Here is a 144,179-nt window from a genome sequence, read left to right as displayed (position 1 = left end):
GCGATGAAATTTTTAAAATAAGTGAAATAAAATTGTGGTGGAATGATGGCGTTATTTATGAACCGTCAAATATATGCAGTTAGTCTGCTATAAAACGTTTTAGGAACCGGAAATAGGTGAAGATAATTTATCGAATTTTTTTAAATACCTTCGGTCTTTTGCGGCGTTCGCATGAACTTAAAGCTTGGCAGGCCGAAACATTTCATATCAATTAAATAAGGAGTTGACTGATTAAATTTATACCGACAAAACATTTAGAACAAAAATTAAAAAAACTGATATAAACACAAGAGATTGCCACTGAATGTCAGTTGGTGACGACAACTCAGAAAAATTGTCGGCTGCTTAGTTTTTACTTTGGCGCCAAAACTCAGTAAAGGTAGAATGGAAAGCTACAAATACCTTCATGGCTCTGTAGCTGTAACTTTAACGTGTTGTACAGGATTTAAGTTCTGAATGTAAAATGCACTTTTTCGATTCTCAAAATCATGTCGAAACGTCTGGCGTATTGTCAACACAGCTAGTATGTGTCACGATGACAGATGAATTCAAGTCTGGACGAGAAATCATCACACAACGCATTGTGTTTTCAAGAATTATAGTTTCAATTTTGACAAACTTTGCGGGAAAGGATCATGGAATGCCTTGCTTTTTGAAGAAAAATGAAAATACAGTGTCATCAAATTTTAAAGTTACTAGAGCCCATCTTTAACGGCGTTGACTCTCATAACGTGGCTTTAATGTTGTTTGTCATTGATGTTGTATGATCGGAAGGTAAATTTAACGATCGGGTTCTCACCTATATCGATTCACCTTGCTATGTTGCATAAAAAGTCATAATGGGAGATTAAGATGGAGTAATGACGCCAGATAAACAGATATAACGCGAGATGAACAAACGTAACACGAAATGGTATAAAGTCATTGAAGTGAAAGTATTGACTCTATTGTGATATTTACAGATTGATATCATTGTTAAGTGAAATCACCAAAATTCGGGTAGCAGTAGTACGTGTATCTATCAATTTAGAAGTTAAATTGTTATTTGTAAGGTATAAATTTGGGGCTCGGGGACAGAGATATTCTGTTCCTCGGGGACAGAGATATTCGAACTTTCACAATATTATTTGATCTACATCGTGTGGGGTCCGTTTCGAAGTGTATGGAGTAAATGCAGTTTTCGCCGGCTTAGTTTTGTGAAAATGAAGAAAGATAATTTCTTCCTCACAGAGTTAGCACACGGATAGCAGCCATTTTGAATATTTAAGTGTCAGTAAATATGAGGTGAACCCTGATTTTTATTCTTGATTTTAAAGATAAATGATTTAAATGATAAATGATTTAAATTTTCCTTACAGAAAGTTTGAGCAAAGGTGTAAGTCTTTCAATTTCGAGTTGCGTACTGCCGTACAAAAAGGATATAACACTGGTGTAATACTATTTTATCAGCAAAGCCATAGACTTGAAAAAAGGAAAAGTGCACCCGTCTTCCATTTATTGTTCAACCAACTTCTGATTGGCTTCTTTGTAGAAGCAAACCTAGGATCATTTTAGTCCTGGCTAGAGTCTAGTAAAATGTGTGCGTGAACAAGACTTGTGACCTTATGACCTGCCAAAGTTTGAAAGGGCTGTGTAAAGGATATTATTACAAGTATGCTATCCTACGAATCAAATAATGCAGTTATTTGTATACGTGTCTGCAACGGTGACGGACTTATCAAGTATTTTTCTGAATGGTCATTTTGTGTTCTGAAACACTGATACAGTCGTTACAAAAATAACTCGATATGGTTTATATTTTATTTCATAATTTTATAGATATAAATTATTTACAATTGATCGACATTATATGTATCGTACAGATCTGCATCGCTTATACTACCTCAGTTTGAATGTTGAAAGTTAAAAGTAACAAGGGAAAACATTCAAACTCTTTTATATTTTTAGACTCGCCTCAACTTGTCTGTCAGAAATCCTGTGTTTAAATTCGTCAAATTTAGAAAGCAAGGGACAAGTGTCATACACTTATTTTCATAAAGTGGCGCTTTTAAGCGGATTTTCATCATAACTTGCAATTGTAATAGTGAAAATTTAATTTACAGAATACTCGTCAAAAATTTGCACGAAGTTGCAAATACTCTGTTTCCCATCTCTCTTCCTTCTGTTTTCAAAAATCCCTTGAGTACCCATTGCGCCGTGTTTTATATCCTTAAAACATATAAATGAAACGTAGTCAGTAAAATGACGGCGGTAGGCAGTGAAAAATCCGGCTTTATGTTTGAGATTGAAATTTTGTCAATATCTAGCTGTGCAAAATAAAAAAAAAGGCACAGCAGAGGAACTCTGGATAATATCCCTATGGTAGCGATAAGTGCTTGTTTGAGGGCGCTTTTCATAATGAATTAATACAGACGTTCCTCCTAAGGCCGAACAAACCAGGTGTGTTCCGATAACCCAACCTACCCTATATTTTTCACCTGCCGACCCTAAGCTTTTTAGAGCTACGTAAACACGGAAGTAAAAAAAGAAAGAAAAAATCCCGTAAAATCACGCGTTCGTTACTTGGCATTTGATTTTTGCTTGAACGAGGATGTCTTTTACGGTTTTCTTTCCTTTTATGTGCACGATACATTTTTCTGGAAATTTTGTGGCCAGTGTTTGACCGCCCTGAACCCCTGAAAAATGTATATTTAAAAATAAAAATATTTTAGGGAAAAAAATTCCTGCCGACCTACCTACCCTATTTTTGAAAACCATGTTATCGGAACAGCACAATTTATTTTTGTTGGCCTAAGATAGTTGTACTGCACTATGGCTCAGGGCTGGTCCAGTGTCCCTCAATCTTGCCCTAGAAAATTGTTTATTGAGAGTTTCAAAGGGCGTACTGTTACAAATTCAACAGAAATAAAGAGTAAGGGAACAACGCATTTTATTAAATGCAAGTCCGTGGCATAAGCATTCGCTCAGCGAGTACAGCTAAGGGTAGAACCATTTGATGTCGGGGGGGGGGCTGGAGGATTGGGGATTTTGACAGGTGAAGACGAAAAAACAATGATCCAGTAAGGTCTTGAGAAAAACATTGATGATAGCAGACCAGAGAAAAAAATTGTCACAAAATTTTGGAAATCTGACTCTCACATCTCTCATTCTCTGGAGGTGCGCTGCCAGCTAACAATTTCAAAATACAGAAAGAAGCCCAATGTCTTTAAATTTTTGCCAGTATTCGTGATATAAACACTAAACAAAAGTTAGGTCAATCCTTTGTTTTACACAATCTCTGTCCTCTAGTTCAATGTCATCTGTCCTGTGCTGACATAAAATACTACTCGTTATTTTTAGATGTGCAGTTGTTAACCAAGAACCGCATATCAAAAACTAGTAATCACGAAAAAAAATGCATTGCTCCCACATGTGGAAAAAATGATGCAGGACAGACAATAGAAAAGAAAATTGCTGCCACAGTGGCGGGTAAAAATTGCTGCCATACCCATTTCCTCCAGGCCCCCAAATCAAATGGTTCTCCCCTGACAGCGCGGATCCAATGTATGTAGCTGCAATGGAACTTTAATCGTCTACTGTAATCAGTGTTACTATATCTAAAACGCGTTTCGTTCAGAAAAATTGATAACCGCATGGCTTTTTGTGACAACATTGGTACAACATAGTGACAACTCTGACTTGTGATGACATTTGGTGATTTTCACAGTACTGTTAATTCCCAACTGGGTATATAAAAACACGAACGGAGCTTTTGGTTTCATTTATCCGAATAAGTTAATTTAGGTGCATTTTCATGAGCGTTATGGCCGTAGCCTGCTGCCCCCCCCCCCCCAATTTACCAAACAATCAATATTTCAGTGTTTTAGCCGCAAAGCATGCAATAACGATTTGCATTCAATCTAACACATGCTTGTATAACAACAACAACCACAACAACAACAATAGTAGCATACACGTACGCGTGTATACTAACTCAGATACTGTGCAATCTTTAGTTTTGCTATCAGTTTAGCATTTAAACGAAAACTGGTCTAACATTGAAAACAGAGAAAATTCAAATACACATTCTTCCCCGTTCTAAAATATTGACTCATAAATTTGGAATAGTTCTTTTGAAATTATTTGTGGCCCTGAAAGAGGCCGTCGCTAGAAAACGAAACCAAGCTTTATTCTTTTGCCGTGTGGTTTGACATTAGCCGAGACTATGATCGTAATCCCGACCACCATCTTCGCTTCTATTTCCGCGATGCGACTTTCGCTCCCTGGCGAGATGACGTCATTCCGATGCTATAGGCAATGTTTCTATTTTAATCACATGTTGAGCTGAAAGGTGGGCATATAATCGACGTTTTGATAGACGCTGAGGTCATGTTGATCTTGAAGATGCCTGACATTTGTTGAAAGCCGTGTATCGTAGTAAAGTACACACAAAGTTGAGTATACTCTGTTTTCCACCAATGTGACGTGAGATTATATTGATGCAAGATTTCTGAGACTGAATGTGCGCAAAGCTCAGTTGGCGACAATTCTTTCACTGTAGACGTCACTATCTACAACATTTTGGTATTTTTTCAGTATTTTATTCCGTATGGTGAAGGATTGTTTCGTGTCCAACTCGCAGCAGAATCTTAAAATACTTTGTAATTATTTGTAATTATATCCTGCATACAGATGGAATGGCCATGACTCTTGTTAATTAAAGATTCAAGTTCGGGCTTGAATAATACTCTTGATGATATCAATGCAAAACTGGGCATATAAACTAGTACTTTATCACACATGAATTCGAACATAAACTATATCACTATGATATCTTACTTTTCGCAATGACAAGGGCGCATATTAAGCGGATGCGTCGATATAATAATTGGTAAATTCAATGTTGTTGGCTAGTGAAACGCAAGTAATATGCAAATTATGTAAATTTATGTAAATTACCCAAATTGGAGCTAAGCTAGTTTTCTCCCTGCTTGAGCGTTTCCTCTTTATGTGACAGCATGGTTCATGGTGCAATTTCCAACATGAAAATCGTTCATTTATCATAATTTTTGTCATGGTTATGATGCAAACGTCAGAAAATGATACATTTCAAATATCAAACATTAAATGATTTGTAGAAGGCAGACAATATGGCATTTGAAATTAATGAAGTGAGAATACATTGTGATATACTAAGCAATTTAATTGAAGTATACGGTGTACGTGAGGTTTGTCTGTGAATATTCGTCCTTGGACTCAATTATCACAAAGTTAAATTGTGTTGCAGAAACGGCCAAAACATGAACAAATTTAACGCTTGTTTGTGTTGTTTTCTTTCTCATTCGTCCTGAATTGCTAATTCAGAGGTTTTTATTCTATTTATCGGTCAACATACTCGTACTTACCTCGTGTCTGTTCCCGCTTTAGAAATGATTAAAATTTAATTGAACTACAGGGACGATCTACTGATGATGACCTGCCCAAGTGCGCATATATTTGTCACTTGAGCAAACTTAATCGTAGCAGTCTTGCCGACAAGTGCTCTGTTTGTTTCCGCTATGCACCACAGTGAGAACATGTCCCGTATGGTCAGTATTGCAATTCCCCCTCAAAGATACCCCTCTGTAATATAGTCCAGAGACAAACCCCATCCATTGGATAACAGAATAAATATGCTTTTTTGAAACCACTTGGTCTTAATTATTCACAGCATTGTAATCTAGGGAAGCGTGACGGATGACGCAATTAACGAACACTAAGTGCCACTGCGTGCCAATGCCGGCGCCGGGTCTGGTGATATTCCAGCAGAACGAATTCAGAAACTTTTTTCACTCTTTTAACTGGAGTTTATAGAATACACATATACGATCCTAGTCCAGACTTCAAAATGTAATGCAGTTACCCTGATATTCATCAGTCAGAACTACGGGACAAAATTGGCTACCCGCAGCTCTTCGGTAAATTCAAATAAAATACCTTCCTTCAGCGTTGTAAAATGCCAAACAATATGCTTGAATATATTCTCTACCGGTCAACGTTATTGTCCTCGACACACGACACTCTATCACGCTCTATGGTGATTTACGTAAAGTGGAGAAACTAAACGGTGGATGTGTTTGGTTTTTAACATTTGCATTGTGCTGAGCAGTTTCATGTCCCAGATGTTTCACTGGGACAACACGTCTTTTCTATTGTTTTGGTCAGTGCCTACCTAGCTGCTATACTTTGCAAAACAAACACCTATTTATTGTATCCAAACTCGATATTGCTTTGTCGTATGTTTTGCCAGAGACAGTGCTTACACCTTTCAATTATAACTCCTACATTTGACGCTATTTGTTTGTTTGTTCGTTGTTTTGTTGATGTCGATGTTATTGTTGTTGTTGTTTTCGTTGTTTATTTCTGCGTAGAAGTCTTCCGTGATGAACTTTACCCTCGTCGCCTCACTTTCAACTCTTAAAGCCCTATCTCACGCATCACAACGAGTATTCAGTAAATTTCAATGAAGAAAGACATCATCGTGGATGACATCTGACATAAAACAATTCACCTGAACAAAATTAATGAATTATCTTGCAATTTCCTATCAATGAAAGCGAAATTACAATGAAACAGTTGATAATTGAACAAAAATCGTGAATATAGTAAAGTAGATATGCTTACCTTGGATGCCTGCTGTGACCAGAAACTTTCGCTGAATACAATTCTACGTGTTTGTTGCTTGCAGTACATGTGACGTAATACGACCTGATCACTAAACTCAGTAGCCATGCTATTAGCTACAGCTAACTCCTAAATTATCAACACATCTTCAAATCGTTGAACTGTTTTGGTATTTTGTCAGCAGGGGCTGTAGCAGTTAGATTTACGTTTGGTCTCTTTCCTGTGAATTATGGTACACAGTGCGGGCTATGATCAAACGCTAACAACTGTTGTCTTCGAAGGATCCGGGGGTGCCAAGCCAAATGTCCTCATTGTCGGTCAGTGCGGACAGTCAGAACACGATACGTGTAACATTGTGAGACGTTCATATCTCTATTACCATGGAAACTGTTACCAAACTTAGTAGAAAATGGCGCGATGTTGCAGAAGGCATTTCAAAGTAGTAATGTGTATGCCGTTCTGTTCCACTATACAGGTAAAAGATAAAACCCTTACGTAATTTGTTAAAAAGGGTGTTCATTGGAACAAATGCATAAAATGAAGCGACCCAATAGGCTTAAACTCAAGTAGCTTTTTGCAATGTGATTTGGATTTTCACAGACTTTCAGAACACGTAAATTACTTATATTACATAGCCATAGGCTTGATTTACATTTCAAGAGTATTTGGTGAAACCAGAATTCCAAAGTTCTCGTACGTTGTCTGTATTATGTGCTGTCGACGTGTTTATGGCTGTACTGCCAGTAAGATATCAAATACACAAACCTATCACCGCGAAGGTTTGGACAGATCCAAAGTGTCACGTTTATGATTCTGCTGAAAGCCTAGCGTGGGAATAAGGTTGAAGTCTGGCAAAATCCACACAGCGAACAGGTAAAGCTGTCGACAATCTGTTAATAGTGTTTACCGTGAGTTTTGTTGAGGTGATTTGTGATGTAGATAGTGACGTCATTACTTCACATCGTTTACGCAATCATGACAGAAATGAACAGTGAAAGAACCGCTAAGCTTATAGAGGGCGCGAATTTTACTGTAGAGTGTCTCTTCACTTTGTAGACAAATATTCTTGTAAATAAATATACATTATCAGCGAATTCAAGGCTTATTACTAACAATGTTGTAGCATTGAATAGATACGTAAATGTCATAAACAATGAAAAGGATGTCAGGATATTAAGAAGTCAAGATCTGTACACTATTTGATGCTTGGTATGAAGTGTCATGACGTCACTGTGAAGGAGTGTGTCATCAAGTTATCAAAGGGAGAGCGGCGCTAGTGAAATGGACACCTTAAAGATTCTAGAGTTTACAGAGTGTAAACACAGCGGAATAAACGAGGACGATGTAATATCGTCACATCTCTTGCTCTACGGTCTCTGAATTGAAGTTAGTGGCAAAGAGGAATTTCTTAGAAAAAACAGTATAAAAACGAGTTGTTAGTTAATATTTTGCAGTTTGAAAAGAGAACGACAATTATGATGGGAAACTATTCGACAGGACAGAAGAGATAAAGGTCAGTGTGCAGTCATCGGGTGAATGATTTGGTTTTTGTGTAATTTGTACAATACAAATTAAAATATTTTATCAGTGTAGAATGCTATAGGTAACTGTTTCTGACTTGGAATAACTCTACTGTCGATAACGAAGGCAAACCAAACTCCGGTGATTTTTTGAGAACGGAATACATAAAATTATCTCTACCACGGTTCAATAGATTGAAAACATCTGTTGGCACTATGCTATTAGTTTCCTCGTTAAAATTATTTACAGGTTCCAAAACCCAACGAAATGGAATGTGAACGGCACGTTTTTATTGTCCGAATAAATCGATTCTTTTGTTGAGATCAATCTCACAACGCATAACATTTATCGTGAACACAGTTTGCTGTAAACACCATTAGATGCAGAAATGAAAGAAATAATACATATGCCTTGAAAGCGGAAATATTCCAGCCCAGAGTTTTTTGCAAAATTAGTCGAAATACTAATCGTTTCTTGTGGTCATCTTCATATTCGGAATTTACTCTTTTGGTAAATATTGCATGTTCTTCACGCACTGTAGGTATTAGAACACTTTATTGTTTTCAATGATGTGTTTGATTGTAGGGCTCTATCACATTTTCCGCCGTTATCTTTTTGGTTTTCCAATCAATGATGACTTGTGACGAAGAATACACGAGATATCACTTTACACACGAGTGTATGTCACTGACAGCAAATACATTGCAACCCCTTCAGATCAAAACACACATTCAAAATTATACCTTTTAACCAAAATATACACACACCATAACAATCGCATACCAAGGAAGATATGCTCTCTGATGTTTTTTTACAATGAAGAACCCCCGAAAAGTCGTTGACACAAGAAAACACTTGGACATCGATTAGGCGTTACGGACCGTTCAGTTTTTACGGCCGGGGGGGGGCGGCAAAATCCAGGGGGGGGGGGGGTCATCATAATTTTGGAATCCGCACAAGGGGGGGGGGTCATCGCTTTTTCACTGGTAGGAAAGGGGGGGGGGGTCACCACATTTTCAAAATCATAATACCAACAATAAAGTTCACTTTATGCCATGGCCATGATCGACCCTCTTTACCGGCGGGCCATAAATATACATTATGTATTACCCATGACCCTCTTAACGGGCAGACGCCTTTGGTGGCCCACTCCAATTAGGTTTACTTCATGCGATGGCCATGATCGACCCTCTTTACAGGCGGGCCACCTTTGGTGGCCCACTAGAATAAAGTTGACTTTACGTAATGGCCCATGACCGTCTTAACCGGAGGGCTGCCTTTGGCGAACCACTCCAATAAAGTTTACTTTATACAATGTCCATGGACATAAGTTGTCTATGGAAATAAAGTTAAAAATTGCCTTACAGTCGTCCTAATTAACAGACGTTTCAATGGATGTGGCTGAGAAGTTTGTGCACTGGCATCTCTGCTACACGAATAAAGTGCGCCGCGTACCGTAGTTCAAATCCAAACCATGCGGGTAAATTTGACATATGGGTTTTGGTTATTTTTCAGCGGGGGGGGGGGGGGGGGGGGGGTGGGTCATCAAATTTTTCGTCTGACAAAGGGGGGTCATCTTTTTTCAAGAAAAATGCAGGGGGGGTATATATTTTTTTGAACAACGGCGACAAGATTTTGCCGCCCCCCCAGGTCGTAAAAACTGAACGCTCCCTTAGTGAATCACGGAAATCGCTCATGTCACTAGAAATGTCAACTGTCATGATGCTAGTTTTGCGGCGGTGGGCCTACCAGACAACGTTTTGACAACTTAACGCTCTTAAGTCAGATAAGCAATGGTATAATAATAGTGAAGTATAGACCCTAGATTTTATAAGGTTGGTGGCCAGAGACAGAAATTATCAACCCAATTACCAGTGCTCATATTGCCATACAAAACATATGTTTGTTATGATGCAATTTAACTATCAGTCATCCAAACGATTTGCAGATGTTTGGTGGCCATAAATTTTTCATTAACTTCCGACAACAGATATACGCCATCAAACTCAAAACATGTTGATATTTTAAAGAAATACCAGTGAAATCATTGGACGACGGGCAGTCAGTCTCTGTACAACATTTATATCTACCATACTGTAAGTTTACGGAACAAACATATGTACGCAAAACACACAAACGCTTGTATATGCATGCATGCATGCATATGCACACGTACACAGATACACGATCCGTCCGTCCGTCTGTCCGTCACGGTCCATCCATCCATCCATCCACCAATCCATCGGTACTTGTACGCAGTTGTATTTAAACATACATAAAAAAAACAGATCGTAAAATGATCAGTCTTGCAAGAAACATGTCTTCTCATCCAAGTGCGTGACTGTAACTGCTTTTGTCAAATTTTGATTCTTCTTGTTTGACATTGAACTTCCCTGGTTATATCTGACTATTTACAGATTCCAGTTCGACCGTAATTTTGGCAGTCAAACCTATAAGTGTATCTACACCTCGACATTGCCACTGCTAGCAGAACACCGTACAATTATGAACATAATTAACCTGTTTGTTATTCGAAAACACGGCCATATTGCCTGAGTAGCTTTCCATTACGTAAAGTTACATTCGCGTCCGTCGATGAAGTTTCATCCGAAATAAATGTTAATTCACAAAATTTGAACAAATTACCATAATAGCATATCGAATTCCATAAAAACGCTGGAAAATGACGGCACATAATCTATTACACTTACTAACGACCAATATGCCTTACAGTCCGATGCATGTCAATTAATTATCGTAGTCTAAATGATGCCAATTAAATAACAGCAATTAAGGGCGTTAGCAATTATCAGCAATGCTTGAAAGCACCAGGGTAGTGTATATACTCGAAGTGAATTATGTCATTGTCTTAATCAACAGTTGAAATTATGACACAAATATTATTTAATTCCTCTAGGGTAATCGCATAGCGATAAAGTGTAATGAAATGTCAAGTTCATTTTCCCCATTTTTTCATTATTTCAAGTTTAAGATTATACAAACACAAATATCATCATTATTTATCAGTTATTATTTTCTTCCTTATTTAAAGTAAAATTTTACACATGGTGCTGGTTTTGCCGATACATTATTCATAATGAGTCAAAATTTTATTTTGAAACAACCATCCGTCCATTTCATCACCATTAAGTATTTTCTAAAGAGCAATGCATTAGATTTACAAGTCTATATTTTATTTGAGCAAATCTCACCCTAATACCATACGGTGTGGGGAAAAAAACAAAGAAATCAAAGCTGTCATTTTTATTTGCCAGAGTAATCACAAAAGAGCAAGCACTTTAGGAAATAAAATGAAATTGAACAGTTGGTTTCCCTCGTTACTTGCTGAATGTCGATGACTGATACAACTTTGTTCACTAGCAAGGCAAACAGTTTATTAATGTATCAGATACATCAGATATACGCTGTGTTTTAAGGCTGGGCTAGAATGTATCCAGTGGATGCGTATTCAGTGCCTGAAACGTTAACAATATAATTCTGGAAAGCTCTCTGTGCCAACCAGTTTGTAGAAAGAGTTTTGAAAATAAAATTTTGTCATCTTGTTGTTGTGACTCTCATCGAACAGTTTGTTTTAACACAGTACTAGTATAGAGTTAAGATAGGAATGGTGGTCACTTTGAGTTCAAATATCATGGAATTTACCGGTATTTGTTCTACTCAGGAATAAAAAGGACGCGATGAGTTCGACAGACTCAGTATCCCCAGGAGATCACGTGGTTGCTGTACAAATAAATGTGTACAAGCGCGTTTGAAAATATGTGTGTTTCTATGTGTTTGCGCATGAGTGTTTGTTTGTAACTTGGTCCACTCCAATTCCGGGTTTAACGTATTGGTTTAAATAGCAACAAAATGTGTATAACTGTCCCTGAATTAATTAAAATCATGAATAGTTTAAAGTTTTTGTTAAAAAATTTCGAGCAAAGTTTAAGACTCGGAGGCTTGGAGACTTTGAGGCGCATGTCTCCTAAAAACAAAACTAGTTTAAAACTTTAAGCTAGATAAATACCAAATTGGTCATTTTTCTGTCAAATTTCAAAATTCTCTGGGAATACGCCTTGAAATCAGGCCCATTATTGAGATGTGTCGCTAATTCATAATAAGTAATGGTTTCTGTGTAGTTCACGATTTTTAAAAATCAAAACAAATGCACGTGGCTATCCCGGTCAAATCGGGGAGCTTTTGTAAACATTGTCGACACATTTGCATTGCTATTTGCATAATTCCCCTTGAGTGACACAGCGTTGAGTAATTTACATAGTGACGTTGTTAGGCTTCTCCAAAAACTAGGATTACTCCCGCCAGCTATCCAGCAATTCCGCACCCCACTCCACACGGTCCCACTTTTGTGGAGGGACCGTGGTAATCACTTATACATTCGAACTATTTGGGGACACACAGACATCTACACACAAAGCTCATACATTTGAACTATTTGGGGACACACAGACATCTACACACAAAACTCATACATTTGAACTATTTGGGACACACAGACATCTACACACAAAACTCATACATTTGAACTATTTGGGGACACACAGACATCTACACACAAAGCTTCTCGAAAACATTATTGCCATCGTTGTGGATACAAATGATAAATGATGATGAAATACCCGGTCGTATTCATCTATTTCCACATAAATCAGAGAGAGAGCTGACTTTGCAGTAAGTTTCAGCAAATAATGGCGCTTCAAAAGTGCTGGTGGTGCATATCCACATTTTTGATTATTGATATATTTATTTATTCGTCGTTCATTCACCCATAAGGTGTATATTGTGTGTATAAATAGAATTATTCATTGAAATTATTTGACCCCGCTTATGTCTAATATTCATAGAGCAAAGTATATAGCCAACGTCACACCGCCAATGAACTGGGACTGTATATATGTCGACTTAGGCCACAAACTTTGAAAATGTTCACATTTCTGTGTTCCGAATAAAATGAATAAAAACAATGATGTATATCAATCTTTTCACGACACGTAACAAACGGAGGCTGTCGACGGAACTGCACGTGTGCGACATTCCTGTTTACAAACAATGTATTTTATGCATGATATGTAACTGCATCACATCAACATACGGTATTCATACAAACATGTTTTAACTTTCATCAATCGCCAATGTACCCTAGATACAGTGTTTATATCGATCATAGGGGTCTCTGGCAACCTTTGAACAGAGTTCCGACTACACCCTCCCTTTAAGTCATAAACTCGTTCCTCGACTACCCGGAAAACAAACTCATTTCAGTTGATATCAGATTCTAAGGAAAGCTGAATGATTCTTTCAAGTTAAATTTCAAATTCATCAGTCTGCTGGCAGTCATGCAAACACTGCTGTGCAACTAATATCCGTACACGTTCAAATCCTTCTGCAGGTTAAGAGTCAATTTGAACGTAAAAATAAAACCTTTCATTTCATTTCATTTCACGGGGTTATCCATCTAGGGACTGAAATTGAGCAACAAAGGTTGATATTCAATGTGGGCATTTAGTTTTCTTTCTCTACTGAGGTTAGGACAGACGTTGTCATCGAGAGCAAACCAATCACAATCGGTTCTTGTCACTGCTATATTGGAGGTACACAATACCATATGTCCGATACGAGATGGCGTATGTTGCAACACTTTATAATCACTGTTAATGGGATCCCGTGATCTGACGACAAAACATCTGTTAAAACAATGCATTGACGAACGGAACGCGGTGGAAATTGTTGAGAGACAAAGTAAGCAAAAACCCTCCCTGCTTTCCGAAATGAATTCACCCCCTCCTACCGTGACCCACCATCTTACCTACCTAACCAACTACATATCAACCGACCAACATACATAAAATCAACTCATTCATTCATCCATCCATATACGTTATACATACATACATACATACATACATACATACATACATACATACATACATACATACATACATACATACATACATACATACATACATACATACATACATACATACATACATACATACATACACAAAGCGCGTGTTTTATCAATGATGCATCATCATCTTATTCACATTTTATTTATCACAACCGCTTCTTCCTGACTCCGATAATTAGTTTCAATTTCATAATGCCTCTTTTTCGCTGCGTCTTTCTGTCTGTGGCACTGTTTCGCTGCATTCTCTCTCTGCCTCCCTCGCTCTGTCTCTCAACAGTCTCGACTATCTGTCTGTCTGCCTGCCTGTCTGCATGTATTCTGTCTCCTATGGTTATGTGTACGTCATCATCATTAAAACGTCATTATTCGGTTACTAAACATGAATGCCGACAGAAAATTTAGATTCGATGCCGCGTATCTGTACTATACCAATTGTCCGAAATATTGCCATTTGTTTAAATAAATTAAGAAATCTTGTCGGGAAATCATTGTTCTTTAGTTGCACATTGGCGCTAAGACGTTTCAAAATGTCCCAGCAGGCAATGCTACGTTTTTATGTCTCATTTTGGAAGACAAGACCCAAGACTGATTCTAATAGGATATCGACTCAAATATCGGTGACACACAGGTTTGTATTTATGATGAACTCGACTCACAAAGCAAATAATCATTCGAACAAATAACAGAGACATTTAGAATCAATGAGGAATACACAATAATAAAGTAGTGAAGTAAAGAAACTACTGAATATCTTCTCAAAATCATCATCTTACATATTATTGCTGTTTAGAGTTTTATGTACGCATTACATTGGGTTTCTATTGTTCCTTTTGTTGTGGTATAATAATGGACGTATCAACAGCTTGCATTGGTGTAAGGCATTAAATTATTTTCTAAATGCTTTGAACACAATTTATCCGGGAGCAAAATAAAGTGTTTTGCGTTAAAGTGTTAATTGTTAACATAAGTAATTAGTTCCTCTGTGTCACCATGGTAACTTGAACTTTTCTCTTAAATTTGCAGAAAGTAAAGCGATATTCCTAGTGATTTCTGCTCTAGATATAAACAAGGTAGCTGTTCTTGAATGTCGATATTCACGACACTTTTATGAGTGATCTTTCCAAAACATGGAATGCAATGCGCATGTCAGTGATTCGACGCCGAACCTGCTCACTCGTCTTTTCTCGTTGTAAATTACGATAAGCAATTATGTTAAATAAAAAGTAATCAACCATATCGGTTTTAATGATAATTAACAAATTTTTAAAACCATCTGTTAGTTAATAAGCACTTTTTAAATTAATTATATTCTCTTGTTCTCATCGAAAATGAAATGGTCTTAATGGATGGATGTATGGATTAATGGATGGATGGATGTATGGATTAATGGATGGATGGATGGATGGATTAATGGATGGATGGATGGATGGATGGATGGATGGATGGATGGATGGATGGATGGATGGATTAATGGATGGATGGATGGATGGATGAATGAATGGATGGATTGATGGATGGATGGATTAATGGATGGATGGATGGATTAATGGATGGATGGATGGATGGATTAATGGATGGATGGATGGATGGATTAATTGATGGATGGATGGATGGATGGATTAATGGATGGATGGATGTATGGATTAATGGATGGATGGATGTATGGATTAATGGATGGATGGATGGATGGATTAATGGATGGATGGATGGATGGATTAATGGATGGATGGATGGATGGATGGTTGGAAGGATGGGTACGGTGAACGAAAGGACGTTTTAAGTAACGATGTGCATCTTTCTCCTGATATCAAACCTTGTGTTGTGATTCTATAAAAAATATAAACAAGCAAAATAAATATTAACGCGTCATAATCAGTATTATCAACTTTCATGCATAAAACGTGGCAAAAATAAATTGCTACTAAAGTGCATTATTTCCCGGCCATACGTCAACTGCGCAATCGTAAAACACTTTCTAATGGTTGTTGATTCTAAAATTTTAATAAGTGTACATTTTATTTGATGAAATCGAAGTTTAGTACCATATGGCTTTGGAAAAACCCTAGCCATCAAAGCGGTCTTTTTATTTGCAAAAATAAGCACAAAAAGAAGCACTTTAGAAAATAAAATGAATGAAATAAAAATGGAACAATTGGTCTGCTCTCTTTTTTCTAAATCTCACAAATACTCTGACAGGAGAGAATGCAGACACTATTGATAGATGCTTAATAACTACTACAAAGTCGTTAAGCGAAGTCACATAAAATAGTCAATACAAATTTAACGTGCCGCGAGGTTTCATGCATCGGACATTTTTATCACTTTATCAGCATTAATGTATGAAGAGCCACCCGGCGTTGTCATTTTGGTTTGTATCGCGTGTGGATATCACTGGCCGACCTCCCTGTCTACTCATCAGTAATGTATACAACGAACATTTTCGGATCAAACTTTCATATGACTGTGATGAAATATTGAATGTTGTTCGGCTACTCTGCCAAGTCCAACATAAACACCCTCGGGTCGAAGTTTACGGTCTATTATACGATCCATTGAACTAAGTGAATAAAAATGTAAACGTGGATGCAAAGGCAGTTGTCGATTTTTGGAATATAAACAGGGCATAGTTTAGTCATCATGTTTCAGAGGGCAATAAAGATCGACCAGTCTCCGCATTATTCAAATTCTACCTACCTACCTACCTACCTACCTACCTACCTACCTACCTACCTACCTACCTACCTATCTACCTACCTAGCTACCTACCTACCTGTCTACCTACCTACCTTACACGTTGTAGGCAATTAAAATGACATTTCAAAGTCGTTGTTGTGATGATAATTCCTCCAGCGGGGTAAGCTATAAAAGATATGTTTATGTAAATTATTGATAATTTTCTTGCACTCTACGAGTACAAATACACTTCATAATTCAACACTAACCAAACGAAGAGACCGTAAAAGCATATTTCTTAGTTGTTTATTTTGTTCAACATATTTCCAGTGTGATAGATTGCCAAATAATGTTAGGTTATGTTCAACAAACTTGCTACGATCGGTTCAAATTATGAAATGTGTTCCAGAGTGAAGGAGACAAATTAGTCATTTTTAGTTCTCCCCTGTCCTAGTGCTCACAGGTCAGCTAGCAAACGTTTTCAACGAAAGTGTTATGCATGTTTAAGGTGAGGTTATTCTTAATCTCTTTGATATCCATTTCGAGGACTAAGGTGAAATACAACAACTCATTTTAAAGTTTTGAATGCCTCGTTCAGTCTTCTTTCTCCAGGGTAGAACAGACGGTGCCATCACGATGAGAACAAACCAATCACAATCGGTTCTTGTCACTGCTTTATTGGAGGTACACAATACCATATGTCCGATACGAGATGGCGTATGTTGCAACACTTTATAATCACTGTTAATGGGATCCCGTGATCTGACGTGTCGTATGCACAGTAACAGTTCTTGTCAATACAAAACATCTGTTAAAACAATGCATAGATGACTAATGGAGTGGCGACGAGCCTGTACCAACGGGGCGAGGAGACACCTATCTGATGGGAAAATAATTTGAAAAGGTAGAATATTGATAGAATGTTTAGTATATAATTGAAATGATCCTATCTACTTCATAACATTAAAAACCCAAAAAACATAACATTACTGAAAACTCTGTTACAGTTTCCAAGTAAAAGAAAGCAGAGTCATATTGCCATATTCATTCAAGTGTAGTAACCCATCTGCCTGACTGTGTTTCTTTATCACTTTGTTTCCAACACTCCACTTGATACAAATATTCATAATTCATTTCTATCAACATTCCAGCATCAGGTACCGAAAACTGTCTTTGTCAAAGCTAATCCTGTCGCAGTCAGTGACATCACAGACTTCAAGGTTAGAGACTCCATCTTCCTGAAAGATGTTGTCACTCTCAATTTGTCCTCACATAATTCTCTCATTTCACTCTCCAGGTGACTTTGAGGTAAGTACACAGAGTAACAATGTAATATTCTGCCAAATTCCGAATAGTCATTATGAATTCTGGTACTTATAGAGCACTGAGACGCACCCATTCTACGTAGTTGCATTTTTAGCTGTTGTGTCCATTTGTGGCCCCAAGTCCATATATACATCCAGTGTTCACAGGCAAATTTGTCCAACCCGAATCTTAAAATCTATAGCTAAAAATGTCATATAATTTGGTGCATGATATACTTGAAGATCTAGATCTGAGTAGACTGTTGGACATGGCATGTATAAACTAATTACTTATTTGTGTTCCCAATGGATATTTTAACTAATCCATATAGCTTAAGATTCGCTCAAGCAAATATGTGATTGTAAGTTCTTGCTTTTAATACTCAACATTCCTAAATTATTTCATAGTTTTCTCTGTTGTTTGTTAAACAAGAATAAACATTGACTTCAACCACAGACATTTTTGATTGTTTATGTCACTGCATGCTTGCCCATCCCGCCCAAAGTCTTCATATGAAACAGCCCTTTGCACTATATACATGTTACTCAAGGATGCTGACGACATTGCCTGCTTTCATAACAACATTTCTGGTGTCTATGCTTTTAAAAGTAAAGTTTCTACAGTTCTGTTATCTCTTGCTGAAAAGCCTTTTAGTGTTGAATGTATTTGATGTTGGTCGGGTTGTTTTTTAATTGCTATGTGTTCTTCCTTTGTTCTGTCTTGTCCTCAATTTTCTTTATTCTGTACATTTTGTATTGACTGAATCCGGTTATTGTGCTTCGCCAGTGTTGGGTGTCAGTATAAATAAATACATAAATACATAAATACATAAATACATAAATAAATAAATAAATAAATAAATAAATAAATAAATAAATAAATAAATAAATAAATAAATAAATACATAAATACATAAATACATAAATAAATAAATAAATAAATAAATAAATAAATAAATAAATAAATAAATAAATAAATAAACCTTTGCCAAGGTCTTCATTCAGCACTACAACAACAACCACGTGTTCACCACGATGGAAAACTTATGATCAGTTTTCAAGTTAATATATATATATATATATATATATATATATATATATATATATATATATATATATATATATATATATATATATATATATATATATATATATATCTGATATATGAAAGTCATGCAGCTGAAGGGCCTGCTGAAAAGATATTGTTTGATATTTTAAAGAAATGCGCCCAAAGGGCGCCCCGAAAATTTTAAACATACAGATATCTCAGATATATATATGTCTGACATATTAAAGTTCTGCACTGGGACGGGGCTCTTAAAAATGTCTTATTATTATTAAAGTTATGCGCCCCAAGGGCGAGCCGAAAAAATGCAATAAAAACATATCGATAAAAACATGTCTTCAAAAAAGTAAAAGTTTGAAGTCCGGTGGACCTAAATTCAGCTTCCGAACATCGAACGTTCGGCAATGGGGCCATTGTCAACTAAGCTATGGAGTACGAGTCTACACTGACGCTGGTGTAGGCCACAGTACCACTTGCGTCGGTGATCGGTCATGCCTCGTGGGAGAAAGCTGAGTCTTACTGACTTGGTGAAAAAACGAAAAACAATTTTTGCTGATTCCACCAGAATTCGCATAGGTGACTAGCCCAGTTACGTGCGGTTGATACATAGCGGCCGCCGCGTGGTATGCATAGACGCATACCGATCGCCCGGCGAACCACACGTACTGTGTGGCAGACGACAAAATGTAGTCATCGGAGGCGGCTAATATTTAACACGTAAAAACTGATGTTTATGTGGTATTGGTTAAAAATATAATACAACTGACTTAGAATAATGAAAACGACAAAAGCTAAGGAGAAGTTTTAAAAAACTTACCTGAGGTAAAGGAATAATGCTGTATATAAAGTCTTTGCAGTGGGAAGTAAATTAATTGCGTCGTCCGAACTTATTATAGACTCCCTAGAATATCGTCAATCAGCACAACAACAAACCTTCGGGGGATTTCGGGTCAAAATCAGAAACGATCGTAAAACTTCGGGATGTGAAAAATACGCTCGGGAAATGACATGTTTTTATCGATATCTCGCGATCCGCGCGCAGTCGCCACGTCAAATATCGACCGTTGGCATTTAAAAAAATGTGTTTTAAAAATGTTACCAAGTGGGAGTGCCAAGTCAAGTACATGTATGTATCTTGAAAGGTAGAGTAACTGGTCTCTTGATTGTTATGGCAAAGATGATATTCAATGATATGAATTTGATACAAAGAGTATTCATCTCTGAGACGTACCGGGTATTCTAGGGTCTGGTGGTACCTTAAAGCTGTTTCCTTTCACTTGTAAGTTGCCTGTTAAGAATTTACGTATTGAGGTTGACTCTTGCTCAGTAAGATCAGGGGTGTCCTATTTGTAGAAACTGTCATTTCATCAAAAATTCATCAAAATATGAAAGGAAAATCATCAAAATTCAATGTCAGTGCTATTGTATTCTCTTTAATTAAATAGCAACAAAAGCTATAGTCATAACAGTTTATTATTAGTTTGAATAGCTATGACTAAACCTATAAAAATACAAAAAATAATTATTACGAAAAAAATCTGTAGTTGCAGCAATTCTGACACCGATACAAATTGGTAAATCATATATCACATTGATTTTCATCAAAGGAGTCTAATTCATTAGGCTAACATTAATTATATATCATGGATTTGTGATGTCAACTCCACTCCATTTGAACTTCTATCTGCTGTGAAACACAGTATACACACGACTTTGTTATTACCTCATTCCACATTCACAAATAAATTTAAAGAATTTTGAAAAAGACAGCAACCCACTGACATGACCTTTGACCTCTCTGAATAGTCCAGTTTGGACCAGAATTTACTTTGCCACAGTAACTGTGCAGTGTACACATGTACGGGATGACTTGGCAAGCTGAATACCATGTATCTCTGCATGTTGATTGAACCGAACAGAAAAGATGTAATTGACATTAGAAACAAAAATAGTAAGAAAATAATAGTAACAGCTAAGTAACTGTTAACTCACTATCTGTTAGTTTGTAGAACAATACTAGTACAAGAGTTGCTGCGCAGCTGTTGTTTTTTCTTGACCAGTTTGTTTTTCATGTCTATGATTTCAGACATCATTATGATATGTCTGACACCATAAGCTAGTATTTCATCACATACTCATGATTAATTAAATATTATATCAGGTTATAATTTTTATTGTAAGTGATGGACCATTTGATATCCCGGGGTGAGGTCCGGAAGATTGATGAGGTTGCATTATTTTTACCTGATCCATTGTACATTATTTTTTCCACTCTCCCACCTTGTTTTGTAAAGCTTTCTCTGGCTGATTTTTTAATTGACATTTGCTGGGAATCTTTTTTTTTCGAAAATCTTCCACACCCCTGGATATCAAATGGTCCACCCCTAAGGCCTTGTCCATGGCATAACACAGAAAGACACACCAGGGAGGACAAACACCATTCAAATATATGTTTCTGTTGAAATAATGGAACAAAAAAAAAGATGAGAGAATGGGAAAAAATGTAAAATACTTGGAATTCTGAAACTATATTGCATATAGAGCACACTGGCGAATTGGACATTAATTATTTTCGTAATTATCTAAAATGAAACATTGATATCACTAAAACCAAGTTAGTATTTCATCGGGTTGAACTTCCTTTAGCACTCGATAAAATCGCTGAACATGTATAAGTTGTGTATGACATGGGCGGCCGACCGGCTAGGGCATCCAATATACTAGGATACACTCTTACAGCTTGACCTTCAAAGCAAGCCTTTTTATTTGAATTTCAAAAGGAAAATCCGGCCGATTTTCGCAACTTTGATCTCTCCGGCGGACTTTTTTTGGCCGGGGTGACCCGAAACGCCCCCACACGGCCGAGTACTCGACTCTGCGTCTTGAGGGGACAGCATTTTCTGAAGCTATCTCCTGACCTGAATATACACATCCCTCAGACCAAAAAAGTTTTATCGCGTAGTTTTCTCATTTTATCCAAAATTCAACAAGCATGGCTGCATGTAGGAAAACCAAGCTCGGATACTACTTTAATTTCCTTACTACGGGTAACCAAAGCATTCCGCCTGGCAGTGAACTAATCTCCACAAAGTTTCAACTGACTTTAAAAACAAGATTAGTCATCGTAAAAATAAAACCTAGAAAAAAACAAAACAAATCAAACCAACCAACTAATAAACAATAGTCTGCATTTGGAATGGACATTGGGTCACTTAGGGTCATTGACCCGACTCGGACAAGTTCACTGGAGTGAAAAACTTCAGCGCAGGCCATGCTATGCCGTTTTTGGTCCCCATTCATCGGGGGGAAATATTGAGCCGATGCTTGACAGTTTTGCAACTAAATCTTCTAAAATCATGTAACACACTCAGTGTTTAGATTGGATTAAGGTACATTGCGCCTCGGAAAAAGTTATTAGGACTCTCAAATCTTTTCAGTTCTTTTCTGGGGGTTCAATTTAAAGCTCTTAGTGTAAGAAAACTTTTCACAGTGTCAGTTTTTCGAAAATTGAAAATTATATTTTTTCTCCGTAGGGTTAACTCATAGTTCGCGGCAACTTAAAATTAAAAATATCGGTAAATCTTGAGAACTTTGTTATTTCTCTCCTACAAAAATTTCCATTTGACCTCCAATTTATGTTCTTGATTTTGACAAAGTGTCGTTGCAATATTCCTTGAGGAAAGCTTGAGCAAAAAACACTATTAACACGATTGGAACTAATTTGGGATAATTGGATTTATCATATTTTTCAAATGTTTCGTTTAGGCGCATACTACCTTAAAGTTTACTTGCCTCTGGAGGCTTTCAAGTTTTGCCCAATTATTGAACTGCTGGGCGGCTGTATGTTGAGAAAAGGTCAATTACATGCTTGAATTACAACTTGACCTTGAAAGCAAGTCTATTTGTTTGAATTTTAAGAGAAAAAACGGGAAAATTCGGCTGATTCTGGCAACTTTGACCGCTCCGGAAGACGACTTTTGGCCGGGGTGCCCAAAAACGCCCCCACAAGACCGAGTACTCGACTCTGCTTCCTTGAGGGGACAGCATTTTCTGAAGCTATCTCCTCACCTAAATTTACATATCCGTACGACTAAAAAAACTGCTTTATCATGTATCTTTAACATTTAAAATTCATTAAATGAGGTAGAATAATTTTGTTTACCTGATTCATCGTTCATTATTCGTTCATTAAAATTCAACAAACAGGGCTGCATATAGGAAAAACCAAACTCGAGTTCTACTTTCTTTGCACCTGGCAGTGAACTAATCTCCATAAAGTTTCAACTGACTTTGAAAACAAGGTTAGTCATCGCAAAAATAAAACTTAGAAAAAAAATCAAAACAAGAAAAAGCAAACAATTGTCTGCACTTGGTATTGACATGGGGTCACCCGACAAGTTCAATGGAGCGCAGGCCATGTTTTGCTGTTTTTGGTCCCCATTCCTCGGGGAAACATATTCCGTCGATGCAAATTCCGTCTGAGATTTGATTAAGGTAGAATGTGCCTCGGGTAAAGTTATTCGAAATGTCAAATCTTTTCAATTCTTTTCTGATCTACCTCGGGGGGGGGGGGGTTCATTTTAAAGCTCTTAGTGTGAAAAAAACTTTTCACTGTTTTTGATTTTTCGAAAATTTTGTTTTTTCTAAGTCTTTCATTGAGGCGCATGACGAGCCTGTATCCCGATCCTTAGACAAAATACAAGTAAAAAGGTACGTAGGTTGTTTACTTGACCTGAAAGGAGAAGCATATTTTCAGAGTTAGCGAGTGTTTTTGGATGAAACCTCACGGTGTGGGACACAGTATCGTGAACAACAAGGATACCTTCGCCACGACAGTTAAAGGGAACCAGACACGAAAAATGACAAGTACGGTTAGGCCATTGCAAACTGCATGAAATAAGTTCCCACCAATTTATAAGTTACAACTTCATGTCAAAGATTTCATTGAATTTGCTGTCACCAGAATTTCTGACTCGGAGATGTTCACTCCCACTGTTTTCGCTCTAAATGTCTATGTTAGATGTTCATGACAGGCCAAATACTATGTAAATGCACTTATTTTGTCACGTGACCCCGATTATCGACGTAACCTTACTCATGTGCTGTAGTATTTTGTAGTTCGAGAGAAAAAGAAATACTGCTATTTGTTCAAAGACCTTTTCTTGATATAGTTTCATCACAACACAGGAAAAAGTCTGGTTTGCTTAAACGTTTTGCGTGGCCTTTACCGATTAAATGGTAGTTTTTATTTTTTTATTTTTATTTTATTTTTATTTTATTTTATTTAATCTCGAACCAACAGGTTGCCCCAATAACAGGTTCGTTTGGAAATAAAATATTATACAAAAACAATAAATAAATAAGTTACAACGAAAACAAACAAACAGGAGAATTCACATGAAAAACACCGTGAGAGATACACAGAAATACATCCAAATAAAAGTAATTATTCAGAAAAAAGGATCTTACATAACCCATGACGAAAATTACTGAAGTTGTTAAAAGTATCTAAATTTTGCTTGTTACTGATAGAATTAAAATATATCTGAGATCGTGATAAAAATGTGTGTTTCAAGATATTCGTACGTGCTGACACTTGTCTAAAAAGAACAGCACGACGCAATGTAAAAGCAGGAAGTTGAAATGAATCTGTGCAAGAACATCTGGTAGGCCTACACTATAAACTGAGTGAAGGATTTTAAAAAGAAAAAGTGTGTCTAAAAATTTTCGCCTGTTCTCCAATGTGGGAAGGCGAAATTCATAACATAGGTTACTATACATAGCCTTTGAGTAAGCCATCGATGGACGGAAACAAAGATACTCGATAAATTCAAATATTAGCTTTTTTGGTCAGATGAGAAAGTTTGGGTGGTCTAGAATTCGTCCACGTAATAATTGAAGTGTTGCAAAAATTCAGTGACGTAACCGTATGATGTGATATGAGTACCACAGCAGGACACACAGACAGCACCGAGGACTAACAGACAGGACATAACAGCAGGACACACAGACATTGGGCTCTTAACAGACATACAGAGTATTGTACTTGATTTTAACTGTATATCGTCTAGAGTTTATTTGTTATAAAATACTGTTTTGTAAATATGACAAAAATATTTGATCAACTATCAAACACATGCCGGTTTTCAAATAAAACATCAAATACATTTTCTTATAAGTTGCCCCGACGTCGTTGTTGAATCAGTGTGAGGTTCCTATGTACGAGAAATGGGGAAAACTGTTAAGTATAGGTTAGGGTATAACAATGTGCAATGCTTTTAATAGCTGTTATTATGTGATATAAGATAGTTGAGGTCGAAGTGACAAACGCCTTTCACTTATGTAAACTATATGTCAATGTATGTACAACGTTAATGGATATTTTTCAAAAAGTCACAAAACATGAGAATTTACAACAGCACTACCAATTGAAAGAAGTATATGTTAAACTTTTCAGACTTCAGATCAGATTATTGTCTCCCTCTATAGCTCAGTGCCATGCCATCCAAAAAAGTTTGCGCTGAAATCGAAAGACTGAGTACAACGGGCTGAAAAATATGGGAATCGATTGAGTGGTGACTCCAAACTATGCATACAAGAAGGCCATTGCCGTTTGCTGCGTGTCACGTGGTACTGACAGAACATTGTCTCGAACTGGCAGCAGAAACCTATATTCTTCAAAATGCCACATATCATTATTATTTCTCAAATCTTGATTTTAAGTTCGAAACATTTCCTTGTTTGGTTGGTACGTGGTAGATGACTTTACCATCCACGGCTGGAGCTACAATAATTTTGTTGTTTGGTTTAGGTTCTTCGACATCCGTGTATATCGGTTCTGGAGCAGTAATAGCAATGTGTTGGTTAGTGGCAGCGTGGCCGTTCTGCTGGCTTGGTGCTTGGCTTGACGTATTGTACACAATAACAACTTCATCTGTTGTCACCACCTCGTTGGTGTGCGATATTGGTTCCGATTTACTTTCGTCAACAATGGCCACCTTGTCGTTCTTTACTTTCTTTTTCTCTTTTGCTTTCTGTTTTCTCTTCTTTTGTTTTTCGGCGTCGCTTTTCTTTCCATCTGTACAGCAGCAGCACTTGCAGCAAATCAGCAAGAAGATGATGATAACAAGTAGAAGGGCGACCCCAGCGGCCACTATGGCTGTGAACACAGGTATGGAAAATGGCAGATTTGACTCGGAGAAGTCTCGCATTGATACCGACACAATATTAGATCTTGGAGATTTGTTGTCAGCATCGTCAACAGCCACGACCACAAAGTAAAAACTCATTTCACCTGAAAATAAATAAAATTTTCACGTAAAGCAACCAGCAGATGCTTGTAATTTAGAGAGTTATAACACAGACACAGCAGAATACATATTCACATTGGCATTAAAGAAAACGACCAAATTTTCATTTATATCAGCTTTTACCTTCAGTTTTTAAAAGCAAATGTACAAGATTCTATTATGTGTTCGGAATTCAATAGAAACGTTTCTAGAAAATTGATGAAAAATTCAAATTCAAACCAGAAAAGGCGACCATGATCATCCCTAGAAATAACAGGTCACTTTACGTAATAGTCTAAGCTTTTAACGTTTCCCTGTCGCCTTGGACACAGTCTGAATGTCCAGACTTAGCTTCTAGTGTCAAAAATCAGTGACAGCTTCTAGTGACCAAAACCAATGATAAGTCCTGGGCTTCTTTCAGTTCCTATGCAGTTTTCATTTTGCGATTTCTGTAAGAGGAACGGGTGTTTAAAATGCGACAAGAGAAAAGCATTTTACTTACCTCGAGAAGGGACTTCAAAAGTGAAAAATTCAACCGATCCTGCCTGCTTTGGTGCCGTCAGTATTCCCATTTTCATGACAGCTTGGGTAAGTTTAGTAGTTCGTTCATAACCAAAGTACATCGCTTCAAACCTGATGTCCATCCATATTTCGTAACTGCTTGCTATTGAATAAAGTACAGAAAATATTGACACCAAGAAAAATGATAACCACCTTGCTCTTACAAAGAAATACATCCAAATTAAAACCATTATCTTTCACGGATTTTAATCTTTCCTATTTTAGAGAAGACGGACTTCCTGGTGTACAGTAACATAGTTGTACAGTGTAATGAAGAAGTCAGGTGGCCTACGTGCCCAAAGACGCCGTTTCCTTTGAGATATTGACTTATAATGACGTCACACTATTAACAGCCTGCAGGTTGTAATTAGTGTCTGTCCCACCTTTTAAAGATCTTCATATCACCATAACCTAAGGCCTAAAGGTCAAAGGTCGGCAAACATATTTTTAAGGGACAGTAGTTGTAACTTTTTATGATTGCTTTCGTTCTTTCTTTCCATGGCAAACACAGGTTTTGTTCTAGTACCAAAAACATGTTGATGACGGTACACAGTTTTACAACCGTAACTCCTTGTTATACTCCAATAAGCATGATGGAACACCTACCATTCAGCTTGACAACACGGTGTATATACGTGTTAAATGCAATAGAACTGTTATATTTCACGTTTTCAGTCTAGTCTTAGTTCACTTGCCAATAATGATAATGCAGTCTGTACATGTAAAGAGTCGATTGTTGTACACCAAACAAACATAATGGAAAATTATCAGAAGTTAGAGCTAATGTGACCAAAACCCATGTATTACGACTTTCAAACATTTTGTGAAAATTGAGGACGCTAACTATACCTTTTCCCTGATCAAGGTCATCTCCAGTGGCCGTGAACTGCAGTGTCACTTGCTTCGATTCATAGGACACCCTAGAGACTACAACATCCACTATTTTGGCGGGAGAGTAAAGGTCTGTGCCGCTGTCAGCTTAAAGACAAGCAATATGAAGAATCACTCAACAGGCGACAAACGTTTTATATGAATACAGCAAGTCAGGAAATAATCTTGGGTGATATTTTATAAAACTTCTTTGTTTGAGTGTTATAAAGATTTATTCTTACGCACTCACTTATGTCAAGTGACTTGGAGGGCTTTTGTTTGACATATTTCAAATTTTCGGTCAATTTTGCGTATTATAGTTATACAATATTTCACCATTCAATGTCAATTATATTTTTATATATCCTTAGACAAGCTTTTTTAATGATCGTAAAATCATATGTACTTCTCTGAGAAACGGCCTCTTTGCTTGAAGAGGAACAATTAAACACCACAAGAGATAGCTACAGGTCCATCGTGCATTTATTCCAAATATTGACTTGTGACGTCACGTATAAAGCCAAGCCTGGGAATGAACTGTTCTAGTCTCACCTTCGCATGCCGAACCTTCACAAGTGAAACTACCGCCGCTGGTTACTCTCTGGAAATCACCAGCCGGTGTGTTTGGTGCAGCAGACGGCAAGTCCTGTGTCGGGTCGTTGAGGGCGCCAACACCAATAATTCTGCTTGGACTGACGACAGTTCGACCATCTTTGTTGTTTACTGTCACCTACACAATAGGACAGGTTTGAATATTATGATACCGCCCGTGCTGTTCACATATTTCGTTCCGAAAAATACATGTCAGTGAACTAGAGAATCTTTAAAATCACAATTGACAAGTTGTATCATTTACAACGTCGCCTTTCCAAAGTCCGGCAGTTTCACAATCATGTGTCGATTTTCACAAAAAAATATAACAAGAATGAAGATTATCTAACCAGTACCTTGACACTGTATCTATCAGATCCGCTGAATTCAGTGAAGTAACTCGTATAAATGCCATCATCTTGTGTGACGTCAGCACCAGCTCCATTATCCAGCATCATCAATTCGACTGGTTCGTTATTTGGTCTCTCCACTGTGGCCATGACTTCTGCATTCAGGAGAGGTGTGTAGCCTGGTGAAAGTGACGGTAATCAATTGAATTTAATGACTGGGTATTCTTTATACCTGTACTTAAGGTATCAGTAATTAGTAATTTTGTCTTCTTCTGCCGACATTTATGATTCTTGGTCTGTTTGTGTCAATCAATGTGCCGAGGACCCAAGCTACCCGTCTCTCCATCCTAGCCTCCTCTTCCTGTTTCTATACTCTTGTCACTTTTATTTTGAATTTCTGCTGTCACCATGCCTTTCTAGCGGGTAATTTTCTCGCATTACGGAGGGAACATTTTGTTCATTTGTTCAGAGGCAATTTGAGAAAAGACTAACTGGCGAGCCAAAGGGGTTTTTTTGGAAAATTGCATTGTGACCTGCAAATTTACCGTGAACGGGAAAACAAGTCATTTTAATCTAAAACTGCCGTCATTAATTCCGGCAATGACCACAAACTATACAGTTGAGTGCAGATTGACCATAAATCCTGCAATGACCACAAACTATAAAGCTGAGTTTAGATTCACCATCAATCCGGCGATGACCACAAACTATACAGCTGAGTGCAGATTGACCATAAATCCTGCAGTGACCACAAACGATACAGCTGAGAGAAGGTTGACCATAACTCAATAACTCGTGGCAAGTACTCTTAGTAACGCTGACTCACATGAAATGAAGGTACAGTTTATCGACATGAGGAAGTGAGGGATTTCCCTCATCCTTGATCTAACCATAAATAGTACAAGCGAGACTACTTGTCTCAAGGATCTAACTATATGCATACCTTTTGAAACTGAGACATACAAGATCTGTTTGCTTGGTGGCGTGACAACCTGATTACTCCACTGCGAAGTCACTAGAATTGGGTAAACGTCGGCCCGTCGACTTCGTGACTGGACGTTAATACTGACAGACTGAGCGTTGGCTTGTCTATTTTTGATGAGAACTGACCATTTACCAACCTGTCGTGAAAATATGCAGAATGCCTATGTTAAATCAATGAATTTACACCATATTGTGAATATCATGTATTACAACCTACGTGTCAAATTTCAATCTTTTATATTACATTTCAACTTATACAGTGCACCAAAACATCATTTGGTAAAAAGTAACAATTAGTATATCGATACCGTCAAAGATTATTTTCCTTAAATCGATCGGACTACAACCTCTAAAACTGAAATCATATCGAACTGTCGAGGCGCAATGACATTTGGCGAGCAGAGAAATTAGTGAATTATTCACATGTACACGGAAATGCTGTGGTTCGACAGTATACACATATTGACTGGCTATGAGGGCAACAGCATACGTCTGACCCCGAGGGACTGTGAGTAAAGGAAAATAATCTTGGACGGGGTGACTCACAGGCCCGAGGGGTTAAAGACGTATGCTGTTGCCCTCATGCCAGTCAATATGTGTTTTGTAACACACCTCATCCGTAGCCATGCATAAGAACGTACTATACACAACACTTGTCGCATGTAGGTCTATGATGTAATATGTTTGAGTGGTTCAGTGAGAAAAAGTTTTTCCTAAAAAGATCGCAATACTTCTGCAAAACGTTCAATTCACCTTTGATTATAGTTTTGTCCGTATCGAGTCCTTGTTGGAAACCAAAGCATTCAATTCTTCTTCAGAAAGTAGGATAAACCAAAAAAATTCTGGATTATAGTTTCGATCGGCCGCAGACGACATCTTTGTTTACATTCCGGTCCGCGTTCGCGTCAAATATCGTTTTTGACGTCAGCGGGCATCATTTTTCGGAACTGATGCCTGGCAGGCAACAGTTCAAACAAATGATGCCTGATGACGTCGTTTATGTGGATCAGCACAAAAAGAACGCATCCCACGTGACTATCAATTGGCGAATTAGAATACAGACTGCGGATGAGGTGTGTTACAATTCAAGTTGTGAGAGCGTCCTCCGCATACGTACCTGAGCTTCGCCCGGTATGTTGATCCGGACAACCTTGAACGTTTCATCAAGTTCATAGCCATCAGACTGAGAGTCAATGACAGCTCCGTCTGGTTGAGTCAAGGACACTTCAATAGATCGACGTCCAAGATAATCTAGTGTAAACTCAGTCTTCTTACCGATAGTTGAATCGATGTAAACTTCAAATGTGTAATTCTGTGTCATCATTATCATATCACTGTACAGCTGAATTGGTCTCTCGACAACACCTACAGGAAAATACATCTTACAATTTATGCCGTTTGTGTTTTATTTACTCAAATAAGCTTCTTTCGTTACAGCCTCTAGATGTCCATGTAACAATAGTTGCAAATAGTACACTTCAGTTTATCCCGGAACAGAAAATTAATGATTAAATGAAGTTCTTGTCGGAATCCTCGTACCGATCCAGAAATCGCGCCCTCTGACGTCATGAAAACAAAGTATGAGCTAGCGTTGAGTTCCATGTCGTTACATTCAATTATGGGATATATTAGCACAGATGATTGACCTATTTACATGCGTCATGAACGACATTCCAGAGAAAGCCTTTACGTCCCGTCAAACCGATTCGTAAACATGGAGAATTCGTGCAAGAACCAGTTGATAACGACAAATAATACTGAAAAGATAAAAGACGATGGTTTTCATGCCTTACTTTTGTCTCGCTGTGCGCTGGTTGTAAAAGCTTCATTGAGCGCGTTTGAATTTGTGCCTTCCGAGTAGAAAAACGCACGACCATCGGTTGCTGCTGGTAACGTCTCCAGGTTGTCTGACGCATCGATACCAAATGCAATGGAGTCCACTGTCACGTTCTTTGATATTAGCTTCAGGTTCAAAAAAGTAAAACCGATATAATTATGTATACAGATAACTGCATCTGAAATGACTTCGTTTAGAAGTGCAATAGTGAATTTCTATAATTCAACTGATAATGTTATATACTATGATCACCTTAAAAGACTAGCGGGCATTGTTAAGTTAGATGAACGAGTGGTTCCTATGAAATTGACAACCTGATGACGCCCTCTGTGTCTATTAAGAGAGGGAAAGCTATTCGTTTTGTGAATCGATTATGATACATATTGATGGTGTGAATAGCGTAAGTACGTTTTCCCATTTTTTTGCTCATTTTCCCCATTAACAATTGATAGGTCTGATTCAGAGCGAGTTTTCACACTCCCTAAACAGCTGTTTACTGTTGTACACAATGCATGCTTTTCGTACTAACTCCATGGTAACACTGACCCTTGGGATTACCTCCATTTTCTGACCAACCTCTTTAATGAAGCTACGCTTATCCTTACATCGCTGAAATATTCCTGCAAACATCCTTAATTGATCTTATAAATGTACTTATAATGTGACAAATATCTGCTTTGAAACGTTGCCTGCTAAGAACTGCAGTGTTCTATGAAATCGAAAGTTACAAACAAGTTGAGCTACATTCTCACCGTCGGCATTACGTCTTCGATGGTTGGATTTCGGTTTTCTTCTCCATCTGTCACGACTAGAATTACGCCCCCAGCGGCGTCCTGGTCGCCGTCTTCCAAGACCTCTAACCCCTTGACAAGACCTTAGCATCGTGGAAGAGATGCAGGAGAAATGAATATATTGTGAGGTCGAAATAAATTCGGTATAGGGGAGCTGGATTCAACAGAGTCATACCGTCTGCTTATAGAAAATTTAGAAAGAATGAGTTACGAGTTTGTTCTGAGGCTAAGCTTTCTCTGTGGGTAAAACAATCGTCAACACTTTCTGAATAAAATTTAAATGTAAGCATGGCAAATATACGTAAAGACCAATCACCAATTTCGTTTCAACAATACTTGGTAAAACAATTGATGATTTTGTAAGAAGTGTAAGCTATTTGTGATGGCTGGATAGAAGAATCGATAACTCAAATTAAAGAAACAAACTTCATGAATGAATCACTTGCAAATCAGACGGTCAGTCATGTGACAAATTGTAAACTGTCAGTCACATGGCCAATTGTTGCATAGAACTTTGCTCCGAAATATTACAACCCGGATATATTAACGAGGACAATGCTGCGTGCTCACGTTAGTCACTTACAAATTAGGGCCAATGTGCAGCATTTCGGAAGCCGTTATCCAATTGATTGGCTGAATTTGACCGTTATAATTAAATAATACAAATAGACTCCCTAAGTTGCTATGAATAGTGACAATGGACCAATCAGATATAACTTTCGAGCACGCTGCACATCAGCAGGGGGAGACAAATTACGCCCGCATCATCACGCCCTTGAAGGTTACCGCGCTTAGCAAGTCAGCGAATACTCACCGCTGCCGATGCTAGTCCAACCCTGGATATCATCTCGTGTTGGAATATGAGACAGCAGTGAAGATCTGGTGTCGTTATTGATGTTTACAAGAGGTGATTTTATTATGGCAGAATCGCTGAAAACCACTATTCCCACCAATTCTCCATCATCAACAGTGTTCAAAATATAATGACTTACTGCCTATAAGAAAAAAGAAAGACAATGTTAATTTGTATCACATATTTAAACAAGATGAACGTATCAAGTTTAAGCTTATACACCAAGTCTAGCCTAAACATCGTTCAGAAATAACTTCGGAAAAGATCGCCGGAACACCCAGTTTTAAGTGCAGTATCACCGAAAATCAGCGCTATTAAACAATTTCAAAGATATTTTCTTAAGTTACGTTTTCTCTTTGGCAATGTGTCTGTTTAGATCATGTTGGGGCAAAAAGATATTCGAAGCAAATCGAGAACCTATGGAAATCCGGTCACGACATGCGACATGCGACCTGCGACTTCAAAACTGCGACCTGCGTCCTGCGAGTTTGAGACATGCGACCTGCGACTTCGGCATTTAGACCTAGGTGTAACCTGCGACTTCACAACAGCGACCTGCGTCTTGCGTGTTTGTCAAACTGCGACCTGCGACTTCAAAACTGTGACATGCGACCTGTTCCTGTCAACATAACGAGCACTAGCAACGCTAAAAATATGCCCTAAAACAAAAATCCTTATAAGCGTCCGGAAACTCCGGTCGATGCTGGGTCATTTATTCAATATTTTCATAAAACCTGTTTTACTGTATGGCTCAGAGTTTATGGGACAAGATTTCATGGATTACAAGAAGTGGGATAAATCAGCAATTGAAAAAAACTCACATCAAATTTTGTAAGAACATTTTACAGTGTAATAGACACGCTTGTAATGCGGCTGTGAGGGGTGAACTAGGACAATTCCCACTTCTACTTGAGATCAAACTTCATATTGTACAATTTCCACATTATAATCTTGCTAAAGAAGCTTTCCTGGAGCAAATGGTAAACAACCCTAACAATAGATCCTGGTTTAACTGTTTAAGTGCTTTAATTAAAGAAAATGGAATGGACTTTCTCCTTGATAAAGCTCCATCACTTAAACACCACAAAGTTATAACTGGATTAATGAAAACAAATTTAACAAACAATTATGAAGTCTTTTGGGAAAATTTGATCACTGATGAAAATAGTAAACTAAGAATGTACGCCAAAATAAAACATAATTTTAGATTAGAACCCTACTTAACACAGTTACAAGGTGAGAAAAGAAAAGTACTCACCAAACTTCGCATTAGCAATCATGATCTAGCAATTGAAAAAGGGAGAAACACTGTTTCAAAAACCCCAATTACTGAAAGACACTGCAATCAGTGTAACACTAACAGTATTGAAGATGAAACACACTTTTTATTAGTCTGTCAGAAATACAAAGTCCAAAGAAAGAACTTTTTCAGTAAAATCAATTTCCCAAACGATACAATTGAAAATCAGCAAGCTACTAATAACACAAGAGTTATCTTTTAATGAACAACTCGCAGATTATATTTTTACTTTTATATAAACAAAGAAATACCTAGTTATATTTATTATTAACTACTGTTATTATACTGCATTACTTTATCTTTATTGAAGAAAAATGTGAACTTATTTTTGTATTTTTGCCATAAATGTGATGTAAATCCTATATTTACAAGCAAGCAATAAAATGTCATTATTATTAATATGACACCACACACCGGATCGCTCACTATAGAGTCAGTCAATAGTGGCTAACTCTCTCATTAACGAATCTGCTGGCTTCTCCTCTTCGAGGACGAAAATGACTTCATCACACAACCAAGCGGAGGGGATAAAAAACAAGAGCGCGACTGATGAAGGAACCCCATTTTTGGTTCCGAAACACCGTTAAGACGAATCACTCAATCAACAAACCGGTTTACCGGGGACCCAGATCACATGACTAGCAGCACTATCGATTCACCGGTGTCTCGCCATGTATTTCACACAAAATAAATGCAACGATCCATTTATTCTCCATATCGCAATATTAAACAATATTGGTAGAGCCGATGTGTGGTGTTGCCGTTATTTTCCTTTATATTTATAAGCATTGTCCCTTTGAAACCGGACTTTGAAAGCCACCAAACAACACGTACGCCAACACAGCTGTGTCATTGAAGTTCATCTCTTACCTAAATGACACCACCTATCACTGATATTACTTGTGATTGCTTTTCATACTCTCAGTCTCAATAAACATCAAATACCTAAAATCATGGATTAGGTCGTGATCTCGCAGGTCGCAGTTTCAAACTCGCAGGTGGCAGCTAGGCCAGAGCACCCGGAAGTCGCAGGTTGTAGTTTGACAAACACGCAGGAAGCAGGTCGCAGTTTTGAAGTCGCAGGTCGCATGTCGCATGTCGTGACCGGATTTCCATAAGAACCACTTCACAATCCTACAATCATTCCCTTTGAACAGTCCAGTACCGTTACCGTGACAGCTTGTGGAAAAAATGAAGTAGACATACATGACTGACATAAATCTTATCAGTCACCTTGAAAGACACGGCTTTCAAATATTTCTACAGTTTGATTTGAAGTAGATATTATCCTCTACCTGACCGAGTTTTTCAATTCTGTCATTTGCCTCCATACTTCCGGAAATATCCATAACGAGGACGGTTCTTTTGTTGGTCTGTTTGACGATGTGGAAATCTGGCGTCGTCACTCCAAGCTCTCGCGGTTCGTTGGCCCCATCTTTGAAGTCGTCGTGTTCTCTCAGAACCTGTAATGTTAATTTAAGTGAGTGAGAAAACACCGTTTTCCACTAACACTTTCATCGCCTCAAGAGGAATCCAATCGAACTAAAACTGGCACAACTCGAAAATATCATATCACCGTTTTACAAGTGATAATTATTGCACTATGTATAGTGTACGGTGATTTGACGTCATCAGTTTGTGGCTGTAAAATGGTGCCAATATCATTTGTGCAACCATTAAATCTTGGTACAAACATAGCCTGACTCTAACTAAAATAAGCATTTATTAAAAGGCTAATTTTTGAACATGGATTTTAATTTGAAATTTCCCACAATACGTGTATTGTGATCACTCAATCAACATTTGAACCTAAGGTCGAACACTAAACAGCTACAAAGGTGTTCATAATTTTACCAAGATCAGGTCAGATCTAAATTGGATTTGAAAATAAAATACCAAAATCAGGAGTCTTAAATCATTGAACAGACGATCCTCAATTGAATATGTGGATGGACTGTAGGATAAAAATAATTTTATGACTAAGCCGTGTGATTGATAAAATGCGCGAAAGTGCATATTTGATCTTGAATTTGGAAATTCACAAAAAAGGGCATGAAAGTTTAGGTATTTAAATACTAAACTACTCACTTCCCAGATACTCATGCCGTCACACATCCGATTTTGTTTGTTTGGTGCCGCTCTGTTATGCAAATCACCTGATGACTCCGCGAAAGTGTCATTGTCACAGAAATGCATCATCTGTTGAGATCATGAACAACAAACAAACAATCAATAACAAAAATATAGACAGGACAAAAATCACACCATGCCTTCTGACTTCAATGTAAGAATTTCGACTCATCGCGATGTGTCTGTTTTTTTAGATTTCCATTTAATCAGTCGACTTTTTATTCAGTGACATCATGGTACTGCATACAGTGCGTGGACAGAGAGAAGGAAGATTTTAATCAAGAATAAATTTATATAACATTTGTCCGTTCGAAGTAAAGTTTCCTTTCTAGTAAATTCAAAATGATCGAATAAAAATCGGTTGAAAATACGTTTTTATACAAAAATAGTTACCTAAATGACTCCAACAACGAGGATGAAAAGCGAGCGACCAATTTGGAATTAAGGTTGTCTAAAGACATGCAAATATGTCTGGCATTGGAAACAGCGTACTTCCAGTATGATCTTTACGTCTAGAAATACACACACGGTAAAAAATTAAACGATGAAGCCCGCTTCTCAAAGAAATACCTGACAATCTGTACTTGTAGGAATGTTTGAAAACTATTGTTCTTTCATTCAAATTTCTCGAATATCTAACAATACCAATCAATGACTTACAGTTATTGATAAAAGTACATAGTTTACTAGAAGGAGACTTATTTTTACTAATTGTCGTTGTTGATGATGATGATGATGATGATGATGATGATTATATCGAGGCATACAGATCGCCTTGTGGAAATTATAATGCTCGATGCTATAAGGAGAGCGTTATAAATAAATTACATTTACTGATCGATTACCTAAATTTAAGAATCGACTGTTTACATTTATTAAGCCATGACTTACATTTGGCAAGAACTGTTTGTACATCAATGACCCCGTGTATCCATCTTCTCGTCTGTCGTCCAAAAATCTACAATCCGCTTCCGGTAAATTATTATCCCCGATCTCACATGCCTCACCGTTGAGAGTGATACGGCGACCTACAACAACCAGGTCAAGCAAAGAATCCGTTAATTTCATGTTTATCTGAAGTCCAAATTGAGGTACTGCGATATAATACATCAGTTTTAATCCACCATTGTCCGTTCCGTCTTCAAATTCACGAATCTGATTAAAATCAGATGTACCACGTACTCGTAAGTAGACGTCGCCGTACTCTACATCTTTATGAAAGGCACAGCAATTACAGGAGTTGAGAAATGGTATCCATAAACAAACACACACAAACATGCTAGACCAGTATCGAGGACTGGAATGCAAAAGCAACTTTGCTGGTGGCTGATGTAGCTGGAATACTGTAGTTTACTATCGTGTTTTACATATGCTAATGTGTATGATGGCATGTTTCAGTGAAAGCAGAATGTATGTGTATGGATGGGCCTCTTTCTGCCAGAAGCATAAAATGACTTTTTGTGGCAATACCGATGACTTACATCGATAATTTTGAAAATAGAGGGGATTTGGGGATCTGTAATTACCTTTAATAGTTGCTGAACATCTAGTTGCTTCAATAACGCCATCTACGCCTGCGTAGAAATGTTGTCCATTCAACGGGTCTGGGTATTCGTCATACACACCCCATCGTAAATGAGCCCATTCGTGAACTATGACCTGAATTGGAAAGAACAAGATGCTAGCTGCAACACTCTCTCGAAACGTTACCACTTTATATTGCTAAATTCCTATCGTAGCGCTGTAGTTGATTGCAATTGCAAAGTAAGAAACAAAGTAAAACGTTTTTATTTTTCTTGCATTATGAGTAACTTTGATTTATAACACGATTGGAACTAATTTGGGATAATTAGATAGCTTTTAATTTCTCTTTAAGTAATGAACTTATTTTCACAATTTGTAATATTGCAGCTATAGGGAACCAAACATTTTGGGAAATTTGCAAAATATAAAGATCTAATTCTCCAAAATTAGTTCCAATCGTGGTTAATATAATTGAGTACGCTGGGCAGTGCACAATTCCGGACGAATAGATGGTCGAGTATCCGTGACTTTGATATGTTGAGAAAACGCAGCTTTGTCGCTTTGTTGTGTCGGACACAAATTTTGTTTCTTATTTATCACAATGTGTATGGTCACGGTTGATATTTTTCTTGAATTAAAGAGAGTGGTTTAAAGTTTGGCGCACGTAGAGTACAGTTTTCCGAATGAAAACAATTATTATAGTGTATACTCATAACCAATAGTGTATTATTCTCAGGGCCAACATTGTATTCTTAGAGCATACAGTAGATTCTCCAAAGAATACTCTCAGAACCAATCGGTGTACTCTCAGAGCGCCCTCCCATGACAATTTCAGGCTACATTTACCGACGAAAATACTATAATCTACGTGTACACGAAGGAAAGCTTATGCAGAAGAAAACGAAACCGTGACACACACGTGATTGACATTAAACAAAAGTCTGGTAAATCAGTAGAAAGATGAATGGTTTCATGACCTGATAGACAAGGGTGGGTACAGACAAAACACAAAACACAAAGTCAGATATTATTTTCAGTGATCCGCAATAATGATTTATTGAATAAATGAAATCAATCTCTCCAATACAGAACGTGATTACACGACGTACATCAACGTGTAACCAAGTGAAGACATCAGATAAACGTATACAATCTCCTTATTTGATGATGCGATCCATTTGACGCTATCGCTTCCTTATCAGAGCAAAACGTCCTTCTTAAAAAATCTTCACATCGGATACTAAAACAAGATTATCTCCTTGTTTGAATTATCAGTACTACATTAAGGCCGAGTCCAAAAAGGTTACACGAGACATATTTTCCATTGGTTGCTATTGTCAAAGGTTCACACATACATAAATTGATGCATGGAAGTGTAGGCGGGTTCATATCCTATAGTAAACATTTTGAGGTGATATGTTGCAAACTCTGGTTTCTTTTCTTTTGTTCCAGTCTTCCATATCACTCCAGTATACGGAGGAGACTTCAATCCCAAATAACATTCAGTTTACCTCAGTGTACTACCTACGCCCTACGTCATGGATTTGGTACATCAACATTAACAATAATTCATTACACATTGAACAAATGCTAGACTTACTACGTCATAAACTGAAAAACAAGTACAAAATTATCTGTAAAAATCTACATTGAGTTTTAAGAAGTAGCGCAATGGTGGCTACGTCAGCACATAACAGAAAGTTTAAAACGAATAAAATGACCAAAGACCGGAAGATGCGTCACTCATGGCCCAGAATTGTGGGGAATCTAGATCCCTAATACGAATGATATTTCAGTGTTAACTGCGCTACGTCCTATCAAATAAAGATCAAATACTATTACTTGTATCTGCTTGCATAAAAAGACAACCCTGACATTCGGGAAAACTGGATTTGGGTCATTCCAAGGTCAATTATTAGCCGTATATTTAGCGTTTTCAGCTTTCGATGCTGTTTTATCTATCTCACTAGTATGCAGCAAGTTAATTCAGCAAGATATTCGACGAATTTCTAATCTTTCGAAAAAATCTGAGCCAAAAATCTTTAAAAAAATGACAAAAATGTGAAGTAACGTCACAGTGTGGCACTTCTAGGCAAGTTTTCAAATTCGACACTTTATATAATATATGTCCTACGCCGTCAGATCAATACCGTAAACAGTTTGTCCATCGAAAGCAAAGAACGATGGCAAGCATTCTCCGTCTTCAATGAATCTAGAAATGAACTTCATCCTTGAGATCAGTGGCTTTACTTTTATCAACAGTGTCTGCGATGAGCTGACAGATGTATACTACAGTAGTTTGTGCTTTGCTAAGTACACACTGCTGTCACAGGATTGTGAAACATACAAATCAACATAATTCTCACCATCTGAATTTGGTTTTTGTCCATTTTGCATGAGTGATTTTTAAACTGGAGGTAGATTAACAGAACTTGTCACTAACAACGATTTTCATATTTGCAAAGATCGGCGAAGTTTTCACATTTTCTTCCTAGAGTAATGACTGATGCAGAGAAGACGCTTAAAACAGTCTCCTAAAATTGTATTTCATCTAGATGCAAACAACTAGTTTTTGAAGTTTTTTTTAAAATCGAAAGCAGTGATTTGCGCGATTGCAATCATTACAAAACAGACAGATGAGATTTTCAATTTTTCGATCAAATTCATGATTTCTTACAGACGATCACTTGTTCTTTTTGGTGCGCCACATGGACCCTACCTAGTCTAGCCTAAAAAATTGGCTGTTTCAGAGTTCTCGCCTTTTTCTGTGAAATACAAAACGCTCAGTTTCCCATTCGCCATCAAAATAAGAACTAAGATATCGAAAACCACTTTCAGAAATCATTTCAAAGACTTCTTCTTTGCAGATTCCCGCGCTGTAGTATACGTCAAGAACTCTCTTTTGAGCGAAAAGTTGTTCGAGATCTGGGGGACCGTACATTGACTGCATATCCGGCTGACGGCTGTGATTTGACAAACTTGGAATCTTCGCTTCAAGTTCGCTGAGAATTTTCTCCCTGGCTCTGATGACAACCCGGCAAATGATTTCACGTCTGTTGAAACCTGCACTTCTGTCGTACTCCAGGGAGACGGACAGAAATTCAGAAAATCGCTGGATTCGTACCGCTTCGATCAACTCTTCTATTTGATAGAATTCTGCGTCGGCGGCCAGCTGATCGTATTCCTTGAAATCGTGAGGTAAGCAAAGCTTTGATGTTCTCAAAAAGTCAAGTACATACTTGAACATATCACCATTACGGTCGATAAAGTAGCGACCGGATCCGTCTTTCTGTACAGGAACTCGCCCGCTGAACATAATGCCAAGCATTGACTCTGGATAACGAGTTAGCGTATTCCTGCTGGTTCGGTAGATGACGCCCCCAACGTCCAAAGTCATGATTTCTGTCCCAGGAGTAGTCATGTTGAGAAGGAAGCACAATGCAATTTCTATGTCCTATACTCACGCTGCGCTGCCAGGCGATTGCAGAACCGTCGATCCAAATTATAATTTCAGCGATACAGCGTTATATGACGTCAAAACTTTGATTTGACGGCTGTTGAAACCCGCTCTAGAAACGTACCTGTCGTGTGAAAGTCAAGCTGGGCGGCGGCGTACGCTGCAGTACAGTGCATGCACGCTTGTGTGAGGAATTCCGTTGTAGTCAATCGGAGCGTTGTCACGTTGAGTGAAATCTCAGGCCGAACCTTTCCACGTCTACGAACAGACACATAATCTCTAATGTTCAAACCAGATCACCGTTGAGGTCGTTGAAATCTTCAAACACTCATGGAAACACACGGTCCTTGTCACGCGCGATCCACCTCAGCGTCGGAACGGCAACTGGCTACTCAGATCACTTCCGTTTGACCCAAACGCGACGGTGTCAAACGATCAAAGTTCAGATTTTAAGGGCAACGCCATGGATTAATAGAGGAGTGGGCGAGAGCGCTTTTTGACAAATATCTCAACATTTTGGAAGGAATTATCGCCCATGTTTATCAAATAATCCTCAAGTTGAAATTTATTATGTCATCTGTAAAGTTAGGTTTTAGTAGGCCTACAATTGAGAGATTCGAATATTTTCACAATTTGTTTATGCCTAGGCCTACAACATTAAGCTAATCTAATGAGACAGATAGACTAAACTCATTTAGTTAGGTTTATTCTTCAAAAAAACAAACATAATTGCACAACAGACGATTGAGTCTTCTTCCCCGTCAAAGCTGATTTGGTTTACCTACAATTGAAAATACTAGTAGCCTAAATCGTGCCAAACGTTTGGTATTGATTATTTGAGGTACATGTTTCAATGAAATGCTGATGTCAAATTCTAGTATTCTTACCTTATCATGGGGACCATAATACGATGCCACAGCTGGATCCAAAACATACTGTGGCGTCAGATGCATATATTGCCCTAATTGGCCACAGGGAGTCGGGTTGATAACGAATGGTCTGTTGCCGGTGCCTGCTTCTTCATCCGGGTAATCTATGATGACGTCACTCATGTCATAGCTTTCGAACTCTGGTTTTCTGTATTGCGGATTGTCTTTCCATGACTTTGGGACTAGGATTGAAATTTCCTTGAAAAAGGCGCGATATCTGGGAAAGAAGCAAAAAAATGATTGGCTGACCATACCGGTATAGGAATGACTCCGTTGTTCAGTGTATAACCTTTCCGGTCCCTTCGCCTCTCACTGCTTCTATCTCTCTCCTAGTCTTCAACCCCCTCCATCCCTCCACCTCCCCACACCTCACTTCAATTCACGTACTTGCAGAGTACAGAATAACTACCGGCCTACTCGAGACAGGGAAATTTGCTTTTGAGGGTTTAACAGAGTTACATGTCAATAACAAAAACAAACAAAACACAAAAACAAGACTTGGAAATGTTTAGCTAGTCTATAGCATAGGCGAGGTATACTGGGTATGTAGTATCATGGAAGTAGAAACAAAGATTCTTTCTACCTCCATGGCAGTATGCAGGGCAGGTTCTATTTTGTTTAGGAAGGCAATTTTTCAAGGTTACCAGTTATGTGCCTGATTATCGTTTTCTACGAATTTCGTACATCGACATTTGACTAATAAAGCCACTGATGCCAATGTATGGTCATCACTCGTCGATCCAGTACGTCTCTCCAATGTGTTGACACACCAAATAACCAATTATACTTGATAAGCTACGGTCATTGACAAATGCTATTGTCGGTCATCATTATACAATAAGTACCAATTCTTTGTAACGGCAGTCAGTTCGTCCAAGCTACACAAAAGATAATCACTTGTATTCTCCTCCAGGCCAGTAACTAAGCTATTAATTTGCATAGCAGCTCTTCACATTCAATAATTGGTCATCCATGATTAAATCTAAACAAACGAACCAAGTGTAGACGTGTACTATTCAAAATGTAGACCTTCATTCATACGTACTTGTGGTACTGTGGTCACAGGTTTATCACTTTCATCTTCTCATTTTCTATTTCAAAAATAGTGGGTCGATTTTTTGATCGAGCCACCGAACAGGCAGATCCAGTACCTCTCGAAAACATGGAATCCCCAAACTTGGAAACTTTCGAAAGAAACTACTGAAAACGTACATGTTTTCCAAGTATACAGAGTGGTTTAGCCATTGAGCATCACAGAGCAAAACATTGTTGTTGGATTTTGGCGCTGTATAAACTTTGCTGACTGATTGATTGATCCAATAAGAGGAAAACCAACGACCAATAGGATAACGCTAAACGATAGAAAAACGCGTCCCATCGTTAAAATTTTGAATACAGCTACAAAACTGACCACTGATGAAACCGCCGTGTATAGTTGACTTGCAAAACGATACATTGACCTTTTATTTCATCAGAGATTTGGCTGTTTCAATATACGCCATGGCTCTTACTTGGGTATCACGTGACCATTGACAAGCTCAAGCCGTTCACAACGGTGAACATGCTCTATCGTTTAAAGTGCTACCGGCAGATTGGATGCATGAAAAGTTGAAAGACAAATATGACGAAGACATTTGACAAACATCTACGAACAGAGATTTACGACTGATCAGTGACATATAGTGTGAGGAAGATGACAAGAAGGAAGACGATATATTCCCAGATGTGCAATAATTTATTGTTTCCATCAACAAGGCCGGACAAATGAATAAATTGTTTATTCAAATAGCCGCTTCTACTTTTTCCAAGTCTGAAATCTTTTTTGAAATCGCATAAAGTAGCCGCTTACACTTGGACATTTTTTTCATTATTTTCAGAGAAATTTTATCCATTCTCTTCACCGCCAATCACGAATTCCATAATAGTGTTGTACGACAACCAGTGACCTTCATGAGTCAAATAGAGACGACTTAATAAAGTAATAACAATGTCATTGAAAGCATAAGGTTTCGTTTTTAGAGTGAGCGAGGCTCTTCTTGATTATTACCATATAATTTATTTAGATCAAAGTCAGACTATTGGGGACTCTGGTAGTAAGGTCAGAAAATGGAATCAAAGTAAAACAAAAAAGCTCAAACTTCCACTCTCAAGAATATCAGGGACAGGTACTGAATACTTAATACATTTCAACATTATTGTTTCCAATGGATGTGTTTATAACATTGCCTTTACTTGTTTTACTCTGAAGAGTACACTAAACTTTTCAGCATCACCTTGTAAATACTATCTGTTTATTGTTTATGTGTATTATTATCTCAGACCATTGAATTCAATATTAGTGTGGCTATATGTACAGGGAGTGTGGTTATTTCAAAATGCCCTGTCTATCAGTATTTTTTTTGTACAGGTAAAACCCTACCGTAGAAAACAAGAAAGTTAGATTCAAATTATATTAATGAATGGGTTGAGAGAACAGATAATGAAATTAGATACAGAACAAAAACACTGAAAAAAATATATCAAAAATCACAGTTATACCTATCCCTTAGAACTAAACACTCCATCAGTAACGGCATTCTTGTTTTATTACAAAGCAACTAAAGTACTTGAAAACGATATTTATTGTTCGTTCTCTCCAATGTTATAATCCATGATTCATTGTTATAAAATTCCTCGCTATAATGTGTAATAAAGTCACTCGCCGCTTGTGTTCTTTTGCCAGGAATACTCTGAGGAAAGATGTTGGACTGGTCTTGTCGGGTAATTTATTAATTCTGAAAATACATTGAAAGTGTTTCACTTTGAAAGTACTACTTGAAGTAAAAGAAGACAATTGAATAAACAGAGGGCCGGCAACTTGTGAATGTTTCCAGCCCTGATATCCAGTACATGACCCGAGTAAATTTCAAACACTGGTAGAGATTACTATTTCTCAACGTTATGGATTTAAATTTGAGAGCAGGAACAGCATTGTTTGCGTAAAGACGAAACAGAGTGTGACGTCACGCCTTACAGTTTGAACAAACTGGAGTGATGTTGAATACATGGGAGCAGAAATTGGTCAGATACGTTTCATCAGTTCATTAAATATTAGTAACATGTATTTCAAGCTGACCCGTAGAGAGCTGTTGGGAAATCATGTTTTTCGCATACATCTTTCACAGTTAATTTTGTCTATTAAACTAAACAATTATGTAACAATCTACACACTTGTCAGAAAGTAAAATTTTTAATTATCAGACAAAAATATCGAACCATGTTAAAGTTACCTGTACATCGAAATTCTGATTTCAATTTGATTTGCCTAGCACGTATTTCATTTGGTGGACTACGATTTAAATACGTTTTATAGACGATTGGCTGATAATATTGACTTACTTCGCACACTGGACATTGGTTTGGTAGCAATAAGGATCGCTCTTATGGCTTTTGACATACCGTTACAGCCATTATAATGATAAATAAGTATCTCGTCTAGCTTTGTTTTTATCGTTATTCATTCTAACTAAATTTACTGAATGATTGGAAGCCAAAGGCATATCAAAGTGAAGTGCAAGGGGTCTTATAAAATCACTGTCTCCCTCCCTTCCTCCCTCCCTCCTCTCTCGCAAATTATCTAAACGTTTCTGTTAGTTTGTTCTGTACTTTCTACAATAACCATGTATATATATATATATATATATATATATATATATATATATATATATATATATATATATATATATGTGTGTATGTGTGTGTGTTGTGTGTGTGTGTGTGTGTGTCTGTCTGTCTGTCTGTCTGTCTATCTGTCTGTCTGTGTCTGTGCCCCTCTCTCTCCCCTCTCTCTCTCTTTGCCTCGGTCCGCGCCCGTCTGTCTCTTTTCACGATCTCCCTCTATTCCCGTCAGTGTCTTCAATTATATCTTCCTTTACCCCTGTCTTCATATTCCTTTCATATCATAACATTTCTCTTTATAAACTTGGTTTTATATTTTTCTTTGCAACAAACATGATTCATATTCGTGGTATGCCATGAATTCACCATTCATGTACCTATCCATGGTAGTTCATGGTGCCAGACGCAAGTCATGACCCTTGGAAAACCTGAGCAATTTTTCCAACAAAAGTAAAATGCCTGTAATTTGTTTATTATTGTTTTTGTTTTAAATCAAAGTACATGTTGTCATTTAATCTCTTGAAACGTGTACGTGTCACAAACACAAGACATTCATCTTACACTATTTGAGGTCAAAGAGCATGTATTGTCAGGGTTAGAATCGTTTTAGCGTCCACGTGATCCAGAATGTAAAATCTGTCACTCAAGCCAGGGTGTACACCCCTGCCTGCAATACAGCTGTACATCCCTGCCTCAAGCGATAGTAGTTCTACGAATTTTACACACGATCCGAAAATCACCATTCCAAAGTAGGCAAAATACAGTAATTTCAAGAGGCACAGTGCGCACATTTCCGTCAAGGTCACACTCATAGTAACTTAGCCAATACATTGCTTTCCCTCTAACCTTCATGTGTATCTGTTAATGAAAAACTATTGAGTCGCTGTTCGCAATGTAAACACGTTTCGGAGCATTGTTTACACCCTTATGAAGACGGCGCACTTTATTACTATGAAGCAGTTTTCTTGAAAATTATAAGAACGTAAGTTTTATGCTTTTTACGATGGAAATCGTTGATCTGTGTACCTAACATTGCAACGAAATCTGTCCAATAACAATGCGTAGCTGAACTGTATTGTAACAAGGACACTTCACATGTAAAGCAGGAAATAAGAAACCTGTGTATAGACTTGTTTGAAGCGGTAATACACCATCTGCCCCACCGATATTTCCAATTCGCTGTAAACATTTCATATTTATATCTTTCGCAAGAATTGCCATGCTATCAGACTTACCTTGTGGCTCTATACAAGAATGCGGAGGCGTCTGTAAAGATTTCTTTGATTCGATCCAGCAATTCTGGGTTTTCAGGAACATTCTCGTTGATCGCTATTACAATGTTGTGGTACTCATTGTTAAGAAGATAGACCCGACTTCGACCGCAAGCATCCACCTTTGCTGTGTTCTCCCCTAGCAGAACAATAAATGTGATCCAAACTGCAATCTTCAGTGTGTTTGAGAGAGTTGACCCGGCTCCGGTACCCAATGTTGACGCCATTTTGGATGGGTGTGTGTACAACAACCTGACCGTCAGCAGTGTTAGTCATTGAAAACAAAAGCTTCCTTTTGTCTTCTGTTTTGGTATTTCTTTTGAAAGTGTTTTCGTTTCATGACGTCACCTATTACGTAACATGACGAATCCCCTGTGCAATGGTAACGGATTACACCTTGCTTGACGAATCAACTCGTCAGTTTTTTCAACGAGAGGAAAATTTTTAAACACTATTATCATTACCAAAGCATAACGTAAAGCGGATGCTATAAATCCACCATAGCAAACATATAATGTTGAAGTGGCAAAAGTGTAGTTAAACATTGAGATAATGTCATACACTATTATTATGTGTACAGTAAGATGCATGTCTTCTTTCAATATGTATGTATGTATGTATGTATGTATGTATGTATGTATGTATGTATGTATGTATGTATGTATGTATGTATGTATGTATGTATGTATGTATCTATGTATGTACGTACGTGTGTGTGTGCGTGCGTGCATGCATGTACTGGTACGTATGTATGGATGGATGGATTTGCTTAGATGGATACATCCATACATGCATGCATTTATGCATGAATGAAAGTAAACATACGTATAAACACAGTCTCTAGTGTGAGGATGGACATAAACGGACTGTTCAAGTTGAACCAGGCACGTTAAGTTTATCTGTGTACAGGTGGTAGTGTGTGTTGTGAACCAGGTCATATACTGTGCGGTGTTCATCGTCTACTGCAGATAATGGCATGTTTTATTACAGTATAGTAACACCATCGTTTAGTTATCTAATACTTAATTCGTTTCACTGTAAAACGAAAACAATCTCCTCACTGAGGATAACATGCTAAACATGAATTGAAGTTGCCAATTGCACAAGGACATACCAGTATAAAATTGACAGGCCAAATCAAAGCTATGACGTCATTACGTATAACGTTGTGTTGCTAAAGATTAACATACCTTGCTAAGATTATGTGGAATTACACGGAACTTACGCGATAATTGGACAGCGTGTTGAGAATCACGGGATTACTGGATTGTAAAAATCCAGCATTTAAAACTTTTGCGAAATGTGACGGCAATAGACAATCACGTTTGTCTTCTGAAATGATCTTGAAAAGTGACGTAAATTAGACTATGACGTCATTACCAAATCAAAGTTCAAAAGCCAAGATGTGCTGCCTGATTGTGGTCATAAGATGACGTCAGATGTAAGAAGACCAACCACAGACAAAATGAATACAGTGTCTCTTGAATACCTAAACGTCTTTGATTGACGTGTCTTCATTCAGATAAACACGCCATTCTTAAACTATCTTTGTATCCCTAGAAGAGGCCAGTCTTTGCTACGTTTCTACTCATATACCATTTCCTTCGATTGTCATATTTTATGTTTACTTATATTAATTACTTTTTATTTCAGGCATACATACGCAGATATAAAAAGGTAAAAAAGACAGTGATAAAAGAACATGTATTCAAAAAGGATTTAAAATATACATTACACTCTTAAAAATGTCTCCAAAAGGATAAAACAAGATCGGAACGAGTAAAAAATCATAAAACTGCGAATTAAAGCGTTCTCACTTTCCATCAGACGAACCCTGAATTTAAAAAGATCTTGGCTTTGAAGTGAATGAAATTCAGAATGCTTCTTTGCACACAGGTATTGCTTATAGTACAGACAAACTTAAGTTGAAAGATGATTCTCACAGAATTATTGTACGCAACTCGCATATCATTCATCTGTTTTACACTATAGTCACTCCAGATATTTGGGCAGTATACACTGTACATGAAAGCTCTGAAAAGAACATTTTTAAACTCATATGAACAATTACTGAAGTTACGGATATGTATAGTTTGCCCCGGCATACATACACTACAGCTGTCTCTGGATATCATTATCGTCATCTCCAGTGGATAAATAAGATGTTCAGAATAGATGCCATCTTTACCGGCAGATTTACCCTTATCTAATTTACTAACGACGTACATAACTTCATCAGGTGTAACAATGATTTCTTCCGAAAAATCAGCCTGATTAATGGCTGTCATAACATGATTCTTATTTCGACAGTTATCCACCGAATTAAGAAGAGACTCATAGTGGGGTTTCCACAGATCGGCGATTTCTGAATGGCCATTGCAACCACCTACGCTAGTTGGTAAAACACTCTCTTTGTTTGAGTATGTCCCGGCATGTACAGAGTTCCAGAATTTGAGTGAATCTCCCTGTGAAAGGTGACGAGCCATTTCGTTTTCCCTCGCCATTTGCTAGTTTCTCCTACAAGCTCTCAGGGCCAACTTGAATTTTGCACGAGTTTTGCGCTTCAACTCAAACAAAGGACCTTCACGGGGCTTCCCATCAGTGATTCAAACTTTAAATGGATCGCGTGCAATATTATGGTAGTCAGTGAACGTACTTGGTCATTCCAACCTGGTATTTCTTGAGAAGCATTTTGGGTGTTAAATGGTATGGTATGTTGAGCAGCCAACTATAGATAACTAACAATATCATTGTAAAAGGAACACAATTCCTGCCGATGAATTACATCTTTACAAGAGTCAACCATATGTACATTACTTAAAAGATTATCAGTGGCAAGCCAAGAGCAATTCCAATGACTTTACGAGGCTTTTGACCAAAGCGGTTGAAACGTGTTAGCATAGTCAAAATCTAGTTGAGTATGATCTGCCATTTCAATTGTAATACTCAATGGAAAATGGTCAGATGAAACTGGGCTATGCAATAACTTGATCTCGCGTATTGCCTCATGCGTTGAGTGTGTTGTTACACAGTGATCTAACCATGCGGTACTTCCATGTGCTTTACTATGATATGTGAAGTTTCAGTGACTTTTCCCAAAAATTTCAATATCTAAGATGAGCAGATTACTCTGAACACAGAAGCTGTCCAACTCTCTACCAAACGCAGTATTGAGGTTTGCGTTGAAGTCACCAAGAATCATGATTTTCTACTACGACTATTCTGAACAATACTGTTTATTTTCGCCAGGTATTGCAAATAGTCGTCAGTATTCTCTCTAGAGCACGTTGCGTTGGTAAGTATGCACACATTACAAATAGTCCGGTTTTATCCGTACGAACCTTAATTGCAACCAGTCACGTGTCCTCCAGATGTTTAGCGCGAACTTTATTGCCCAGGGACTTCCACCATAGAATAGCCACGCCCCTGTAAGGCCGTCCGACTCGAATACCAAGCTCCTCGCAGAAACGCCATATGCATTGAAATCGTTATGGATTCTTGAAAGCATAGAAAGTTCTGCCTCGCTGAGCCAGTGTCATGTGATTTACATAGTTCAAGAATGGCACCAACAGATGATTTAACACCCCGGCGGTTGTAAGTAACAAGTTTTCAAAGCCATGGTTATTAGTAGTATCTTCAAATGATACTGTCTGGCCACAATTTCGGCTTTAGGATTCAGAAGATTCTCTTGTAGATTCAATCAGGAAAGAGGATACGTATCATATTTTGTTTTCAATTGTTCACATCGCACATCGCACATTTATGACTTTTAAGCAATATTAAAGTGTTACACGCTAAAAGTCGAGATAGCTTTGTTAAAGTTAGGAATCTGTTTCTCGTCCTTTTTCAAGTTTCCAATTTTACCGAAACAGTTTGTTGTTGAAAACTTGGGTTGAGTATTTCCAAACTATGTCAATGAATGAGGGCGAATCAATCAGACGATTCTCTAAGCCATACTTGGTGTGGTTGATGAAAATGGAGCCGATGATACGTTATCATAAACAGGTTTTATTTGAATTCATAAATGAAGTAATCGGATGAAGTTCATAGAAATATTACTGACTACAAAATAAGTTGAGAGAAAAGAGACTCCGTAAAGAAGTAATCTGTTCGCCGAAATCAACAAAACCGTAAGAATTCTGAATTCCGACACTTTTGCGCCCCCAACGTCAGATCTTCATTCACTACAATTCACCAAAAGTAAAGTGTACATGTATAACCATTTTACGTCATTGATTCAACTGTTTTACGTCTTTTCGCATTAAGTTGTCTCTTTTTCAAAGTTTCGTCATCCAGCCGTCATCAATAGCTACGAAATCTGTCTCTCTGTCTGTCTGTTCTGTCTGTCTGTCTGTCTCTCTCTCTCCTCTCTCTCTCTCTCTCTCTCTCTCTCTCTCTCTCTCTCTCTCTCTCTCTCTCTCTCTCTCTATAGAAATGGGAAATTACATTGCCCGATGCTAAAACAGAGCGCTATAAATAATAACAAAAATTATTTCAAGTACAAAGTAATGATATCTGTAATTATCTGTATTAAAAGGTAATAATATCTGTATAATATATATATATATATATATATATATATATATGTGTGTGTGTGTGTGTGTGTGTGTGTGTGTGTGTGTGGTGTTGACAAGGCTCGCATTTTGTAATCCTGTAACAAATCTTCAAAATTATAGCTTTTTTCGCACACAGCATAGAAACAAGAATCGCGATATCGATGTCCAGGTAGTAGTGGCGCTGTACGGCGGACAACACTATTTAGGTGAAGACGGGACTAGCATACCTAACCCCGTTGTATATCAGTCAGAGGTTAAAGCTCTACTTAGCTGTAACTCTTGAAATTTAGTGACCTCAAAATATCTTTCCATTCTCTCTTGGTTTTCTCTGAATTCTACCCTCTGGAGGGATATAGGCTTTTAGTGCATTGGGAAACCATTCCTTTGTGAAACGTTTGACAAGTAAATTCAAATTTTTAAGTTCATTTTGATTTCCCACCATTTTCAAAAATTGGTAATATTACAAAGGAAACAGAACATACAATGTCACAGTTGAAAACATTCACCCCTGTGTGTTACATTGGACTACTCTGTTCAGCCTGAGTTTATGTGGAGATTTCAGTGCAGATATGCACAATATTCATGGTTTTTGCTCTCCTGTATGGGGTTGCGATTAAATGTTTCTGCAAACATTTAATTGCAGTGTACTCTTTATCCTATTCAAAACTGAATGTATAGTCCCAGAGGGTAGTTAATAATAAGTGTATACACACCTTAATTAGTACATTTTCACGAACTTATTTTAGCTTGAAAAACTAATATAAATAATGCTAAAAGATACAGCTATTGTGGACTTCGTAAGTCGGCTGGTTCTTCTTCTAGTGGCTCTTCCATTGGACAGTAATAACTTTGAGATGTGCATGGACAGAAATCACATTCACATCCTAAAAAGAAATAAAAAAATCATAAAGCATTATCAATTATCTCTCAAGTTTTTTAGATTTGAATTTTAATGGAGTTTTTGAAAATTGCATGAAAAATATGACGTGGCAGCGTCATATATCTGCATGCGATATGAACAATTTCTGTGCCCGAATATGTTGAATATCCCAGATGTCGACCAAATTCTACAGTCCGTACTCTTTTTTAATTCTCTGAGAAGAAAACTGAACGAAATGAAATTCCCGATCACGATTTTATTTCTAGGTCGCTAATGAGTATTTTTATTTTATAATAGCAACGAACACTTCGTCATGTTTCATTGCTTTTCAATCTGTACATTTTATCCGAGATACCGATATATTCTGAATAATTCTACTATTCTCAAATCTAAAACGTCTGAAGTGAAAATCATAATGTCAGACAGTACAATATATGACCACGTCAACATGCAATTTTTATCTCAAAATTGTTTCCTCTTTGGAAAGTAGAATTAAGTAAATCCTACATTCGTGCAACCATCTCGTTTGTACAGAAACTTGACACTTTGTCTTAGCACGGCTGTGTGTTGCTTCATTGGATAACTCGCTGCAGTTTCTGTTGAACATTATCCGATCAGAGATTAAAAAACACATATAAACATTCATGCTTTTGTTTTACATTTTGCCCCGATACATTTATCTTGTCAGCTGAGACTAACGCTTTAGTTAATTGCTTTTAATTATTCTAATGATAAAGCATCTTAATTTCTTACTCTCACAATATGGAATAGGCGCAGTCCAATGTCCGTCCAGGCATGTCAAAAATCTGTCTCCAACAAGATGGTATTTGGAACTCAAACACCCGAAGCCCACAGTGTCACCATGGTGACTGCCACCCGTGACACAAATGTCGGGGTCCAGCTGAGGCAATGTACAGTCGGCTGGAAAGAGAAAACGATCAACGTACATGAGTGAAACCCTCTAACCGACGGTTTGAAATATGGCCATCCCAAAGACGACTGATGAATACATGCAATATTTTATCTGATAAAAATGATTGCACTGCAATTATATTGAGGTGACACTTTTCTGGCTTACGGAGTATGCGTGTAGACACGTCGACAATTTGATTGGCAGGTGGGCGGGTCATTGATTGGCAGGTGGGCGGGTCGGAAGACAGACATTGTGTACATTATCATTCTTGGATCGATTTTCGGTATTCCTTACGTCTCATTGTTTCTGTCTGTTATTCCGGTCAGATACTCATAAACTCGAAAATGAAAAAATGAATAATTGTATAAGAGAAACTCACCAAACTGACACAAATTTCCTCTAAACCCTTCTTGACATTTACACTTGTATGTGTCCTCCAAGCAAGTTGTGTAACATGTACTATTGTTCTGACAGGAATTTTGTACACACGCGCCCCCTGACGTCTGAAAGATAAGTGTAAACCTGAACGATTTAAAGATCGCAGAATAAAGTTAACGATAATTCAATATTTGATATCATAGACTGTAGAAACAAGACTCTTTCACTCTCAATGATGATATCAACTTTATAGACAACTTTAATGTGACGTTTTATGATGGAAATTTCGTCCTGAATATACTGCTGACGTCATTCAACGAGAAAGTGATTTATGTTGACTGAGTCGCATTTTATTCCTTTCTGCAGTCAAGAGAAAATGAAATAGTTTCTTAGTTTCTTTAGAAGTCTCAGTCAGTGTGACTTGAAACTATCAGCGTATACGTCTGGTGTACACTATTATAGTACCGATATCTTCACTGATTGTTCTCAGCGTAAACAAGGTCCAAAGACCGTCACGTGATGTAAGTGACGCTGACGCTACGTTTGTCATCCATGCTGTCATTTTGTTCGGAGATGCCAAATAAAGTAACTGATTTCTAACCAAAACATTACGAAAACAATGTTCAAAGACAGCAGCCATAATGCCGCTAGATTGCGATTAGTTACTGATAGTGTTGTCAATATGGAAGGACATATCACCGAGATCCATCATTACAAATTATGCTGACGTGACTTTTTTTAGAAAAAGTGATACTATAAAAAATATGTTTATGGTAATTAGAAATCCGAACGCTAACGCTTTTGAACGTTCTTATTTCGTTGTTTAAAGTTGTTTGCTTTTTAAAATTTTGAAATCGCAGAATAAGTGATAACTTTGATAGGAGCACGTCACATGGTTTCCCATAAACACTACTCGGGTAATTGTTATATTAAAATGCTAGAAATCTTAGAACTTTGTGGTCAGCAGGTTTATGGTGCCACAAATGACAGTTTGCAAAAACGTATTCGTCGTCATGTACACGACTCGTTGAGAAAATATTGATGCAATGCAGAGCAATTTTTCTTTTAATTGATAAGTATTCTCGAATTTCCCCCCATAAGAAATCAGCGGGTCTATGTATTTGCTATAGCAATGGTCATATGCACTGTGAAAAAAAAGATGATCTTACATAGGGGGCGCTATATGTTTACTATTTTGCCAAAATTGATACACGGAAATTCTATATGTATTAATCTTCTCAGAAGAATGGAATTGAATCTGTTAGGTTTCACTTTTGCAAATTTTCAAATCAGCTGAAGATAATCCATGAAATTGTGAATCAGTAAATGATATCTCATATACTTGACAAAGATAATCTCTCTGAATTTATCTAAAAAGCCATTAAGGATAGTTTTGAGAAGTTATCAAAGTTGTCCAACTTATTAAATTTCAGTTGAAATCTTAAGAATTTTTCTTTCACTTTTATCAGTGGTATCCCGATGTATATAATCTATAATGAAAGTACGTCTTTAATCTTTCCTTCAAGAGAGTGGATCGGAAAATACCACACTGTGTAAACGCAAATCAGAAAATATCCCCACTAACTACTGTCCTCACTAACTGAACGTCCGCGTTTTTTATTGCCGTAACAATTTCAATGTGATAGAAAGCAATTTGCAAACACACTGCCGCTGTAAATTGAAGTACCCTATTTGACCATTTGGCGATCACAAATGATCACAGAACAGACGTCATGTATCGCGAGAGTTGTCGCTTAAAGAGATTCTAATTCAAAACTTGTATGAGAGTATTCTGAAATGAGCAAGGAGCACAATTTATCGCTGTAGGCAAGTCTTCTTGTTACTCAAGAGGGAAATTGTAGATAATTGACTGTGTTTTCCATTTTGTAAAACGACTGATATTTCAAGCCTATTAACGAAAACGTGCTGTCGACCGAATAAGGGTTGCATTCCTCTTGATCAATGTTATTTTATGGTAAGAGTACGAGACGTATAAACTATTCTGTAGATGGAGTGTTAGATAGAGTTTCTGAGACAAAAGACTTAGCTGTGATTATATAAGCTGACTTAACATTCTATCGACATATAGATGAGATGTGTAAATACGATTTTGAAATGCTTGGTCTGATTCATAGACTCTCGAGAGTCTATGGTCTGATTCAAATGCTTGGTCTGATTCAAAGATTCTGTAAATATTCTGTTTTGTGAAATCATGGACATCTCTGTGTACAGATAAGAGTATTGCTCAATGCTATGGACCCCCACTGTCAATACTTATCTGACCGTATAGATGCAGATTAGAGTATTGCTCAATGCTATGGTCCCCCACTGTCAATACTTATCTGACTGTATAGATGCAGATTAGAGTATTGCTTAATGCTATTGTCTACCCACTGTCAATACTTATCTGACCGTATAGATGTAGATTAGAGTATTGCGCAATGCCATGGACCCCAATGTTCATGCTTATCAAACCGTAAAGATGCAGATCAGATTCCATGGTCTTCCCACTCTCAATACTTATTAAACTTTATTTTTATGTGACAAACCATTTCATAAAGTGGAACAACAGAACGAGAATGCGTACATGTAGCAGTAATTCCACGAGACAATGACGATACGTTTATGGTTCAGAACTGTACACTGAGTATCTGTAAGTCTTTAAACACTGACATTATCTGCTGAGTCATGATTTCTCTCTCTCTCTCTCTCTCTCTCTCTCTCTCTCTCTCTCTCTCTCTCTCTCTCTCTCTCTCTCTTAGCAGAACGTGAAAGAAATACTGATGCATGAAACTTTTCATGATTGACAAGTGAGTGGACGAGAAACAAAGTCTAACACTTGGACGCATATTAAAATCAAAGAAGCTACACTTTTTTACATGATTTTAGTTTCAAACTGAAATGTATGTCATGTTATTGTACTCAGTGAGAAATGTGCATCTGCTCAACAGGAAATCATTAAGTACACTTGACGAAGAAATCAAATGTTGGAATATATCAATTTCTACAACTGTAAAGCTCCATGTAATACTTAGCACATTATGTTCATGTGTAATGGAACATTGCTAATTCATAAGACAAACTGGCCATCAAGAGTACTTCAAAGTTTTCTAGTTTTAGGAAGTTATTTTGTACTGTGACAGTCCTAATTCTGGAACGCCGTGATGAGGTCGCTGTTCAGAGTTGTGGTTAGTCTTCGATTTTTTCGATATCAATATGCCAGTACATGAACGAAGTGAATATCATGACCAACACAGATTATAAAGCTATAAGATGTAAATTAGACAATGAGAGGACAATAGAAAGGAAAATTGCAAAAAAAGACATCACTGCATGTTTAAATTGAATCGTTTAAACAATATTGTGACACAGTTCACTGCTTAACATTAATACGAAAAAAATTGATTGCACATGTTGTATGTCCTGTAATCGAATCGGAAATGACGTAGATATTTACCGATAATAAAGACATCGCCTTGCAGTGGTTCTCATCTTATCTTTCAAACCGATTTCAATCAGTTATCATCAACGGGAAAATGTCATCTCACAAGATTCTACACTTTGGTGTACCCCAAGGATCTGTTCTTGGGCCACTACTGTTTTCACTATATATTACACCTCTGGGTCAGTTAATTCGACAACACAATCTACAGTTTAATCAATATGCCGATGACAATCAACTTTACTTGGCTTTCACTCGAAATGACACCTCCAATGCAGTATCTCGCATAGAAGAATGCTTAGTTGACATCAAGATGTGGATGACTAATAACAAACTGCAGTTGAATGACGGGAAGACAGAAGTCCTCATAATCAAGCCAAAAAATGATAATGCCCCAAATCCAATCAACAGCATTCATGTTGGATCCTGTGTAATAACACCAGATGAAGCTGCCCGAAACATCGGAGCCATATTTGACAGCAACTTCCAGTTTAAACAACATATAACTGCCACTTGCCAGAGTATATTCATGCACATCCGGAAAATTGGTCAAATACGTAAATACCTGTCTGAAGAGACCTGCCTTCAACTAGTTCACTCTGTGTTATCAGCAAAATTAGACTATTGCAATGCACTTCTGACTGGAATACCTATTTAAGAGAGCTTATTGTGATTAATTCTGTTAAGCGCCAGTGAGCATCCCTGATGGATACTAGGCGCTCTATAAATATTGTTATCTATCTGTTATCTAATTGAAACCAAACATAAGTTGTAAATATTTTCTCTGTATTTAAGTCAATTTTACATTTAGCGCGATTACAAAATAGAAATTATATTTTAGCCTAGTGTCTTGCAGGAAAGTGTGTAGAAATATTGATTATGTCATCGACTCGTGGTTCAAAGTTTCATACGGCACAAGAAGCCTGATAATAAAAAACCTAGAACAGATTCTGCAAGCGATAATAAGGCGATAAGTGAGTTGAATTGAAACGAACACGAACTGATCTCGAGGAGTGCAATATAAAATCTTGCATTTCAATTTCTTCAGGGAAACATAGGATCCCCTTTGCATCTGTTCTATTTATTCTTGTTTTACATCTAAATCATAGCCAACGGTTACTGTTTAATGCAATGTACTTTATTGAATGTCAAGCTCTTGAAAGAATCATTTTAAATTTGAAAGACTCGTTCTGACTCTATAATTTGCACCGACACCATCGATACTAATACACTCCAACAGTTTAAATCGCAAAAGCACAACCGGGGCAGTAATGAAAATATTTTCAGCGCTTGCATTCTACTGCTGATGATTATGGATAGTGGTAGGACCTCTACGGTAGTACCTGAAAATGGGTGTGAAGTGATGTGTGTTTATTAACTTTTACACATAAGTCATATTATCCCTGATTAAATGGACACGTACGCGTGTCCTGATGGTATTGACAGCAAGATGAAAAACGGGAATTTTAGTTACAAACAGGTTGTTTTATTTCTGACATCAAATTTGTTTGCCGTGACTAGTAATATAAATCCTCCATTTCTCTATCATCACAATGAGGTTACTGCTGAACTCATAAACTCGTGCAGCTATGTTATTTTATCAAAGTGATAGTTCACTGTGGATAGTAGATGGTACCTTGGGTTTTGCATAGAGACATTTTAGGATCTTTTTTTCGTCACAGTTGTTAATGGCCTCGCGGCCTCGCTGCATGGCTACGCCTAGCCTGCTGCATATCGCTGAGCCTGACAACTCAGCGCAATGCATCGTACAATATGCCACGGCGGTGACCATTGACATAAGTCATGACACCTGCCAGCGCGCGGCGGATGCTACCCTACGGTATGTTATGTTTCACCTTCAACAAAAGTATATATCGCCACGTTTCAATTTATCTCCATTATATAAAAAAACATCTTATCAGTAATATTTTTATTATACCTTTATCGATTGCAAATCTTGATAAAAGTAAAAAAAAATATTAAAGCTATGTTCGTGATATGCGATGACGCACTCATACGTATGGTGGGAATTCAATAGCGGCGACTATGCTGTCGAAATTAAAAGTTATTCTTATCATATTGGCTAACGCATGAGTACCAGTGAGTTGTGTTAATTATTACGATTAAATGTCCAAAACTTTTAACTGCTGTCGTTTGTCATCTTAAAGGTCGGGCATTTGTCAATGTTATCATGATTATCGACGAGAATGTTTGCAACAAATCTAATCTACAAGATCCAATGTTTGTAATCACCGTCACAGTCCCTCAACACTTTTTAAAACTGTAGTCGCGAACTGATGGGAACTTTTAGCAGAATTTGCACGGCGGAATTTGTTAATACAGGACAACTTTTTAACTTGACCACTTTCAAATAACAAGTCACAACGGGAAAAATATTTACAGAAGGTTGGCAGCCATATTGGTTGGTATCTTGAAACAAATTTAGCTTCATTTGTGGGTTACTATACATTATACTTGTGTTATGTTTGAACAAAGTTCTCTGCAAATAACTCCAAAGAAGAAAAAGTCAAAACAGCGTTGTCACAGCGGATCGTAGACTCTCTCACAGCCCCTAGCTGGCTACATACCTATCCTTCTCCTTCCCTGGATTTGAACTGGTGTAGCTACGCTCAGCGAGCTGTCGTAGCAAGTACTTTCTTGGGCTGACATGGCCTGATCATACAGGGGACTTAATTGTGGATTACAGTTTAGAATAGGTAGCGACCGATGCATTGTTAGAGTCTCATATATTGATTTGCATATGTACCTCATCGAATATTGTCGTCAGTTTTGCCAAGATGGAAATGAATACCTCCGGCTGAAAATAAATGCTTCGGTAGTTTCGCCCGTGATGACTACCTTTACTAACTATTCATCACATGTGATATAAAAATGATCGACATCATCACATGTAATATAAAAATGATCGTAATCAGCACTAATAATCCTTCCGTGTATCTCTCTCTCTATCTGTTCATGCGCAGTAGTACATCTAATGAAGCCAGCGACGAAATGATCACTGGTCCAAGGAAAACACCTCTTCAAATTACGAAAATGTCGAAGTCAACATTAAGTTGTCCTGCTCATCGCAACGTTTTTCAAACTCTATAGTTTGGAATATTTTCAACGGGACACTGTGTGAAATGGTATTTGCAGCGTTAAAATATAGCCCGGTAACTTTATAATGGCAAGCTGTTGTGAACGGGGGGAGGGAGGTATATAACCTTGCTTGGCAACATCTGAATTCCTAATGCTTTAGTAGCGGTAATTTGTTTGAAATGGTAATAACAGAATTCATCTTGCAATCATCCCGGAGTTAAGACTAGAGAACAGCGTGCAGTTACCATGAAAACGCGACACTCAATGCCATGCGTCAGTCATATTGGGTTTTTATTTGGTGTTACAGTAATAACTTTATTATCAGCATCTTCGTATATTATCCAACATGGTGATATGAAGTCTTCAGCTCACTCTCAGATACAGCACATTTGAGAATATAATGCCCAACCAACAATGATTGTGATTTATAACATTTCTATGCAAACAGGGGTGAAATATGGAAGTAGGGTAACTCTTGATGAGTGTACCAAACTTAAGAGTTCTAAACGGTGTATGTGATTACGTCATCAGTGAACACTATAAGTCGATGACATAACTATAAATTGTGACAGGTGACAGTTATGTGGTAGCTAACATCAGACACATCGTAAATATCAATCTTTAAAATTGAGACAAATCGGAGAGGAAACTATAGAGTTTTATTTATAGATTCTCGTAGATCCATCATTGCTTCATATAACCATGCATGCTTTTGTTTATTCAAAAATAAGAAATCTTTCTACTCAACACCTCTGATACATTATTCTCAAATGTGCCTAAGGATGAAGAGATGTTTCCAATCAAAATTTCTTGCTGAAATCCGGGGAAGATTTAGCTGTCGTTTCTCACCTTTCTGTCTGTCGTCTGCACTTCCAAGTAAATGGCTCCGTGTTTTTCTCCAAAGTTCTTGACGTCGTCATCGGAAGTAGCGTCGTTCAGAACGCAGAAACCAGTCAAAGATTCGTAGTTACATGATTTACATAAAGAGTGTTTTAAACAAGACAGGCCACACTGGAGTAAAGTCCCATAATGCTTTCTGTCGCCAATCTGATGAAAATTCAAAGTCCGACCTTCGAATTTCTTTCTGACGAACACATCATCCTCCGACAGAACTAAGAGTAAAGCAATAACAAACAAACACGTTGTGTGATATATCAAGTTTAGACATAATTAAGGTATCTATTATAATTAACAAACTGTCGTGAAATTACTGAGATGTATGTTGCACAATGTTGTTCAAACTCACGTTACTGTTTGATGTTTCAATGCTTGGCGCACGGACTTCGCAAATCAACGTTGTATTACACTTGGAGGCTATATAGCAGGCTACAGCCCACTGAAAGTCTAATCAAATCTCTGACTGATATATGCAAGCAAACCATAAAAGTAGCACGTTTACGAGCGCGTCCAATTATCGCGTTGATTTTCAACATCCGACGGGAAGTGTCTAGCAGAACTGTGGCGTCGAAAGAAGTAGAGATTTACAAATTAGTTTTTCATTTTCGAGGATATCAACATTATATTTCCATGAAAAGATACAATATTATTTTTTTAATATTCTGGGTGATCAATGATCACGCATGATTCGATTTTGGAACATTAAGGCTTACGTCGCGATCGCATCGTGTATCAAATAGGCGACGCTGTGGACAGAGGTGTTTTTTTTCACGAAAATCCAATATTACAGTTGAAACTGAGATGAACCTATACGAGAACAACGACGTGTCTATTGACAAGAACTGTGCTACCATTTTTTCAGCTCATAATGTGAAGTTCAAAGCTATTCTTTATTTACTTCGTATCAGTTTACGTCAGAAATTGGTCATCTCAGTAATTGTAGGAAGTTGTAACATACATCTTGCGTCAGGTCATTTAGAGTCAATAGACAATCAAACAAAAATGGGTGCATTAATCGTCTCGATTTTCGTTATAAACGGGACAATTGACGTCACATTAATTTAAAAAATTTCAGAGCTATTTTAGGGTACTTGTGGAATGTAATGAAAGAAAAACACTGCAATCGAGGGCATGGAAACTTAAATATTCCCCTTCCTTAGCAATCATGAAAATGTGGACCAGGAATATAAACAAGAAACCAGGATAGCTGATTTGAGATGTCACTGGCGACAAAGAAATATTGAAAGTGAATTCTTTCTGGAAATGAAGAAATTAAACCCCTTTCTCACCGTTACAAATGCCAACAACCAGAATGAATACCGGTGACGACATCATAATGACTTCTTTCTACGGCGTCAATAGCCTTGCTGAGTGGAGTTGCAACTCTTGTGTTCAACCAAGGTAATTCAAGGTCCTTGGAATCAGCAAGCTTTAAGAATGCTATACTTGCTGATACTGTTGTCGTCTGCACCTTCCTAGACTTTCAATATCGGATTATGTCTATCAGTTATGTCACGTGACATCACGCGAAATGTCCTTTGATCTGAGATCCTGATGAACACTTATGTTAGAGTACTTGTTCCGAAAACATGAATTTTACAGTCATGTTGCTACAAATTTCACTTGCTGAAATTTGTTTTTTTTTAATGCTCACTCTTAATTTTTCAATTGTTTCAAGATGATTTCAATGGATGTTTTACTCTCCGACAACGCCCTCTGCCATTATTCATGGACGCAATATCTCTTCATGCTAAGCTTCGTTTGTATTTAGACCTTTACGATGCCTTCAATTTATTTTATTTTAATTTGAACTTAATTCTTTATGCTAATTTTTTCTTAACTTTGTCTACGTCGGATATTGTCTGTATAATCACCGATCACTCCCCTTTGGTTTTAAAACGATCTCAAATATCGTATCTTTCCATGAACTCGTAAAAGTCACTGGTCCTTTTCTAGGTCCATCAGTTGCCAGACTTCCTTAAAGGGGCAGGTCATTTATCACATTTATCTAAAGCAAATTTGCCAACTTGATCAAAAATTCAAAGGAAAAATATGGGCTAACACCATGTAAATGCTCAATGTCAACAACAACTAGTGCGAGAACCAGGGATTGAGAACTACCCCTTTTAGCAGATGTTGTATTCTTCAGTGGCCAAGTGTTGCGTAACAGACTCCGATATGTCGTCCACTGTACGAATTGACACGTCTCGGGTATTTCCTTTCACTTTCTGTACCGTTATTACAGCCATTCTTTAAACGACTTTCCAGCAGCAAAAACCTTCAAACTTCGTTGAAGACTATTTGTTCTTAGGGGCCGAAAACCCCGCTATATTGGAACAAGCTGACACATCACAGCTAGTGTTTTACTTACGTGAAGGGAGACCTCGGGGAGATATATCAGGTAGGTTATCCGAAGTGAATGTTTGTGATCTCACTAATATCCCTGATATCATGCTTCCTTAAGATTTCTGAACAGGTGCTGTAAAGTTGTTCGGATGGACCCAAAAATACTGGACCTACGTTTGTATTTATGAGGTCATGTTGGCACGTATTTACCGTTCAAGACCCCCTCCCCAGGGAAGCACTGATATCTCCCAAAAGGAGGTAGGGTTTTCAGATTTTCAAATTAACATGAATGATTTCATCCATTAATAAGGAAATCCAGGTGTAACCAAGGTAACAGTCACCTTCTACAATGACTGGTGTTATTTATATGAATACGAATGCAACATGCACATTAGTTTCATTATGTACAGGAAAGTATGTCTTTGATTTTATTCGTCATCACCAACAGTTTTTACGCTGCGTTCACAAATAACGATTAGGGGGGGGGGCTGGAGGAATTTCGATTGAAATCTTATTTTTTTAAGATCCCCCATCTGACCCTCCAAAAAAATTTCAAATGCCCCCCCTCTATATGGTCAAAATTTTTCAAGTCCCCCCATCAACTATCACAGGCCCGCATATTTGTAAAGGATGTGAGCGCAGAAAAAATAAACATATTGCGCCGTTCCGCTCACAGGTGTTCAACACTACCTGTATTAGCACTTTCTATAGTCATATTCTCAAGGCAAGTTCTTTAAATGCATCAGTGATTTTTTTAGATTTATTGGTCTAAAAGCCAATTTGAGTTAATCCAACTCTGGCCAGGTCAATTGCTCCTGCTGAGGAGCACACAAAATGACAATCATGAGAGAGTAGGCAAATTGTGAATTCTGGCTAATTGCCATATTGCACTGTGACCTGCCAAACATTTTTCCAAAACTACAAGACATCTATGAATTAGATGCTACTCTAAATTGACAATACTGGAAGGTTAAAATGTTCCACCAAATAAATGTTTTAATCTCTGAAATTTTGGGTGTAATAATTTCAAATTGGTTAAAAAATAAATAATTCCATTCGGTCAAATATTTTTACTTTTAGTCTTTACTGTTCAAAGTTTTACATCTGTATCATTTTATAACAAGAATATGAAAATTTAGAAAACCAAGCATGGTAACCCTATCTTTTTTCTGTAATATTTGATTATTCTTATATGCTAGAATTCAAACATTACTATGTGTTCTTGCATGTGTTGCTCTCTGGCCTGATCTTGTGTACAATTATGTTTCACTGTCATGAGCATCATTTGACCCAAATTCTTCTTCAACTACCATGTACATCAGAGTCAGAGCTATCTCTGTCACTGATCAGGTATGCAGTGACAGTGAAACTGCAGGAGCAGAGCTTTAATGATAGTGACACTATCTGTAGGCAGTAGCTGTATTAACTTTGATAATTTTGGCAATATTTTTGCTTAGTTTTACAAATTTGTTCTAGTTCTACTCCCTACAGCCTGTTGAAATGTCTAGTATTCAGCTTGCTATCACAGCCTATTTATGTGTACCATGCATTTGTATCACTGACAACTGACTGTCAGTCTGGACTCCAATTAAATTATCACTAAATACATATTTATATTTATATATACAGGCTTTGTCGACAAACTAAATATTGTATGTTTGAGCATGCTGTAGGGAGATAGCAAGAAACTGTAGTTGTTATATTGCATAGGAATATTGCAGAAACCATTAACAGTTGCAACTTCTGCCCTGTTACGAGGCTCAAGTTTGTTTTTTTAACACAAATCACACATTTAGATTTTTTCGAGATAAAAGTCATGAAATGTGACAAAATGGTTCTAAATTTTGTTAAATTATTTCTAACATTAAAACATTTTGATGACATTAAAAATGGTATTCATTTTTCATTGAATTATCTACAAAAGCTTGGAATTGGCAAATGTAAAACACAAAAGGGAACAAAAATTTTCAAGTCCCCCCCCTATAGGTAGAGCAAAATTTTCAAGTCCCCCCTCTACTACCCCAAAAACTTTCGAATCCCCCCCTGAATTCCTCCAGCCCCCCTAACCGTTTTTTGTGAACGCAGCCTTACCCTTATTGCAAGTTCTGCATCCAGTCTTAATGCACGTTCTGCATCCAGTCTTAGTGTACGTTCTGCATCCAGTCTTAATGCACGTTCTGCATCCAGTCTTAGTGCACTCCATAACCAGTCTTTAGTGCACGCTCTACAACCAGTTTTTAGTGCACTCCATAACCAGTCTTAGTGCACGCTCTACAACCAGTCTTAGTGCAAGCTCTACAACCAGTCTTAGTGCAAGCTCTATAACCAGTTTTTAGTGCACGTTCTGCATCCAGTCTTAGTGCATGCTCTACAACAAACCAATTAGAATCTTGTGATATTTCCCAACATGCTCATGTACTTGACCCGAGGTGACCTAATCTGTGTAACTACCCAAGTTTAAACATATGGCATATAATTTTTAATTTCCTTATCTCTTCTGTACTTACGAATGTTACGTCACAGAAATGTAGCTGTATTTAATTTTATCGCCGCCAGTTTACGATAACTCGTTGACGATAACTAGCTGACGCCAGCCGATATACTGAGCATTATACTGACAGCAACGATGCAAACCTTCACTTGCCTTGGAATTTATGGAGGCTCCTCATTTAAAACAAACAGTTTATAATGAGACTTCCAAATTGTAAAAACACTTTTCAGGCCCATAAATATCAATGGATAACTCCATTCTGTTTGATTCAAATTTTGAAATGGACTTTAATAGCTGTAGATTAATTGCATATCGCCTTCTCTATAACGATACTTACGTAACGCAAGATATGTGACTGGGTGCAAGTAACGCCCTCTAGCGAAATGAAAGTAAGATTTAAATCTTAACGGGGACGTGATGTCACAAGGATTAATAACTCTAAACGGAAAAGCCATTAGCGTACAGATCTGCCTCAAAATTTCCAAGCGGTCGCGTTAGCGCTGTTTCGTTAATGTTTTAAAGTTTGTGATCAGATGCCAGCGGCTCTGCAGGGCAAAGATGTTTTCTGATTTCATTAACATACGTCAGTACGTCAACGGACATGTATTCAACATTGTTATCAGACTTTCTTATTACATGTAATTACTTCACTGATAAGGGAAACTCATTTCACCTGCATTTAAATGAGGTTTTCAGAATTTGGTAACACTACCGTTATAAATAAGTTCCACACTGGGAGCTTGAATTTTAGATTCAATATTTTATTTAGCAATACCTTGTGGGAGATAAACCACAACTTGAGAGAAAATGTCTCAAAATTGACCAAGACATACATAAAAACTCTCTGGGATATGAGGAATACTGCCCTTAAAGACTCAACATTGATTTGTGTTTAAAGATGGACTCTTTTTTCCTTTGCGTCTTCTTGTTTGTGTGTGTGTGTTTGTTTTGTATTTAATGACACTGCTTTTTCTGCAATTTTTTTAAAACCGTTTAAAAGGTAAATAAATAAATATAAAAATTCGGACGACAAGATAGAAGAGGAAAAAGAAGCTGAGGTATAGGCTACTTCCAATAAGACGACAGGTAAAACATCAAAAGTGCCAAAAAAGATAAGCTCCGAGGGCAAAGACGAAGATGAAGATATGCACGCATTTGTAAGCTTTTAACTTTCTTCGAATTACAAACTTTTCGAATTAAGTTATTTGCAGTATGCATTTTTATCTTTAAACTGCAGAGGGTTAAGAGATAGACATAAGAAGCAAATTTTAAAATCGGCGAGAGATCAGAAAGCAGATATAGTATTGCCGCAAGAAACATACTGAGATGAAAATTTCTCCACAGAAATTAATTTTGAATGGAAAGGACACATTTTAAACTCTTTGAGTTCCAATCATAGTAGAGGCGTTGAGTTACTGTTTGATCAGCATTTAAACTGTGTTATAAAGCACACAAAGTGTTCTCAGGATGACAGAAAACTACTTGTCGCTGTCGAGATTGACGATGAAGTATGTGTATTCACGATATGTGAACATCGACATACTAAGACTTTAAAACTGTAAAAACAACTTTTCAGAACCCTAAATATCAATGGATAACTCAATTCTTGTCTGATTCATATTTTGAAACAGACTATTGTACCTAGAGCTGTAGATGACTTGCTTATCACCTTCTCTATAATGATACTCACATGATGCACGTGTGACTGGGTGCAAGTAACGCCCTCTAGCGAAATGAAAGTAAGATTTAAACCTTAACGAGGACTGATATTACAAGGATTAATAACTCTCAATGGAAAAGCCATAAGTGTACACATTTGCCTCAGAATTTCCAAGCGGTCGCGTTAGCGCTGTTTTCGTTAATATTTTAAAGTTTGTGATCAGATGCCAGGGGCTCTGCAGGGCAAAGACGTTTTCTGATTTCATTAAAATCTATATGGCTGTGCAGTTCCAAAACTCTGCTTTGTTTTCATCAATTGAGAAAAATGTAGCGATATTGAAAACGTCTCATTATCCACTGATTATATAAAATATATTATGATTAAAAAATGTATAAAATATTATAATTCTCACTGACTTAGGCTATATTGTCACAAAATGTCTGTACTTAACAGTGATGTTTGTAAAGTTTTGATAGTCTAGCATTTTCGTAAAAACCACGAACTCTTCGCAATTGAAATCGTTTCCATAAACGTGAAGGTGACTTTGAAAAGGTAAATTTGAAACTTACTTTTGAGATAACCTGTAAATGTGTGTGGAAGACAAATTCTCAACGAATCATATATATATATATATATATATATATATATATATATCATATATGATTTATTGATAGGTATTGATAGGTATAACTGCGAGCGCGGTTCTGTGCTGCTATGATTTTTGATCACTTAATGATGTTGAAAGATGTTCAAATTTCTCATCTGCGCCATTGCAATATAGTGTTGTAAAACCACAAGAGATCACCACCCTGACAAGGCCGCATTAAGGAATTCTGTTTGCTTCAGATTCATCGTTGCCATGTAAAACAGTAATCTATGCAGTTGTGACTTTTGACGAGTAGATTACTTGTCATGGCTTACAATAACACAAAAGCAAAGTTAAAAATGAAATATTTTGGCTTTCAAAAAGTATCAGAGAGTATTCGTCTTCCAGGTTATTTGAACATACAGTGTTTGATCTACTCTAATTTATCAAATAATAAAGTTTTAAATAAAAAAGATCAAACGTTCAGAATTTAGATGTTACCGTTTTTACAACAAACCATCAAAGAATAGATACTGGATGTTGCAAGTTTATCCGTCAATTGCTGACGTGATTATCACCAGATTAATACTAACAGACCTGATTACATGACCTCATTTCGTGTATAATCAAAATGGCGGAAATAATTGTCGTCTGTCACGGAAACACCGTTGCCGCCATAAATGTCTGTGTCTTGTACCGATGATCATGGAAGTAAGCATTCAATCCAATAAAGGTAAGAAGACAATAACTGTCAACTCCAAGCTAGTTTGATGGGAAATATTGACAATATTTTCTACCTGTCGTTCTATGTCGATAAAGATCCAAAGAAAAAGTGACGTCGAAAATTTGTAGTTGCTTTTGATGATATTTGCACCCAAGCTCACAACAAACACTGCAACTTTTGCTCTCATTGCCTTTAGGTTGAGTTTCTATACTGCCTTCTCTTGTCCGTTCAGAGAGCAGTGCAGACAGCCCTATAGATGCCCTACTATTGAGGACATGATGTCCCGCGGGGGAGGGGATTTTGGACATTTAAATTAACATTTGTAAATATTATCACAAACGTGGCGCAGACATTTTCATTGGTCAAAAATAGAAAAGAATTAAAAGCGATACCATCCAGTTTATGTCATCTAAACCAATCAATAACTCACAACACTCTTTGCCGCTACGTTATATTTTGGAATGAGAAGCACGTTCCGTAGAACCGTTAGAGGGCGATGTAATGTTCAGAATTTTATAGTAGGCGATTTGGATTGCATTCCAACAACCGTTGACGACTGTGCGTGCGCATGCACTGTTGTCAACTCCTGAGCTTTAATAACACCTTCTCTTTCAATCTGTCAGATACGCTTTTCAACTTCTTCAAAACTTTCATCATGTGACTTTAATTCGTTGTTTTGCCGCTTGTTTTGCCTTAATGCGTTCCAGTAATGCCGTCTTTGTGAACCATCATGGTTGCAACACAACATTGCACGCTCTTAATTAACAGTTATGACTTAGCATGCGCCTTGCACATTTTCCCAGTTACACGCGGTATAGTAAGCTTTTATACCATTCAAACTCTTCACAGCCTTACAATACTTACATAAATACTGAACAACTGTGTATATAAATATAATATTTTATTTCTAAAGTGGTGAGTATTTACACATAACCATGGCTATCAAAGACATTAGTTACTAACGTTGTTATAATTGATTTCACAGTAACGAGAAAAGTGACCCATCCTAATCAAGATTACATCACTATGACAACCACCATAATCCTCATTAAAATCAGCATAACTATGTAAATCATAATCATCATCATCATCATCATCATCATCATCATCATCATCATCAACAACAACAACAACAGCAACAGCAGTTATCATTTGCGTAATACCCTAAGCTTACTTAGCCCAATGCCGAGTGAAGACTCTTAAGTCGTGTTAACGCTGAGAACGATCTCTTTATCTTTGTCGCCATTGATGTGTTCAGAAATTGTTCTGCTAGAGCTAAGATAGAGTCTGGAGAGACAGCGGGCTAGACACGCATACCATATTGAAGACGAGAAGAAGTGTATGAGTGGATTACGGAAGGCGAAAAGAATGTCTCGTATGTTTCAGTAGACTCATATTGACCACCTGTTGATCTAGGCAAATCATCTAACTTGTTTATTCCACGCTGAACACTGAATGTCTATTGGTGATTGATTCAACTTACCAAATGACATCGTTGTTCAAATGAACTCAATTGTAAAATGCCCATGGTTTAGATAAAAACCCTTACTACGTATGTTTAAATACAGTTATTTGCACTTGTAAAGTGAACTGAGAATTATAATTTTTAATGACCTATTTGCACTGAGTAGAATCGCTGTGTCATTGTATATTTCAACTGTTTGTCCATCACCAATTTTAAACTCCATAATGTGCAAAACTTATTGGTCCTTCTCAATTTATGTCTCACCAGAAACACTATGAATTATAGGTAGGTCAAAGGTCAGGTCTAATTACCATACGCTGAGCAAATACTGTAAAACGCTCACTGTTTTGTGCAACACATAAATGACCACTCTACCATTTCCCTATACAGTCTGTTTCCACTGATAAAATCCAAGGATATTGCAATATTTTGCAATCAGAGACTTCAATCTGTATTCGACAGAAACATCTAATGAGAGAAATCAGTTTCTCTTTTTCTTTATGCGTAATGCTTGAATCCTGGCGTTGTACGTTGCTTTTCGTGTTTCCTACTGTAAGGAAGATGTCGACTATGAGAGTGTCTTTTAGATTGCCAACAAAAAGTATGTGTACTTTGTTTTAAAACGTTCTCCTTCTCCATTCAACTGAAATAATTACACCCAATAGTCGCATCATCATTATTCGAGAGTGTAGGTGAGCTTCAGAGTTTCTTGAAAAAGCGGGAATGACGTCATGCGATAGAGATTGTAATGTACACACCTGACGCATCACCTAACAAATCTTTGGAAATATTTGAAGTCAGCCTCGTGAACCAATATTTCCACGGCACCGTCGATCTATCCTTACACAATTGTTCCATCAATGTCGTGTTGGTCATTGCATTCAAAACATCTGTAATGACATTTTTCTAGATCTGTTTTTAGGGCTGGCTCTTGGGCTTGCCGGTGGTTTAGTCCTGAATGTACTCATGGCCGACAATACCTTGTTACTGATTGCCTTGGTAACGCCACTGCGTCGGCGCATTGCCGTCTTAGTTCTTTTGGAAGAGTGTATTTCGTGAATCAGTGACGTGAAACCGAGAGTCACTCCGTTACAGCCCCCTCTGGCGGTAACTTCATAGAAGTGGCAACCGTACTCTGCTGCAAGATCTCTTCCATCGTCTGTGCTGACTTGTCTGTGCGTCTCTAAGTCTATCTTGTTGCCAATGATGGCAATCGGCACTGAACACGGCGTTTTTAATTTTTGAATTTGTTGGATTTGCGTTTCAACGACCTCAAATGTTCTGACGTCACAAATATTGTAAACGATAACGAAGGCATCTCCCCATTTCACGTGAGCTTCCTTGCACAGCATACCATTTCCATTCGGTTCCTGAAAAAAGTAAAAGAAATGTATGCTTATTAAAAACTGTTGTCCGTCATGCCACAGATGGCGGCATTCCGTTATGTACTCGCGGTTAAATACGGCAGATATGCAGTTCCGTTTGCAGAAAATTAACGCCATACAAATGTTATTGTGTCGTTCAATTAGAAACGGTTGTTCCACAGCTGTCGTTCTTAGTCAACTTTCCACAATTGTTAGCTGTAGTCAACTTCCCACTCTAGTGTTTGTATGGATAAAAGTGGCAATCCACTGCAATATGTTCATAGCAGCGTCCATATTTTGCTCATATCAAATCAAAGCCAAAGGGAAATGAGAAAATTCTCGCACTATCTCACAGAAACTAATAAAACATATTTGTTTATTCTTCAATTTCGTCTTCGTCGGTTTTGGTTGATGCTCGAGGGCGGGATACGTGTTTGCGGCAGCTGGACGACAGTTTATGTAAATTAGAACCCAGCATAGTAACCGATTCAGCCATTGTACGGAATGAGGCATACCGCTTCATTGACTTGCAGATAAGACGAAAAAACAGGTCAGTTTACACAAAACACCGAATCAAATAGAAAAGAGCCCGCCGAAAATAGCGCATACCAGTTACGTCATCTTATAAAAGGTCTTGTCGTTGTGTGTGAGACGTGGCGTGACCTTGTCAACTTAGCGATGGCTCTGAGCAGACTCGACGGAAACTTCAGTATCGTGGCGTTGCTGACGTCACAGATGTCAGGATGCATGACAAAGTCAAGGGAAATTTAGTTTTAGAACGTGTCTGTTTGATTACAGTTATCACATCCAATGACGTCAGTTAACATATTTTGTGACTCTTTTAATGCCTCAGCTCTGTACAGTGAATTACTTTGGGTCACGTGGTAGCGCCAAGGCAAATAACGCGAAAGGTTAACGTCACTTGTGTGACGATAATTAATGTATAAGAGGTACCGCTTATCTGATCAATCGCCATCAATTTTACGACCTGACAGATAGAGCTGCGATAACTTACTTTATTATTAACTTAGTAATAGAGTTTATTACAGGTGAACAAGCCACGCTGGTTTTAACGTGACGCGGACCTGCTGGCAATTCCTGAACTGTAGTTAAATGAATGATTTATGTGGTGTGACGTTCCACGTGTTCGTTCGCCCTACATACACTACTGAGTAATGTTGATTTTTTGTTTCTTTCAAAAAAAAGTCTCGTCGAAACAATTGTAGCACATTTAATTGCCCCATACTTCCCCTGCCGTTACTTTTGGACATATGAAATATCTCCCAGTACATCAGTGTTTTCTCTTGGCATAATTCATCAGGATAGGGGTCGAATCTTGGGTCTTCGGCTGTCACAAAATTCATGCCTAGCCATTTTACTTTCAAGAGATGAATATTGTCTTTACACTTATCATATTTCTACTTTCTATCGGAAACGAGAGTGCTGTTAATGACCTTAGAAAGGCAGACTGTGACTTATCTGAGTTATATGTTACTGACTGGTCATCATCAAATGTTCAAGATGTATGGTCGTTCATTGCTGCATGTTGGTATCAAATCACCATGGTGATGAGGCAGTATATAAAAATTAAAAGTAACTTCGACCATACACCTCGGAGCTCCAACATTTGCACGCTTTAATTTGCTTTTTTATCCTCTTTGTTATTCAGCCTTTTCTGTTGTAGAAAGTCTCTTTTCTTTGATAAGCTAAAAGCGATGGTTTGGTTTTTGTCATCAAGAGAACACAGAATCCATGACGTCAGCTGCCTCCCGCGGATTTTTTGTGTAGAGCTTAGGAAACCAAAAGACGTGAGAAAATGCTCGTTTCATGAAAATGAAAATTTTGTTGTGCCATAGCTTTCCGGGCCATTGTTGCAAGACAATTAAATTAGCAAACACGGCAACACCTTCAGCGTCATTGAGAAATGTCAATTTACATTCCATAGAAGCAAATTCAGGTTAAAAATTGCTCCCTCTTTTGAGAAAACAAACAAACAAACGAACTTAGAAAACGAATGAAAGCCAGATTCGACAACGTCAGTAAAGATATAATCTTGATAACAATGAGATCAATGGATTGTCACTTAATTTCTTCGATAACTTTGGGATACTTGACAGTGAATGTTAAAATCAATGTCGAACAAAATTGCAAGACGACATCATTGCGCAATATAGTTACTAATATTATTCTTAAGGGACGTGTTGACGTCTTATGTATTATTCTTTCTATGTTATATCGATCACTTATAAATGCTGTTCGGAAATGGACACAAAAGCAGGATAGATATCAATTGTGGTGGGACTGAAACTTTGGATCCACATCCACATTCCATGGATAATGGATTGTATTGGAAAACCAATCATTTCATTAGGTATTTCAATGGATATAATTAAGTATTGACAAACAGCTTGCAAACCACTTCCTCAAAATCGTCAGCAACGACCATAGAAAACACAATGGTGAAACAACCAAATACTGTTGAACAGCGAAAAAAATGTAGAATTGCAAAAGTGTGTGAGTAAACAGAACAACCGCGATCCAACCTATCATGCTGATGGAATTCGAATGGACTTTTTCCTGGAAAATACTGACTCTATACGTGGAGGAACACAGGTACAACATCCATGCTGTATGCAATGAAATGTCGCCGAAACAGATGAGGAATTATTAATCAATTATTACTTTAGAAACAACATTTAAGTTCTCCGATCATTTTTCCAATACCTTATAAGTATTTTCCTAAAGATCGGATAGCCACCATTTTATGAATTGTGTAAATCTTATGAAATCCCTTTGACGGTGATCGCACAATACACAGACACAGCTCCTCCACACTGTGACACAGACAAGGACTCTATGGTGCAAGTCGGCGCGCATGTCGAGGTCATTGACCTCGGGGAAGACGCCATTTTGAAATCAGTTTTGGGGTAAACAGCATTCAAATAAATCTCCAATTATTACCGTTATCCAAGGACGATACGCTAATGCATTGCTTAGTAACAGTTAACCGTCAGTTTCCAACTAGTATAATTGTTGTCCTGAATTAACCTGTAATAAATTGATATTATGTCGGCGACTTTCAAATCAAGTTTGATGGTTCTCCTAATCGGTATTCCATACCTTCTTGTTAATCCAAGTGCTTCTTTTAATTCGTCACTAAGGAAACGAGGATTTTTTTCCGCCTGGATACGGCAGGTCGTTGCCTTCAGGGTTTTATTTTATTTTCTATTGAACCTATTTGTTGACAGATCACAAACATGGTCAACAACAAAGCAGACATGTAAACTAAATCTGACGTCTGAATATTGTGAGAATGTCTATTGTTTGGTTCATTAGCTTTCCATTGTGTGCAATCATCGTCCAGGAAGTGGTAGCGAGGTCTCTTGGCATTGTTTACTCACAGACTCTCATAGATCGTAAATAGATCAGGGTCTATGCCCAAACAGTGAAAACATCTACACCGGTAATTGCCGTTTATTCGACTTTGAAAAAAAAATTCCTGAAGTCGGCGAAATTATACGGAGATATTGGTGCTTCGGCCTCAGCTCGCTATACTGATGAAAATATCGCCATCGTTTATCAAGATGACAGGTTTAATTGTTACATATATACTTCAAATTCACATTTTACTATTTTTTGTTTAATGTAATAACTATTTACCTTACTTTCTTGAGTTTAAGAGCGTTAAAACATTCACAACAGAACTTCTCAACATTGTTTAATGACGTATCTATTACTAAATACCACAGGTTTTTCTATTCGCCTATACTAGTACGTGTTATTAACATTGACAGTGCATGTAAGTCCATCAAAGTTTTCGTTTCGATAACATAATGATAAAAATGGTATTTGCAAGAACCAACTTATCGTTATTTCACACTTCAATGAAAAGCTTCTCTCCTTTTGGCATCATAACCACAGACTCTGCAGCTTCATGGTCACAACGCTTTGGTATTCACACTAGCATTTCTTCATTTCTGAATGTAGCGAGCGAAAATGATCAATCGCTAAAATGGCTTACTTTTATTGGCAGAATTTTATCGTTAGAATCAGATCTGTTGCATTGTGGGAAAATAATCATAAATTTGTAAGAGTTAATTTTTCATCGATAACGACGAGGTCAACGTCATGACATTATTACATTTTTCTGCCGCTTTCAGATGAACATTACATGATTGTTTCGTCACAATCCAAAACAAAACTTCAAACACGTCAACATTTCCACTTTAATTCGGTTTTTGAACCCACAACCAACCTAACTGTAACAACCAGAATGCTGGTTCGAAATTATTCTTATTATGTTTAAGGCTGTTTGTATTATATTTTTGTTTTGTGATTTATTGTTTTTGGAAACGTTTGTCCTTCGTGTGCGTGTTGTACCTTGTCAACCGCTGCGTATGTAGGTTGAGGGCGGGTGGACTATGGTTGATATTTTTTCTAACGTGGAAGCTACTGTGAAACGTATCAACGATAATTTATCAAATGACTAACACCAAATGAATCAGGGCAAATTGAAATCATAAGGCTTGCGTAAAAATGGCAGATAAAGTCGCTTGCACACTTGCATAACCATACCAGTGTCTTCAATCAGGGCTGCGACCAAGTTCATGCAAAAACACGTGAATTCTTTATGTTACAACGTACGATAGCTTGGCTCTCAGTGAAAACACCACTGTTACGAAACCCTCTGTCGTGGCTTTGCAGGAATGTGCATGCAAGTCCACCAAATTCAATGGATATTCAAAACCTTGTCACATGCAATTAGTAAAACTCACAGACACTTTTCTAATCCATTCAAGTAAAAGATTACAGCCGTAGGGCGAACAATAATCACCTTAACTTTGGATAACACCGCTATATAAACTCATTGTTCTACCTAAAAGCCAAAGTTTGACATAAACATGACTCACACTCTAAAAATGTAAGCCCGCCAGAAATATCTTACGACAGAAACGAAAAAATACCTTAAATGTAAACATCAAACATTTATTTTTCTTGCCATTGGCGTGAAAGAATTGAGGAGTTGAGTACAACGTAACTAGATGGGAATGGAGAGCGGGCTGCCAACCCATGTACACTCACCATGATGGTATCGGCCAATGAGAGCACACCATTCAAATCTTAGCTGTACATTTTGTACACGAAAAGAATCACAATTAACAGAAACAAAATTTGCAGCAAACGCACTCTTTCACAAAAAATACGCCAAAGGAATATGAAGTCGCAAGCCCAGGTTTTTGACGATCCCTAGTATCACAGAGTAATATCATAGACAGAGTGGCAACACTTGCATGCCTTTTGTTCCATGGTCGTCTCGGTAGACTATTGGCTTTTCATATTAAAATGAGCTTCAAAGGTGTTAAACTTTTGGAGGCTTGGTTTGTGGTTGATAATTACACGAGATTATGCGAAACATACGACGAGATGGCATCGTACTGCCAGTCGCGTAGCAACCATAGTTACTTTGTGAGCTCTCAGGCCAGAAACACTGCCTCACGCCAATCAAAACATAACACGCCAGCAGTTTCATAAACATGTCCTTTCTTGGCGCACGTGTAAAAGACGGTGTGACTGACCGTAAACCATTGAGTAAAACCAGACAGTATCGATAAAAGACTTTCAAATTTGGTTCAAACACACTCATTATATATTCATGAAAATATGAGAGGAATTTTTAAAACGGTAAAACCCACTTTCCTGAAGCTCAAAACACTCGCGTTTTCGCCAGCACATCAATTCCGATCAGCACCACACGACAACTACAACACAAGCTTTGTCGAACATACTTTCGCTTAACAATTGGTGAAAATCCGAAAATTACCGAAGGGTGCATGGTCGGCACTCTTCGGAAAAGAGAGCCAAGAGCTTCGTGAGGCGAGGCAAACATGGATTGCTTACGTAACCGCTTCACGCCTTAAACAATAGCTGTTGCCACTCTGATATTACTCTGTGCTAGTATTGACCACTTCCACGCACTGTCGGTATGTTGTCACAATAATAAGTATAGGGGGACCTGAAAACTTTTCATATTTACTGTCAAATCGTTGAAGCTGATTGCGATGTTCTAAAAGTGACTTACGTTTTCATGTTGAAGAAGGAGCGAGAATACGGTTGGGCAGCTGGTTTACGCGGGAAAACTAGGATATCGGTCAGTTTAGAACTGAGATCTCGTTGACATCGTAATGTGTTCACGTGAACGACTGACTGGGTCACACAGCTATCAGGCAATGCTGTACATAGGTGCGAAAACATTGTCCTCAGCCACTTTACATGGTTTGTACAAGAGCAAAGAAATGAATTTATTGATAAGAAGATCAAAGGTGCCGTCATAAATTCTAAAAGCTTCAAATTGTGCAATGGTTAAGTTCGTAAAATATTGCGGTACCGAAACTTGTCAGCACGTACACGCCTTGAGGTGACTGCGTGACATGTCAGGGGCTGTCAAACTGTATAAGTACATTGTTTTGCAGTTAGAAAATTGTAAAATTATGGGATTTGTTAGGTTAAGTACAGAATTTGCGCGGGAAAGTATACATACATCCTTCAACCGACATACATTCCATGGGCTGTTGATACTTCACTGGTTAGCGACATAACATGCGTGAACGACACTGTGACATTTTGAAATTTGACTTTGGCAAACCATGGCGTTAGAAAGGAATGGGCAAACATAATAACAGTGCTAGATACTTCCATTACTCAAAAAATGTTTCTTTATTTTCTGATACTTAAAAGTTGCAATGTCGGCAGTCAGAATTATCATCGTTTTTTTCCTGGCGCTTAAAATGTATTGATCGATGTTCGTATAAAGTACATGCAACAAATACGCAGCAATGAGAGACGACTTTCTTGTTCCTCAGAAGTGACTGCCGATGATATCTTTGTCGCTCTGTCTTGACAAGAATGCGTCAATTCATTAACTGTCCAGAAAGATCGTGACTTATTCAAATTCAGAGGACGGTGAATTGTTCAGCTGTACAAACTCAAATAAACCTACTTATAATTTTGTACAAATAGGACAAATTGTGACGTGACGTAATTGTGTACATATCAGACATGTTCCGACAGACGTAGACAGCGGACCTAGTGATGTCGTTTCAGATTTATTCCATTACACTTTACACGTCGACATCTAATAGTTACTGGACGCTACCATTACATCTAATAGTTACTGGACGCTACCATTACATATAAAGGCAATTACGTTCACGACAGTACTTACATCGGACAGCATAATTTGCCAACTCTTTCGAGAGACATGAAAATATCGCATGAATGAACAACAAGATATGAACTGAATATGCTCACGTGTTTTACAACAAGAGTAGTAAGGAATATTTGGTCTTTGGGACAAATCTTGTTTTTTCTACAAAACATCTTGTTTTTTCTACAAAAACATCTTGTTTTTTTAACACAGGGAACTCCCTCTTACGCACATGCGCGTAAAGAGGGAGTTCCTGAGTCAGCGCTAGCTATGACTGCACCTAACATCAATATATACTAAAAATAATTCCCCAGAACTGCTCCAATATGCGGTAACCCCCGGAGACGGAACGGGCTTTGTCATTGATATAGCTAACAGATGGTTATCTAAAAATAATCCAGTGGGCAGAACATGTCACTACATGTCAGTACAGTAACCACAGATGCTGGTAGTGATCCGTGACATGTAGAAACTCGTTCTGTCTGACCTATTTATAAACACACAACATGTTTAAACATGTACGGGAAATTCCGTGTGAGTCATCACCATCAAACTAGCCTATATAAAGGGACTTTTACCCGTGTTGTCAGTCAGTCGCGGAGTCTAGCTGATGTTGAACACGAAGTTAACTAAATTTCATATCCATTTAATCCATAATGTCGTAGGTATCGTTCCAGCGGCGGACTAAATCCTTCTTGTTTTTGTATTTCTAGTGCCTGCTTGAAAATGTCCTGAATAAGATCTGAGGCCGGGACCTCTGTTGCGCCTTTTTCTTGTATTTGTGTAAGCAGCTGTTTATATTGAACATAATAATGTTTATACTTCTCTCGCCTCTTTGATACTCCCGTTTTCCCTTGTATTACATCAATAACGACACCTGGTATAGGAGTTAAGGCTAACAGTACCGGAACTGTCGGAATTGCTGCTATTACAGCAGAACTTACAAGAATTCCCTTAGTAATATTGAGAGCCATATCAATTCGACCCATTAATTTGTAACTTCGTCGATATGCAGCGCTAGTTCTTTCGATATAGTCGGCCAATTGTTCAACGCTTTCAACAACTGAGATGTGCATTTTTTTTACTGTATATGTAAGGGATGATAAAAAATAATTGTAGTAATATAGAAATACAATATGGCAGAAGGAGGAGAAGAAAATATACCACTCCAGCATTTCGATGATGCAAATTTAAATGATGATGACGCTACTCCTGAAACATTCTTTATAGACGATGATAATGCCCTTGCAGAAGCTGATCCTTTCCTTGCTAGCTCAAGCGCGCGGAGCCCGCAGGTGGGTCGTTTGACTGAACTTAGAGTAGATAAAAAATTAAGAATGATTAATCAATTCTTAGACTATAATAAAATTACTGATCCGGATGCAATAAATGTATTGGCTATGGATTCTGAGATTAGGGACGGAAAGCTGTATTATAAAAACCTCAAGCTGTCTAAAGATAGAGGAGGTGGATTTTATAAGCTCACCACATTAAGGAGTAAAGGAGGAACTGCATTTATTAGAGAAGTATTAGGAGGTCGCTCTAGCGCAGAGCCCGAATATGTGAGTCGTACATTGTATTCTGAAGATGTGAAAAATGATAAAATACCGGCTGAGAAGATGACGCCAAAAGACATGGGTATATACAAAGATAAACTGACAGAGTTACGGCAAGATGCTTCTGGTAATGCAGATAAAATACAAGCTTTTGAAAATAAAATCGAACAATGGAACAATCTAAACCCTGAATATAGAGCTATTAATGATGAATTAAGGATTGCGAATATGCGTCTTGGCGAGCTTAACAATGAAAAAGTTAAAATAAGGCTAGAGAAAAGAGAAGTTGAAAAACAGTTAAAGGAAATTCCTGAAGATCACACCCAAGGAAAAGAAAAAGCCAAGAAACTACTAGCTGAACTTATAACAAGAGAAGCTAAAATTGTTGATCGAATTGAATACGAACATGGTAAGATCAGTGAGGCACGTGAAAGTCTGGCTACGACTAGGTCTCTTCGTGATGTAATTTCCGATCCAGAATTGTCACTCAGGCTGAAGCTGACAGAGTTATTTAAACGAAATGGTATTACAATCGCTGCAATACTGACTGCCCTTGGAATGACAATATCAACAATTGCCCTAGCTGTGACTAGAGGAGGAGGAGGGGAGCGGGAGCAGGAACTGGAGCAAACGCAGGAGGTTCAGGTCCGCCCAAAGTATATACAAAAGCGAAAGAAATTGTAAAGCAATTTGGCGAATGGTTAAAAACATTGGCTGCAAAAAGTGCTGCTGCAATACCAGGTTTAATCGGCTCCCTTGTCAGTTTTCTATTAAAAACAGCAGGATCGGTGGTCGGATTTGTTGGAGAACAGCTATGGATATTTTAACTGGATTAACATTAGTCATTATAAATAAATTATGTACTAATATATGGCCCCGCATGTTTGGTGAAAAGAATATTGCAAAGTTTCTTTCTAAAAATAAAGACCTGTTTGGTTTCTCTGTCGAATTGGAATGGTGCAAACTTCGGCGGGTAAATCGCCATATCCTTCGAGCAAATCCAGGTGTCCGACTCAAAGATGATAATCTGTATCATAACATTTTAGCTTTCGTGAAGGAATGTCAAAAGACTAACTTCTTTAAGCGACTAGAATTCATAAACGTCTTTCAGGAGATTGACAATGATGAAATGGAAGTCCAACATCTCCAAGAATATTGGGTTCTTCGATTGATTCGCGACACAGGCAATCGATTTATCTTTCAGGCAGACGGAAATATTTATGTAAAGATGTGATTTTTCTTCTAAGTCATTATATACACGAAGTGAAACTTAAGATGTGATTAATTTTCTTTTTTTTCTTCTACTATATACATTACACGAAAAATGGGGTACGATAGAACATTATTACCGACTTTCAGCAACCGAATACCGAAGGGAACGAAGTCAGAAAGAACTCATCATGTGATTGCTCATAATCCAACTGTGGCAGATCCAGGTCAGACACTTATCATACGATGTCCAAAGTTAGAAAGCGGAGTAGTACTAGTTCCTAACACTTTCGACCTGGTTTTTGATCTCGAAGTAACGGGACATGAAGATAACCGAGTAGTACAAAATGTTGCAAAAAATTTGGTGGAGCGTATGGTTCTCACATTTGAGGGGCAGGAACTTTTCAATTTGAATAAATATAATCTCATTGAATGTTATCGCGATCTCTTCAAACATAAAAAGGAGAGAACGAACATGACACTGTACGGAATTCAGAACGAAAATCTAAGAAAATTGAGAAGTGGCGCGGCCGATGCAAATGCCGACAGGCTTTCAAAATGGGACGATATTTTACTTTTCGACACATATAAAACAAAATATGCTATTCGTCTCACTCATCCCCTCATAACAGGTCATGGAGTTGCATATCCATCAGCGTTAGGTAGTCATATCGAATGGCAAATTACGCTTGCACCCGCCTCCCAATTACTTGTCAGTAATCAGGTTGTTACAGCCAATTATAAATTAAAAAACATTCAAATGGAATACGAAACAATTTCTGATTCCGTACTCGCGAGAGATACTGCTGGTTATTACAACAATGGGAAAAGTTTTCTCTACGAGCATATACATTATTCTAGAATAATACCATTCAAAGAATCGGACACGGTTATCAATGAAAATGTGAATGTACCACGACGTAGCATTAGAGGTATCTTATTACTCTTCACTAAAAATCAGAATCAGACAGAACTGAACAGTGAACTTTTCTTTAACCCCTCCATTGAATCTGTGTCTGTATCAATCGAAGGCATTGCAAATAAAGTGTACGCTCAGAAGATGATACCAAGACAATTTTGGAAAGAAACACGACGGTATTTTGCTGAAGATAAAGATTGGTGTGAAATTGATATAGATGAGGTCGATTATTTGAAGAATAAATTCTGTCTGTTTATCGATCTGCGTAGTTTTAAAGATATTGAGTTTCATGGAAATGGTCTTAGAGTAATGAACACAAAGGACGGAATTCAACTTGAAATTCTGAAGAAAGACACCTCAGTTAAGGGTGCCGACGACGCTCGCGATGACAATATATTTGCCCACGTTTATGTTATTAGCGATGCCCAGGTCACTGTTGAAAATAGTAGATTAAAGTCTTTTCAATTTTAACCATGACCCGTCATTCCTATCGGGCGTGTTTCTGCCAGCCATTCGCCCGTGTTCAGATTGTATAACTGCACACGTTTGATATCATTTGGCGCCATCATGATTTTACTACGCTTTTCACTACGGATTTCTCCAGCCTTTTTCCGTACAAACTGTACAAATTGTGCCGGCTCCGGCTTATTCCCAGTTTTAAACAGATCATAATAGTCTTCAAATTTCAAATGTTTTCTAACACAAACATCTTTAACCCCTTTATTTTTTTTCGTCTCGGAAACGGGAGTTCGAAAAGCATACACTTTCGAGCGTATGCCGACAAAATCAAGAATAGGTACACCATTCAACTCATCTTTAAATTTACCTATCACTTTTTTATTAATCTTCGGAAAGTTGGGCCCACTCATCCCACTAGTATCATATATAGACTTCTCACCATTCTTTTCAACATCTTCTCGAACTATATCATTGAAAGTTACGTCCGGATCCGGGATCGGTACACTGTAAACAAAACTGTCAGTATCCATGTAGGCTAATCGTATTCCAGGGAACTGGGCCGAAAGTAATTGTAATGCGTCTCATACATAAGCAGCTTAGAAAGTTCCAGTACTGCGGCGCCGATGAAAACTGGTTTTACATATCTATGCTCATCCGTTTTCAGTTCCAGTAGGGCACTGTCGCAGGAATCGCCATCCTCTTCGGAAGTTATGAAAGTTATATGTTTCGTCTTTGGATTATACTTCTGAATCTTTTTACGACCACTATCCGTACCGTTCCAGTCCGAAACAAATTTAAAGTCTCTGTACTTTCGAACATCTTCTATTGTCTTACCGAACATTGCATTATTCATCAGCTTATAGAAATTCTTTTCAAAATCTGTCCCCCCTTTGCCCTCATTTTAGTGTTAAAGTCAATATATTTCGCGAGACATGGAGCTTCATCGAAAGCAAGCACCCGATAAATCTTTTTTAATCTCATTCCCATCCGAAGATAGAATTCCAGCAACTTGTAGTGTAAGACGTATCTCTCTCTGTCCAACACACTTGTAATCAGTCGAGTGCCCTGCCTATCAGGAAATTCGAAGTGATGCGGCGCAAGTGGCAAATCGCTGTGTTCATTATGTAATTCGGCTGGATATTCTAAGTCTACTTCTAGAAAACTTGGTGGAAAGGTGGCGCCAGGTCCCCACGCCCCGCCAGCTCCGCCGTCTCGGGCATACCATTCGTCCCACTCTTCCATCGTCATCCAATGAAGTCCGCCCGTAGGCATTGCCTGACTCATTGCCCAGCCGTAGAGATTGTTTGCATCGAGATATTTTATTTCGGTCATCGGCTTCTCTGGGTCGTAATTCCCGCCAGCTTCACCAGCCCCTTCGGCGACGTAAGCAGGATGATTTGTCTGTAAGTAATGAATATTACACTGGCTGATACCGCCTCGAATCCCCCTCTGTACGAAATTCATCTGCTCAGCATCTTGAATGAGCCCAAATTTATTGCCCGTGTAAAGTAACATAGCATCCCATGTCAAGCCGGGCGCCGACATGTAATGGGCCGGATCTAACTTATATGCTTTTAAACATGTGTCACGGAAATTTTCGAATATATTAGCAAGAAGGAGAACGTCAGTCTCACAATAGAATTCCATATAATCACGAATCTTCTTACATCCAACTTCATCCCATACTCGCAAAGCATGTTCGTAATCAGACTCCGAAATCCCCTCTTCCGTTAATTCGCTATAAAATTTGTCCCTCTCCGGGAGCTCCCCCTCTTCTAGTCTGTCAACCGAGTCTAAATATTCGTAGGGGAAGAAACCTTTCGCCCTTTGAATGTCCGGGTACGAAAGTGGTACCGTCCACCCATCCTCCGGCACAGTTTTTGCCAACTTCGCCAATGACCCCATCATCAACTGAGCACTATCCATAAACTTTATAGAAAAGAAACGTTTCTTTATCTCCCTCTTCCCATCAACAACAATTGAGGCGTGAAAAATAAATGTTTTCGAGAGACCCATAATTCCTCCATTACTCGTCTTAGCTATGATTTTAGCTCTGGTCCGGTACCATCCCTCATCATTTCATGTAATTCTTTCAAAATAAAAGAACCATCGTATCCCTTGAGGTTGTGAAAGTAGATAGGAATGGTTCTCGACGGTCGACATCCCTCGCAATAAAAAGTCGCCTCCTCCTTCACTACTCGGTATCCTGCCGGCTCTCCACATGCAATACAGACTGGATTGTCGTAATTAGATCTATCTTTCATCGGTTTTATTTTCCAATAATACGATTTCGAATAATTCTCGGCCCGTTCTTTCATATCCTTCAGAAAGTCTGTAACACAGGAGAGCCCCGTGAATGTTCTTTTACCATAAATGGTGGGCCGGCCCGGGCCCCGTTCCGAAGGATTCGATCCTCCCCGTTCCACCATAACATACGAAAGACAAATTGGAATATGTCGACCGGTCCCCTTCTCAATAATTGCCTCAGTATCTGCATAGACGACGTAGGGGGCGGGGACCTTCTTCCGATGTCCTTCGAATTGACATACTTCCTTAGGAAAAACTGGCTGGGCGGCGTCTGTTCCACAGTATACCTGATGTTTTTCTAATTCTTCTGTTGACTTAAAACCTCTTTTACAAACCAGGCAAATACACTTCCGTCTGTGCTCATTCTTTCGATTAGTATGAGAATTAAGAAGACGATTTAACGAAGTAATTGGCACGAAGTGACCCCCCCCTCTTCCCTCCCCACCAACTATCAGTAATATATTTGCTACCCGTCCCGCTCCGCCAGGTCCCTCGGCTCCGCTATATAACACAGTTATGTCTGACGGGTCGGGATCGGACTCGTGGATCTGAAACACTTGAAGTTGCGTGCCCGGATTTTGCTGCTCGAAGCGCCTGAATACAGTCAGATCGGCGGGCGTAGGAAAGGGAATACCTTCCCAACAGTAGTCAGCAATAAATGGGGCGTACGTATTCCATTTTCTCCTTACCTGACCACCCCTCTTTTCACGAAACTCGGGATCGCTCAACTTTATACTTGCTACGACGGCATACTGAAAACAATTCTCGACCCCCGGCGGTAGAATAAGATCGCTAACACAATGCTTATTTTTTAACCATCCGGGAAGTTGGACTGCGCCAGCCCCGAGTAAAACTTCTACTAGAATTACTTCAAAATTAAGTATCTCCTCGAGAACGAGGCCAGAACCCTCAACAGCTTCAATTGTATCAAGCATACGATCGTAGCGATCTATTAATTGTTGCCCCACATCCGCTGTGCCTCCTACCAACCCTTTTGTGTATGTATCTTTTAATTTAACAGGCAATATACGAATTTGTGTATTACCAGTTTTCGGATCCGATAATTTGACTTCCATTTCAGTATAAACAGAGTACATCTTTCGTTCCGAATGGCTTTCTTTGACCATACCTTCAATATCCACCAGCTCCCCGATATCCTTGACTCGCTTGACTTCAGGAAATTTTTTTTGTAAAACTGCTCCCTTGAATGCTGTATGTAATAGACTGGCCATCTTTATGATATATACTATCCTAAAATTTTTTTAAAAATGAAAAATAATTATTCTATGATAGGTCATCAAAATCCACTATAATATTTTTGTCAGCATTTATTCGTTTATATATCTCACCTAATCTTTCTAAGTCGACTAGTTCTTCCCTATCTTGAATTTCTGGTTTATTAGGCGCAGCACAAAATAACCTCTCAACAGTGAAAGAAAGGGCACGCTTACTTAATCGCGGTTTAAATGCTAAGAATTCTATCTTACTACCTTTCCGGATATTACGAGGTACAATAGCAGGATTTTCTCGGACTGGCAATGGACTCACTGTTTTAAAAGCACAGTCAATTTCTTGAACCATATCAATACATGTAGCGAAATCGGCCCCTCTTTTAAACCGAAATTTAAAATACTTTATCTGTGCCTCGCTCCCTCGCTTCTGATACACTTTAGATGGATTGTAAAATCCAGTAGTATTCTTGGAGTGAGCAGCCAGGCTTAGAGCATAACTTTTAGCAGTAGATGCATCGAAACTTTCACCTAGGGTACGGAATATTATTAAATCAGTAAACTTTTGAAGACTCGGTTGCCAACGGACACACACTTCATCGCATGTAGCAGGATCTTTAGAACCGTACTTAGGTCCGATGGGGAAAACTACTTCTAGCTCATTGTCTACGTATATAATTGGATCTACCAAAGATTCACCAAATATGAGTTTGCCGTCACTGATTTGAATATTCTCTTCTCCGGTTTCAAGTATTTTTATTGCAGTTGAAATAGAAAGGATTGTCATTGTCTTATCGTATATATCTTAATAAAAAAAAATTTTTAAAAAAATTTCTATGATATAGTATCCCCAAAATGTCATACATATTCATAAATGGACCAACTGGAAGTGGTAAGAGTTACGATGCAATAAATTTGTCGGAGACTCACGTACCAGAATTTGACACTAGTTTTTCCAGCAACATTGCCGACTTTTATAATGGACGCCACGTTTCGATTGCTGATTTTCAGAAACAGTTTATAGAACATACTCTTAATTTACAATATCAGGCTTGGGTGAGGGAGGAGTGGGAGGGGTGTACCCCTTCAGAACACTACATTATTTGTGACTCTTCCATAATTCAACATCTGACTTTTTCTCGAATCCGGGGCGTGAGAGCGGAAGAAAAAAAGATTGTTTCTAGAGCATTTGACCATTTACCCAGTTTCATTATCATATTCAAAGATATGCCTTGGGATTATTGCAGGCAGAATGTGTTGACTCGAGCCAGGTCGTACGAAATAGGCGCCTTAGAAGAACTAGAAGAGATTCACAACAAGTTCAAACAGACTTTCTTAGAAATTTGCCACGACTATAGGCTTCCATGTTTGGTAATTCATCAATCTCTTACCCCCCTCGTTCTCAATAATATACTTAATCCAACAATTGATACAGAGACAGTCGGACCAGTAGAATATCCACAAGCTTTTGACTTTGGAATTGCATGGAGCGGCGGCAGCCAGGGATTTTTAATAGACGGTTTCAGCAAGGAAAAACTTGAAAAAGCGTACTTCCCACCTGGACAAGAGCAACTAGAACAACCACGAGTCTCACTCAAGAACATACACAAACTTCTTAACGCTTGTGAATCTGTGTGTGCTTATAATGCTCCGTTTGACCTACGAGCACTTGACATTATGAAAAGGGGGGACTTTGAAGTTACTTGTCTATGGCTCATGTCAGTTGTGTACATTATACTTCAACCAGAACTTATCGATAAAGCTGAAAAAGGGGGACTCGAAAGAACGGACTGTGGTAACATGCACAGTCGTTTTGAAGATCTTGCAAACTTAATATGTTCAGGAACTGAGATACCACCTCATCCACATACTGCCGAAAAAGATGCAATAAGTGAACATTACTTACGACAGTACATGATAAATACTTGGCCAGGTGGTTGGAAGAATAATGGTAAGCTGTCACTTTCTTCTTTCAAGAAATTAAGACTTTTTCCATGGTACTTATTGAATAACTTTCGTAAATACTTACGTTAGTACTTGCGTTAGTACTTACGTAGTACTTGACAAGTACCAGCACAGGAACTTACGAAGTTCTAATAACATTTTCCTCTGGCTCCCAACTATTGAAACTTTCTGGATAACCTTTCCATTTTATCAGATAGTATTTCTTTCCTCTAATTTTTTTCGTCTTCAAAATTCGTTCTACTCTGTACAGCTCGTCGGCACCAGCAGCGCTCTGAAGTTCATCAGAATAGAAAGTGCCAAGTATTTCCTCTCCATTCAGATCTTTTATTTTGTAAACTGGCGGAGTACCCAGTCCAGCTGCATACACCACTTTTGAAACTATGAAAATCTCCTCGGTCCAATTTGGTAAATATCCCTTCTTAAAAGTGGTCTTGTATTTTGTAATTCGGACCCTTTCTCCAGGCTTGAATTCAGGGTTAGCTCCCATGGCTGCCAACTCAGGGTAAAGTGTATAAAATGCCTGCCAATCGTTCTCCTCTGTTACGTCGACGGGTTTCATTTTGATACTTCCGTGAACGGTGTTATTGTAATTCTCAAGAAGTTCTGGTAGAATAGAAAGCCATTCTCGTGTCTGTCTGTATGTAAAGTATTTCCACATCATCGTCTTAAGAGTCCGATTAAAACGTTCAACAACGCTAGCTTTTTTGTCACTGTAGGTGTGAAACCAATGAATTCCCACCTCCTGGAGCCACCCCTGCATTTTTCGATTAGTAAATTCCCGCCCCTCATCTGTCTGAAGTTTGTCGGGCCTTCTCCCGGATTTCTTAATCACGTCTTGTAGTGCCTGCAACGTATCATCAGCCGTTTTTGACTGTATCGGCCTGGCCCATGCATATTTGCTTAGCACATCGATTACTGTTAGCATGTATCGAATGTTACGGTTCTCTTTTGCGAACGGGGGAGGGAATTCCACGAGATCCGCTTGCCAAAACTCGTCTATCGATGTTACGAAAACGCGCCTCCCGCCCGTAGCACGAGTACGAGGTACCGGTTTATGTAGATTATAAGTTAGCTGAGTTTTTAACCACTCCTGCACCTCTTTCTTAGTAACGTGGAGTCCGCTGGCCCGTGCTGCGTCATATAATTTTTGTACACCTCCAAAACCAGTTTTCGGGTTGTAATATAATTCTCTAAGAGTTCCTTCAGCTTCCATAATTGCTATATTATACGAAAAATTTTATGCCGTACGGATGCCGTAAACGAAATACTAGTTTACTGAATTGTGTATTTTGCAATCGACTGATTAGTGAATCTGCCTTCTGTTTTGACATCCTCATTCCATATTGTTTTATAATAGAGTTGATGTCTATCTCGCTCGGTGTGAAAAATAGTACTAACATCTGTATGTTTTCCCTGAATGGTTTACTAATACTAGTAAATTGTTGAGTCAGAACCCAGACAGATAATCTGTCGTGTCTTGAGCTGAAAGCAATTTTGACTAAATTGTCACTGCGCTTCTTTATATCTTTGGACGCGGCACAATCGTCGAGTACTATTAAAGTGTTTGTACCTGCCCATTCGTTCCGTACGTAGGCTAGTGTATCATCCACAGCATCGATGTCGACCGGAAACACAAACACTTGGTCATCGGCGAAAATGAATCTTTTATTATATGTTTCATTGTTCATGAATGTCGGACAAATGAAAACTACATATTCAAATTTCCTTAAGTACGGACCGGTGAGGAGGTCCATTACAAATTCTGTTTTGCCAGAACCTATCGGTCCAGTTATAATCATGTTGAATGGTGGGGTAGCGTATATTGACATTTCCTCCGGATCTATATATTGTACACAATAGTAATAAATATTGCTAAAGATAACAAACCAATTTTGCCGAATTCGTGAATAGGGTCTCTAGATGCTGCCCGTTCCGGGGGGAGGGGAGGGGAGGGGAGGGGAGGAGGATCTCCCCGACTCGTATCAGTCGCTCCTCCGACCCCTCCGGAGGGCTCGTCCTGCCACTTCACAGGATCCGCCTCCCCCCCTCCTTCCATCTCATGTATAGCACTTTCTCGAACTTCCGTGTTTATATCACCGTTCACCCCGAACACCATAGATTCAGTTGCGTATTGCAATTCATTATTATAACCTGAGATCGCCGGGCCCGAAAGAATGACCATCTCAGACGGCAAGAGAAGTAAATTTGGCGAGACTGCCATATCAAGTTTGACACCAGTATTCATTATTGTGTCTTGATATCGCCTATAACTGATTACTTTGTCTGTATTACGAATTTCATCTTCGAGGAGAACGCCGAATTCTTTTCGGACTTGCTCTGCACTGCCAGTATCGCCCACAATGGTACTACGAATATTTGCTTGTGCGCCGAGTATACAATATACGTAGGCTTCAAGACTTTCATTGAGGCGGGCTAGGCCAGCCTTTGTTAGTCCCGAGTCTCCCTTCAGAGGAATGAAACTATTATATTGCCCCTCCGATCCATCATTTCGGAAGAAATAATAGTGCGGTCGTTCTTTGTCGGACAGTACATGTTTTTTCTTTCCAAAAATTGTATGTGTATAGAAAACGCCTCCGTCGGCGGAGAGGAAAAAGTCATGACCGTTGTATATCGCTTTTGGCTGTCTAACGGGTCCACGATTAGTATAATATTCATAACCATAACCAAGACCCTTATTTTGACCTTTTCGATAACGAAAGTCGGACTTCGTTGGGCTTATATTTCCAAATTCTGTACAGAGAAGTTCATATTGGACGAGATTGTACGGATTGTCGCCCGCTTTGAAGGTGGGGGTATCGTCTGGAAGTGCAACGCCCATTTCATGAAGGATACGACGTATTGTAAAATATACATGGAAACGGCAGAATGATCGTATTTGGGGCGGAAATTTCCCTTCGGAACCAAAGAGATGGACGAATGATATACCACAACCAGTAGTGCTACACCATACAGCGAAATTCAGTTGCTGGTCCCAGTATTTCATGTTTGGTCCGCCCAGCCAGACATTACTTTCTTTCGCTGATCGATGAGTGATTACGTTATCTTTAAATATATCCCGTGGATGAAAAGTAAATTTTTCTGTCGGCGTTACATATATTTCTAAGTCCATGAGAATAGGTTTTATTCCTCCATTCGGTTTGGAAGGAATATCAGCATGCTGTACTGTCGGTACGCTCGTCTTATTCAATTGAAAAGCAACTGGGAATAAGTCTGTACTCATGATTCGTGTTTCTATATACAGATAGATTTTTAATGGAGGAGAATTTTCCATACTTCGGAATCGTACTAACATTCCAGACCATGTTAATATTATATTTCGGATTCAGGTTTAAACGAATTTTTTATTTTTTACTAAGAATAGATAACATACTGCAAACAATGGAGAATTTAATAAAGTCATCGGCAGCGGCAAATACGACAGCGCATTCCGAAGGGCCAACCGCAGCGTCGGACGCTCGATCCATAATAGAGACGAAACGTGAAAAAATACTCTGTGTCATCGCAAGTGGTCAAAGTAAGTTATTTTTTGGTAAGGAGATTACAGTTGTTGACGTAGAAAAATGGAAAGATGAAACGGTGGATAAAGCCTTCAAAATGTACGAAGCGAAATACAGTTCTCTTATAAGTGATACCATCACTCAAAGTTTCATAGATCTAGGAGCCCGTGCAATAAGTCAGGTAGTTCCAATCGATGATCGAGATAACTATGCCACTGATCTTAAAAAGGATTTTATTCTAAACAGTGAAATAAAACGATTATCAGGACGGATAGCCTACACATGGGGGCCCCTGATTGCTCTAATTTCCACCGGTTTAATTACGGGTAAACATTTAAATTTTAAAAAAATCGGGTTTAATATAGTACCTGAAATAAATGGATTCAACTTCGCAAACGGTTCCTACTCAGCAAACGACTCCGTCAGAAGCTCCGCCGACGGGGCCCACACCGCAAACGGAAACGACGACCTTCCCTACGCCACAGCGCAACATAGAGAAAGTGACGTTACCGCCGAAGCATCCAGGGAGGGTTGCTGCAGGGAAGAAATTAGCGGAATGGAACAGGAAAAACAAGGAGAAGAAACGCCAAGCGAGGGAGGAGGGGAGCGATGCGGTAGCGACTGAAGCAAACTGTATAGACCTATCGCCTACAATGAAAGAACAGTGTGATAATAAATGGTATAATAAATGTTATCTTGTTTTAGGAATTGTGGGAGTTTCATTGACTGCATTAGGGCTATATTGGGGGCGTGCTCGACATAATTGTCCCGTTCGGAAAGATGAACCGCTTCAGAAAGCGAAAAAAACAGAGCCCGTAGCGGCTCCTTCCGGAACAGTTCCGAGGGGAGGGGAGGGGGAGGGGAACCCCAGCTCCTCTACATTGTATGAGATGGATTAACTCCCCCATATTTTATTTTTATTTTTCTATTTTATATACTAGTCAGCAATCATGGATACTAAAACAGTTGTAAACACAATGTACGATGGTATTGTAATCGCAGGACTTGCGATGGGATATCTAATGATCTCCAGCAAATTTCTGAAAATAGAGGTTGGCGATCCAAGTCGACCAAATTTAATTCGATTGGCAAAATTAGGCGGTGCGACTGCTGCCGCAGTTGCGACAAAAGATCTCCTTGAACAGAAAAATATTATTCCTGCAGAACCTTATACTTTGTAATGAGCACCTTCGGAATATTATTCATCAAAAAATTATACTTAGTAATATATACAACGTACAACGATGATCATTTGGATTGTAAGCAAAACAGGTGAACCGGTTACTGTTAATTTTTACCCTTGCATTGACATATCACAGTTTACGAAGATAAGACTGCTAGAGTGCGGACTATATAATTCATGGCATAACGTGACGAGGGCGAATAATGTACTAAAATATCAGGAAGGGGGCGACCCAAAAAATAAGACGACAAAATCAATACGTCCGGGTAACTACAATATCGATACGTTAAACAAAGCAATCGGGTTGAAAGAGAAAATTAATTTTGAAAAAAATCTACCGACAGGCCATGTTTATCTAACTTTGGCTGAAGATGTTAAAGTCTATTTCAATGCCACAGGTAGCTTCGCCAACGTCGTCGGTTTTTCAGATAAACCTGAGGACAACCCAGTTATAAAAAGTACTATTAGTCCAGGTCGAGCAGATTTCTTAACAGTCACTAAATATATAGTTCATTCAGATGTCGTTGATGTTACTGGAAATTATGTTTCATTTGGCTCTGGTGAATACATACAGGGAAAATTATCGGACTGTTTACAAATACTTCCCGTTCGGGATACAAAAGAAATAAGTGAAAAGGTTACTTACGATTTTAAAAACGGAGCAATTTCTATGCCATTGAGAAAAGGGGGAGATTGGATGAATTCAATTCGTATCTGGATAACGGATCAGGATGGAAACATGATCGATTTCAATAACTGGCCAACTAGCTTTTGTATTGAATTATTGTAGTTCCGAAGCGGGCCCCTACCGGTGTAACATAAACCATCCCACGACCAATCCTCCAGCAATATAAATCATTTCATATTTCTTTTGCTCAGGACTGGGCTGATAATAATCTGAGAATTGAACTGGCCCTTCGGAACGGCTTTGCACCGCTTCTGCTTCTTCTAGGATTTCTGCATCTGTATCTCTTAATTCTGCCGCAGCATGTGCATCCTTTGCCTGATTTTCTCTTTCCCAGTCAGCCTGTAGTAATCTTTTTTCTGACCAGACGTTGCGATCATGTTCAAATTTTTCTAATGCTTTATCATGTCGGACCTTTTCTTCAATAAGAGCCTCACCATTACCGGAAAGCTTTTGTCCGATAATATTTCCTCCTGTAAATGCCGTTGCATTTAATACAGCACCGAGAACTGTCATTCCTATAGCTGAAGCCATGATTGTGTATATTACAAGGTATAATTTAATTTCACTGTATATAGCATAATTATGTCTGATCCAAGTGGCTTCGGTCTAGGTACAATTCGTATGCAAAATCTTGAGCTTGAAGATCTGAGTGATGTTAAAGTTAACAATAATACTAAGATGGCTGCTAATCATAATAAGGATTACGTCCTTCGTTACAAGGACCGCGAAAAATATTTCGTTTTAGCCAATGCCGCGGTGCCACCCTCCCACGAGCATGCTGTAGAATTTTCTAAACTTACAGACATTGATGAAACCGTAATTGACGCTACAAAGGCTTCAAACGATCCAACTCCTTTTGCTCTGACGTGGGATTCGGTTAGTCAGAAATTCAGACCTTATAACGTACCACGTAACATCTTAGATATATTGGGTAGTGAAATTGCGGGTGGAGTTACTGAACTGCCAGGAACTCCAAATGTTATTTATTTCGATAGCAATGTTAACAAGTACAAGTTGTTAGATTTTCGTAGTTGGCTTACTCCTACGAATCCATACATTGCACTTCTTGGTATACCGATTCACCTTAAAATTAGTCCTCTTAATACAATAATGAAGGCAGATAATACACTAAGAAGGTGGATAAACGAGGGGGAGAATTATTGCTCGTATACAGCTAGCGGGGTTCCAGTTAAATTATTTTGGGACACAACTTTAAAGAAACTGGGTCTTAAAAGTGTCGGTGATGAGGCAGCTGTTCTCACTTTACAGACTGTAAATCAACAGATGACTGATAAAATGAAAATAATCGAGCATGGTACAGTTCTCATTAGATGTGTAAAGTTAGCTACTGGAGATGAATTTGACGATTTGGTTGGATATTATGGTATGAAAACAGATAACAGAACAACTTGTGATATTATTATAAGTGTCGATAAAGACCGGGGAATGAGTATTAAATGTTTTGTTGGTGGGAATAGAGTAGAGAACGACTTAGGAACTATATTTGTACATAAAAATAAAGGAGTGAACACTTTAGATATCAGTACCATTCATCTGAAACGTCTCATATTATTTGAAGTAATGGTCTTCCGACATATTTTAAGTTCGGAGGAAATTACTAAAATTTTATCTATCGGGTGAACAAGTTCGTACCGTAGGAACTAGAGTCATTCAGAAAAAAATTCCACAGAAACCTATCGGAACGATTTTCTGAAAACTGTAGAATGACAGACATTGAACATGACATCACAAGTTGCTAAGCAACTGGAAGGGTATTGCGAAAGTGGTATTGCGAAATTCCCTGCTGGAAACGTCCCGATAGGGGTATTGCGCAACAGTGTTCCGGTAGGGTATGTAGCTGCACATAAATTACATGTACACTGTAGAGGCCAACCACTGACCGTACAAGTAGTACAAGGTCCAGTAACTTCTGTTGATCACGCCAGTGTTAAAAAATTGTTCCAATAACTATATCACGCACTCCTAATTCACTCATTCAGGGCTTCTGGTCTCCAATCCATCTGTAGAGCTTGAAAGTGCCAGTCTGTGTTGAAGAGTCTCCGTCCTGAAATGTGACTATTTCTTTCTATACAGATGTTGAAATACCAGGAAAAAACTGACGTCAGTTTCCGGTAGCTATTACAATGAGTAATCTGTCAATGAGTGACGTCAGTGCCGGCTGTCCACGTACGTGAGGTCACCCTCAATTCATGTAGGGTGACCTACCAGCAGCTTTCATGTCTCACTGGATTATTTTTAGATAACCATCTGTTAGCTATATCAATGACAAACCCCGTTCCGTCTCCGGGGGTTACCGCATATTGGAGCAGTTCTGGGGAATTATTTTTAGTATATATTGATGTTAGGTGCAGTCATAGCTAGCGCTGACTCAGGAACTCCCTCTTTACGCGCATGTGCGTAAGAGGGAGTTCCCTGTGTTAAAAAACAAGATGTTTTGTAGGAAAAACAAGATGTTTTGTAGAAAAAACAAGATTCGTCCCAAAGACCAAATATTCCTTACTACTACAGGTTCATCAGTAGTAGTACGCTTCACAAAACAATACGATATCTGTTATATCACTATATGTAGCAAGTTTCATCAACTTCGCACAGTACTCTCAGAGTTTAATCACTAATTACAAAACTTTATTTAATATGCAAATGAGCTATTAATTAACTTGACACTGCTCAATGCTTCATGGGACAATTAGATATCCATCAGATCAACATTTGTAGCACGTTTCATTTAATTTAATGCTGTAATTTTAGAGTAATATCACTAATTACAAAGTTCATTAAAACTGCAAATGAGCCTTTAATTAACTTGACACTGTTCAATGTTTCATAGCACAATTAAATAGTTATCAAATCAATATCTGTAGCTCGTTTCACCAAATTTGGTGCCGTAATTTCAGAGTTATATACCTAATTACAAAGTTTATTAAATATGCAAATGAACCCTTAATTAACTTCACACTACTAGATGCTTTACAACTCAGTTAGATATCAGTCGGATCACTTTATGCAGCAGTTTTCATCACATTTGATGCAGTTATTTCGGAGTTATATGACTAATTATAAGACTTCATGAAATATGCAAATGAGCTAATCATTAACTTGACACTGCTCAATGCTTCTCAGTACAATTGGATATTTATCAGATCAACATCTGTAGCAAGTTTCATCAAATGTAATGCTGTAATTTTCGAGTAATATCACTAATTACAAAGTTCATTAAATATGCAAATGAACCCTTAATTAACTTTACACCAATGAATGCTTTAGACCATAGTTAAATATCAGTCGGATAAGTATCTGCAGCAGATTTCATCACATTTGGCGCAGTTATATCAGAGTTATATGACTAATTACAAAACTTCATAAAATATGCAAATGAGCTATTTGTTAACTTGACACTGCCAAATGCTTCTCAGTACAATTAGATATTTATCAGAACAACATCTGTACCAAATTTCACTGACTTGGATGCCGTAATTTTAGAGTTATATACCTAATTACAAAGTTCATTAAATATGCAAATGAACCCTTAATTAACTTTACACCAATGAATGCTTTACACCACAGTTAAATATCAGTCGGATAAGTATCTGCAGCAGATTTCATCACATTTGGCGCAGTTATATCAGAGTTATATGACTAATTACAAAACTTCATAAAATGAGCTATTTATTAACTTCACACTGACCAATGACTCTAAGTATAATTAGATATATATCAGATCAATATTTGTTGCAAGCATCATCAAGTTTGGTGCAGGAATTTCAGAGTTATCTCACTAATAACAAAAGTTCATTAAATATGCAAATGAGAAGATAATTGACATGACACTCACAGTATCATGATAATGTTCTTAGATTGTCATCTGTGAAAAGTTTCGTGAAATTTTGTGCAGTATTTTTTGATATATGTCTGCACTATCATTACCGTCTCCATGGGGAAACCACTGTACGGAAAAAACCGATATTGCATAACTTCATTAATATGCAAGCACACTAACCAAAATCTAATCAGTTCTTGCAAGTAGCATATGGTACCTGTGGACCAAATCTGACTTGAATCCGTTCAGGCGTTTTTGAGTTATCGTGTAAACAGACAGACAGTAGTTTAACCTTTTTCGTTTACGTAGTCTCCAGTCCCGGTGGTTCAACATGTCCTCTGTTATATTGTATTGTCACTATTGCGCCTAGAGCTCTGTTAAGAGATTAGGCGCACTACAAATGTACTTCATTATTATTATTATTACAGACACACACACACACACACACACACACACACCAACATACACACACACGGACGGACAGACAGACATCGCTATGACAATAGCCCACGTGTTTACACACGTGAGGTAAAAACTACACAATTAATAAAACCTGCGAATATACACGATGTAGATTTTGACAATGTGCGAACATTCCTGGAAAGACGGAGTTATTCAGGTACTATTATAGACCATTGTAATGCTGACACATGAATAACGATTATAACACCAAACTCTTATTGGGAACCGCGATCTTATCAACATCTTTAGATAATCGGTTAAGTGGTATAATACCTTGATCCTCAACTCCGTGAACGTCTGTTTTGTCGTCGAATATGTCTCTTTTGATGCTCGTTCTTCATAACATTTTTACAAGATCTGTTACACTACGTCTATGCAGTATACTGAAGTCAGTTTAATCGGTAACTTTTGACCATTGCGTAAAAACTCTCTTTTCGTTTACTTTTACAGAATGTCACTTTAATTGTCGGTAGGCATTTTCGCGCCGAAATTTCTTCTCGATTCAAGCTTGTAGTCTACCACAAAGTCAATTTGAAATTCAATTAACGAAGAGTAGCATCACGACAGACTTCACACTAATTAGGATATTTAATTCATCAGGAGTGCACAGACATATCAACAATATTTATTCAACGTGTTTCATCGGGAATATTGTCACTAATTTGTGTGATAAGCTATCTAGTTATTTTGAGTCTCATATTCGGAGGTGAAAGTAGAAGTCCACTTTATGATTTAAGTTCAAAGAGCGAAATATGCAATGAAATAAACGACAACAACATATTGTTATACCCTAAGCTGCCATAATTCTTGCGTCGTACAATTCGAAATATCACGCCGTTTGTCATCTTTCAAATGTGATACGAGCACGCAAATATGACACCTGTTCTGTGGAATCTGCTTTCACAGAAGCGCCATGAACGGTGAAATTCAACGCTTTACTGTTACTTTGACAACACTCATCCACTGAAAATGGCAACACTCATCCACTAAAATGAGCATGCTTTGGTGTCATTGTTTATCCTTGTGTTAGGCGTTTCTTTAAAAAGTGAATTGTGATCAAAGCTCGGCTGGGAGATCAAAATGATGTGAGTCGCATTTCATCAAAACTCGGCCAATGTTATCAAGATGTAAGATAAGCTGTTCAAATTCGCGCTAAGAGCCCAACAATAAGATGTAATTAAATTTGGAGAATATCAGCGATCTAATCAGATATGCGTTTGCTAATCGAAGGCGACTGAACACAAAGGGTGGTGCTATTGATGAGGATGATGGTGGTGGTGATAATTATGATGAGGAGGGGGAGAGGAGGAAGTTATGATGGCCACAAATCAGAAGAGGAATATCATCATCATCATCATCATCATCATCATCATCATCATCATCATCATCATCATCACCATCACCATCACCATCATCATCATCACCATCATCACCATCATCATCATCATCATCATCATCATCATCATCATCATCATCATCATCATCACTGCTACCATCACAATTACAGGACATAGTTCACTTACCACTTGATAACAGCTATCGAGTACTTCTATGGGCCATCTGATATCGTTATATGATACTGTGTGCTTGTAATACAAGTCTGCAAAAATATAGATTTATAAGATAAATAAATGATGTCAAATTAATATGACCTTGCGATTCAGAATCATCAGCTTAAAAGAGTTAGCTACAAACGACTCTAAGATTCATGAACAAGTTAAAAATAGTGTTTATTTTGTGTTGTTTATTTTTAGCTTAATGTTGCTCGATCGATTCACGCGAACACAACGTTTGTTTATGTCGGTAACAATCGGGGTAGATCATCATATTTGGACCCATATTGGGTCGATTTGATGTGAGATTTGGGATAGATAAGGGTTTCTTAATTCGAGTTCTATGAAACCTTGAAAACAAGGTGCTTTAATGTTATTACATGTAGAAAATTCCCAGTGCACGGAATTGACTGTTTCACACAAAGTTGCCTAGACACACAGGTATAAAGCCACACAGCTCGATAGTTGACTGCCAAAAGATTTTAACATCAAGAGGTCGGCACCAGTACGCTGCAACATGACGCACTCTTGTATCACAGTGATTTTAAACGTGTACACGGAAAGATTTACCAGTACCTTCCTTCCCCCTCCAGTGAACAAGCACCCCCTCCCGCCGTGATGGCGAAAAGTATCGCACGGAAGGAATTTTAAAGAAAGCGTTAGGACTAACTGGGCTTTGCTAATTACGGCTTGGGGTGTTAATTGACATGTACGAACTAACAGCTTTTAAACATCGGACATGTATACACCTACGTCACCTTTGTGTCACACATTCTCAGGAATGCAATTGTCGATCTGCACGAGTGTGGGAGATGTGCTGTGCAGTCTCAGAAGCATGTTCTTTTGGTGAGATTTCAGGTTCCTTTATGATGAGTTTATTCAGCATTGCAATTTTCGGAGGAAATTGTTGAATTGTTACCATTCTATGCATTAAGAGCACATTTCCCATCCCGATACGGATAGTCAGTTATAGCGATGCTTGTCGCACTCAGCTACGAGTCGAGTCGAGTCCCTATCCCAGCAGCGTTACGCAACGAATCTGGCGAAGGCAAATATGAACACCGTCTCGATTTTTAAAAAGTATTCTAGGAGACAATGGACCTGGATTCTTCTCTTCGGTTAAAGAATTTAAAAAGTTATTTCAAGGAAAGCAGGTGTTTACTTGTCCCAAGCAGTTAACGCAGACAATGCCATCGAAATCTGATGAGTTGATCGGAGATTTTTTCGGTCTTGGTGTGGGCTCTCGTCTCGATGACGCTGGACTTGTAGTTGTTAAAGTCCAATATCTTTCTCTGTGTTCAGATGTTTCTGTTTATCTGAGCTGATTTTATGAAAATGGCTTATGAGTGCAAACATATCGCGTAATTTATGAATTGTTTTGTTAAAATGAAATTTTAAGGTGATCACTTACGAGGTGAATCAATGTATTTCTTTTCCGGATAAGGAAACGTGTTGAACTTAAAGGGACAAAGTCGGCCATTTTCATGAATTTTGTTTGATGTGAGATACTACTTATAGTGTTTCATATGTTGAAAGATATCGTGAAGATGAATTAATGGTCATTGACTGGAAAAGAGTCAACAGGGTGAACTAATCATTGAGGAAAGCACGGAGAGGTACAATCTGATGCTACATACATACATACATACATACATACATACATACATACATACATACATACATACATATGCACGCGTATGACATTCTTTAATACTGCACTTCTAGTTGCATTTTGACATACCAGCGTGTCTCAGTGTCCATACATCTCCTATACAGTAGTTTATTCAGCACGTCAGTTCTTTGTTTAGTACACTATTTGATTTCAATGGCTATATATGAACTTTTATGCATCATGGGAAGTATTTAAGGTTGTCAAAATCACTTGTGAATAAATGTTTTAATACATGTAATTATATTATTGTTTAGTTGATCGTTACGGTGATTCATCAGTCTCGTGGGCGTATTGCTGGACTAAGGTACGTTTGCATTGGAGATGCTGGGTTTACACACAGACAACTTGACAATGAGTTGTCTGTGGTTTAATCCTGATATCGGAGAGTACGAGGGTCAGTTGATGAATGAATTGGTGGGCAATTACTGTCTTGCCATTGACATGTGAATACAATATCTTGAGAACGGACGGTACGAGTCTTGATGCAAAACACGACGAGAAAGTAAACAAGACGTCTTTACGGAGGATGGTTGTAAAACCAGTGTTCTGTCACAACAGTTTCAGAAAATTCTACTCATGAAAATACTAAAGGTCAGGCGCTTTACACACTCATGACACTGACAAATTAGAATTTGTCGTCCTTTCATGGAACTTATCAACTGCCCATTTTACGACATCTTTAACGATTTCCAAGGATTATCAATTTGTGAGAAGAGAGTCCTATTTGTGATTTTATCACAGCTGAGAACACTAAATACCCGGCGGGCTTGTTCAACAACATCGATAATTTGTTTAAGTTGAATGAAAGTTATTCTATGGTTAGACATTGATGGATTCCATGGAATGCAGACCACGACAAAGGAACGACAACAACAGTGACAAACCAAATAGAAAAGGAGCAAAGCATGTCATGTTGCTAAGTAAAGCAACATTTTCTGGTCGATAATTCGCGCCAAAGCACAGATTTCAGTTCAGCCAACGAGATGTCGTTGTTTCCGGTTCACGGAAGAAATTAGAAAAGTGCTGCTCAGCTATACAAAATACGGCAGTCGCGGAAAAGTGGTTCGTATTACTTCCACATGGATAGTTCATTTTAAACTATTTGTTTGAACGCCGACAGTCTAGGAGTAATCCTCATACAAAGTCTACTTAGGAACGTCCAGAAAACGAAATTAGAGAAAAGTAAAAATTGGCGATGCGTAGCATTTGGTTTGCAACTGTGCGGCGCTGCTTATGTTATTCCATAAAATTAAATTTCTGAAAAAGTCAAGAGTTTCGTCGGAGGCGTCAGAGGCTTCGGGGCAGAAAATTAAGTACGTGACGCACATGGACGTTTCAAATTAGTTTTACTTTGATACAAAGTCTACTTTTAAGTGATAGATACTGCTCTACAAAAGTGCTTTCATGCTGCTGTCATGGCAACATAAAGTCGGCGTGTCAATGATAAAACATTGCGGAAAACGTAATTGGATAATTGGCACGAATACCGTGATACTAACCTTATCCGTGACGCATTCTAGTTAGAACCTAATGAAATACCATACTTTTTAAGTTATTAAGTCGGAGACAGGATTATGAAAACTGAATAACGATTATTTTAATTTCATGACTTTGAAGTTAGAATCCTATTATTGAATTCTTGAACATTTAAGATCGATGTTTATCAATATGTACAATTTATTACAGATTCTACTCTCGTTTGACACATGTCGAAATAGTGTAAATCTGAGCTACCGATCGTAGTGTTCGGGTTAATAACACTCTACAACATCTAATCAGCTCTTTTTGCAAAGTTGTTTGTGAATAGGGCCAATATAGTCAAGTCCATCGTCTTTTTTGTCTTTGTTTGTTTTCACCACAGCGATTGACGGTTATTTTATGCCAACCACTAACAAATAGTGTTTATTTCTATGGCGTCATTAAGTTTATGTCTTCGAAACAACTTAATGCAGTGGACAATTGTGGATGTAGCTGAACAAGGTCAACGTGAGGAGGGATGAGAGTCCTCCTACTCGTTAACCTTTGACCCCAACCTTAACAAAACCAAAGTTTACGCCGCGTGTCATCCTTCCTATGCAAACGATGTTTATATTTGTTGAAAATAAGTAAATAGCAAAATATATTGTCGACAGAATGATAGTTGTGGATCTTTGAACTTCGTCAGAGAGCGCGGTAACCAAGGAATTTGTAAGTTAACAGTTAGGCGATGAGTTTGTTAAACCCCTGGAAACACTTCAGTGACGTATACCTAGCTTGAAGTCGATTACTCCCTATGAGACGTATTTTCTCACCTTTCCAGGAAGTTGTGCCAATATTTTAGTCAAAGTAATTTAAGTTTAAGAAGAAGGTCGTTTTGGCATTCAAATTATCAAATATTGCAAAGCTAACGGATTTATGGTTCGGTCCACTGAGAAACTGAAAATCTCTTTCATCCAAAATTCAACTTTCGCTACGTGACTTTTCAAACGTACTGAAGTTTCAGACAGCCTTGCACATGATGTGCTCAGTACTACGACATCATGACGTCATAGAACACAAAGAGGCTGCAGTAAGCATAGTGTGTATACCAAAGCGACTTCAAAGAGAGTGTGTCCAACCGTAGTCAATGACGAGTGTTTCGTTTCTCGAGGGACCAATCTGCCGTTACTAGATAAAACTTCTAACATCCTGTCGGGTGTTGTCGGATATGATTAATCTACTCGATCGAATCACTTTCGTCTTTTTCTCGATTCAACAATGGGACGTCTCTGTTGTAATGGGACGTCCAAGGGGTACCAAAAGGCCTGTTACTTCCAGTTTAAGCTAGATTATGCCACTCAAGTGTTTCCAGGGGTTTCACAAACCTGTGGCATTCCTGTAAACTTACAAAATTTCTTAGTTACCGCGCTATAGGGCGAAGTTCGAAAGGTCGCGAACTTTGTACAGACACACAAACACTTTTTGCACTTCAAATCTGCAGCGTGGCAACTCGTTCACTTACCGAGGTTTGATTCGTATTCGCCGATAAATCTCTTGGTCAGGTATCGTACTGTTAACGCTGAAACAGAAAAAAATTTCGTTGTCAGTAAACGAGTTCCAAATTGTGACACGTCACAGCCCTGCATCTAAACATTATGACACGTCACAGCCTTGCATCTAAACATTGTGACACGTCACAGCCCTGCATCTAAACATTGTGACACGTCACAGCCCTGCATCTAAACATTGTGACACGTCACAGCCTTGCATCTAAACATTGTGACACGTCACAGCCTTGCATCTAAACATTGTGACACGTCACAGCCTTGCATCTAAACATTGTGACACGTCACAGCCCTGCATCTAAACATTGTGACACGTCACAGCCCTGCATCTAAACATTGTGACACGTCACAGCCCTGCATCTAAACATTGTGACACGTCACAGCCCTGCATCTAAACATTGTGACACGTCACAGCCCTGCATCGGAGCATTGTGAATGAGGTCTGTTTGGACACGATTTCATAATTTCTCGAAAGTTTAACCCGTTTAATTATTTGGAGTGCAGTTCGACACACCCTCTGCTTCACAGTGAAACAGATCAAACTCTACACTTAAATTTACAACTGTACCCTTGACCCTTTCCATAAGGGACTGTATACGAACCTTGGACCAAATATACGACTGACCGAAACAAGCATGCCCAATCTAGGTTCTAACCTGTAACTTGCCACAAAATGAGAAGGGGTTGTCCACTTATCACAATACTAAAGTTGTCTAGATTTGACTAAGTTTATATTTGTGGGACGGAGAAACCAGTATCTTGCCTTATATATCTTGTCATTACGTATTTTCCCTATTTCTTTTAACTAGATGTCGTTTAGGATAAGATCTGAAAATTGCAAAGTATTGGTGTCATATAATTGAAGCTTTGAAACTTAAGTAAGTGACAGATACGATGTACACTTAGAAATTTCCACAATTTCATTAACGTTGGTTGATGGCGAGTACATGTTATCTCGCAGTTTTCTTAAAGAAAAATTAGGCTCTAACGATGACGTCAGTCATCGGTCAATGAGTCTCGCTAGCTGACCAATTGGAATCGTGGTTGATCAATGACATCAAGAATCGTCAAAAGCAGAATCTCAATCCGAAATCAACTTTGATGACATCTCTAAAATTGCCACGTTCGCATGACTTTCGATGTTCTTACAAACCATTAAACAGTGTTTGGTTGGACTTTTAAAGGTTGTGCTTTCGCATTGTCGTTTTTTTATACTTCTCAAAATTATGAAGTAAACTTGTTGGACACTGTGAAACCGATCGAGAATTAGAACACTGACAGGCTGAATGGATATCTGAACTTATATCTCTGCCAGAGTATACATGTTTACAATCTAATGACATTGGAGTTGTAATAACACCGATGAATGGTTGACATTGACATTAGCTTTGGTTATTGACAAAGTAGACAAACAGGGACGATAACGGAACGATGTTTTTTCAATATTTTTGTGACCTGACATTGCGGTTTTAAAAAGGTCAAGAAACTCTGCTGTCGGCCATTGTCGACGGGTCATTAGCATACAATCTACATGGCCATCTGGTCAAGTGGTTTTTCCTTTGAACTCAATTCACCAGTCAATACTAACAAGGGTGAACACAAGCACTACAACGAACAACGTAGTACAAGGCTTTGAAATTTTGCCTGGCGAACTGTACAAGACGATAAAGTCAACGATCTGAAATAAAAAAATGTCGAAAACTGTCAACAGATGTACATAGGCAGTCTCTTAAACGTTTGGATCGACTACAGCAGAAAACGGCTTGTATTTACGGCTTGTAGTCTTGTATAGTAAGGGTCAGAGCTGTTTTGTAAAGTGACGGCTGATTGGTCAGCTTTGTTGCAATTAACTAGTTTGATGGCATAGCGGATAGACCGCTTTGTGTGTTTTGTACTGAAATGTTTATTCTGTGTTGCATTCATGGCTGCGGTCAGTTGTCACTAGAAGTTGTCACTAGAAGTATCTCAGCAACCTTAAAGGGGCACTGTCAGTAACTTTACATATGTTGATTTTCAGAGTTCAAAAACATCCTCGTAAAACGCAGCTTGGTCCAATCAGAGAGGGACTGTGGTCCAATGTAATGTCGATACAATCTTTGCAAAAGAAATAAAAATCGCAAATTAAAGATGTGATTTAAAACTTGTTTCTGAAATCTATTCCTTCAGAGTGTGGGTTTCATCGTCACGTGACAACAAATGTACCTATCCTTCACAAGCTAATAAATATGTCATGGTCCTTAAATAATACTTCTGCACTTTTCTACTCAATGATGTTTGTTGTTGTTCATGAGAGAAGTTCAAGGACTTTAAACAAATATTTCACAGACTTAAATCCCTGTCAGGTCATTAGCTTTATTGACTACCAATTCGACATGTACTTTTACCGACGTAATTTGCATTTTAGTACTTCATTGTCGTCTTGTCAGAAACCATAGACACTCTACTGTCTGTGCAGAAACACACCAAAGTACAGCAAGTCTAGACACTAGTTGTCACCTTACATGGAAACGTTTCGCATTGCTCTTCCCTATGGAAACTAATCGACTCAGAATCAAGTAACATTATTTCGTCAGGTAGATCCTAATTTTAATCAAAACACTCACACAGCGAAAATAGTTGATGATAAGATTGACGTCGCCTAGTCGTCATCATCACACATGAACGACCATCGTAAACTAATTTAAAATTCGATATTCTCCGCATGAGGGAAGAATCCATATTTCATCTTTTTAAATATCAAAACCCCAAAGAGGCCATGACCACTGATTTCAAAATCTCACAGGCAACATAAAATACTTCAATAGAGAAGGACAATTTATTCGATCAGACGTGTTCACCAAGCGTGAAGAGCATGGATAAATGACTTCCAAACTTTACGACACGGCAATCTTCTACGCTTAAATGCTCGCTTTGTCCGGCAAGCATTTCGTATTTTGAAGGAGGCAGACACCACGGACATACGTGTTTACTGAATCGTTCTCACAAACAATTCTTTAGGAGTTCGAATTCATTACAGTTATATCTGGCCGACTTTTGCTCGTTTTCGATATGTCGTTCCAAGGCGAAAACTGAAAACTGGCTTAACTCGGACAAGTTCGCTCAAAGAAGCGAAAACTGGGCACATTTATGACGGTTAGTCGACAACATTCAGTCGTCTGCACCAATGAACAGACAGCGCGCCATATAGAAAGTGGCATTTGACTAAAATGCAGACGACATACGACAATTAGGTTAGAGTAAAAGGTCTGTTTACCTGCTTCAAGGCTATTCATCCACAGACAGTAGAGGGAAGACTGTCTGTGATTCATCTAAGTCTTGAAAAGCTCTGTAATTTGAAAGGGTGTGCAATAACAATCTGTCAAAGATATTTCATGTTGTCTTATATGGGTATAATTTGGACATTGTGATGCGTATACTGGTATAAAGTTAGATGCGGAGCGCCCAGTATATGTCTTGCACAGGACTTGAACGTGACTGAAGTGGAGCGATGAATGGTGACTTTAATGCCCTGATATGAAGAATCCTTTTTGACCGTAAAACTAATTTTCGTGCATGAATTTAATTATTCTTGCAACAACATGCCAGGACAGTTGTAACTGTATGCATCTTTTGATTTTATACTGAAGAGATTCCATTTCCCGCTAGAACTTTTACCAAGCTCAGGCGACAACTTGTGACGTTCGTCTGAAATCATATTAACGACAGACGAGGCAAATTTGAACAGTATAATTATGGCCGATACGCGACAATAACGCGATTTTCCATTGTCTTTTAAACGCACCGTCTTTGGAAAAGGTCACAGATCTGCTGTTACCAATTTATCAACTGAGACAATCAAACATCACATATGATAGTGGCATACAAAATCAATTTAATGAACAACAGACATCGGAAAAAAAATTCATGCCAAACCATGTACTGCGTTAACAAGTTTTTGAAAGTTTTATATGCTCACTGCAGCTGGTCCTGGTTTTGCCCCTACATGTATGCAAAGTAACAATTGCTTTAACTTTCTGTAATTTCCGTCGGCAAACTTGGTTCAGTTCAGTAAACAGTGACCCATTGCCGACACGGTTATGTAAATTTGCTTAGTTTCCCACAGTGTACTTGAACTCCGATAAGTATCGTTTGGACTTATTGTCTTCCCGATAAATGATGCACTTACCAGCAAGTCTAATTGGGTAAAGTTCTGTTCGAACGCCGACCCTAAACTACTCATCAACGATGTCAAACAAACTGACAATGTTTTCGAAGCTTGCTGTATAAACAATGCAGTTAGAGTCTGTGACACTTCTACCGTGAGATCGTCCACAATAACAAAGTCATCTGTCACTGGTAAAATCTGTGAGTCAAACTGATTTATCGCCAACTTGAGTACAAAAATTACAGAAAAGTGGTGTTAAACCTCGTCTCTTCGCAGTTGTTGATACCTAAATCTTGACAGCCAGAGACGCGTCGCACGGAGTCGACCTATTTTGGTCCTGTCTCGTCAGAGGTGTATCTTTGTTCGACTTCCAAAATGGAACTACACACTCAGACAAGCCTTAACTGGCATATGCTGCCATATCTATGATTCCCACTATAGTAATCTTCGTTATTATTAACACTGCATAACTTTGTTGAACTGTTTGATGTTGTGACAATAATGACATTCCATCGTCGACAGACAGACAGAACGTGACCCTCGACACAAAAATACAGATATGGTATCGACTCAGCGCCAAACAAACTTGTTGTCATCAGTTCAAGTTGATCGTCCACCACGATTTTTAACGTAATGCTGGTCTTATGTCAATATTTCACGTGGATTCCTCTCATTCTTGTAGACTGGAATAAACGTCTGACTAACCTGAACAGAATTCGGAATCTTAAAGTTCCGTTCATTATTAGTTTCTCAATAAGGACACATTTTGTAGAGTATAACAATGATAAAGAACATTACGCAAAGAATGCACACAAAATACTGGTAATTGGGCTTGTCGTGGCCTAAGGTGAATGATGGCAGGATGTAAAAGTTTTCCCTGAATGAGAAAACAAGCCTCTGGCCGGAATGATGTTGACAAGTCTTATTTCTGAATCATATTCATCGATAAGGTAGTATGTTTTGATCAGCAGTGATGAATTTCTCACAGACACTAACATGAAATTGCACATTCCTGAAAGAAGACTAAATAAACAACGATCGAGAGCAAAAATATGTCCTTAGAGTGAATGTCAATCGATAGCAAACAAGAACACTAATTGGACAAATTAGTCAAGCAAAGAATGTGGTAAAACTGCCAGTCTTTGCAAGAACCATAACAAAACACAATTTATATACTTCACGTAAATACCCACTTATTATAAGAAACCTAAAAACAAAACTTACAAAGACAGAGAGGTATTTTTTACAATTTTTTGTTGCTGTTTTCTTCAAACATAAACGGGACACACATAACTTTAAGTACGTACTTTGTATCACACTTGTCGGTTTGACCCAACAATGAGCAAGGAAAACTGGGACTCTGTCACTTTTTGCCCCCCTTTCCTCCCTCCCATTTTATGTCACAAAATATGAAGACTATACCTGATTTTCCGACGTTGGGACAGCCGAGGACAACAATCCTGGCTTCCATGCCCGTGTTCGACATCCTGCCGGTTCCACGGTGTATTGCAGTGTACCCCGGAGAATGCTTTGTCCGCAGAGGCAAGCACTATACCCGCTGAGCAAACTTGACTTCGAAGCCCAGGGCGAAAGCAATGTTGACCGTTTGCTTTGGTGAACTTATGCGTTAATCTGAAGCGTCCGATGAGATCTATCTGATGAGCTTGCTGTACTTTGCAGTAATATTGTCCGTGATAACATGTACAGAGCGATTCGCAACTTACAGAAACTTGCTGGATATATGTCTACTGGACCGAGACACCTGTTCATATGTACCCACTCTGGTCATTAAGTGTTCCGCAGCCTGTCTGAATGTGAATAGCGGGTCCGTAGTGTACTTTTCACACAGACGCGCCCACTTTAAAATAGGTGTGTGCATAGCTTCGATGCGGTGACTGGGTGTCTCAGATAAACAACTGCAAGCACTCAGTGTTCATGAAAAACACTAAAGAAATAATCGGAGGCACGATTAAAAGAGAAGTTCATATGATACAATATGGTAAAATCTGCGTCGCGCGCCAAATGTCTCTACTTTGGTGCTCGTCCCTCCACCACGACGCCACCACTCCCGGCAATGATGGCACAACTATGATGTAATGGGTTCTCCACGTAGTCTCGCGGTTTGATAAGACCCGACCACAGGTCAATTGCAAATCACCGTCTCTCAGCAAAAACCAACCTGGATGTTAAACATGCAGGTGATAGTCTTCACCTTGAAGAAATCTAGCTAGGTAGAGTCTGTCAGAAATGTTCTCTGCTTTTCAGAGCTTATCATGTAATAACTGTTGTACACTACATTGTATTACTTGAAATTGCGCTACTGGGTCCGATTATCGTCTTTCCTTTATTCTCGCTAATCTATTTTTATTATGTTTACAAAGTGCTCCTAACAAATTGAACAGCAGGAAACGATGGCGTAAAGACCGGACACGTTTTCTCAATTCAAATTCCTTCACTTAATCGACTCGATGCGAAACAACTCATCGAAATTGCGTTTAAAATTTGCTTGTGCATGCAAGCACGGCGATCGGTGTTAGCTTTCTGCAGTGTATGACAAGCAGAAATGCTAAGCAACGTGTGAGTGTATTTACTAACACAGTAATATGATCAACTTATCCATATCAAGTAAATTAAACACCTGTATTCATGATAATCCCTTGTGACAACTTGTTCTCTCATCAAATCTATCATAAAATTGTATCCGCTAACCTACCGTTCACAAGATGACAGGGGAGTATATACGATATTTTGGTAACTTCTTGGTATCAGACCAAATACTAGAGGTTTTTGAGATTATTTTCACCTGTAATCATCTTCCAAAATGTTGCATAGCTACTGCCTTCGATATCATGCCGCCAAGGTTCTCTTAGCTGTAGTTCCCAGGATACATTCTATAGACTTACATCGATTTGATTCTTATGTTTGACAAACTAAACGCCCTAGTGAACTCTGTATTGAGTCGATAAAACAATCCCATAATGCCTCATTTACCAAAGTAGTTCCGGGATCCCACAAATGAGAACATCCATTTTATGCCCAATTTGCAGTATTCATAACGGTTACTGAAATATAGATTCACTTTAAAATAATAACATTTGTATTGATACTTTTATTATCCAATGTTTTTGTATCTATTTATCTTCACAGTCCATTGTTATGACGCTGTGCGGCTGGGAAGTTGACGCAAAACGAAGTTTTATATCTTTCTAACAACAAGCAACACAGATACATATTTTAGTCTCAATTACATCTTCTCGTGTCCACGTGGTCAGAACTCCGGTATAAGTTTACTTTTCTCGCTGTACATCGACTTGGTAAACCAACACAACAAAAATATCAGCCAGTGTGTGTGTGTGTCCATCAATGACCATCAATATGTCAGTTGAACTCTGATCAAAGCTGTTCACGTGACAGGAGCTAGTAGGATTCAGTCCTCGTTTCGCCGAACGCAAAACGTAACACCGTAAAATGTAGTATTAGCTCCAGAGGATGGGTACAATTTATACTACGTGTGAATCGGTATTCGACGGGTAGTAGCGGCTTAAGGCAACCATCAGTTCTATCATTCTGCATTCATTCCCCCTCCCAATAACTTTCCAACCTTGAGGGAGATGTTCTGGATTCCCGTTATTAAGCCATATACGTTTGAAAGTGTCAGTATTCCAGTCCGTGGTGATGGATTTGGTCGATGTTCAGCGGCAATGTTTGAACAGCGTTCTGTGGTTAAACTTCGACGTGCAGTTTTACATAAGTTGCGATTGATTTCAGACCATAAAATACGCTAAAAGTTACTTGGGCTTTAAAAGCGATGGGATATTTTTAAGTGTACGTCCATTGCATCATTCGATGGCAGTGCGGATATGCATAAAACTTTAAGAGGACAGACTTGGGTAAATTTGCCTGTTAGGGGACAGCAAAGCAAGGGAGGGTCACTTCCTGCATCCATTGTGAAAACAACCTTATATAGACTTGACTGCAAAAACTTGAGCTGCGCTGGACCTTTGACACCTAGAGAGCGCCCTCAACCGATTACGCTGACGGCAGTGATACTTGTTGGTCTAGTAAGATGGCCAGCCCAAATCTGTTTTGTTTGCCGTAACAAGCATATTGTCCTGAACTCAATGGCGAACCTTCATGAGAAATTCCAATTGAAACCTTCAAGGCCTATCACAAAGACAAATTCGGACCACTGTATCTACAGGAATGCGGGGGGGGGGCACTATATCTACAGGAATGCGGGGGGGGACTATATCTGCAGGAATGCGGGGGGCATATATCTACAGGAATGCGGGGGGGCACTATATCTACAGGAATGGGGGCACAACTGTTGATAAAGCAAGCAAACAAGTTGAAATACAAACCTTATAGTACTAGACCACGACCACCTGTGGAATATTTGATTTACCTTCGTATATTCATCTGACAGTTTGTCATTTGCTGACCTTAACCTCCAGGATACAGTCCTTAAATTCACTAAATTGTTTATTTCTTTTGTTTGTATCTAGTACTGAATAAAGGTCATGCGAAATAGAGCGTGGAGGACACAACATGCATGGGTATTGAAAAAGGCCATACCGACGTCGACGGATTTGAATGTAGTAGACCTAGACGTGTGTGTAATCATTATACTTCATTGGATCTAAAAACGGTCGAAGAAATCAACTTGCATATTCTTCGTCTCTCTGAAACTAGTTTGTTAATCTACGCCATTTTATCACCCTGTCTCTTTATTGGGTCTATCTGCAGATATCGGTTATTTCTATCTCTTTAACAGGACTGTCTTCCTATTCAAGTTGGCTGTATTCCTTTCCGTTGTGGAGTACCGTTTTTAATCAGCGTATTACGGTCGCCGTGCCTGTCAATCGTATTGTGACGTTTTGAGTCAGAGTACAAAAATCGCTGTTCTACCTCTTTCTTGTATTACAAGTGTTCCTTCTTTTATGAAAGTGCACTTTCGTTAGGTTATTTTTGCATCAGAATAGGTGTATGTTTCTGTCCGTTGAATTCACATACTTTTTAAATTGTCGGTGAATGTTGTCTTGCGCACACAACAACAGTGTACAAAAACAGTCCTTATGAATAACACACTGGTTTATGATATTTGAAACAGTAAGACCACATCGTTGTTACTTTTCGTTGTACTTCTGACAATTTTAAGTTTTCTTACCAGTAACATTCATCTGTCTTGGCTACTCAGTGGTCCCTCAATACCGTGGTCTTGCAAAAGTGTGTCAGCTTTGTTTATTTCCTCTTGAACCCACACTAAACACACGTACGCAGTAAATGCATAGATTATAAACGCCATCGATTTGCAACTAGATAGATTATCATAGTACTGTTTTTTCAAACTTTGTAGCACATAATTCGTTCTTATAATTGCATCTTGTTTGAGTATGACCCTGTATGCTTGTCCCTGTCTACTCTTTCGTACTCTGTCTCTGTCTATCTATCTATAGTATCTGTCTGTCTGTCTGTCTGTCTGTCTGTCTGTCTCTCTCTTTCTTTCTTTCTCTCTCTCTCTCTGATTTGAAAGGCAACTGCAGGATCTCTTCTGTTTTCATAAATGGTGGGAAAAATCAACACCACTCAGCGGGCAGACAAGTATCTATTATGTGTAATCTTAACATGTATGTGTAAACACCTGGAGATTTTCATGAAAACCAAACATAAAACACAAAGAGGGTTTGCTCATTGTGTGTCACACTCAATTGAATGTAAACATGTTATATTGCTAATAGGCAAGCCATACCTTCAATAAAAGCCCGACTTTTCACGAGGAGCTCTAATTGGACAAAACTCTTACGTATAAATTCTTTCATTTCTATTACCACAGTCCCTTCGCACACTATTACTCAGTATTCAAAACGAATTTGTAAGTATGTTGACCTTTGACCTATTTTCGACGTCGGCGGGACATTCGTCGCATTTTTCTGATAAAAGAGACCGTTCGTTTATCCCAAACAACATTGCCTGCGTTCTTACCAGTATGACAAATATCGAGAAGAGTGGACGTAGCCGGTGAATATAAGGCACCACGAAGTGAACTTTCCTCAAGGAATCTTTCAACCATTCTCTTTCAAGGGAGCCGTCATTATTTACGGCCTGGGGGGGGGGTCCGGAGGAGTTTCATCGGAAACTGAAATTTCAAGTAACCCCCTGCCAACCCTGATGAATTTGAGTACCCCCCTCTCTGACACAGAAATTTTGACTGACACCCCCATTTAGAAAAGTTAAATATCAAGACATGTAATTGTAAAATTTACAAAAATACAGAAATAGTAAAGACCTTTCATATTCTGGTGTACCCTGCTAGATTATCATCGGTTATTTCATGACGGTTGAAAAAGGTGAAACCAACAAAATGGAATTCAAACTCACAATAAAATGTATATATAAATGCTCACGCTATAACCAGTATCAAACCATTCGTTTACTTTGGATGGGTATCGTGACAGGGTTTTCACTAGGATATCTGACAGGGCAGAATTTGAAAGTACAGGGGGAGAACACGCGGAGGCAGAGGAGAAAGGGTCAGAGGAAGTTGTTCCCTCTCTTGCATGGAAAAATCTGAGAAATTGATGTGTGCAATGGTGCAGCCTGGTGCAATATGAAAGGTGTTTTTCAATTTGTGTCTTTAAAGTAAAACTGTTAGAACACCCTAAGGGGGAGAGTGCGAGAGGGAGGTGTGCCCCCCTCTCGCATTGAAAATTTTGAGAAGTTGATGTATGAAATGGTGCAATCTGAGAGGTCTTTCAATTCATTTTGCATCAAAAATTGAATAAACCCTGTTCTTTCTCTCAACATTTTTAGCAACTCCCCTTGTAGCTTCAATTTTTTGAGTGACCCCCTCACATTCCTCAGACTCCCCAGGCCGCAAATAACCGTGACTGAATGACGGCTCCCCAAAGTCAAGAATAAAAATAGTGGGTCACCGTGCAAATTTTGGTACCTGGAAGCAAATTACCAAAGATTTACAGATATATGAAATTCAAAATGATTGCCATCCTTGTGTTAAATTATGGGAAAAAATAAAAAATAAAAATATTCGATTTGGCGAAAAACTATGGCGATGAAAATCTCTCTTACACCAACAGCTTTAAAATGAGCCCCCATAAGGACTAGATCAGAAAAGAAGTTTAAATGTTACGGTCCAAATATCTGTCCCCGAGGCGCATTCTACTTTAAATTAGCGTCTGTACACAATATTTGTCGGTCGTATCATTGATATAGCAGGGCCCACTCCGACAAAGTTTGTAGGGGGCGCACTTAAACTGATTCAGGTGACATAGGTCACCGAAGGTTGAGATAATAGTCTTTATTAATTTGACACAGATATGTTAAGGCTATCCATCACCGTGAAGGCGGTTTTTACCAGGGCCGGCAATCTTTCTATTGTAAAGACTTGTTTCAAGCAAAGGTCTTTAGATATAAATCTTTTTTTACAATTTATTTCCAGTTAGTAGTAACCATACAGTCGACGTGGCAAATGGCTTCTGTCTCACTAGCTTGAGCGATTAGTCACAGTTTTCGAGCTTTAAAACGCGCCAAAACAGAATGGCAGCTTTGTTTTGTAATTCAAATAGGATAGGCACTTGTTGCAAAGATATGAAATGACAAGTCACGCGACATCAGTTACACACATGACTCCACGCTCCTTCAAAAAAGTAAACATTTATTTAGGTTTTTTTAAATTTACGGCAATTAATGTCATGTAAATCCGGTTTAGTGTGATTAGCTATACTTGATGAATATATATCACCACCTGATAACTATTTACCTATCTGAGATCGATACAAGATTTATACGACGAATGTACGACACCCGCCCAATCGCTGACGTCTTTAGACTCTCTCACAGCCCCTCCTCGCCGGCTTCGCCTCAGGCCATAATACCGCCCTCAGCAGTAGCGCTAAGCTATACTATAAACCCGGTTGGCTCGGTGAGCCTCGTTTGCGAGAAAGACCGTTGAGGGCGCATCACCATATGGTTGACGATAGAACCCTGTAAGAGCCTTGTAAAACTTGAAGGAGAAGAATGTCTCCTAAATGCATTAATATGATGATCTTTGTAGTTAAACAACTGATTTCTTTTGTGTTTTAGACAAGTTGCATTGTAATTTTAACATATTCATAGTTATGTACATTTGTTTTATTTGCGACTGTGTTGAAATAAATTTATCTTTTTCAAAGCTGCGTAGGGGACAAGGGGCTGTGAGGGAGTCAATGACCTCTTGTAAAGAACGACCGTTCTATTGCTTGTCGGCAACATGACAGATATGACATTCTGTCGACGTCTGCTTCGATTGTTTTGAAAACAGATTGCATCTTAGGAAATTTGTTTAATTGAGTTAAATCATGTGACAGAGGAAAGCACATACTGATAGACCGTGAAGGTGTGATCTCGATATTATTTTTGAAAAATATCGAGTACACATGAACAAACACATGACAAAAATAAAACAATATATCAAACATAATAATGCCATCCTAATGAAATGACCTAGTTTATAGAAATAAAAAAGAAGTGTACTGTTTTATCAGCGTAATTTAAATATGAAGTAAAGTAAACAACCATAGACTGGGCTTGTGAAGTATTATTTTATTACGCATGCGTGCTTTTATGACTTGCCTCTGTGCAATGGGCTACACCCACGGTCTGTGTACGACATGACAGAGATAACGGCGCTGATCGCAAACACCGAGTCGTTACATTAAAGGTATACAGCCACCTGTAATCTAAACATGCCCATATATGGTCAAAGGGGCGTTCCTTGGTATTCAAAATGCTCATGTACGGGCGCTGTTTTTAAAAAGCGGCCACCGCTTAAAATCTGTGATTGCCAGAGTTTCTCTTTCCATGGTAACTGTGGCAAAATTGGAACACGTGACAGTATACCTTAAGCATGGCGGCGTACGCGACAGTTGATGTCCACCAAAATTCAAATAAATCTTGTCTTTTGACATCCCTGTTCACTTCTACAACTTGAAGTCGCACATTTATGATGGAAGTCTCTATAATACGGACAAGTATTATTTTTTGCACTGTATTGATGGAACTGTTACTTATTAGCCGGTAAGCACTAATTGGTTCCACTTTGGGTTGACATATCGTCACTCAGGGCCATAAACATCACAAGTTCTGGTAAGTGGAACAGTGTCACGTATGCCATGGTTTACTTTTTATGGCCCTGACAAATTCGGGGAATATATTGAGCTGCTGCTCTATTGTTACCAGGCAAAATGTAAAAATAAATACAGTATGATAATAATAGCTAACAATAAATATTACTAGGTATTTGTTTGTTTATATAAAGTAAAAATATAATCTGCAAATTGTTCATTAATTGTTCATGTATTGCGATGTGTTCGTTGAGTACATCTAATGCCTTGGTAACGTGAGGTAGCCAATGCGTTCCCTTCACTGATGTCGGGTTATTCACGGTCACGCCAAGCTAAGTTCCTATGGCTCGTAACTCTCTCCTACTCTTGGGACTGTAATGATATGTCTTCCAAATCAGATGTAATATATCATAAATATTCTTGACCGTTGGTATTTTCCGTTGTATTGTCAGCATAGATAGTCCCAAACGGTGCGGCATACGATGGAAACCGATTATAATATGCTCCTATTTCCAGTCGTATCAGTGCAATAACACCACCTATGTGCAGTGTTGTCCTTAGAAGCCGGGTGCCGGGTAAATAACCCGGCTGTTTTGCATTTTTTCCCAGCTACTTTTAACGTCATTAGATTATTTTTATAGACCTGTAATTTAATTCGGGATTGCTCTGCCAACTGTTAGACGGCACACGTGCGATTAGCAGTTTCGCGACCCCCTTCCGCATGGAAATGCACAAACATAAAACAGTTTCCAAATACCCGTTTGTGGCTTTTTGAGCCCGATCTTTTATTTGTTAAATAGTGTGATTGGCTGATGGACGCGCCTATGGTGTTGTCTTTATTACGAGCAGTGTAATTGGTTTGATTAGTATGAAGGTCATCTTAGGTCATTTTTAACGATAACGTAAAATGAAATGTGGCGTCGGCCACCGGCACCTTGCCGATGGAATATTTTTTCCAGAAGAAAGCCCGTTCGAAAGCTATACTTGATTCCAACTTTACATTTAGTTTATGTATGAAAAACTTCAATTTCGCCAAATTTGTGAGAAAAAAACGCCAAAAAGATGTGATTTTGATCGAAGATTCGAACCCCATGACGCAGCTAGTTTTCCTCCGCCGCGCTGGCTGCCAACGTCAGTATGAGTATGATCTTCTCAACAAATCAAGTTATTCTCAGAGCAATACCGACGCATTTTCTAGATTTAAAAACAATGAGCTAGAACTGAATTTTTTAGAACCAACTGTTTATTTGAATGGGTATTTTTTTTTCAATGATTATTTTACGTACTAGAATCCACGGTCACAGGCATGTGTGTTGCCGACCGCCGCATCATCCTGATCATCGTCACGCCTCACGGCTTCACTGTGGTGCTGATCCCCTGTTGTTATCCGTCGTGGATTCCGGCAGGGGTTCAATTTCTACGCCTCTCCATGTTCTCCATGTTTGGTTGCCCGATAGTGTATTTCGATGGACCCTCTGAATCATTTTTTTCACGGACTCGTGGAGCAAATTTGGAGAAAACAGAGTTGTTTCCTTCCGACGCCATGCTGCATATCTGCTTTGATCAAATTTGAGGACAGCTTCGCCGCTCGCGCCGCATGCAGGTTCGAGGTCTGGCATGCGAGACTGAGTCGCGGAGAGTGCTTTCGCAAACATTTTACTATTATTGTTTGCGTATTATAACTCATAATAAAAAAAATGCGTAGAGACTCAATCCGATGCGTAATATTATTACACATTGGATCGACTCTCGACGCATTTTTTCGTTGTTATGAGTTTTCGATATAGGGCCTACGCATTTTTTTGCGTAAATGCGAACACTGTAACAGTGAATTATCTTACCGATGTTTTTTTTTAACAAAAGCGAATGTGTTTTTATTAGAATACTGTCGGTATTTTGAATTTTCCATTTTGGGAAATGAGCAATGAAATGAGCAGACTGCAGGTGATTTAAGATTAAATGTTAAATCTTCAATGCAAATAAAACCACGAGTGTGTCATAAATAATACAAACAAAACAAAATCATGTGTGTTTGTTTTGTTGTATGTAAGCCACGTCAAAGACACACAACAAAAGTACTGTTTCAGTCTCAGCTAAATGTCACCTCAGATGCCACCAGAGAACACCATTTCCACTCCAAAATTTCATTTTTCGCCTTGCGAGAGGAGGGACACCCCCTCTCGCGCTCTCCCCCCTCGTTACCAACGTTCACTCGCCCCTCGGTCGCTTCGCTCGGTCGCAGTCCACCCGTCTACATTCTTGAATTACTCGGCTACTTTTAAATATAAGGACAACACTGTATGTGACCCATGTTGAAAGAAGCATCGTCCCCACACAGTAAGGGAGCGTTCAGTTATTATGGCCGGGGGTCGAGCCGGTAAATTCTTCCTGCGCATCAGTCAAAATAAGTGAACCCTACCTACCAATTGCACCAAAAAATTGATGACCCCTTTTTAAGATGACAAAAATTTCATGACACCCCCCCAACATTGCTTGAGTAAAGCTGCACACACATACACCTGGGGGAGGCGATAGAATCCCCCCAAAAAAGATTCTCAGCTTTTTCAAATGACCCTCCTTACAAACTCACAAGGTGTTAATGTTCAAATTTCCCCTTCTGACTTGCTATAATTTTAAAATTACCCCTCAAAGGGGTTGGACAGAAATTACAGGTGGATTGCAATATTTTTGTGCAAGAGTGTGTGTACAGAATTTTGATATTTGGATTTAATTGATAATCAGCTGTTGATAATGTTGATTCACTATACATGGTAGTCTATGAGAAAACTATCTAATACTTTTTCCAATACAAAACTATATCCAGGCGTTTATAGATAGTTGATAATTGACATATTAATTGGAATAGGGTTGTTACAACTGGTATGTGGACAAAAAAATTTGACTTTAGAATTTCACCAAAATGTTCATCCACTATACATGGGAGTCTATGATAAAATTGTGAATAATTTTTTTCTAATGAAAAACTTGCTATACTTGTGCATATACAGACGTTGAGTAATTAACATACTAGTAATTGTACTCGATTAGAATATGATGGTTAAAGGTGCATATTATGTGTACAAGAAATCTGATTTTGGAATTTCACTGAAAATGTCCATCCACGATACATGGAAGTCTATGAGGAAACTATGAATGATTTTTTTTTCAAATACAAAAATAGGTAAATCTATGTATTTATTTACTCTCGATTATTAATATTAATGTACTTGATTAGACTAGGGTGGTTACAAATAGATATGTGTGCAAGAAATTGGATTTTAGAATTCACCATACATGGTAGTCTATGAGGAAACCATGAATAATTCTTTTCAAATACAAAACTAGCTAAATCTGTGTATTTATGGACGTTTGACAATTCATTTTAAAGTACTTAGTTAGATTAGGATGGTTAAATGTGTGCAAGAAATTGGATTTTGGAATTTCACCAAAATGTTGATTCATTATACATTGGAGTCTATGAGAAAACTATGAATAATTTTTTTACAATTCTACACTAAATTAATTTGTGCTTTTATAGGTGTTTGATAATTGATGCAAATGTACTTGATTCAAATAGGATATTTGAAAGTTCAGATGTTGACAACAATTATGATAGTGGAATTTCACCTGAAAGTATAGTTTCACTTTTCGTGGTACTAGTAGTCTACAGGTAACTGTTAAATAATTTCCCTCACAAAACTTGCTATATCTCTAATATGTAAGTAATAGTAATTGTTCGTTTCCCTCAGTGAGCTCGATTTACAATAAGAAAAGCCTCAGAGTTGCCTAGTCAAGATGTTCATGTGACAGATAATTACACTTTTGTTCAGATTTACAGTTAAATGACTTCTGAGAATGAAATCATGCAGCGAATCATTTTCATTTCTCAGGATATTTCTGAAATTTGAAACTGCTTTTTGACGCGATGGATACATATAAAAATGAACTGACCCCCCTCTGAGCTGTTTGAAAAATACATGACCCCCTCCCCCTCTTTGCAGTTTTCAAATTAAAGGTGAAACCCCCCCCCCCCTGGATTTTGCCGGCCCACCCCCGGCCATAATAACTGAACGCTCCCTAACTTGAACAGTCAACTTGTCGGGCCACGGATCTGAGTTCATGATTTCATTAAAAGCAACCATGTTTGCATTGAGAACACCCACAGCATATGCGTGTTGTAACTCTTGTGGGCGGACTAGTTTGTTCACGTACTGGCATACCCTTTTCCAGTAATCGAACGTAAACTATTTCACATTCTTTCACCGATCTGTCTGTATCTCCATCTATCATTACCGATCGAAACGTATCGTTCGTTTATTTCGTTTTCGACGTCATTTTCATGTCACCGGCGATAGTACCGTTTATTTCGACACATGTAACATTGTTACTGTATGTGGCGCTGATGTCAAGTCCGTTTTTCTTCTGTAGAGATAACAAACTTGAAAACTGTGTAAACGGCATATCTTCTTTCGCTGTGTAGGAAGCGCTGTTGAATTTTACTTTCAAATCACTCATAGTTTTCTGGTTAGCTCTATCCAAGGCCTGACTTATCGGCATTGCATGTTTTGATGTCTGCCGACCAAAACAACACTTCTAGCACTGTCATGCCGTTTTAAAGTACTTTTGGCATGTTTCTGGAGAGTATTATTCTTTGCTGTCATTTTCCCTGAAAAAAGTCAGTCTTTCCAGGCACACACTCCCCAGCTTCCCAACAGAAGTAGCAGTAGTATAAGTAAGTTTCTTTGTCACACCGAAATCAATCTCGACGTGTCAAGTATTTTGCAATGGATTTTTTACTTCTTCATCCCTTACTTTCCTTTGACATCTTTTTCCTGTATTCTGTGGCTGCGATCAACTTTCCGACTCTGTCTCTTGCTGTGCTGCGGATCTAGTTGTACATGCCACAGACGGAACACCGTCATTGGGTGATTGACCATAAACAGTCCTCGTCGATGGTACGATCACAGGTGTTATCAATATCCCCAGTGTTCTGCTGGGGCTTTCGTTTTTATCTTCTCATCTATTTCAGACTGAGAAGGTATTGGAGCTGAAAAACGGTGTGAAAGTGTTACAGAGTTCATTGACTCTGACGTCAATTCTGCATAAAGGTAATTATCAGGTTCAGACAGGTTCAGACTTTGTTAATTATGTGCGATGATTATACCTTAGGTGAGAAATCTAACAAGTACATATTGTTCTTGTGTTTATGGTCTTGGCGATTGATACACGTAGGTACCTTGGCACCAAATACGTCAGGGAAAGATTGCATTTTATTTGTATGTAAATAAGGGTTGTATGCATTGAATTGTATATACACGGTGTCTTTACGAACAACAGCTGAGACGAAGGGACAACATCTTGAGAGAAGGACCTATCTGGCACTATGTAACATCCATTTGTTAGAAACAAACGGTATTATCTTTGAAGACTTGGAGTCCTTGCGCTGTTTCTGTATCATGACATCCTCTCGCATGGCGATTCCCCGAGGAAGATAATTGTCAATGGTAACATTTGGTAGAGATATCCGACGGATAACAAGCAAGCTCACATCGTGAAGCATATGACAACTCACTATGGAAGACAATACCTAACGATTGCCGACCAAAAACCGGCAGCCGACCACGATGACGACGACCAAATATCCGTAACGACAAATTGGTGCTTGGAAACCGACTACGAGATATAAGAATCCGGTAAGAACTGATTCTGTGAAACATGACAGACACTGAAAACTCTACAAATAACTTAAGGGAGGAGACGACGTTCGAAAAATGCCAACTTCGAGGAACGACTTAGAACAACTAAGAACAGCGATGATGTGGCCACGAAATGGGATAACTAATCAGCATGAACCGGACGGCGAAGACCGATCGGACGCGCACATCATCGGCCTCTTCAGTGAAGACATTCGTGAGTAACGTATCGACGTTCGAAGCATCAATCAAGGACTCTATGCATGATATAACTGACTAACTTTCGATAAACTCTAAGCAAACGATTCCCACGAAGACTCATCACGTATAGTGTATTTCACGGTTATGGTTCAATTATTGAAATGCCTTCGATCTTTTCTTTGATGGAACAGTTAGTGTGTAATAACTTATAAGGTAAGAGATATCATTTCCGGCGTTTAGCCGATTGTAATGCACATGTATGATTGGAATTCATGACAGATTATCTTTGCTTTACGTTATCAAAGAGCGCTTTCTATCGTATAGCAAATTTACAAACGTTTTTGACTTTTGAAGCATGAGAAATTTCGATATTAAGTCATGCGTTGAAGGATTCAACTGTATATACGTTATGAGGCCGGCTTAGCAGCATGAATGTTTGTGTGTAGTGTAATCCTACCTGCTGAATTAACTTGGATTTCTTTGGTTGTAATTCGCCAATTACTTTTATCATTCATATGTTTAATGTTTTATGGAATTCAGATGCGAAACGTATTTCTGTAATTGATGCATTGCCTGTGTAAACGGTACTTGAAAAAAGAATAATGTCTTGGTATTTTTGAGTTTATTTAGAAGCCGAGTTTAAGAGATTTAAAGGGAATTTTATACAGTCACGACGAGTAAAAGTGACTCTTTGTGTACGAAGTTATGGAGAAACTTCATGTAAGAGAAGATTTTATATGTGTTATTTTTTATTTTGAGGATGCACTTGTTGCAGTATCGACGTACAGCAGCTAAGACATTATTGATTTGAGTCTTGTTTATACAAAAAACGATGTGTATTGTGAGTGGTAATTATTTGATGGTTTAATGAATACTTACCTCGAGAAATTATTTTGTATTGAATTTGCTATTTTGCGTTCAGTAAATAGCTTTCCAAAAAGAGGGAAGAGAGAAATTGAGAACTTTTCGCCCCAGCAAGAAGGGAGGAGCACGAGGTTAAAAGGACGGGAATAGTTTAAGCTGTCATTCTCTGAAACTAAAAATTGAGAAATCGGCGATAAAACCCACTCTGCCTCCTATAATGGTGAATTTGTGTGACTGAAGTGGTACAAGATATGAAATAGAATGCAAGTTTCGAAAAAGAGAGATATTAATGATGGTTCTGTAATACGTAGTGATACAAAGAAAAAAAGGAAACAAAGGAAAGATTTACTTTTCAGAATGAAGGGATATAACCCTTCCACTTTGGGTTTGTAAGAAATTATGAAAATATTCTGTGTAAATTGTAGTAAGAAAGGGCCCTTATTACTCATTATTCATGTATATTTATGACGAAGTATGTTAACTGTTGTGTAGAACTATTTAACACACTTTCTTGAGTTATGTAATTTTTCTTCTATTCTTTATTTCATTAGTGGTTGTATGCTTTTCATTTTACCGTTTATTTCTAATTGAAAATTCATGCGGGACGCATTCATAGAAAGAAGGGGAATGTTACAGAGTTCATTGACTCTGACGTCAATTCTGCATAAAGGTTAATTATCAGGTTCAGACAGGTTCAGACTTTGTTAATTATGTGCGATGATTATACCTTAGGTGAGAAATCTAACAAGTACATATTGTTCTTGTGTTTATGGTCTTGGCGATTGATACACGTAGGTACCTTGGCACCAAATACGTCAGGGAAAGATTGCATTTTATTTGTATGTAAATAAGGGTTGTATGCATTGAATTGTATATACACGGTGTCTTTACGAACAACAGCTCAGACGAAGGGACAACATCTTGAGAGAAGGACCTATCTGGCAATATGTAACATCCATTTATAAGAATAAACGGTGTTATCTTGAAGACTTGGAGTCTCTACGCTGTTTCTGTATCCCGATATCCTCTCGCATGGCGATTCCCCGAGGAAGATAATTGTCGATGGCAACACGGTGTGAAAGCAACTTCTATCTGTCCACCTGTACAACTTCCGTCAACTTAACTTCTGTCCGTCAACTTCCGTCATCCCAACTTCTGTCTATCAACCTCTGGTCATTCTGATGGGTCATATCAGGGGTTTCATTAAGAGCAAGCAGTCGGCGAAATTGGACGATTACTCTCACGATTTTGCCTGCTACTTTTTGGAAATTTGGACTTTTTCATCGCTAAAATATTGACCCTCCGAAATGGTTTGGACAAGTATCACAAGCTGTGTTATCAAATTATTCAACCGGTTTTATGTGAAACAAAGTTTAGTAGACGAGCGACTACGATCGCCATGTTGCACGTCTAGGGTGCTTTGCCTGAATAAAAATTGGAATTGCAACGGACGAATTTATTGGCTACTGCAATTGCTAATTCCTATGTGGTGATCTTTATATCCGCCAATGAAAACGTGCATACTACACCTGTCGGCCCTCATAAGCTCAATTCAAAGTGGCCGATAAGCAAAGAAGAAAGCGACCGCAAGGTCAAGCTTCACAGTACGATCTTGGGTCTTTTGAGCGCACCAAGGAACTGTCCTACATTTACATATTTACATATATTTATGTACAATCAGACACACATAGTTATGCACATGCATACATATATTCATACACATAAGTCAAACATACGAACAAACGACCATGATGGAGGGACTGTGAACAGACATGATTCTGAATAATCTTAAAACTTTCTGCCTAAGACGCAAATCAACACAGGACACATATACTATAAAGCTTATTATATCATACCAGTATATTGATGGTGCAAATACAGCGATCTGATTGGTTGAGACACGAAAAGAACCGTGGTATATCGGCGATATACCACGGTTGGCATACGCACGAGCTCTCTACTTGAGCAAAAATTCTTTTATGACATTGCACGCCACTATACTGTTGTGATATAATAGCAATAAATCACACTCAGCGATGCTATCGCTCGTGCATATATGTCGTGAACTGGTCAAAATCTCGTGGTATACCATCGCTGGGTGTGCTTTATTGCTTAAATATTTTGTCAAAACCTACCAGTAAAAGTGACAGAAGGAGCGTTATTAGTGTTGTACTCATTGCCACCATCAAACGAATGTGGACTATGTTAATTAAATTATTAACTAAATTATTATTATTGTGCAATAGCCTGAGTCGGAAAAACATATTTTTTAAAACAACGCAGGAATAATAGTGTTTTTGACATGTACGTACGTAAATATGATAAATGATTGACAACCATGCATTGACATATGTTTGTCCTATGAAGAGAGAGTAATTTTCAAAAAGAAATTGTGAGATTAAACTTTCTCATGGGAATTCTCCTCCGCCATTTACATGACAACGGACTAATGGGTAAAAATGAACAAATTCTATATCAAAGTCAGTGAGCCTGACGGCATAGTCTCAAAACAGACCAAACAGTCTAAGATATTTGTTCACCCGTACCTGGAACAGCAACAAGCATGTAAAGCAGTGCGGGCTTCTTCTCTCAAACTCTGCCCCTTTTAATCAACAGGCGACGACAGTCGACGGCAATTTTGAACTAAGTAAGGTGTTGTTTTCCCGCCTGCACACCATACACAAATGTACGTGGACAAGATTTTCGTTCTTTCATTCGTTCTTGAGACCCTTTTGTCACAGCTGTCTGCCTCTTCTTGACATTCCCCGTCTCATACTATACCCTTAGTTTAACTCTATATATAATATGGACACGTTCAGAATGTGCATTCTACTGGATTGATTTTACCGAATTTTTTAACAGCGAAGTCGATCACGATAAAATGCGTGTCGAGGACAAATATTAGGACTCTCAATTTATACAATTCTTTTCTGATCTACCACTTGTTGGGTTCATTTTCAAGATCTTGGAGTAAGAAAAAAATTGACTGCTTTAGTTTCGAAGTTCGAAGATTTTGTTTTTCGCTATTGAGTTAACACATATAGATGGAGGTCAAATATCGAATTTTCTCTGGTACTAAAATTTGCACAGTGCCCCGGATTTTTATTCGTGATTTGTTAAGAAAACCGTTGAAAGTTTCATCAAGAAAAGATAGAGCAATAGTTTAAGTCTTTCACTTTCGAGACGCATACAACTTAAATAATGGATATACGGTATCACGGGCGAACATCCGCTGCGCACTGCTGGCTACTCTCCGACGCAAGACATTGTGCTATTATAACGAATGACGACTGAAGTAAAGTTGAATCCAAGGCCGTTAATGGCCATAGTGTCTTGTTTCTGTTGATTGGCTGTAGGATATACTTGATGAATAGTCAATCATAAAATGGCTGATTATTCAACCGTTTGTACTCAATTTCTTCTCGAGTCGCGTGACACTTGTATGATCAAAACAAATTTTTCATTGTCACATAAGCTAATTAGATCCGTTATATTTTGCTATATCTATCGGATTACAAATTTTGAAAGGGTGGGGATTCGGCCGAGCGGTTTTTTTCAGTGAGGTCTTAGCTAGCACTGGCAAAATGCTTTAGCCACTCTGATGGGAAAAGCTGTTGTAAGACAAGCCTGTATGGACTTTCCAAGAAAAGATGTTAGTGACAAAGTAAAATACATGCATTTATATCAGATATAGTGTACTGACTTCAACGAATGAAAACATTGTCACGAAAAATCATCTTTATTTTTCTGGAATTTTTTTATAGTTTTTGTACTCTGAAACAAGGCTTTTGATAGGATGAACAGTTTTGAAACTCAAATGCACCCATGTACTGTTTCTAAAAAGCATAAGCCTTCCCTATTTTGGTGTTTTCCAATTTCAGATAACCCCGTCCTATTTTGCCCGCTCACCCCCGCCATTAGAACCCTAAAGCAAGCTGATTTCGGCTTATACATTTTAAAAATATAAAGAGTTACCGGGTTATCAAGTGACTAATGCATAAGCTAATAACTTTATTGGCAAGTACGATTCCCCTGTAACCAATTCTATACTCCTGTGACTACCATGTGACTATCATGTGACTACATGCCTTATCATGATGTGATGACGAAATGTTTATTTGTAAAGAGGTTGAATATTTTAATCTCTGAGAAAAACATGAATTTTTTTCTTTAATACAAGCAATATTTTGTTCATTTGATGAAATCATAAGACCTGCCCATTACCCTTCAACAGTCTTACATCGTCTCTTGCAATAAGGCCAGAGTAATTGAACTATTCATTTTGTGTCTACTCAGAATTTTGAAAGGTAAGCGGATCAAAAACACACACAGAAAATGTTATACATGCAAATTTTATGGTTACTTGATTGTTTCCGTTCAATGTTATTATAACAGCCACTTCAAAAATCAAAATATAAATGCATTTTTTCACGTCCATAATTTACACTTCATTCTGCAAGCATGCAGACTTTTGAAGTACCTTTTTACAAAATGTCTAAAAAAAGTTTGTGTTCAGAAAAGCTGACCGGAAAAGTCCTAAAATTCAATATCTAATTTTTTCATTGAAACCTCAAGAAACATAAACGTGGGGAAATGCAAAACAAAGAATTATATTATATCATGCTACCATGCGCCATTGTGATTGGACGAGCGCTCATTCCACCGATGCTAAAATACTGTTTTAGCACTGCTAGCAGTGCTAAAACGGGCCCCTAAACCAGCATTTTCGACAACTGCTCGGTCGGTGCATTTGAACGTACCTATCTAAACCATAGACCCTCGAGAAAGACCGAACCACTTTGTTTCAAAGACCGAAGACCGAATTTTGATACACAGATAAAGTGTGGGTCTGTAACTCACCTCTTGGTGAAAATAAGTTGGGATCGATGATGAGAGACATCTCTGAAGCAGCACGTTTGGGGTATGATGCACACAAATATTAGGGCGACAGCGCACCGTGCACTTTGCGGGAGTCGAGACGCGATATATCCTGGTATCGCTCTTTAAAATGAATATAGTATCCGTTCATACACAAAAAAATTGACACTTCCTCACAGTAACGGTATGTCAGATATTATTTACCAAAGTTTGGTCTATAACAGATCGGGATGTCCTAACGATGTAGACCAAGAAGTTCAAAATAACAATGGGATGACTCCTGGCGACTGCGACGATATTTGACATCAAATGCAACGAGCAGTGTCAGCGTCCAGCTCTCCCTGCATCGAGCAACACACTCAGAATCTGCACAACTGTTCATCACAGTTGCAGTCATCGCAAGTCTGGATTATTTTAAAACTGCTTGTTTTCTGGTACAATTAACGTCGAAATTATCCATCAAAATAGATCCTGTAACTTCACTGTGCCACCACTGAATGTCGCGACGGTATGCGGTACAGAATGAGACAAATCTATTTTTAGTATGCCAAAAAAGCCAGGACTATTGTTCTTATGTAAATTTACGAAAAAAATTGTTACTTTTTTCTTTTGATTTGAACTCTTGACCCATTTTCTGTGTGAGTGCAGCAGGTATTTTTTGACAAGTATCGTTCGTGTTGCATGCGAATAAAATGCAATGTCGATATGGACGTAGTGCGTATTTATCGTAGGATACTGTGTGCCTGTACGGAATCCCAACTTATAAAAATGCTCGGTCTCGGGCGCAGAATTTCCGACTTTCGATCTCTCAGACGCCGTTTTCTGCATTTGGCGCTTAGAGTGATGAAAATACCCAAGTAAGACAACAAATACACGCAAGTTGATATAATATAATAGCAATAACCCCCTTCGCAGTCGGGTATACACTCGATTTTGGTACAATTCGCTCCATATAGCACTCGCCTATCGGCTCGTGCTATATGTCGCGCATTGTACCAAAATCTCGTGTATACCCGACTGCGAAGGGGGTTATTGCTTATATACTTCGCTCTAACTTTCAAGAATTCTGCTGCAAACATCTCCCCATAGGCTCTATGCCCTTCCAATGATTAAACCACCCATGCAGCATATCATCTCCTTGACTTCGTGCCTCAGGCGTACAGTTGGCCATACATTATTACCATGTTTTACTGAAAAGCTTGATTTGATCCACCCCTTAGTGATATCAAATAGTTCAACCTCTTTGACTCAACCAAAACGTTGATACCACAGTCGCTTATGGTTAGGTGCACGACGAACGCCCCCGCTGACGAAGGGAGCTGGCATTATGTATGACCGGGGACCGGTGGGAGAGGGTCACTCGATAAACGATGAACAGGAAGGGGGTTATACAAAAAGTGATATACAAAAAGGCGGTTATACAAAAATATTCATCTGTGACAGTTGTTCAAAGTGTGGCTTAATTGGGCTATTTTAGTGCGAAATTTCTATAAGTTTCTGTATCAGGAGGGGGCCCTATACTTTTGCGTAGACCCCGCCTTAAAGTTTTCCCAGCATTCTGTAGCTGTGATTTTGGCGGGTAATGTTACCGATGATTCTCCTTGATCTGTACACACTGAGATTATTTTGGAGCCGTCGAGCATAAACACTGCGGCGCTAGAAACATAATTCCCTACGTTTTAGGGGAGAGGATGAAGATGTATGTCAAAATTGCAATACGGATTCTGCTGTAACAAAAAAAAATAAAAGAAAAAATCTGGCAGTGATATTTTAATGTAGCACATGACAGCAGAACGGAAGAGAGAAACTCGACAGGAGAAAGAGAAGACATACGGGACACGTATTCATGTGCGGTTTTACGGTGTGGATTCAACTATATGTGATTATACTGCTCCGATGCAATACCATCTCCGCGTTCGTTGAGAAAAATGGGACACAAATTACAACAACCTAAACCACATAATGTGAACTCAGGCAGAAGGTTTTGGAACTTTGAAAATTCGTAAACGTAGATTTTTTACCTATATTTATGGAAGATTGTGCAAGATGTGTAGGCCCTAGGAAGACAGGCTGTATTCTCCATACCAAGTGAATAGATCACAGTTTTCCCAAATTCATTTCGCACATTTAAGGGGTGGGGTTGACGCCAAAATTAAGGAATTACGTTTCTAGTGCATCAGCTTTTTAACTGAAGTATATTTATTTTGTATACAGAACAGTTTGGTCTATATTTCAAAATTCTGCCAGCATTGTTTTGATGATCATGTCTTTCTGATTTCCTACTTGAATAATGTTAAGATTGATCCCCTTTTCACGACAAACTTGTAACTTTTGCCAACAGACATGTTTGACAGCTATACAAATGCCTAGAACAACGTCGACAAACTGAATGCTGAGGAAAATAATTTAAATTCCAAAGACAAATGCTGAATGCACAAATCAAAATGATAGGTATCTGCTAAAGTGCGGGCTGCGGGTTGCGGGTTGCGGGCTGCGGGTTGCGGGTTGCGGGCTGCGGGCTTTTAGAATTATGGCTAGATTTCTAATATATGTAATATGGCATTTAGTATATAAGAAATAAAATCTTTAGAAGGTGTCTATTATCAATAATCATGATCAGGTCTATCGTACAGTATCCCTTTTCCTGCCAAGTCCATATTTCAACATCAGGTCAAGATGGTTAAAATTAATGAAACACAACATATTCCATATTGTGTATTTTAACATAATACTGTACATTTGAAGGCTGTTGAAAACAATATGCTGTAAAATTGATTTTTTGGACTAAAGATGCTATAGCAGACCAAACCAAATGGGTGAAAATACGTCATGTTTCTAAAAAAAATCAAAATCTGCTAAACTAAAAGGGGCGATTCCGAGGACCAATTTATTTGTTCCGAGCTGCCTGGCCATCACAAATAATTTGGGATCTGAAATCACTTTTCTTTCTTGCCATGGATGTGAGTGAGAAATAATACCAGACTGACAAAAAAAATTCGCGCCTCGGAAATGTCGCCACTTATCGCGGAATGAAAATTGTTACATTTCTAGTATCAGGCCATAGGAAGTAAATTCTTTATAATGCATCTATTCACAATTCGGTTCTAGGGCAACACATACAGAAATTAAACAATGCCTACTTAAATGCAATGTGTAAGGAAAGATTTGACTTCAAAAAGCGTAGAAGTGTTGTGTATTTAAATGCCGTGTATTTTTCATGAAATCTTTAAAAAGAAAAAGACGTACGACAATGGACTTAGCTTACTTTGCCGTTTCGGTTCAACCGAGGTCACGACCACAGAGAACGACATTCCGCTAACATTTTACGCGAGAATTTCAGCGGGAAAAACACGTCGGTGCGTTGACTTTTTTTCAGGAATCGATCTAATAGGAATATTTTGGATGAGTTTGTGTTCTGCAGCTCTCAATAATTGTGTATCTCCTAATATCATGAACATATTCTATGACTTGCACCTGCAGCATGATAGTCGCTCCATATGCATTTGATCCAGCGTGACTATGAAAAGTTTCCTAGGACTATTATCGTGTTCACCACAGTAAAATAATTTTAAACGGCATTGAAAACGATTCTGAAAATTGTGCTTTTATCGGCGGTTGAACTAATCTGAAGTGTGAGAAGGGCATGGCATTCTATGAAAAAGTAACAAATTATTAGGCGTGTCGAGTTTCAACGAACCGAAGTTCATCTCCCAGTTCATCTGTGCTGTCAACGATCCGAAACTTACTTTTAAACTATCCGTCCTAATCATTACATAAAAAGTTAATATAGCGAGTTGTTGTGAAATCTGTCTTGTGTTCATATTATTACTCATCCGTGTTCAGTCATATCATTTCGAAAGCTTCGATCGGCAGTGCGCTGTGCAACGGCGAATGTTGGATGGGAAATGGACTATTCTGACGTTGGTGGTGCTTTACCAGATGTAAGCTAAAATAACGGCATTATTCAAGAAGTTCACGGCTTTTATTCCATAAACAAATACATCTAGATACTATTTTAGCATTTATTCTATCTACTAGCGAAAATGATACCAAAAATCACACATTTTTTCATGCCCGCAACCCGCAGCCCGCAGCCCGCACCCGCAGCCCGCAGCCCGCAACCCGCAAAATAGCGCATCCAAAAATGATAATACTCCAGACAACATGATGCCCAATTTACTTAAGTCAGTCATGGTTTTCCATAAAAATAAAGGCATAAGTTGTACCTGTGTCAGTAAAAGAAAGGGTTTTTGATCTTTTTGAATGTTCATGACAAAGGAAATTAACATGCTTGACGGGAGATATGATGAGACCATCTTAGTTGCTGATAACTTTACCTTGAAAGTTTGAAATTTGTACCACCTACAAATATCTGCTTCTAATTCAATATAAACTTGAATATTAAACACAATCGATAGTTTAGGAGCATTTATTTAAAAAATAATTTTGAAATTTCAAGTTTGAAATTGTAAAAAAGGAATACATTTGAATCAGGCTTTATGCCCGAGTGCAAAAGTCAAGCAGCATTGTGGGTACGACCCCAATTTCAGTGTGTTCTTGATTACAAACTGCCCAACCTTTCGATAACAAGATGGCAGTCGTGCAACATAGTATATCCTTGATTACTGGTGCTGCTCGTGGAATCGGACGTGGTTTGACAGAAATGTTACTCCAAAGAGGTGCATTGGTAAGGCAAGATCGTTACTGACGTATTCATTTTAATCATTTTGATGTCCACAATTCCACAGACGTGTAGCAACTATTAATTGTTGTAGACTGACCCAGGTCTTAACCTATGTGCACCGAACAATTATGCTGTCTGCTGACCTACTTTGAACGGGGACTAACACTCTTATCTCTAATCCCGTAGTTGCAAAGCTTCCTGTTTTTGTTGAACTCAATTGTTAGCCCTTTACGTGTACCATCTTGTGATAATTTGCGAAGTCATCATCAATTTCTATGTTTGTCGAACCGGACTTTTACTTTATTGTAGATAACCTCGCCTCTGTCAGTTCAGTGAAGTGCTTCAGCCATATGCGTTATATCAGTGTCTTTTTGTGCGCAACGATATCATTTGATTTGTTGTGTGACATCCAAATAAAGATTTGGTACGTGGTACACTAGCTCGTGTGAACATATCAGAGTTAGGATTTGAAAACAACATATTTTTGACATTTGCCGTTCTCAGATTGCACCTAAGGGTATCAGAATTGATAATTATAGTTCTACAGAATTGCCGTACAAGACAGGGATAACCCCTCTCCAAATCAAATCTCCGACAAGAGGCTGACTGTCTATAAAGATTTCTTGATTTTGGTGCCGATATAGTGTACTTCCACTTGACTGGAGTTTGACTGTTTCAGGTTACCCGTTGTGACTGTGAGATCCACACAATGTCCGACAGACAAGACTTTCAATGAAGGGATCACTATTGTAGTATCATTGTGCTATTCCTTTGATCCTTTGACCCAGCATCTCAGGAAGCCTGCAGTCAATGAGTGAGGCGCAGGTCTGGGTCACTATTGTAAAATATGACCATTTTCTGTGTAGTTTCTGTAATATGTGACACTTTTCGTAAAATATTACTCGACTTTCCCAACTTTCTATGCTGTCGATGATCCGTCGAGTGGAGTTACCGGAATATGGAATATGGCATCACGGAATGAATATCTGTACAGCAAATATATCCACCCCTCCCAGTTTTTATTCGTTCTGTGACCCCATGAATGTCAGGACAATACTGTCATTTTGCAATTTTTTCGCTTAGGTAATTTTGACAATTTTCTAACTGAATTGGACTGGCCTTCAGAAAGGACAACGTTTGATCCGTACGGTGTCTGATTAGTTAAGTCTTGTGTAGTAGCAGGTGACCTTGATAGTTTCACAAAGGTTAAGAGTCAAAGAACATGGAACTCAATTTGTACGTGCTTATGTTAATCGTCGCAGAAACTTTAGTGTGAATCCCGAATTGCTATAGAGGGAGTCGAATTTTCCAACAATTGAGCACATCTGTCCAGCTGTCTCTCTCTCTCTCTCTCTCTCTCTCTCTCTCTCTCTCTCTCTCTCTCTCTCTCTCTCTCTCTCTCTCTCTCTCTATGTCGCCTAATTTTGGCCGAGCATTGATGAAAATTATATTCGAATTGTGATTAGATAGTAATATTAAGGATATTTATCCCGTTAGACGTTAAAATGTATCGTATGTTGAATGACTCAGATAACAGTCAACCCTACTTTAATTTGCATTCTTACTCGGAAGGACACGATAAACCAAATGTTCTTTTAATTCATTTTTATTCCATAGTAGAACCTAACCACGACTGACTGATAGCGATATTTTGATACCTGACCACAGAGTCATTGTAACTGTCTACCTTACATCTTACAGGGAGTGAGCATCGTTGACATTGACAAAGAGGCTGGACTTGAAACCACAGCAGAGTTGAAGAAGTTGCACGGTGGTAACAAGGTCTTGTTCGTAGAGTGTGACGTCAGAGACGAAAATAATCTGAGAGGTAGTATTTATTTATATATATATATATATATATATTTATTTATTTATTTATTTATTTAGCTAGTATGTCCACAACGAAGCGAGATTTGAAAATATTTAACAGAGGTATCGTAAGGAAAAGCACTGTCAAAATATTGCGAGACAAACAGATGGAGAACAAAATGGCGATGGTTTCAACATGAGTGACATGTTTCCTTTCCCGATCTCCCTCATTTACCCCTTTACCTCCCTCATTTACCCCTCTGCCTCCCTTATTTACCCCTCTGCCTCCCTCATTTACCCCTCTGCCTCCCTCATTTACCCCTCTACCTCCCTCATTTACCCCTCTGCCTCCCTTATTTACCCCTCTGCCTCCCTCATTTACCCCTCTGCCTCCCTCATTTACCCCTCTGCCTCCCTCATTTACCCCTCTGCCTCCCTCATTTACCCCTCTGCCTCCCTTATTTACCCCTCTGCCTCCCTCATTTACCCCTCTGCCTCCCTCATTTACCCCTCTGCCTCCCTCATTTATCCCTCTGCCTCCCTCCTTTACCCCTCTGCCTCCCTCATTTATCCCCCTGCCTCCCTCATTTATCCCTCTGCCTCCCTCATTTACCCTCTGCCTCCCTCATTTACCCCTCTGCCTCCCTCATTTACCCCTCTGCCTCCCTCATTTACCCCTCTGCCTCCCTCATTTACCCCTCTGCCTCCCTCATTTACCCTTCTGCCTCCCTCATTTACCCCTCTGCCTCCCTTATTTATCCCTCTGCCTCCCTCATAATTACCCCTCTGCCTCCCTCATTTACCCCTCTGCCTCCCAATATTTCGCGTTGTAACTGGAGATTTACTCCCTGAAAATTACGCGTGTCACAACAAAACAATATACGATATTGAACTTCAGTGTAAAGATCAGGTGCCGCCAACTAAGCTGTTCGTGCAAAAAGGTGTTCGTGCGCAGTTTTTCAGCGGGCGGGCAAATTTCAAAACTAATCAGCGGGCGGGGAGAAAAAACCGATATTTACTGTGGGCGGGGAAGAAATTTCATTTTTTTCAGTGGGCGGGGAGAATTTTTTTGACTGTGGGTACCGGATAATGCGTATAGAGGGAGGGGAAAGCCGTGGTTGAAGGTATACAAATAGCTGCTCGCACGGTTTTGCGTTGTTCTAGGTTGCCTAGAGGGCATCTATTCGGAAATTGGGAATTTCAGTAGTGGGGAGAGGGCAGTGGGGAGCTTGAATTGTTGTGGGGAGTGGGGAGCGGGCAGACCATAAATACTGGAGGGCAGTGGGCATGAAAATTCAGCGGGCGGGCATAGTTTTCGTGTGTCCCAGTGGGAGGGCAGTTACGAACAGCTCTACTTTCCCCTCTGAAATTTAGGTCAAGGTCAAAAATAAGTAAAATCGGTATATCAGCCTTCAAAACATGTTTTGTGATGATTTTGCGAAATTTATGAAAGTTACCAGTTGGCGGCACCTGAAAGATGGCGAGTCGAGATCCGTGTATTAGAGGAGAAACATACTCGCTATGGAAAGCTAGAGACTTATACATAGTGTTGTGCCCTGAACATACAAAAGGTGTTTTTCCTAATTGCTTAATCAAATATAGTGGATGTACAAAGAAGTGGATGATGGTTACCTCATCCTGTACAACTGTTTTCGTAATCTTTGAATGTAATTTTATATGGTGCACATATGGATGCCGGATTGACAATCCATCGCCGTCGTCAAGGAGTGTGTCTGCGACTTATTTCCGTTGTCTCTGATGTCTTTATTCGTTTAGAAATATAAGAAAGGCGCTTTAACAGACGAGTATGATGTCGATCAGGAAAATTGTTCATTCAATGGGAACCATGGCTAGGCCTCATGGACAAACCGAATAGGTCTGTGAATCTGTCTGTGAGTGGCTCCTGCCTTTCTGAGTGTGTCTGAGTCAGTGTGTGTCCATTTATACAATATTATGCCTATTTCGCATACAAAGGCCATAAAGAACACAATCAGATGCTGATTTCTATCGACATCAGAAAAGATGCAAAAGTATAGATTATCACGTGCCCGTGCGTGGCATACTACAATTCCATTGTGTCAAAACCACGTCATGAATAAATTAAAACGGCAATAACAGAAGAACATCACAAGTGGTTCAAATACTATAGAACATTTAGGTAGTACTCAGAATACTTCCATGGGATGGATAAGTTACTCGATGGAGTTTTAAAAGTACAAATGACTTTGTCACGTCAAAGGACGCTAATGTATCGATAGCTTGGTGCTAATATTGAGGATAACTACACTGTCCTTAGTGATAAAATATTATTGCAAGTTCTTTCCAATGATTCATTTGTCTCTCTCTTGACGCTTAAGCTGCCTATGAACAAACAAAGAAGCGATTTGGTAGGCTTGACGTCGTGTGCAACAATGCTGCCATTTGTGATGATTTCAAATTGGTTGAGACAGTTGACGTAAACTTGGTATGTACACATTTCATTTCAGATGTTATATTTGAACGTTCTCTCTTAGAATTTGCCAACGTTCAAACTGTAACAATATTATCAGACCATATTCTATAAATCTAGGCCATGAATTGTTAAGTGTACATGTTTTTGTAGATTAAGACAAATTCGTAGAATTCCACTAAAACGGTAATATTGTTGTATGTTTTATCCGCTTGTTACTTGCCAAAGACAAGTTTAATACGAAGTACCTATATGGCTGTAGAGTACATGGGCATCCAACATGGCGGTCATGGGGGAGTTATTATCAACATTTCCTCGATTGCAGGTAAGACAATCTGTACAAACATGACATAACTCCTAAATTCTGGGCATTTGTTTGGGTTTCTTTAAAGAGTTTTTCTTTGGTACAAAACGTAAGTTCAAAGTCGATATCTGTTGCATTTTGTCGAATTTTTATCATTTCAGCCCGGCCTTTACCTTTTGACATATTACTTAAATATTGCTGGAAGACCGTTCTTATCATGTCTGTCTCAGTAAATTTCTGTGTCACATACATATATTAGCTTCCGTAATAAATATTCTAATGAAATATATATCTTCATTTTTGACATTCAAGGCTTATTTCCAAACAAGTATGTTCCGATATATACGGCTACAAAACATGGCGTCGTTGGTTTCTCCAGGAGTGTGGCGGTAAGTTTATCTTTTCCCCAAAGTTTATATAAGATTTTATTATGGCTTTTCCCTGCCTCTCTCAGAAAAAATCACATTTACTTTAATATACACCTGGTAATTGACTAATCACATCGCTTTCACAAGGGTTTATCCCAAGATGAATCCATTTGTTATAGTCATAAAACACATCGAGATGAAAACGCCGGATCCTTCAGAATGTGTGTGCTGCAATATTCAAATTAAATGAAGGTAGAAAGCAGCCCAGACGTTTGGATAACTTGCCACAAGTGTATTTTTGAACTATGATGCCCTTTCCTCTTAGCTGACAAATATACTGTCAGATTTAAAAAGACTTGTGCATAATATGCAACTTACAGGTAGTAATTTCGTAGGATAAAGTTCTTTCACCGTCACTCTTTTCACACTTATAGTCATCAAGTCTGGCTTTCATCCAAATCACGCAAATTTATTTTTTCTTACTGAAGTTATGGTATTACCACTTTTGCCATCTTTGGACAATTATGGCAAAATGTGAACACGTGGCAGAATTCAGGCAAAATGTGAACACGTGGCAGAATTCAGGCAAAATGTGAACACGTGGCAGAATTCAGGCAAAATGTGAACACGTGGCAGAATTCAGGCAAAACTATGTTCAGTGCATAAGCCTTCCTCTGTATATATATATCATAATATTTTTTCTCAGTGTAACTACGATGCTTATCAACGCAAAGCGATCCTTTCAGGCCGCTGATAATTTCTAAAATTAAAGAGCCACCATATTCGCTAGTAAACGTAAAAATTTCAATGTCAAGAAATTGTCTGCTTATCTCAAATCTAGTGGTTTAGAATAAACTGTTCGTTTTCTTCGAAAACGGGAAAGTTTCTTAACACATGAAGTTTTAAATCAACCAGTCTGTGTATCAAACTGCAAAAAAGTGCTAAAATCGGCTCTTGATTAGAAATATTATACAACGTGAATGGAGTAAAGACTTTGGCAAAAATGCATTTAAATCGGAATGAAAATTTGGATATTTAACTAATATATATTTTAGAAGTAACACGATAATGTTAAAAAGTATTATGTTTGCAATAGCAACACGAATCTTGAAAATTGCAGGCTAGGGTAATGCATATCTTTGAATCACCTGACATATCACGCCTTGCAAACACGAAATTGACGATACAGAAAGTCCATGTGATATTGATCAGCGATAATAAATTATCAGTTTTTGCGATTCGTAGTATAATTCAGCGTGCTTGCAAATTTACGCGTGAAATGTTATCTATTGTTTGCTGGTGTTATTAACTGGCAGGCTCGTATTCTCGCACTTATTTTCGTTTTAAGTTACTTAACATTGTTGCACATATCGTGTTGTTTTAAGCAAACTCAAAATTACTCACACACAAATACATGCGTGTGTCTGTGTGTGCCTGTACCTCTGTCTGTGGGAATGGGTGTAAGATACCGTCCATCAATTTTCCAGGAAGAACAGATGATGAAGGATAATGGAATACGTATTGCATCGTATTGTGTTGGAAACGTCAACATTGGCATGGCTTTGGCTGTAAGGCAGTCGTCACGCTATGGTCAAGAGTTTGAAGAACGTTTGGCGAGCATGGGACATATCAGGTAAGCAAAGAAAATGTGAATCTGCAAGTTGTAACGAGGACAATGACTGTCCCAGAAGATCGTAACTAAATAATAGTGTATCTATCTATCTATCATCTATCTATCTATCTATCTATCTATCTATCTATCTATCTATCTATCTATCTATCCGCCTGTCTGTCTATATGTCTATGTGTGTCTATCTGCCTGTCTCTATATGTATATACATATCTATCTATCTATATCTGTCTGTCTGTCTGTCTGTCAATCTGTGTGCCTGTCTGTCTGTCTGTCTATCTACATCTATCTGTCTGTTTGTCTATTTATCTGTCTGCCTGACTTTCTGTTTAATTAACTATCTATCACTCTTCCTCTTTGCTTCTTTCTATTCTCAAACTCTGTTTGTCTGTCGGTATCTATATTGTCAGCGCTCAGTGAGTTCACATATATTGCTGCAAAGTGACAACATTTCGATTGGGCGGAAAACTTACAGTCTGGTGTCATCACTCTTTCCTCTTTCTAGTCTGCAAGAGTGTTGTCTCAGCATCCTACAGATGATTGAAGACAAATCTGTGAATGGAAAAGCAAATATACACACTCCAGATATTCCGATGATGAACATTCTCCCGCCTGATTTGATGGAAATATAATTTACACGACAATAGCTACAGATAGCGTGCAAAACATTATCACTGCGTATAGTCGAGTATATACTTTGCATGGATCTTATAAGGTCCAAGAACACAGCAGGGAAATTTGACAATAAGTTTCTATATATTGCGGTACTTAGTTTGTAAGTTATATGCCATCAACCAGTCTGCTTTTTTTAGATCATGGCATTTCTTTCAACTTTCACTACTCGAGGACAAAAGGATTTAGGAAAGCTGTTTGACAAAGAATGTGGTAAATGTATTTAAGAGGGTGTTACCACTAGACATGTCGACAAAACAACAACAAATCTGTTTCGGTAAACAGTCCCCAAACGGCCGATTTTTCCGTTATTTTTTCTCGAAATTCAAAAATGTAAACTTTCTTTGCATGTCAAGCTTATGTTCAAGCATATATTGAACTCAATCATGACAAAATGATTATTTGATAATGTATATTTTACTCTTATACATGTTAAAAATAAAGTAAATAAATACTCTAACAGAACAATAAATATTAACTAAATGAAACCAGGAAATAACAGCAAGAAGCTGCCACTACCAGCAATATTGATTGCCACTACTAGCAATGACAGAAGATAGTGGCGATGAGAATGATATCGTTGTTAATGTACTCGATGGCACCAGCGACAGTGAAGATGAGGATCGACAGTGGTGATGATGATGTCACACAGTAGTTTTCTACAGTTGTGACCGGAGGTGGAAGGAGAGGCTGGGTCATGGAGAAATTTTCTCGACAGATATCATTATAAGTTCACAGGATCTAGGACAAAACTGAACTGTTGTGAATTCACGCTTTGTATCATCACAGAAATGTATATTTTTGTATTGACCTAAGTTCAATAGCCATTTGGACATCTAACCATACCATAATGACATGCTGCCCATCTAAATTAAACAATACTATACTAAAGGGATACTGATTATTTGGTGAACTTTTGTATCCATACATTTTGTTACTTGGGCGCAGGTAACCCAAATTTCTGTGTTAGTCAGGGGATTACTCAAACTAAGTATGGTTGGCTGGGGTGTGACTCAAAATTTCAGAGTTTCTAATGTAATTCCTCAGATCCCCAGGCCGTAAATAATGAGGTTCACTAAACAGCTGAGTACACCATAGCAGAACGACTAGAACCAGTATACACACGGCTGGTATCTCAGCGAAAATTTAGAAAGAACGATGAAGCTACTGCTAAGATATTTGCAGACTCTTGGCCTTTGATGCGTCAATTTTTGAACTTTTATAAAGGTATAAAGGCATTGTGAAACCAGCGGTAAATTGCCTCCCCAACGTGAAAGGCGAAACGCATGCATTCTGCAGTGGACGCTGTCAACTTTACCTTGCTGCAGGCCCTCACGACAATCTCGGCCCGGCCTCGCTGCACTTGTATAGCCTACAGGACTCGTAACCGGTCAAACGCATAAAACAACGCCTCAGTGTAAAATTCGTAGGGTAGAACCATTGATCATAAATTTCCAGAACAAGTGATGCTTAAATGTTTTTGTATTGATCTGTAAAGGAGGTTTATTTCTTTGAATTTCGAGAGAGAAAACGGGAAAATTCTGCTACTTTTGTCAACATTTCTCCACTTCGATGGACTTTTTTGTTTAGGTGCCAAATAACGCCCTCATACGGACAAGTACTCACCACTTCCTCTTTGAGAAGGACATCAGTTTCTGATGCTAACTCATCACCTCACTTTACACTTCTGTAGGAGTAACGAAAATTGTTTTTATCAGGTAACATTCACATGTTTTCTCAAAGTAGGGTTTCTGCATGTCAGAAAACTCAAACTCAGTACAACTTAACCTGCCGACTATGAATAACCAAAATACCTCCCATGATAGGGAACTGACAAATCTCTACAATGTTTCCACTGACTTTGGATAACATATTTTCAGCTAACCCTGATCTCACGAAGCTTTTACATCTGAAGCTCGAGTTAGTCAAGCATTGCTCTGGTTGGCAAGCATTGCTCTGGTTGGCAAGCATTGCTCAGGTTCGAAACTCAAACTCAGATACTTCTTTCTTAACGGACTATATTCGTGAGTAAACAGAGCACTGCTCATGGCAGTGAACTGTCTCTTCTCGACAAAGGATCCGTCGGTATTGAGAAAAGTTCAGACACTGCACGAAAACAAAGCATCAAAACAACCAATCTATTGCACTTTTGATTGACATCGGTCACTTAGGGTCATTGACCTTAAAGCACACTGGATTAAAAGAATTCTAGGCATGCAAGGCTTTGCTGTTTTTTGGTCCCAATTAATTTG

The 144,179-nt window shown here is 38.3% G+C and overlaps 4 protein-coding genes across 5 annotated transcripts in view; 1 reads left to right on the top strand and 3 right to left on the bottom strand.

Annotated features, from left to right (window-relative positions):
* The window catches only part of LOC139122605 (carbohydrate sulfotransferase 11-like), a 15,871-nt gene extending 8,309 nt beyond the window's left edge, over positions 1–7,562 (bottom strand). Inside the window, exon 1 of the mRNA XM_070688163.1 lies at positions 6,643–7,562. The gene's annotated coding sequence lies outside the window, so the exon portion shown is untranslated. The remainder of the gene's footprint in view (positions 1–6,642) is intronic.
* Positions 7,563–25,689: 18,127 nt separating this feature from the next.
* LOC139122595 (calcium-activated chloride channel regulator 1-like) lies at positions 25,690–47,804 on the bottom strand. The gene is made up of 16 exons (XM_070688150.1): positions 47,491–47,804; positions 42,557–42,815; positions 38,215–38,347; positions 37,580–37,716; positions 36,647–36,757; positions 35,854–36,021; positions 33,220–33,400; positions 32,367–32,488; positions 31,571–31,739; positions 30,895–31,142; positions 29,737–29,914; positions 28,800–28,972; positions 28,405–28,582; positions 27,832–27,960; positions 26,924–27,085; positions 25,690–26,426 (listed from the first exon to the last, which is right to left on the bottom strand). The coding sequence occupies exons 1-16, from the start codon at positions 47,751–47,753 to the stop codon at positions 25,831–25,833; spliced, it is 3,207 nt and encodes a 1,068-aa protein (XP_070544251.1). The 5' UTR covers positions 47,754–47,804; the 3' UTR covers positions 25,690–25,830.
* Positions 47,805–70,378: 22,574 nt separating this feature from the next.
* Positions 70,379–111,087, bottom strand: LOC139122579 (ras-related and estrogen-regulated growth inhibitor-like). Of its 2 annotated transcripts, XM_070688139.1 has the most exons (5): positions 110,679–111,087; positions 108,366–108,437; positions 105,070–105,126; positions 100,388–100,464; positions 70,379–72,333 (listed from the first exon to the last, which is right to left on the bottom strand). In XM_070688139.1, exons 2-5 carry the CDS (start codon positions 108,418–108,420, stop codon positions 71,845–71,847), a joined length of 678 nt encoding a protein of 225 aa, XP_070544240.1. In that variant the 5' UTR covers positions 108,421–108,437; positions 110,679–111,087; the 3' UTR covers positions 70,379–71,844. The 2 variants fall into 2 exon arrangements, with proteins under 2 accessions (XP_070544240.1, XP_070544233.1); XM_070688132.1 differs by lacking the exon at positions 108,366–108,437 and having other exon boundaries at positions 110,679–111,085.
* A 23,491-nt stretch (positions 111,088–134,578) lies between these two features.
* Positions 134,579–143,253, top strand: LOC139122575 (15-hydroxyprostaglandin dehydrogenase [NAD(+)]-like). The gene is made up of 7 exons (XM_070688119.1): positions 134,579–134,698; positions 136,397–136,523; positions 138,862–138,968; positions 139,182–139,278; positions 139,570–139,646; positions 141,113–141,258; positions 141,761–143,253. Exons 1-7 carry the CDS (start codon positions 134,603–134,605, stop codon positions 141,885–141,887), a joined length of 777 nt encoding a protein of 258 aa, XP_070544220.1. The 5' UTR covers positions 134,579–134,602; the 3' UTR covers positions 141,888–143,253.
* The last annotated feature ends 926 nt before the right edge of the window (positions 143,254–144,179 follow it).

Source organism: Ptychodera flava, chromosome 2 (genome assembly GCF_041260155.1).
Source record: "Ptychodera flava strain L36383 chromosome 2, AS_Pfla_20210202, whole genome shotgun sequence".
In the NCBI taxonomy this organism is placed as follows: domain Eukaryota; kingdom Metazoa; phylum Hemichordata; class Enteropneusta; family Ptychoderidae; genus Ptychodera; species Ptychodera flava.
This window is presented reverse-complemented; position numbering and strand designations above follow the sequence as displayed.

Bases quoted from the DNA above. Each gene is read 5' to 3' on its own strand.
- LOC139122595 (XM_070688150.1), bottom strand. From the start codon at position 47,753: ATGGCGTCAACATTGGGTACCGGAGCCGGGTCAACTCTCTCAAACACA. The intron at 36,758-37,579 runs GTAAGTCATGGC...TGATCTCAACAG, and splicing joins ACAAACAGTTCTTGCCAAAT to ATGATGCATTTCTGTGACAA. The intron at 28,973-29,736 runs GTATGCATATAG...CACTTTCACCAG, and splicing joins GTATGTCTCAGTTTCAAAAG to GCTACACACCTCTCCTGAAT.
- LOC139122579 (XM_070688132.1), bottom strand. From the start codon at position 110,742: ATGTCGAACACGGGCATGGAAGCCAGGATTGTTGTCCTCGGCTGTCCC. The intron at 100,465-105,069 runs GTAAGTGAACGA...ATATTTTTGCAG, and splicing joins CGAATACGAATCAAACCTCG to ACTTGTATTACAAGCACACA. The intron at 72,334-100,387 runs GTAAGTGAACTA...TACTTTTTTCAG, and splicing joins TCGATAGCTGTTATCAAGTG to GAACCGAATGGAAATGGTAT.
- LOC139122575 (XM_070688119.1), top strand. From the start codon at position 134,603: ATGGCAGTCGTGCAACATAGTATATCCTTGATTACTGGTGCTGCTCGT. The intron at 136,524-138,861 runs GTAGTATTTATT...TTGACGCTTAAG, and splicing joins AGACGAAAATAATCTGAGAG to CTGCCTATGAACAAACAAAG. The intron at 139,647-141,112 runs GTAAGTTTATCT...TCAATTTTCCAG, and splicing joins GTTTCTCCAGGAGTGTGGCG to GAAGAACAGATGATGAAGGA.